This window comes from Hibiscus syriacus, unplaced genomic scaffold (genome assembly GCF_006381635.1).
Source record: "Hibiscus syriacus cultivar Baekdansim isolate YM2019G1 unplaced genomic scaffold, ASM638163v2 tig00111092_pilon, whole genome shotgun sequence".
NCBI classification, from domain to species: domain Eukaryota; kingdom Viridiplantae; phylum Streptophyta; class Magnoliopsida; order Malvales; family Malvaceae; genus Hibiscus; species Hibiscus syriacus.
Genome location: NW_024062979.1, coordinates 613365 through 756572, shown reverse-complemented (window position 1 = coordinate 756572; position 143208 = coordinate 613365). Strand labels below are relative to the sequence as shown.

Here is a 143208-nt window from a genome sequence, read left to right as displayed (position 1 = left end):
ATTACGAGGGACCCTTAACCGCGTTGAAAACTCGCTGCCCGATTTCCTCGTTTCGAACCAAAAATTAATATTAAATGCTGTTTAAATTGTTTCTTTTATCAAAATTGATGAATTAGGATATTAAATCGGACATCGTATTTTACTTGGCTTTTGGTTGTAATATGTTCATGGAGTGGCTTCTTCGTCAAAGAGAAGAATAAATTTAAATTTAAATTTAATTAATATTATTTTAATCATAATCAATAAAATAATAATAATAAATAACACATCATACTTCATGATGATTAAAATAAGAACAATTCAAAATAGAAGAGAAAAAATAATTGAGTGATGAATTTAGTGACCAAAATAAAAAAGAGAAGATAATTGAGTGATGAATTATATAATTTATCCAATTTATAACAGCAAGAATTAATGTAACCATTGGTCAATGCAAAAAAAAATGGTCAAAGATCATATTAAGTTTTTTTTGATCTGGTGGGCCACATTAAAAGAAAAATTAATATGAGAGTCGTATTGGTTTTCTTAAAAATACAGGGACTTTACATGACGAGCCTTAAAAATTTAATGTCATTAATGGCAAATTACTCGATTGGTCATCTACATTCTAAGCTTTCATTTTGGTCATCAATATTTTTACGTATCTTAATCACTGAATTATTAATTTCGCTTACAAATATCGGTGTCTTTTTTAACCAAATAAATCTCACTTTGACTCCCTATGCTAAAACTCATTTTATACATCAAGCTTTAAAACCGAACCACTCAAATAAAACCCAAAATTAACTGAGCCAAGGTATGGTAAATCACTGAAACTAAAACCATGAAAAATTCACTTCAATTGGGCTTCATAAATAATGTGAATTGCACAAATATTGATTTTAGGGATTAAATTGTAAAATTTCTAATTAATTTCAGCAATGACTCGAAAAAAAATAAATTTATAGTTCATGTATGAATTTATAGTTATTATAAGCCTATGCCTGAAATTTCAAGTTCATTCGAGCTGAAACCAGTACTCAATTGTTATTTCAAAAACCATGAATTGATTTACAATATAATCAATTATAATGTGCCTTAAGTTAAATAATAATTTGGTCTAAGACATAAGGGTGCGTTTGGTTCACGGAATATAAGATTACTAGTGGGAATATGATTACTGGCGGGAATAAGATCGCTGAGAATATTGTATTTTGTGTTTGGTTCTTTTAGCAGGAATGTAAGATTACCGTGTTTGGTTAAAGGAATAGAATATTATTAGAATGTATATTTTACCAAATTGTCCTTATTATATATTTATTTTTCTAACAAGTTGAAAAATATTTATATATTTTCTTTAAAAATTTAAATTCATAAAATTTATATAATTTTTTTACAAAATTGAAAAGATAAATAGGTTTAATGAAATGGTAAAATTTTATTTTAACCCCTGAACTTCATATAAAATTCTAATTATGATTTTTTTGTAAATCTAAAATAATTTAAGGATAAATTTATAATTTAACATTCGTAGATTTTTTTTTTATTCAACGACAGAAGAAGTATATTTTTGGAAAAAAAATTAAGGGTATTTTAGTCCAAAACGCTAGTAATCCAACAATACCTAAGGAAAATGGGTAATCAAATTTCTGATAATATACCCCAAAATATCACTGTTTGTAATAAAAGATTACCGGAAGCTGGGAATGTTGGCCTACCAAACGGGGGAATGACATTCCATTCCCCTAGTAATCCCAGATTACCTGAACCAAACAACCCTTAAGGGGGTGTTTAGTTCAAGGATTGTGGGATTCCCATGGGATGAGAATCCCACATTCCCATGTTTGGTTGGCCGGGAATCTCATTCCCGATAATGTTTTATTACCAATAGTAGATTTTTTGGGGTATATTACCGGGAATGTCAATACCTCCCTTCCCTTAGGTATTGTAACATTACCGGCGTTTTGGACTAAAATGCCCTTAAATTTTTATTTTTTCAAAAACATCATTCTTTTGTCATTGAATAATAAAAAATTCTACGAAGGTTAAATTACAAATTTATCCTTAAATTATTTTAGATTTACAAAAAAAAAGTCTATAATTAAAATTTTATATGAAGTTCAGGGGTTAAAAAAAATTTACCCTTTCATTAAACTTTTTTATATTTTTAATTTTGTAAAAAAAATTATATAAATATTATGAATTTAATTTTTTAAAGAAAATATATAAATATTTTACAATTTGTAATATTATACAAATATATAATAAGGATAATTTGGTTAAATATACATTCAAATAATCTTTTATTCCTTTAACCAAACACGGTAATCTTACATTCTTACTAAACCAACCAAACACAAAAATACAACATTCTCAGTAATCATATTCCCTGGTAATTTTTTATTCCCACCAGTAATTTTACATTCCGTGAACCAAACGCACCCTAAGGGATCAATCCTTTTACTTGAAGACTTAAAATAATACTTTAAAAACATTTTTATGATTTTCAATTCGAGGGATCAATTTTTCCCCCAATGGATTAATTCTTTTGCTCAATGATCGATCATTTTGATTCTATGTTCTTAAAATAATTCAGACAATTAGGTATAAGAGATCAATCCTTTTACTTGAGAGATTGATCATTTTGAGTCACACTTCACACCTCATAGTTGAAGAATGACTCGAATTTTGGATGACAAACTCGTTACGAGTCAAGCTCATGACTAGGCGATTTTATTTATCAAATCAAACTTAAACCGAAACTAAATTTAAAATGATTTAATATAGAATTATTTAATCTGAACCAAATCTAATCGGTCTAATTATCCCTCTAATAAAATGTGAAAAAGTAGTATATTAGTTGTGAAGATATTCATTTTTTTTCATTTAAATGTTATTTATATAATAATTATTATTATTATAATTATAATAATAATTATTATTAATATATATTATTTAATATTACAAAACCCAAATGGAGGCCCAATTACAAATGGTGGCCCAAATCCAGAAGCCCGTAACAAACCCTAACAGATTAGGGTTTCCCTCTTCCCCAGCCACCTCAGCTTGCTACCGTTGGATCTGGCAAGATCCAACGGTCCAGATGGCGCCAGACGAAACCCTAGGGTTATGATACCCTAGGGACTACACCAGCTGCCGCCGCTCCACGTCGCTTCAGCCACTGCCACGCCCCAACCGAAGGCTCCAGAAGCTCCAACGCCAGCCGTCCACGTTATGGCTATGGGGTGAGTCACCACTGGGAGTCCGGTGACTCACCGAAGGGTATTCTTTTACCCGGTCCGATGGCCACACCGGTGATGGCTATAAAGCCATCACCCCATCTGCAGAAAAACAGGAGGGGAGAGACAGAAAACAGAGAGCAAAGATACAAAAACAAAGAACAAACAACCCACAACCAGCAGTAAACCAAAACAGAAACAAAAAGAAAGGAAAGAAGCTTACCGAGGAAGCCACCGGACCTTTCAAACGTCACCAAAACCTTCGGAAACTAAGGTATTTCTTTAGATTTGCTCCGATCAAGAGCTATTTAGGAGTAAAAAGCACCGAAACCGTCCTTAGGACGGTCCGATCTACATAATGATAAAAAAATAAAATTTTTCGGCTACCGGATGCGGTGGCCGGCGGTGAGGGTCACGGCGGCAGACGACTGCTGTCTGGTGACCGGCTTCCCTCCGATGAGGGAAGCTAGAGAGAGGGGAGAGCGTTTATTTCTCTCTCAGTTAGAGAGAGAAATAAAAAAAAAGAAATGAAATATGGCCCGAAGGGCCAGCTGAATTCGGCTTTAAATAGCCCTTCCCGAACGACGTCGTTTCGGGGAGGGCTATTCGTGTAATTAAATAATAGTTAAATCCTTTCCGCAGTCAGCCTAATTTTTAAACTTTACATTTTAGTCACTAAATCGAGTTTATAATCCTTTTAATTCGGTTCTTTAATTTTAATTTTATTTATTTTAGTCCTTTATATTAAAATAATATATATAGGTTAATTAACAGATTTAATCCCTTAATTTTAATAATTAATATTTTAATCATGAGTTTATATTTTTAATTTATTTTAATCTGATATTCGAATTTTAGATAAGTTTTATTTTAGTCACTAAATTAATAAAATAAGAAAATAGCATGTTTAATCTCTATAATTTTGATTAATCATGAATTAGGTTTTTAATTTTAATTTTACTATAATTTAGTCACTAATTTTAAATGTTTTAAATCTCTAATTGTATTTTTATTGTTTTAATTTTACTTGTTTATATATTTTAAATATTTTTATTATTATTATGTATTCATAAATATATATAATAAATAATAATTTATATTTTTTCAATAAATTATTTTAATATTTATTTTTCAATATCGAAGAAAAGGGCAGTCTTAATATAACTGGATGTCCTATTCTGGTATTTTAAAATTAAATATTATAAAAAATATTATTTAATTTTATGTAAATTAATATTTTTTAATATCAAAGAAAAGAGCTGTCTGAAGGCACCTAGAAGTCCTTTTCCGATATTTTTAAATAAATAAATATTTTTTATATAATTTTGAAATAATAGGATTATAAATTAAATATATTTTGAATTTTTAAAATTTTAATAATAGAGACAATTTATAATTAAAAAAGTACCAATTTTGGGCGTTGTAGGGGTGCTAATCATTCCCTAAACGTAACCGACCACGAATCCCTTTTTATTATTAAAAAGAACGAATTTTTGGTTATAAACGCAGATCAGTTCATTTTTTATTTGATGTTTTCTTAAAACTCTTTTAAAAAATAATTTTTAGGTATTCGACCTACCTGACCCAAAAGGCCGATGGCGACTCCCAAATTATTTTCAAAACCATTTATTCACATCAATTTTCCCGCCAAATAAATATTTCGTGCCCGGACGAAAACCGGTTACGACAGCTTGGCGACTCCGCTGGGGACTGGTCAAACTTTAAAACAAATTATTAATTGTCTCTATGAATTAGAAAATTAAAAATTCATATATTTAATTTTTAATTCTTTCTTTTCAAAATTTTTATATATATACTTATTATTTTCATAATATTTATTATATGTTATTTAATGCTTTATTTTCAAATATTAAATTTTATTATTTATTTGTTAGAGGTTTGAACATTTCTCCTCACACACAACACTTGCATTGCATAACATAAAGCTCTATAATTGAGTTTGTCCCTTTTAAGTGGGAGTGAAAGCGACGTCTTCATGAGAATTTATTCTCCGTGTTAGACCTAGCAAGTAACTTTCGGGGTTCATATGCTCTATGTCTTCGTGAGAATTTATTCTCCGTGTCAGGCATAGAGAAATGTATCCCCTCGAATTGAACTCGATCTATTTTAGTCTGTGATGGACTAGGATTGAGGGTTATCAACCCAAGGGGGCAATAACAAGGACAATTCAGGTACCTTTATTCTTAGATCTGAAACCTTGTATATAATAAACCCTAAAAACTCTTCCGATCTGAAGTCATGCCGAAATTTTGTCCAAAATAGGTGTACACACAGGAGAAATGAATTCTAACTTTCCTGTTAATTTTTTTTACTGATTAAATGTAAATTTAAAAAATTTAAATTATGAAAAAGCATGTTTAAATAAAGATATTTAGGTAGATATTATTGTTAAATTCTTTATTATGTAAACTAATTTATTTCTTTTTGTGTGTTCTTTATTTTTATTTTTGCATAGCATCATACAGGATAAAAGGAATTAATCCTCGTGTTAATTGTCTCATTGGAAAGCCTTCATCCATGGATAAAAAGTGTTCAAATCAAATAATTCTAAACTTAGAAGTAAGACAGTGGGCTGAGGACTTACAAAGACAAGGAGGAGACAGTCTGCAGGATGATTATGTATCTGACTTGGCCAGTTATGCTCCAGTTTTGCTAAAAAGAAATGATATGCAAGATTTACGAAGCATTTGGGAAAGTTGGGATTCAAACAAAAAATTGCAGTTTTATCAGACTTACGGAGACATCCCATATTTGTTCTATGTCGAAGTTGATGATGAATTACTCAGAGCCCTAATTCAATTCTGGAATCCAGGGTACAATTTCTTCACTCTCAATAAGGAGGACTTGGTCCCTACTATTGAAGAGTACACAACTTTGCTACATATCGAAGGGGCTTTGGAGAATCGAATCTATTCAAAGTCAATTAAAACTCAACCCTTTCGAGTTAAATTAGCAAAGATTGCCGGGGAACGAGAAGAATGGGTGGCATCCCGTACAAAACAAAAAGGCGAAAGCGAAGGCATTGCTTGGACCAACATTAAAGAACTTATTCAGAGTCATCCAGACACTAAAGTACGATTCGATATATTTGCTCTGGGTATGTATGGTATGGTCATCTTCCCAAAAGTATTGGGATATGTTGAAGCTGCAGTGGTAGATTTGTTTGAACAGCTACCGAAAAAGATTAATCCTGCTTCTGCAATCCTAGCAGAGACTTTCAGATCGTTAAATGCTTGTAGAAAGCTAGGAGGTGGACGATTCTCAGGGTGTACCCAGTTGTTATATGTTTGGGTCCGTAGCCATTTCTGGAGGACAGAAAAGGTTTCATACCGACGTTTTAATACGGATTACTCACCATTAAAAGAATTTCTGGAGCAAGAATGGCCGAAAGAAATTAAGAAAGATATGTGGATTAATGCTTTTCAAAATCTGCAAAGCAATGACATTGTTTGGCGAGCCCCGTGGAAAATCCAAAGGGAATTCTTTTACAAATGTGGTGATTACAATTGGATAATGCTGCTCGGATTATGGGGAGGAATTGGATATGCACCACTTCTGGTCATAAGACAGTATGAAGGTCATCAATTTGTACCTGTCACTGCTGGATTACATTCATCTGAGTTCGCATTCCACAGCAAAAATTATAAAAGAAATATTATGGAAGCCGTTACAGCTTGGAAAACAACTTTTTTTATCCGAGCTAAAGCAGCAAAAGAAATGCTAACTCCTGATTATGAGGAATGGAGATCTGTCAGGAAAAAGGAAAATATTCCTCTACCAGATCAAAATGAGGATATCTCTATGGAAGATCGCATTACGGTGGTTCCATCAGAGATTGAAATCCTGAGAGCTGAGTTTGAAGCAGAAAGAGAATGCTGGTCAAGAGAATTAGAGCAAATGAGACGAGATAAAGCTATGTTGGGTGTTGATATTGACTTTCATTCATCACAATGTGCAATGTTGAGAGAAAATAAAGAAAAAGTTGATGGTGAATTTAGAGCATTAAAGAAAAATTACCAAGAATTATATAAATCCCGGAAAGCATCAGGATCAAGCCAATCAACAGTACAGATGACCAGAGAGTTGAACATCGAGAAAAGTCGAGTTGAAGATCTGAAAGGAAAGAATAGCCGTCTACTCAAAAGCCTTGAGAAAGGAAAGAAAAAAATGGAAGATTTTGAGATCGACAGAAGAGAGCGAATTATAAAACACAAGGCTGAACACTGCGAGATCATGAATGAAATGCAAAGAGAAAAGGATCGAGCCAAAGATTTAGAAGAGATGAAAAATGACATCTTTGATAAATTTGAAGGTGAGAAAAATATCATGTTCAAAGGATTTGAATCTGAAATGAATCAGCTGATTACTGAACTTGAAGTCAGGGGCCAAAAGATTGAATAGTTCAATATTGAAAAAGAAAAATGGGAGCTGGAAAGAAAGAATTTCAACACCAAAATTGAGGTAGAGCAAGAAATGGCTAGCAATTGGATGCAAAGATGCAGAAATAAGAATGTTCAAATCCAGAAGATTAATCAAAGAACGCAAGAAGCACGAACAAAACTTGAAGAAGATCTGGATCAGTCTAGAAACAAAAACTCGGAGTTTAACGCTTACATTTTGCAACTTGAAGAATCATTATTTCAAGAAAAGGTTCGTCTAGGACCTAATGATCTCAAGGAAAGTAATGAGGAAAGTGCTTCACTACGAAGACGCATTAGAGATCTTGAAAAAAGTCTGCACAATTGTCAAGTCAGAATCACTGAATTAGAGCAAACTCTTGAAGGAACTAATGAACAATGGCAAAAGTCAACTGATTTCTATGTTGAAAGAAGTGAAGAAAGAAGTAATATGGTGTTCGAGGCCATGGTACAAATGAGCGAAGTTGCTAGGTATGTTGGGGAACTAGCTGTTGAAGCTAAAATAATTGAGCATCATGTTGATCCAGTTTCTAAGTTTGGAAAGAATGTGTCATGGTTAATGAAAGAAATTATAGAGCTTAATAGGAAAGCTACGCCTTATCTGTAGTTATGAACTATTATAAAGAAACTTTTGTATGCCGATGAAAGTTGTTCTATGACAGTTAACTTTTTGGGATCAATACCTTTTTGCATACATGCATTTTGCATACATTCATTATTCATTTCATGATGTATAATTTTTATTATTAAAGATAAAATTCATTAATTAAAATTTGGAAAAAATAATATCAGAAGATTTTTTAATCGCAATTATTCTGGCCAAAAGAGAAATACAACATCACTACGGTACTAGACAAGCTACTAAGAGAATTATGGAGGATAAAATACAACGTATTGAGGAACAACATAATAAAGAACAAGCAGAAATGAGAATGAAGCTAGAGAAAATTGAAGCCAGTATTGCAAATTCACAAGACAGCATGATGCAGAAAATAGAAGACATGTTTAAAAGGCAGGCTATCATAGGAAAAATGCATGAAAATCATGTATCTTTCGACCAAGAACCTATGTATCCTCTAGGTTTTCCACCAGAACCTATTTATCACTCTGGTACTACACCTATACAAATCAATGCTCGCACATCAGCATTTCAAGAAGTCAAACCACATGAAAATCGACAAGTGGATCCTGCATCTTCAAGCAAAAATCCGCTTATATCAGATGTGAAAATAGGGGATTTTAATACTGAGCATTTAATCCCATATTTGAATGAGTTGAATGAGAAAGAGAAAATAAATGAAGAATTGACCAGACAGATCAAGAGCTTAGAAGAACGAATGAAATCCGTGGAAATAACTGAATCATTCTACGGGTTTGATGCTAGTGAATTGATTTTAGTTCCAGACTTAATCCTCTCCATCAAGTTCAAAGTTCCCGAATTTGATAGATATGATGGTACTACATGCCCTTCATCCCACATTACTATGTTTTGTCACAGAATGGCAGGATATGTGAAAGATGAGAAGTTGTTAATTCATTGTTTTCAAGATAGTTTGACAGGACCAGCTTTAAAATGGTATACTCAATTGACTAAAGCCAACATTAGATCTTGGAAAGATCTGGCTAAAGCATTCCTAGAGCAATACCGCCATGTAACAGACATGGTCCCTGATAGATGGACTCTCCAAAATTTGGAGAAAAAGAATAATGAAACGTTCAGACAGTATGCTCAGAGATGGCGTGACACATCAGCCCAAGTTCAACCACCTTTGTCAGAAAAAGAGGCCACAGTAATATTTGTCCATACATTGAAAGCTCCTTATTTAAATCATCTAATGGGGAATGCAACCAGAAATTTTGCAGATTTGGTCATTTCTGGAGAACTTATTAAAAATGTCTTGAAAAGTGGCAAAATTGAATCAAATGAGGGGTCTAGTTCCAAAAGACCTATGTACCGGAAAAAAGAGAATGAAGTCAACAATGCAAATTCTTACAACAAGGATTCATCGAAAAGTGTTACAATAACCCAGCCAAAGGTTAAGAAAGAAGAAACAAACACTAATCGAGCAGAGTCTAGAGGATCTCGAAAGGAAAATGAAAGGTTGTCTTTTACACCTTTACCAGTACCATATGCTGAGATTTATGATTCACTGTTAAAAGCAGATGTCATACGGCCCTATCCTTTGGTTCCCATGCAACCACCATTCCCTCCATGGTATGATATAAAGGCACACTGTGTTTACCATGAAGGAATTACGGGTCATTCTATTGAAAACTGTTTGGCATTCAAAAGGGTGGTTCAAAATTTGATCAACACTGGAAAGTTGGAATTCAATTCACCATCTACACCAAATCATCCATTGCCAAATCATGGAGATAAAAACGTGAATGCAATTCAGGAAGAGAACAGAAAGAAAGCAAAAACTGATATTTCTGAAATTAAATCTCCTTTTGTTTGGATATTTCAACAACTCTCTTTAGCCGGTATAATTCCACAACAATTCAGGCCAAAGCATAATGAAGGCAAGAATTATTTTGAATATCATCAAGAGAAGGGGCACAAAATTCAAATATGTCCTAAGTTTAGGGATTTGGTGCAAAAATTAATGAATAGCAGAGAAATAGAATTCTTTGAAGAAGAACCAGGGAAAAAAGAAGATGATGTTTGCTCATCAGAGGATTCTAAACCTAGTCAAAGAACAATTGATCATGTGATCATTAATGTGAAATCATCTACGGTGATTCCTGTACCAATAAAGCCGAAAGTAGTTATCACCACTCCTCTACCATTTCCATACAAAGATACCCGCAGGGTACCTTGGAATTATACTACCAATGTTTCAATGGTAGGAGGATCTGTTTCTCTAGAAAAAATAAAAGAGAAAATACAGAGTCTGGGTACAACATCGACATCTGAAGCAGTGAGTGAAGTCGGTTTCTTTACAAGAAGTGGGAGATGTTACTCTCCCGAAACATCCAATGCTTCAGAACAAGTGAAAGCAAAAGGAAAAGCCATGGTAATACCTCAGAAGGTATTTGATGATGAATCCCCTCCAGCATTCAATGAGCCTGTGACAGAAAAACAAGCTCAAGAATTTTTGAAATTCCTGAAACATAGTGAGTATAGTGTGGTTGAACAACTACACAAACAACAAGCGAGAATTTCTATTCTTGATCTATTGATGAATTCAGAAGCACATAGAAATGCTTTGATGAAAATTCTCAATCAAACATTTATCCCTGAAGATATATCCCTCAATAAACTTGACAGAATTGTGGGACATATAGCCGCTGATAATTACATAACGTTCACGGATGATGAAATACCTAAAGGCGGAATGGGGTCAGTAAAAGCTTTAAATATCATGACACATTGTCATGGTCATGTGTTGCCAGGAGTATTGATTGACAATGGATCCGCTCTCAACTTGATGCCTCTAGTCACACTTCAAAGAATGCATGTGGATAAATCACACATGAAGAGTTATCAGAATGTAGTACGAGCCTTTGATGGTACTCAAAAAGAGGTGCTTGGGAAAATGGAAATACCGTTGTTAATTGGACCAGTCGTGTACGATATTGACTTTATGGTGATGGACATCCACCCTACATATAATTGTTTATTAGGGAGGCCATGGATTCATTCAGCAGGAGCCGTTCCTTCTTCATTACATCAGAAATTGAAATTTGTTGTTGATGGACAACTAATACGCGTTAGAGCTGAAGAATAAATCATTGCGTCTGTAACAAGTGATGTTCCATATATTGAAACCAATGATGATGCTCTTGAATGCTCTTTCCGAGCTCTTGAATTTGTAAATGCAACCTTTATTGCGGAAGGAAGCAAAATTCCATATCCCAGATTATCTGATTGTACCAAGATGACGGTACGATAAACTTTAGGCATCGGAGCTAAAGCTGGGAAAGGTTTAGGAAAGAATCTTCAAGGGATTTCAGTTCCTGTAAGTATAAAAATGAAGAAAGATCGTTTTGGGCTTGGATTTAAGCCCAATTTTCAGCAAAAGAACAAAGAGATGAAAAGAAGATGTGAAGACAGAAAGGCCAGGTTGAAAGGGAAAGAAATCCTTTGGGAACACATGTTTTTCCCACAGTTGAAGACCACATTCAGATCAGGGGGAACAATTAATGTAGAACAACAGCTTGTTGAAGCCTTTAAAGAAGAAAAGTTGACAAAAGATCAAAACATAGTTGAAGAAGCTATGAATGGATTATTTATCAACATGATCATGAATGACAACAAGACTGGCAAATACTTGGATAGGATTCGCCCATGTTTTCCTGGAGAAACACTCAACAATTGGACCACTGAAGATCTTCCTATAGTTTTTAATATTAACGCAGAGTAATATTCAGAACTAATCTTTATGTTTAGCTCAAAAATATGAAAACTTTTTGTTATCTTGTAAAGGAAATTATGTTAAATATAAGAAATTTTCTTTAAAATTTTCATATGGCAATCATTCTTTATATTTTCTTACATTTATACATTTATTTATTTCATAAATTTACTATATTCTTTCGGAAATATGTCCGACTTAAATTTGCAGGTGTCACCATGTTAATAGCATGTTTATTCCTAAATTTAATCAAGAGATAAATTTAGAGCAACCCATATGTCTGGAAGAAATCAATGGGTGTGAGGATGAACTGGAATGTGATATTCCTACTGAACTATTAAGATTGGTAGAAAAAGAAGACAAACAAATTCTACCCCACAAAGAAGAGATTGAAACTGTGAATCTGGGAACAGATGAAGAAATAAAAGAGGTAAAAATTGGTACTACTCTGACAATCCAGATAAAACAGGAATTGATAAATCTCCTTCAAGATTTCAAAGATATCTTTGCCTGGTCTTATCAAGATATGCCTGGTTTAAGCACAGATATAGTGATACACAAGCTTCCAATCAATCCAAAATATAAACCGGTCCAACAAAAGCTCAGACGAATGAGGCCAGAAATGTTGTTGCAGATCAAAGAGGAAGTTATGAAACAGATCAATGCAGGTTTCCTACAGGCAGCTAAATACCCAGAATGGGTAGCCAACATTGTTCCCGTACCAAAGAAAAATGGGAAAGTTCGAATGTGTGTGGATTACAGAGATCTCAACAAAGCTAGTCCGAAAGATAGCTTTCCATTACCTCACATAGACACCTTGGTGGATAATACTGCAGGACACGCATGGTTTTCATTCATGGATGGCTTTTCAGGATATAATCAGATAAAAATGAATCCTGAAGACATGGAAAAAACAACATTTGTAACCATGTGGGGCACATTCTGCTATAAAGTGATGCCATTTGGATTGAAAAATGCAGGGGCAACGTATCAAAGAGCCATGGTAACTTTGTTTCATGACATGATGCACAAAGAGATTGAAGTATACGTGGATGACATGATTTCCAAATCCCGAACTGAAGAAGAACATATTCAAAATCTGAGAAAGCTTTTCCAGAGATTGAGGAAGTATCAATTAAAGCTCAACCCCGCTAAATGCACTTTTGGGGTAACTTCTGGGAAACTTTTGGGATTTGTGGTCAGCAAAAAAGGAATCGAGATTGATCCAGATAAAGTAAAAGCAATTCAAAATCTTCCACCACCCAATACAAAAAAAAGAAGTTCGAGGCTTTTTTGGGAAGATTAAATTATATATCTCGGTTCATTTCTCAATTAACTGACAAATGTGATCCAGTGTTCAAATTACTTCGAAAGAACAATCTTGAAGTCTGGAATGAAGAATGTCAGGAAACTTTGGATATTATTAAGAAATATTTATCCAATGCCCCAATTTTAGTATCACCAATGCCTGATAGACCGTTAATTCTCTACTTGACGGTCTTCGAAAATTCGATGGGATGTGTACTATGACAACATGATGAATCTGGAAGAAAAGAAAAAGCTATTTATTATCTGAGCAAGAAATTTACTGATTGTGAAATTCGATATCCACCAATACAAAAATTATGTTGTGCCTTGGTGTGGGCTACTCGAAGACTCAGACAATATATGTTATACCATACTACTTGGTTGATATCCAAACTTGATCCTCTGAAATTCTTAATGGAATCACCAGCTTTGACAGGCAGAATGGCTAGATGGCAAATGTTATTATCTGAGTTTGATATTGTATATGTCAACCAAAAAGCGATAAAAGGAAGTGTCATAGCTGATTTTCTGGCCAGTCGTGTATCAAATGATTATCAGCCTTTGAGTTTCAATTTTCCTGATGAAGATTTGTTGTGCATATCCATGAATGAAGAAGTCAGGACAAATGATGCATCTGCATCTTGGAAGCTTTACTTTGACGGAGCATCCAACGCCTTGGGACGAGGAATTGGGGCAGTATTAATTTCTCCAGAAAATATTTATTATCCCTTTACAAGTAGACTGGAGTTCTTTTGCACCAATAACATGGCGGAATACGAAGCTTGTGTCATGGGATTGAAAGCATCTATAGAAAGAAAAATCAAATGTCTCAAAATATATGGAGATTCATCGTTAGTGGTGTATCAATTGCGAGGAGAATGGGAAACAAAAGATCCCAAATTGTTGGAATATCGAAATTTTACCCTCGAGTTAATGAAAGAATTTGAGAGAGTTACCTTCAATTATCTCCCTCGAGAAGAAAATCAAATGGCATATGCTTTGGCTACATTAGCTGTTATGTTTCAAGCAACTAAGAAAGTTGATATGATGCCAATCAAAATGCAAGTATATGAAATTCCTGCACATTGTTATAGTGTGGAAGAAGAGGTAGATGGTAAACCATGGTATCATGATATTCTGCAATATATCAAAAATTAAAGTTATCCACCAAATGCATCGGAAATTGATAAAAGAACCTTGAGAAGAATGGCTGCTGGATATTTTCTTGATGGCGAGATTATGTATAGAAGAAGCAATGATCAAATGTTATTGAGATGTTTAAATACCAGCGAAGCTAGAAGCATCATTGAAGAAGTACACAGTGGAATATGTGGAACACATGCAAATGGACTTTCCATGGCCAGAAAAATAATGAGATATGGATACTATTGGGCTACCATGTACACAGATTGCATTGATTATGCAAGAAAATGTCATAAATGCCAGATATATGCAGACAAGATTCATATACCCCCATCTCCTTTACATGTAATGACAGCACCCTGGCCATTTTCTATGTGGGGAATAGATGTCATTGGAGCAATCACACCAAAAGCATCGAATGGACATTGTTTCATCCTTGTGGCAATTGATTATTTTACCAAATGGGTTGAAGCTGCTTCATATGCCAATATTAAGAGGTCTACAGTCTGCAAATTCATAAAGAAAGAGATAGTTTGCTGGTATGGCCTACCAGAAAGGATTATTACAGATAATGCTCTGAACCTGAACAACAAAATGATGACCGAACTTTGTGCACAGTTTAAGATCAAACATGCAAACTCAGTGGCATATCGTCCAAAGATGAATGGGGCAGTTGAAGCAGCAAATAAAAACATCAAGAGAATCATTACAAAGACCACTGAAACTTACAAAGATTGGCACGAGAAGTTACCTTTTGCTTTATATGCATACCGAACTACTGTTCGAACATCTACTGGGGCAACACCGTTTTCTTTAGTCTACGGGATGGAATCAGTCTTACCAATTGAAGTTGAGATTCCATCGCTTCGAATATTGAGAGAAACATAATTGGATGAATCTGAATGGATCCAAGCTAGAGTTGATCAATTGAACCTTGTTGAGGAGAAAATATTGAAAGCTATTTTCCATGGACAGATGTATCAGAAACGGATGATGAAGTCTCATGACAAAAAAGTACATCCAAGAGAATTCCAAGAGGGTGATCTAGTACTAAAAAAGATCTTGCCTATACATAAAGATTTCCGTGGGAAATGGATGCCTAATTGGGAAGGGCCGTACGTTGTGAAAAAGGCCTTTTCCGGATGAGCGTTGATCTTGGCAGAAATGGATGGAAAAATTCTGAGAAATCCAATAAACTCGGATTCTGTCAAGAAATATTATGCTTGAAGAAAAAAAGAAGAAAGAAAAGAAAAAAAGAAAAAAGAAAAAGAAAAAGAGAAAAAAGAAAGAAAGAGAAAAGAGAAAAGAAAAAAGAAAAAGGGGGGTCAAGATGAAAACCCAAAAAGGGCGTCTTGTAACCAAAGGAAGGATTTGAATTGAAAACCTGAAAAGGCGGCTCAAATGCAGGTTGATATTAGGCATCTGGCAATTGAACTCTCTTAAGATTTTGACAGTTTGGGAGAAACTTCACATCTACAAGCATTTTGACAACGTTTGAGATCTTCTAGACAAAAGCTTACATCATTACTCTAAATTGTGTCAATTTGATTAATTTAGAAATACTTATGCTAATAATTTGTTGAGACATTTGAATTTTTTATCAATCTTATGCTTGTCATAACTTTGAATACAATTCTATCTATTTCAAGTTCAATTTATTTGAGATTCAATTTATTTTCGAAAATTCAATTTATTCTTCTATAAATTAACATAATTTTGAAATAAGTTAAAGATTTCTGAATATCACTTTATGTTAATACTTTTAAATGCATGGAATACAAAATAAGCCAATCATCATCATCATAAATCCATGAACAAGTCATTATTTGCATTCTGGATATATAGGGTAACATTGGTTACATTATTCCAAAAGTTGAGGATGACCAGTTTTACTGTTAACTAAATCGTTCCATGATTTGAAAAGAATGGGATATATTGGAACAGCAGAAGAGACAGCTGTCGTAGCAGTCATTGCAAGAAAATGCACCAATAAAAATATTCTAGTTCATCATGATGATGTTTATTGCTTCCATCAAGATTGTTACACGGGATGCTACCGACAACAAGGTCGAATCCGCCAAATCTACTCATCAATTGCTCCAACCGATCATCATTCAGTTCTTGCACATCTGTTTTCAAAAGTGCCAAGACAGTAAAAGGCAACTTCTGCATCATTGATCCCAGAGAAAAGAGACAGGACATTGATACCACCATGGAACATGTCTCTATACAGATCCTCGTGTATGGTTTTTAAGGAAACTTAGAAGCATTTCCACCTCATCAGGCTCAAGTGGAGCAACTTTATTCCTTCCAACCCATACTAGATTCCATTTTCAGCACTCATCAAGAACATACTTCTGGACACTCGAATGTGGCTCATTGTCATAAGCTTCAAGAGCCTTACAGATCCTTTTTGTCAATTTGGCACTTCCTATACATGTTTATAAACAGTTCAACTTTGTTCTTGGATCCCAGGAAGGCCATCATTTCTTTGTCAATGGAAAAGCATCAGCACATGGAGGAAGCAGAATAAAAAGAAAATCTATTCTTAATTGGCAGAATTATGAATATAGCCCTTTTTAGTGTAGTAGCATGAAAATGCTTCGAATTTACAAATTCTAGCTCTACATCGAATAAGCACTGTGATATCCCAGTCCAAACATTAACTGGAACAAATGCCATGTGCTCATAGCATCTTCTGGAAGTGTTCTTTGAGTTATCTGATCTGGTTTGGTATGAACCACAGAACCAGTTATTGAATTTGGAAGATGAATATGCTCATAGCACCTTCTGGAAGTGTTCTTTGAGTTATCTGATCTGGTTTGGTATGAACCACAGAACCAGTTATTGAATTTGGAAGATGAATATGCTCATAGCACCTTCTGGAAGTGTTCTTTGAGTTATCTGATCTGGTTTGGTATGAACCACAAAACCAGTTATTGAATTTGGAAGAGGAATGTGCTCATAGCATCTTCTGGAAGTGTTCTTTGAGTTATCTGATCTGGTTTGGTATGAACCACAGAACCAGTTATTGAATTTGGAAGATGAATATGCTCATAGCACCTTCTGGAAGTGTTCTTTGAGTTATCTGATCTGGTTTGGTATGAACCACAGAACCAGTTATTGAATTTGGAAGAGGAATGTGCTCATAGCATCTTCTGGAAGAGTTCTTTGAGTTATCTGATCTGGTTTGGTATGAACCACAGAACCAGTTATTGAATTTGGAAGAGGAATGTGCTCATAGCATCTTCTGGAAGTGTTCTTTGAGTTATCTGATCTGGTTTGATATAAAACCCAGAATTAATCATTGGAATAAAAAATGAACTACATAATCGTCTTCATTAAGAAGCTTCTTTTCAAGCTTCTTTTGCTTATTCCTTTCCCAAAAATCATAGCCCAAGTTTCGCCTTTTCTTGTAATTGGGATCATCGCATAATGGCTTCCCATCTTTTACCGGAAAAAATGCATCAGCAGCCTTAGCCATTCGAGCAGCACATATAAAATTTGTCAATTCTGCAATTGATGAATCTGAACCACATCTCTCCATGGCTATTGAAGCTTCAGCCTCTGAGAATCCCATTTTTGTCAAATATAACAGTTTATTCTCCTCATCAGAATCAGAATTCAAGATTTCTCGGTATTAAAAGAACTATCGATATCTGTGAAATCATCTTGAAAGGTCACTTCATAATCAGATGAATTGTTATCAGAATCAACATGTTGCATGAATGCAAGCTTTTCAAGAGCCTATACTATTGAGTTTATTTTCAAGAGGTTTTGTGACATTATATCTACATCTACATTTGTCAAAGATGATAGATTCTCTGTTTTGAAGAAGAAAGATCTATTGGGTTTTTACAATTGAAGAAATACTCAATTCACCAATCTGAAATCAAATAAACTTAACATTCATGCATCATATTTAGGTGTTTGCAAAAATAGGTGCATTTTCATTCATTTTCATCCATGTTGAATTTTTAACAGGAATTTCAAAGATTTAAGCAAAGATTTAAATCCATCAATGGATCAACAGTGTCAGTTCGAGTTCATAATGAGAAGAACTCATCTGAAGAAGGAAGAAGAAATTCATAATGAGAAGAATTTGTTCAACCTTTTGCTCAAATCCATCATTCGATGGATTAGCTTTTCCAGTTAGAGTTTGTTGAGTTAATCGATCTACGGAATCGGCCAAGAGGGGGTGAATTGGCAATTAAAAATTTCGTGGAAGCTTTTGCAGAAAATTTAAAGTAATTGCACATCGATTTACAGTGGTTCGACTTTCTCAAACAAAGTCTACGTCCACTACCTTAGCTATCCACACTAAGGATTTTCCAACAAATTCACTAATTTGTTCTTTCTTTTGAGGCCAAAGAGATAACCTTACAAAATCCCTCAAGAGTATACCCCAACTCTTGAGAACACTCTTTTTCCCAAAGAGAAGATTACAAATTTGCAAACTTACAAGAAAACCTCACAAGGTAAGATGTTTGCACAATTCTAGAACAAAGAAAAGAACACTCAAGGATAAATACAATTGAGTACAAAAGTGTTCTTGAAAGCAAATGAATATTGGATGAAAAATAGGCTTGAAATACTCAAACTTGAGGTTTGATGCTTTCTCTTTGATTCTCTCTTGATTCTAGTTGATTGATGTTTCTTGTTATTGATCAATGGCTCCAGAACTTGTTTAAATACCCCTTGAATCAATTCTGAATGTTGGTGATAATTAGTGGGGATAATAGAGCCGTTTAAGTGTGAAAACAATTAATTTTTCTAGGTGGAGCGTCTCATGCATCGATGCATGATCAAGTATGCATCGGTGCATTCGTGTAAAATTCAAATATTTTGACCGTTGGAACACTTGATGCATCGGTGCACCAAGTGTGCATCGATGCATGAAATGCATTCGATGTTTGAAAAATAGCCTGATGCATCGATGCATGGCTTGTGCATCGATGCATCAAATACATTCGATGTTTTGAAAATATTCAGAGTGCATCGATGCATGGAGAGTGCATCGGTGCATGGAATGCATTCGATGTTCAATTAATTCATCGATGCATCGATGCATGTACTAATGCATCGGTGCATGCCTTTGAATAATTGATTTAAGGCTTGTTTTTGGTTCAAAATACTTTGTGAAAATTGTTTCAAAAATAGTTTAAGTACAAATCACAATTTTACACATTTAGTAAGGATTAAAATTGATCTTGAAAAACTTGGAGTAATAATTTGATATTCGGTTAATTGAATCGAATTTGTAAAATCATTTGTGAAATCTTAAAATTCATTTAACTTAATTTGTTATATCGAAATATCAAAAATGTTTTCAACAATCTCCCCCTTTTTGATATAACAAAATATTTGAATAATTTTAAGATTTGTTTAAGAAATTATTTTTGAAATTGATTTTGAAAAACTTACTCCCCCTTACTATAGCACATCTTAAATTTTCTCCCCATTTTTGTTAAATCAAAAAGACTCTATATAAACGTTTTAAACAAGAATTTAAAAAAAATTAGCCAATTGATTTATTAATAATAAGCTGCTAAGATCACAATCAAAAGAAAGATTAGCCATTAGTTTTCATAAACAATATTCATAATAAAATGTGAAATTGCATAATTGGTCATATATCTAATGATGCAAAATGAATAAAATTCAAACCAAATATATTAAAATTAAGTTCAAACATTTAAGCATCCAAACATCCAAACAAACATAAGCATTCAAATCAAAAAGTTTAACAATCCAAGTTCTTAAAGTTTAAAACCAAATATCATCAAATAACGTTTAATCATCCATAGCGGAATCGGGAGGAGGAGGAGGATAATGAGCTCTAACTTCAAGAGTAAGAGCATCCATACGATCACGCATCTCCCTCTGAAACTCAGTAATCGTAGACTCCATGGAAGCAAAACGCAGATCAAACGACTCTAGAAAAGATTGGAAATAAGGTGGCGTTTGATCATCTTGCCGAGCTGGTACTTCCTCGTCAATATCTCTCATAAGCCTTTGAAGCTCTGGATCATTATCAGCGTCAGGAGCTGGAGGAGGAGGAGGAGCACGAGAAGAACTAGGAGCAGCTCGTGAAGAACTAGCTCCCGGGGTTTGCTTACCGGGTCGAAAAGACCATAGTCCTGTGTTCTCATCCAATTTCCAATCCGATTTCTTTAAGGATGTGATATTGATTGGGTTTTGGAGCGGAATAGGATTGTCAAGGGAGACATCTAGGCCGAGTTTGATAAACAAATTGCTTAGTAGACAACCATAAGGTAGGGTTTCTACATGCTTTGAGGGAATGATGTTTATGATATCGACAAGCGCGCTAAAGACAATATGTGGAAAATTGATTTTCTTTTTGTTCTTTATACAGTGCATCCACCATAAGTTTGTAGTACGTAGTGTGGAGTACCGACCTGCGGATGGTCTAAACTACCAAGAGATCATTAAGTGAAGAAATCGATCGTGGTGAGACCTAAAGGTACTGACACTAGCATTAGGAAGATATGGATATTCCACATCTTCCTTCTCATTAAATAAACCCTCGTCATCTAAACCAAAATGAGATGCGATGGATTCAGAAGTAATAGTGATATATTGTCCTAAAAGATAGGATCTAATCGATATAGTACCGCACTGAGTTGTGTTCTGAATACAAACTGCATTGGAATAAAAGATGCGGACAAGTTGGTGAAAGACGATGGGTTGAAGAGAAAATAGTTTATCAAACTTCCATCGGCGAAGAATTGAGAGGTATTCAAATTCGAGTTTTATCATAGCTTGTAGAGAAGGAATACGCTCTTCCCTAATACGATAGGATTGGAAGGAGTTCATGTACCTAGAGTATAATTCATCCCTACGGTTTTCAGGCATGTTAAAACAAGTACTAATGAGGGATGAAGGAATATTGGATGGATTTTGAGGTCTAGGAGCGGGAGGACGGTTTTGGTGAGACCGACTCGAGGATGATCTAGGGCGTTTGGGATTAGACATGGTTAGGGAAATCGGAAAAGAAATATCACCTGCAATTTAAAAACACATGTATGCACAAAATTCAATCCCAAAACTCAAATGAGACCTCAATAATTCAAGGTTCTATAACATAATCCTAATGGGCAAAGTTTTGAAAACTATTTAAAATTAATATCATAATACACATAATTTTCATAAAAACAACACATATGAATCAATAATTTTCGAAATAATTTTTTTTAAATTCGAAATTTCCAAATAATTTTGAAAAATTATACGTTTTTGATGAAATTCGTTGTAGAAACTAGTTTAGAATCATCATATAGCCAATGCCCGATAATTATTTCAAACTAGAACTAATCTAAACTAGTCCTAAGTTCAAAAATTTAATGAAATAGAGTTTTTGTGAAAATACCTTGAAAAATTTGGATTGAGGGGAATGAGGAGATGTTTTGCGCGATTTAATGAGTGTAGCAGGTTTGTAGGATGAAAAACTTGAAGAATCCGATGTTTTCCCGAAGATTTTGAGCAAAAATAGAGATTTGAGGTGAGAGTGGGACGAACGGCCGTGAGTTTATGTTTTAGGTTTTGAGAAAAATGAAGAAGATGAAGATTTTAAACCTAAAACCCGACGGATGCATCGGTGCATGGTCTTATGCATCGATGCATATTCAAGGATGCATCGATGCATTATTAAATGCATCGGTGCATGAAGCACAAAAATGTCAAAAATCCGTTTTAAACACTTAAAATGCTAAATAATTTGGCTCTAATGGTAATGGCAACTCATATATCAAAAATTAATTATGTTCAATCAATCAAATTAATCTTCAAACTTTATTTGAACATAAAATTAATTTTTATTAAGAATCATAAACTCCCCCTAACTAATAGCAAGAATACAATCAAAAATTATTATTATAAGCATTTTTCAGTATTTATTAAAAGTGCTAAATTATTTTAAACACTAAGTGAAGATAGGTCAGTTAAACCTAATTCTCTTCTAAGTGTCCAAAATCTTTCTTTATCTAAGGGTTTTGTAAACATATCCGCTAATTGGTGCAAAGTATCAACAAATTCTAGAACTACATCTTCCTTAGTGACATGGTCCCTAATGAAGTGATGTCTTATTTCAATATGCTTAGTTCTAGAGTGTTGGATGGGATTTTTAGTGAGACAAATAGCACTAGTATTGTCACACTTGATAGGAATGGTACCTACTTCAATTCCATAATCAAAAAGTTATTGTTTCATCCATAAAACTTGTGCACAACAACTACCGGCTGAAATGTATTCCGCTTCAGTGGTAGATAATGCAACACAATTTTGTTTCTTTGAAAACCAAGAAATCAACATATTTCCAAGGAATTGACAAGTACCGGAGGTGCTTTTCCTATCTAATTTGCATCCTCCATAATCCGCATCAGAAAAGGCATGCAAGCTAAAGCTAGAGTCTCTAGGATACCAAAGTCCTAAACTAGGAGTGTCCTTAAGGTATCTAAAGATTCTCTTAACAGCTAGTAAATGTGATTCCTTAGGACATGATTGAAATCTAGCACATAAGCAAACACTAAACATAATGTCCAGTCTACTTGCAGTTAGATAAAGCAAAGAGCCAATCATTGACCTATATAATTTAACATCTACACATTTACCTCGTTCATCTAAGTCAAGCTTTGTTGAAGAGCTCATTGGAGTGTTATGAGGTTTCCCATTTTCCAGTTCAAACTTCTTGAGCATATCTTTGACGTACTTAGCTTGATTAATGAAGATGCCATCTTTTCTTTGCTTGATTTGGAGTCCCAAGAAAAATGAGAGCTCCCCCATCATGCTCATCTCAAACTCACTTTGCATTAGCTTAGAAAATTCTTGGCAAAGAACATCATTAGTAGAGCCAAATATTATATCATCAACATAAATTTGAACTACTAATAAATCTTTACCTTTATGTTTTAAAAACAATGTAGTGTCAACCTTTCCTTTTGAAAAACCTTTTTCAATTAAAAAATTTGACAATCTTTCATACCAAGCTCTAGGAGCTTGTTTTAAACCATAAAGAGCTTTTGTCAATTTAAGAACATGATCTGGAAATTTTGAATCTTCAAAACCTGGAGGTTGTTCCACATACACTTCTTCTTTTATAAAACCATTTAAAAATGCACTTTTAACATCCATTTGATATAATTTAAATTCATGAAAACATGCAAATGCTAAAAACATTCTAATTGCTTCCATCCTAGCTACGGGAGCGTATGTTTCATCATAGTCTATGCCCTCTTCTTGAGTATAGCCTTGAGCAACAAGTCTAGCCTTGTTCCTTACTATATTACCACTTTCATCAAGTTTATTTCTAAAAACCCATCTAGTACCTACAGTAGATTTATTACTAGGCCTTTCAACTAATGTCCATACTTTACTTCTCTCAAATTGATTTAATTCTTCTTGCATAGCCATAATCCAATGTTCATCTTTTAATGCTTCTTTGATGTTCTTAGGCTCTATGCATGAAATAAATGCAACATAATTACAGATATTTCTAAGAGAAGATCGAGTAGTTACCCCTTTTGATGGATCACCTATAATTTCACCATCCTTGACATAGTTGTACTCTCTTGGAAAAGATACTTCCCTTTCTTCAATGGTTGGATTCTCGAGGGGATCATGAGTTTCCTCATCTTTTGTTTCTTCCTTTGATGATGATTCTCCAACGTCATGTCTAACGTCATTTGCTTGTGCAATACCTACATCATCATTAACAGAAGAATCCTTCCTTGGAAGGGGATTATCATCGAAAACAACATGTATAGACTCTTCTACAACTAAAGTTCTTTTTATTAAATACACGATAAGCTTTAGAATTTAAGGAATAACCCAGAAAAATTCCTTCATCACTTTTAGCATCAAATTTGCCAAGATTTTCTTTACCGTTGTTTAAAACAAAACATTTACATCCAAAAGGGTGAAAATAGCTAATGTTAGGCTTTTTATTTTTGAGAATTTCATATGGAGTTTTCTTTAAAATTGGCCTAATCATTTACAACATAACAAGCGGTATTTGTGGCTTCCACCAAAAAATATTTTGGCAAATTATTTTCACAAAGCATGGTTCTAGCCATTTCTTCTAAAGTTCGATTTTTCCTCTCAACAACTCCATTTTGTTGAGGGGTTCTAGGTGCTGAAAAATTATGGCTAATACCATTAGAATTACAAAACTCAATAAATCCAAGATTTTCAAATTCAGTTCCATGATCACTTCTAACACTAGTGATAGAGTAACCTTTTTCATTTTGGATTATTTTTGAAAATGTGATGAAATTTTCTAATGCTTCATCTTTAGTACTTAAGAATAGAACCCAAGTGTATCTAGAATAGTCATCTACAAGGACAAATGCATATTGTTTTCCTCCCAAGCTAGTAGTTCTAGTTGGCCCAAAAAGATCTAAATGGATCAATTGTAATACTCTACTAGTTGATACATCATTAATAGATTTAAAAGAAACTCGTTTTTGTTTTCCTTTAGCACAAGCATCACAGATTTTCATTATCAAATTTAAGCTTAGGCAACCCTCTTACTAAGTCTCCTTGAATTAACCGTTGCAAAACACTCATACTAGCATGACTTAGTCTCCTATGCCATAACCAACTATCATGCTCATCCTTAGCAACTAGGCATAAATTAGTCATATCAATAGAATCTAAATGCACCATGTAAATGTTTCCTATTCTATGACCAACAAGCATAATCCGATTAGATGCAATGTCAATGACTTTACAACCATTAATTTCAAATAAGACATTGAATCCTTTATCGCATAATTGACTAATACTCAATAGATTATGCTTTAATCCATTCACATATAAAACATTCTTAATTTGTATGGAAGAGGTATTACCTATTGTACCAATACCTTCAATGTGACCTTTTGAATTGTCTCCAAAAGTCACTTCTCCTCCATTTTTGGCGTTAAGCTCAATGAACCGGCTTTTGTCTCCGGTCATATGTCTTGAGCATCCACTATCAAGATACCATGAATTTGAATTTGTTTCCCGTGCCTTGTAGCAATGCTCCTTTCCCTACAAACATAGATTAATTTTTGCTTTTTGGTACCCAAATTCTTTTGGGTCCATATTCATTAGTTTCCAAAATCATAGTCCCCTTAGGTATCCATTTGTGTAGGATATTTTTATCTTTAGTAGTAATGAGTTCTTTAGGAACCCACATACTTCTAATGATTTTTCCATTAGAGGTTCTTTGGGGACCTCTATGATTGTAGTTTCTAAAACTTTTTCTAACAAAGTTGGATTTTGAATTTCCACCTTTTTCAAAATGTTTTGTTCCAACTTTATCAAAAGAAGTTTTAAGATCATCAATTTTCTTTTGATGATCATCATTGATCTTTGAAAGTAAATTTTGCAAATCTAAAATTTTCTTTTCAAACTCTTCTAGTTTGATTTGCAAATCTTTGATTTTACTTTCAAGATCGTTGTTGGTTTTGGATATGAGTTTGTTTTCATTTTTCAATTTTGAAACATCATTTTTATATTTTAAAAACAATTTCTCATAATCCGAAGCCAACCCATTGTACTCCTCAAATTACTCATCATAAGATAAATCATCAAAATCGAATGAGTTAGAGGTTACCTTAGAATCTTCCCCGAATGCCATCAAGCACAAGTTTGCTGCTTCTTGTTCCTCTTCATCGGAACCTTCTTCATCGCTCCATGTAGCCACATGAGCCTTGTGCTTATTCTTTGATTGACCCTTTCTTTTCAATTGTGGGCAATCATATTTGACATGCCCTGGTTTTTTGCATTCATAGCAAATGATCTGGTCCTTCTCTTTTGGTTCATTTTTGAGGCCTTCGTTTCGTTTGAATTTTCTTCCTTGGTAAGGTCTCATCATTTTTCTGAACCGTTTGGCAAACAATGCCATTTCCTCGTCATCATCATCATTATTATAATCACTCTCATCTTTTGTGGATTTGAGAGCAACTCCAATATTTTTCTTCTTCTCCTTTTCCTTTGGTGTCTCTTCAACTTTATCAAGGTCCACCTCATCTTCGAGCATCATCTCATGAGTGAGGAGTGAACCGATAAGTTCTTCAAGAGTTAAGGACGATAGGTCCTTAGACTCGATGATTGCCGTCTTCTTTGATTGCCATGATTTTGGGAGGGAGTAGACTAACTTCCTCATAAGCTTTTCATTTGAGATGATCTCTCCATATGATTTGAGACCATTGACAATCGTTGAAAATCTATCCGTCATAGCTTTGATGTCTTCATTTGGTTTCATCCTGAAATTTTCATCCTGAAATTTTCATAGCTATGCGTTAGAATACTAATTTTTGATTTCTTTACCTCATATGTACCTTCACGTGTGACTTGAAGCTTGTCCCATATTTCTTTGGCGGTTGTACACGATGAAACTCTTCCGTATTTATCTGGTCCAAGAGCACAAAAAATAATATGGATGGCTTTGGAGTTGAGCTGGAACATTCTTGTCTCTCCTTCACTCCACAACCTTGGATGAGTGATAGGCTTGATGTATCCTTCTTCTACGGCATTCCATGCTCCCATGTCACTTGCTTGAATGAAGTACATCATTCTATTCTTCCAATAGGCGTAATTAGCTCCATTGAAGAAAGGAGGCTTGTTGACGGGCATCGAATCAAGACTGGAGTCGTAATTTGAAGTGGAGGCCATTGATTACTTGGTAATCGATGTAACTCTTACCGAATTGACTCAAGAGGCGATTAAACCTTCAAATGAGTGAGGTTCTGATACCAATTATTGAGTTAATCGATCTACGGAATCGGCCAAGAGGGGGGTGAATTGGCAATTAAAAATTTCGTGGAAGCTTTTGCAGAAAATTTAAAGTAATTGCACAGCGATTTACAATGGTTCGACTTTCTCAAACAAAGTCTACGTCCACTACCTTAGCTATCCACACTAAGGATTTTCCAACAAATTCACTAATTTGTTCTTTCTTTTGAGGCCAAAGAGATAACCTTACAAAATCCCTCAAGAGTATACCCCAACTCTTGAGAACACTCTTTTTCCCAAAGAGAAGATTACAAATTTGCAAACTTACAAGAAAACCTCACAAGATAAGATGTTTGCACAATTCTAGAACAAAGAAAAGAACACTCAAGGATAAATACAATTGAGTACAAAAGTGTTCTTGAAAGCAAATGAATATTGGATGAAAAATAGGCTTGAAATACTCAAACTTGAGGTTTGATGCTTTCTCTTTGATTCTCTCTTGATTCTAGTTGATTGATGTTTCTTGTTATTGATCAATGGCTCCAGAACTTGTTTAAATACCCCTTGAATCAATTCTGAACGTTGGTGATAATTAGTGGGGATAATAGAGCCGTTTAAGTGTGAAAACAATTAATTTTTCTAGGTGGAGCGTCTCATGCATCGATGCATGATCAAGTATGCATCGGTGCATTCGTGTAAAATTCAAATATTTTGACCGTTGGAACACTTGATGCATCGGTGCACCAAGTGTGCATCGATGCATGAAATGCATTCGATGTTTGAAAAATAGTCTGATGCATCGATGCATGGCTTGTGCATCAAATGCATTCGATGTTTTGAAAATATTCAGAGTGCATCGATGCATGGAGAGTGCATCGGTGCATGGAATGCATTCAATGTTCAATTAATTCATCGATGCATCGATGCATATACTGATGCATCGGTGCATGCCTTTGAATAATTGATTTAAGGCTTGTTTTTGGTTCAAAATACTTTGTGAAAATTGTTTCAAAAATAGTTTAAGTACAAATCACAATTTTACACATTTAGTAAGGATTAAAATTGATCTTGAAAAACTTGGAGTAATAATTTGATATTCGGTTAATTGAATCGAATTTGTAAAATCATTTGTGAAATCTTAAAATTCATTTAACTTAATTTGTTATATCGAAATATCAAAAATGTTTTCAACAGAGTTCATAATAAGAAGAACTCATCTGAAGAAGGAAGAAGAAGTTCATAATAAGAAGAACTTGTTCAACTTTTGCTTGAATTCATCATTTGATGGATCAGCTTTGCCAGAGAAAGTTCATAATAAGAAGAACTCATCTGAAGAAGGAAGAAGAAGTTCATAATAAGAAGAACTTGTTCAACTTTTGCTTGAATTCATCATTTGATGGATCAGCTTTTCCAGAGAAATTTCATAATGAGAAGAACTCATCTGAAGAAGGAAGAAAAAGTTCATAATAAGAAGAACTTGTTCAACTTTTGCTTGAATTTATCATTTGATGGATCAACTTTGCCAGAGAAAGTTCATAATAAGAAGAACTCATCTGAAGAAGGAATAAGAAGTTCATAATAAGAAGAACTTGTTCAACTTTTGCTTGAATTCATCATTTGATGGATCAGCTTTGCCAGAGAAAGTTCATAATGAGAAGAACTCATCTGAAGAAGGAAGAAGAAGTTCATAATAAGAAGAACTTGTTCAACTTTTGCTTGAATTTATCATTTGATGGATCAGCTTTGCCAGAGAAAGTTCATAATGAGAAGAACTCATCTGAAGAAGGAAGAAGAAGTTCATAATAAGAAGAACTTGTTCAACTTTTGCTTGAATTCATCACTTAATAGATCAACCTTTACAGAGAAAGTTCATAATGAGAAGAACTCATCTGAAGAAGAGAAAGTTCATAATAAGAAGAGCTTATTCAACCTTTTGAATGACTCTATCACAGAAGGAAATAGGTCAACATCATCCCCAGTGGAAAGTTCATAATAAGAAGAACTCATCTGAAGAAAGAGAAGAATTTATTCAACATCTCCATATTAATCAAGTGAAGTCAAATGAAAAAAAAACTTATTATCTTTTCGTCTTTGCTCTATTCTTATTAAGAATAAGCAAAGAGGGGCAGCTGAAGATATTCATTTTTGTTTCATTTAAATGTTATTTATATAATTATTATTATTATTATAATTATAATAATTATTATTATTAATATATATTATTTAATATTACAAAACCCAAATGGAGGCCCAATTACAAATGGTGGCCCAAATCCAGAAGCCCGTAACAAACCCTAACAGATTAGGGTTTCCCTCTTCCCCAGCCGCCTCAGGTTCCTACCGTTGGATCTGGCAAGATCCAACGGTCCAGATGGCGCCAGACGAAACCCTAGGGTTATGATACCCTAGGGACTACACCAGCTGCCGCCGCTCCACGTCGCTTCAGCCACTGCCACGCCCCAACCGAAGGCTCCAGAAGCTCCAACGCCAGCCGTCCACGTTATGGCTATGGGGTGAGTCACCACTGGGAGTCCGGTGAATCACCGAAGGGTATTCTTTTACCCGGTCCGATGGCCACACCGGTGATGGCTATAAAGCCATCACCCCATCTGCAGAAAAACAGGAGGGGGAGAGACAGAAAACAGAGAGCAAAGATACAAAAACGAAGAACAAACAACCCACAACCAGCAGTAAACCAAAACAGAAACAAAAAGAAAGGAAAGAAGCTTACCGAGGAAGCCACCAGACCTTTCAAACGTCACCAAAACCTTCGGAAACCGAAGGTATTTCTTTAGATTTGCTCCGATCAAGAGCTATTTAGGAGAAAAAAAGCACCGGGACCGTCCTTAGGACGGTCCGATCTACATAATGATAAAAAAATAAAATTTTTCGGCCACCGGATGCGGTGGCCGGCGGTGAGGGTCACGGCGGCAGACGACTGCCGTCTGGTGACCGGCTTCCCTCCGATGAGGGAAGCTAGAGAGAGGGGAGAGCGTTTATTTCTCTCTCAGTTAGAGAGAGAAATAAAAAAAAAGAAATGAAATATGGCCCGAAGGGCCAGCTGAATTCGGCTTTAAATAGCCCTTCCCGAACGACGTCGTTTCGGGGAGGGTTATTCGTGTAATTAAATAATAGTTAAATCCTTTCCGCAGTCAGCCTAATTTGTAAACTTTACATTTTAGTCACTAAATCGAGTTTATAATCCTTTTAATTCGGTTCTTTAATTTTAATTTTATTTATTTTAGTCCTTTATATTAAAATAATATATATAGGGTAAATAACAGATTTAATCCCTCAATTTTAATAATTAATATTTTAATCCCAAGTTTATATTTTTAATTTATTTTAATCTGATATTCGAATTTTAGATAAGTTTTATTTTAGTCACTAAATTAATAAAATAAGAAAATAGCATGTTTAATCTCTATAATTTTGATTAATCATGAATTAGGTTTTTAATTTTAATTTTACTATAATTTAGTCACAAATTTTAAATGTTTTCATTTATTTTACTGTTTTTAAATATATCGTTCTAATTGTATTTTTATTGTTTTAATTTTACTTGTTTATATATTTAAATATTTTTATTTTTATTATTATGTATTCATAAATATATATAATAAATAATAATTTATATTTTTTCAATAAATTATTTTAATATTTATTTTTCAATATCGAAGAAAATGGCAGTCTTAATATAACTGGATGTCCTATTCTGGTATTTTAAAATTAAATATTATAAAAAATATTATTTAATTTTATGTAAATTAATATTTATTAATATCAAAGAAAAAAGCTGTCTTAAGGCACCTAGAAGTTCTTTTCCGATATTTTTAAATAAATAAATATTTTTTTATATAATTTTGAAATAATAGGATTATAAATTAAATATATTTTGAATTTTTAAAATTTTAATAATAGAGACAATTTATAATTAAAAAAGTATCAATTTTGGGCGTTGTAGGGGTGCTAATCCTTCCCTAAACGTAACCGACCATGAATCCCTTTTTATTATTAAAAAGAACGAATTTTTGGTTATAAACGCAGATCAGTTCATTTTTTATTTGATGTTTTCTTAAAACTCTTTTAAAAAATAATTTTTAGGTATTCGACCTACCTGACCCAAAAGGCCGATGACGACTCCCAAATTATTTTCAAAACCATTTATTCACATCAATTTTCCCGCCAAATAAATATTTCGTGCCCGGACAAAAACAGGTTACGACAAGTTGCATACCAATAAAAAATAAATTAATTTTAACGTAACAAAATATTGAAATAACATACATACCCACTAATAAATTAGATTAATTAACAGAGAAAATTATTAGTGTTCCATTTGTTTTATAGTTTATCGGCGTCTTCGAGTCATCATCTAGTCTGGGCCAACAACACGAGAAGAGAGTGGGAGCAGGAGATTCAAGATTCCATATCTAAAATTTCGATTCTGATCTAGATTGAACCAGGCAGATCCTTACTTGATCCGAAGAAGTAAGATCCCAACTAGTCTGTTCCTTATTTAATCGCTTTTGGAATTGGATGGCTTCCTCCGGGAATCCCAATCAGCAACCACAAAGCGGCGGCGGCGGGTTCGATTTGAACAAACTGTTCAAACCCAGTTCCGGCCCTATGCTGCAGCATCTTCAAAACACGAACGTAGTAGCAACTCCTCCAAGTCCTAGTCCTAACACTACCAACCTTCCTACATCCCCTTCTTTCCCGGCCCAATCCTCCACGCCGCCTCCACCGCCTTTCTTGACGCCGTCCTCCTCTTACCCTCCGCCTATTGGGACCTACCCTTTCTACCACCACCCCTATCTTCCCTACCCTCCTCCTCCTCAGCAGCAACTCCCCTTGCATCCTAATCCGAATCCACCACCGATTAATCCCAATAGACCCATTCATTTTCAACCCCAACCCTCAGCACCCACCACTCCTACTTCAGGAAACGACATTTTAATGGCCTTTTTCGGCACTCAATCTCAGTCACAAGCTCCTGCGCCTCCCCCATCTGCTCCGCCTCTTAGTATGAATGTCAAACCATCTTCCCCTTCGTCTCCTTCACCTGTCCGACTGTTGAGTAGCAAGCTCCCCAAGGGCAGGCATCTACATGGAACCAATCTCCTTTATGATATTAATGCCAGGATGCCCAGTGAAGTACAGCCCCAACTTGAGGTCACTCCCATTACCAAGTATGCTTCTGATCCTGGCCTTGTTCTTGGTCGTCAGATTGCTGTTAATAGTAATTACATTTGTTATGGTCTCAAGCTTGGGAATATCCGTATCCTCAACATCAACACTGCCCTCCGATCCTTGCTTCGTGGCCACACTCAGGTATATATATTTAATAGATACCTACCTACTTTTCTTCTATCAAATTTCTGTTTCAACTATCTTATTACTGGCTTAACCTTGTCATTTAATTTGTGTTTTCAAATGTAGAGAGTAACTGACATGGCTTTTCTTGCCGAGGATGTCCACCTTTTGGCCAGGTACTCCATTTTTTTAACTTTTCCCCTAGAATAGATCGACTTCCTTTGTGTCATAAAAAATGGGCATATTTCATTTTCTGCAGTGCAAGTCTTGATGGCCGGCTTTTTATATGGAAGATCAATGAAGGCCCTGATGTTGAAGATAAGCCGCAGATTTTTGGCAAAGTTGTTATTGCCATTCAGATTGTGGGGCAAGAAGAATCAATGCATCCTCGAGTCTGTTGGCATCCCCACAAACAAGTAATGAAAATGGGTTTGTATTTTATGTTATGAAATGGAGTAGTAACAGTTATGCCAGGTCTCTGTATTTCTTCCATAAGCTTGTTTTTCTGTCCAGGTTTTTTTATTCCTTGTTGTAAATGTTCAACAAATATTATGAAACAGGAGATCTTGATGGTTGCTATTGGAAATCGTATCCTGAAAATTGATACAACGAAAGTTGGAAAACTTGAAGGGTTTTCAGCAGAGGAACCTCTTAAGTGCTCTCTTGATAAGCTTATTGATGGAGTTCAGTTTGTTGGTAAACATGATGGTGAGATTACAGAGTTGTCAATGTGCCAATGGTTGACCACCCGTTTAGCTTCGGCCTCTGTAGATGGAACGGTTTGTATCAAATCTCTCATTTCCTACTTTTGTGGTCTCTATTTTAGTTCTTAATATGGCTGCTTCTGAAGGGGGAGAATCTGAAAATGAAAATTGAATAATACAAAATTACAAATCAAGTACTTGATTGCCATATCTTGAACGCAGAAAACCTCATTGAAGTTCAACAGTTTTCCTGTCACCTCAGTACATGACATGTAAACCTTATATATTTTGTTTTTATCTAACATGATGGTTGTAGCGATGCATGTTGAACCATTTTAATGCATGTAAAAGATTTTTGGTTGTCCACAGAGATTTTCTCATTATAACTATTCACTATTATAGTGGGAATACTGCGAATCAAGTACCTGACAGCCGTTGACCTTTTAATGCCCGTAAAACTAAAGATTTTGGTTTGACTTGGGTCAGTTGTTCCATTAGGCTTGAAGCTTAGACTCAGAGTGCGCCATCTGTATTCATTCTTCAATTAGGTACTGATATTCATGGAAACTGTAAATTTCCGCAACAGGTGAAAATTTGGGACGATCGTAAGCCCTTACCACTTGCGGTGTTGAGACCACATGATGGACATCCTGTTAGCTCAGCAACATTCTTGACTGCTCCACATCGCCCTGATCATATTGTTCTTATCACAGGAGTAAGCTTCTGTTTCTTTTCCATTTTATAGAACGTTTCTATGATCGTGTTAAGCTTATGCGGTTTGATAGAAAATCACTTCTGCTTTTGTGCTAGTAACGTGACATAAATTCTCTTATCATTATGCTAAATCTCTGATTTGATATAGGGCCCACTAAATCGTGAAGTGAAGATGTGGGCCTCTTCAAGTGAAGAAGGCTGGTTGTTGCCGAGTGATAGTGAATCATGGAAGTGTACTCAAACACTTGAATTGAAGTGTTCTGCTGAGTCTGAGGTTGACAATGCATTCTTTAATCAAGTTGTGGCACTGCCCCATGCAGGCCTGTTTCTGCTTGCAAATGCGAAAAAGAATGCTATATATGCTGTACACATAGACTACGGACCTCATCCCGCAGCTACTTGCATGGATTACATAGCTGAATTCACTGTCACAATGCCTATATTGAGTCTCACTGTTACAAGTGATAATTTGCCGGGTAGAGAATCTGTCCAAGTTTACTGCGTTCAAACACAGGCTATTCAGCAATATGCTTTGGAATTGTCTCAGTGCTTGCCACCACTTCTGGAAAAGACAGACTTGGATAAAACAGATTCCAATGTTGCTCATATTTTTGATGCCATGAACTCTGATGGTTCTGCTTCTCTAGAATTCTCTCAGGGATATAAACCAACCGACTTGACTCAAAATTCCTCAGCTCCTTTGTCATATATAAACTCAAGTAGCCATGAAAATGCCGTCATGTCCTGCAGTCCACAAAAGTCAGCTTCTTCAGAGGTGACTTCCATATCTGAGAGTGCTTTGATTGGTATGGAAAGTAAGCCAAATGTTTTTCTGTCTGGTAGTAGTGCTGAATATATGCACATTGCATCACCTCCACTTCCGTTAACTCCAAGGTTATCACAAAAGTCTTCTGGTTTTAGAAGTCCATCAAGTGCTGACCATGTTAACCACTCAGCACTTGATCATTCTGTTGACCATAAAGTGGACACACTCAAAGAGAATAAGGTTGAAATGCCCTACATAGGTCATAGCATGCGAAAAGGTGAAGATACTGCCCAAAATGACATTTCAAATGTTCATGATCCTCATACAGTGTTCAAACATCCAACCCATCTAGTAACACCATCTGAGATATTGTCTAATGTATCTTCATCCACAGAGAATGCTCAGGTTTGTCAGGTTATTAATGAGGGGGAGGCAACAGTCAAAGATGTGGTCAAGAATGATGCTGAAAGAATAGACGCAGATGATGAAGTTCTTGGCGAAACAAAATTTTCTGAAACCAATGAAACCAGATGTTCACAAGGCTCTCATACTTCTGTTGCAGATAACAAAGAAAAGGCCTTCTACTCTCAGGCATCGGATCTTGGCATTCAGATGGCCAGAGATATTTCTGCAGAAAGTTATGATGCTGAGGGAGCTCAACAAGCTAATCACATGGGTGCTTCAGTTCAAGCTGATAGACTTATGAATTCTTGTGATAGGGGTGACCATAAAGTAAATAAAGATGCCCCTCCAAAGGTTGGTGAAACAGACATTGCTTTCACTGTTTCCCCATCTCCTGTTTCTGCTAAAGGGAAAAAGCAGAAGAAGAAAAGTTCTCAAGTATCTATTCTCTCCTCCCTTTCAGCGAGCCCATATAATTCTACAGATTCATCTAATGAACCAGGGTGCAATTCGATGGCTCTGTCAGCTGATGCTATTTTCCCTCAATTGTTGGCCATGCAAGATATGCTTGAGCAGGTTTTTTTTTTTCTAAAAAAGATTACAAACTGCTTTTTGAGTAAAGTATCATTTCTTTTAGAAAAATATTAAAGAATCTTCTCTCTATACACTCATGTTTGATTGTCTGCTAACGTTTGTGATATAATCTTTTTAATATAATGATTTTGTTGCACCAAGCAGCTTTTGAAGAAAGTATCGTTTCTTTTAGAAAAATATATTGAAGAATCTCCTCTATATACACTCATGTTTGATTGTGTCTGCTAACGTTTGTGATATAATGATTTTGTTGCACCATGCAGTCCCTTAGCGTGCAGAAGCAGATGAATGCGGTTGTCTCTGCTCTGGTTAACAAAGAAGGGAAAAGACTGGAAACATCCTTGGGCAGGAGCATTGAGAAAGTTGTAAAGGCAAATACAGATTCTTTGTGGGCTCGTTTCCAAAATGAAAATGCAAGGCGAGAGAAGTTAGAAAGAGACCACATGCAGCAGATAACAAATTTGGTCACCAACTCTATTAATAAGGACTTGCCAGCCATGTTTGTGAAATCCTTACAGAAGGAGATAGCTGCAGTTGGCCCTGTTGTGGCTCGGGCTATTATTCCCACTCTGGAGAAAAGTATCTCTTCTGCCATTACTGAGTCATTCCAGGTAAATAAAGAAAGGTCAAATTGTGGTGACATATCAGATTGTTTGGTATCGTATATGAGGGGGGTGTTCATTTATCTGGATTGATGCACCAATATAATGTTAACAGTTGCCTCTTGGAACTGGTCAATGTGATATTCGTAGGAATTTTTTTATTCGATGTATTGTTTTCTTTTGAATGTGATGAAAATGGTGAACTAAATAAAAAAAACGAAAACGAAAACACTAGATAGTTCTCTTTGGAATCACAAATGCCGCATAGTAATTTAACTACCCTTAAATATGGCTGATCTTATTATTGAAAATATGCTGTTAAGATTCCTTCTCTCTTGTCCTATCTTTACTTTGTTTCTGGGTAAAAAATGGTGATATCCAAATGTTTCTACGCTGTTTGTTGCTGTGGTAGCTTTCTATCATCAAGCAGCTTCATTTTATGCTAGTGAATTTTCTCCTCTAAATGTAGTGAAATATGTTATAGAATTCCCTTATGCCGCTAAAGCTCTTGTAGTTATATTATGGGTTTTTACTTGGGTAATTTACAGAAAGGAGTTGGAGAGAAGGCAGTGAATCATTTGGAAAAGTCAGTTAGTTCCAAACTTGAAGCGACATTGGCCAGGCAAATCCAAGTACAGTTTCAAACTTCTGGAAAGCAAGCACTTCAGGTAATTTCTTGTTCCTGCATCTTCTTTTTGTATTTGTTTCAGTTTTTTTTTTTTTGTACTTATATAGGCTGTTTTTTCTTTGTATTCATTTGGACCTTCCCATGCATTTTCTCTTTCCCTCTTTGGAGCTTGAGAAGGAAAGATAATTTATTTATAGATGATTAAAGTTCATTTGTATGAATTCAGATCGGTTAGATTGGTGAATGTATTCTTCTTTGACAGATAAGCATTCAAATGTTTCATGGGAATTTATTCATGAAATTCACAACCTTTCTCATGGCTTTTTACCTTTATTGTAAAATGCTGTTACATGTATTGCCCAGTATCACCAAATTCAATCGATGAGTTGTACCCTACTAAATGGATAAGCTTCCTTTATGGATTGGTAGAAGCATTAAATTCCATTTCCCGTGAAATTTTTTGTTCCTATTTTCCCTCTACTTTATGTTGAAACGGGTGGTTGAACTTATCTGAATTTGAAGTTGATATATATATATATATATATATATATATTTTTTTTGATAAGAATGACAGGCCTCCTTAAAAACCTCCTTCTTGATCAAAGAAGGAGGAAAAGAGTGCCTTAGAAACTTTATTACTCCTCCGAAATTACATAAGATTTAACATAAACACCATACTGAAAAAACACAACAGACTAAGCTACTCAACAGAACCAAAAACCTAAACTCAAACGATACAACGCACTGGAAACGACTAAACATCAACCAATTCCCATCTTTGCTAAACTATCAGCCTCCCCATTACACACCCTTGGAATCAGTCTAATTGAGTGCACCCTGTCCGAGATAAAAGATGAAATCTCTTTAACTAATGGGAGGATAAAAACAGGGGCCAAAGCTGGGGTATGGACCCATTCCACAGCCGACTTACAGTCACTTTCCACAATCAACCTTCCAACCTTAACCCAACAAGAAGACATATAGATTTCAATGCCTCTCTTAATAGCCTTTAACTCAGCAACCGGCGAGGGACCCTGACCTACATTTTTTGAAAAAGTCATAAGGGAGTTGCTATTCCAGTCTCTCAAAATACCTCCTATACCTCCATTTGAGCCATCAAGTCTAACAGATCCATCGACATTCATCTTCAAAAAATCCATAGGGGGTGGAATCCAGCGAGAAACCTGAAAATTGTAAATGTTGAGAGCTTTAATACCATCTGCAAGAGATGGATCACCAATCAGCACATCCTCCTGAATAGGACACTTAGGATACTTGGCTAGAAACCATTTAGATAACCTGAATCTAGCAATAAAAAACAGAGACATCCTATCCAAGGGGGAACCTTCGAACACCATTGCATTCCTAGCTTTCCAAATCGACCAAAATACTACTCCCGGGATAAATTTCCAAATCAACGATTTCCCCCTCAGCTCACCCCAAGAACATAGCAAAGAAGGTGGATCCTTTGGAAGGACTAAGGCTATATCCCAATAGCTTGCTATCTTGTTCCAAAGTTCCCAAACAACATCACACGAAATAAATAAATGCTGAACTGATTCCACCTGTTTTTTACAAAACGGACATAGAATTTCATCCCCTAGCTGCAAACCTCTTTTCACCAACTCCTCTCTCACTGCCACTTTCTGATGAGCTAGCTGCCATAGGAAGACTTCAACACAAGGAGGAGATAAACCCTGCCACACCCCTTTTACCCATAAATCGGACCCCCTAGACACCTTGCCGAGTTCCTTTCTACAAGATCTCACTGAAAACAGTCCATCCCCGCTTGCAGACCAAGAAAGAAAGTCTTCAACTGAATCAGTCAGTTTAAAGTCCTTCAGTTTTGTCATTAAATCCAGCCACTGATCCAACTCCCAGTCACACAAATTCCTTCTGGTATCGATGTTCCACACCCAACCGTTCGAATCTGAACTTCCAAACTCAGCGACCATACCCCATTTATTTGTTGACAACGCATACATTCTAGTGAAAAGATTTTTTAAAGGAGACTCATCAGCCCATGAATCCGTCCAAAATGCAATAGACTTTCCATTTCCCAGTTTCAACTTGGAGTTAGATCTGATACGTTCACCCTCCGAGTCGTTCTTCAGGAAATTGTTGGCAATCCCTCTCCAAATCCAAGAAGATTTGGGCGAAAAAACCTTGCAAATAGACATGGAATTACTACTTACCTTGTGCCTGCAACATAACACACTTTTCCACAGTATTTTTTTCATTGGCGAACTTCCACACCCATTTTCCCAAAAGAGCCCGATTAGATAGGTTCACATCAAGAACACCAAGGCCACTAGAATTTAGAGGCGTGCAGACTGATTTCCAATTAACCCAGTGTATCTTCCTTTTGTCCTCATTATCCCCCCATAGGAAACTGGCCATTAAAGAATTAAGCTTCTTACCAATTTTACAAGGCATTCTAAAAAGAGATAAGAAGAATATTGGTAGGGATGTTAACACCGACTTTAATAAAACTGTCCTGCCCGCCAATGCGAGACAATTAGCTTTCCAGCCGGCTAGTTTGGAACTAAAATTCTTGAAAACTGGATCCCATAAGGCTTCTGAGTTTTTCTTAGCACCTAGAGGAAGTCCCAAGTAATCTGTTGGAAGGGAATCAATAGAACAGTCCACCGAAGATGCCCATTCTGATAAAACTTCCTCTTCCACATTAATACCAAATAGCTTACTCTTACCTAGATTAAGATGCAACCCTGTCATAACACTAAAAATCCTCAATACTCTCTTGACATTTTTAATTTGGGAGAGAGATGCTTGACAGAAGATGATCAAGTCATCTGCAAATTGTAGATGTGACAATCGAACAAAATTTTCAGATTCCCCAATAACAAAGCCTTGAAACAGACCCCTGTCCACTGCTTTAGATATCATCAAATTAAGCAGCTCACCTACAATGTTAAACAGTAGTGGAGATAAACTGCACCCTTGCCTAAGTCCTTTGGCCATGGGGAACTCTTCCGATGGAGACCCGTTTACGAGAACCGAGATTGAAGCTGTTGAAATACACTGAGATATCCACGACAACCATCTCTTACCAAAACCCATCTCTGACATTACTCTGATTAAAACTGGCCATTCCACGGAATCATAAGCCCTACGAAAATCTACTTTGAAGGCAACCCCTTTTAACCCTTTTTTCCTCCAATAATCAATCCCTTCGTTTGCTATAAAAGCACAATCCAGCAACTGTCTCCCTGGTATAAAAGCAAACTGAGAGTGACTAATAATATCACCAACACAACAACTCAGTCTCTTCGATAGAACTTTAGAAAGGATCTTGTATAAGCTGCCAACAAGGCTGATTGGTCTAAATTCCTCTACACTGTCCGGATTAAGCTTCTTCGGAATAAGTGTGATAAAAGCATGGTTTATACCGTGCTCCCATTTCCTTCAAAAATAGAAATCTTCAAAAAATTTCAACACGTGTTCCTTTAAAATCGGCCAGCAGTTTTTAAAGAAACCCATGGTGAAACCATCTGGTCCTGGAGCTTTAGAGCTGTCTGATGAAACTATAGCTTGCCAAATTTCCTGTTCTAAGAAGTGCTCTTCAAGCTTCTTAGACTGATCCCCTGATAGCTTAGCAAAATCCAGTAGTAAATCCTCCGTTTCCAATGTTGAATTGGAATTATAGGCTGCCTTGAAAAATTCTGAAATATGTACCTTTAATTGTTGAGGATCTGAAACCACACTCCCATTTATCTTCAAGCTTAAGATTTCATTTCTTTTGCTTCTGTTCAGAGCAGACAGATGAAAAAACCTTGTGTTCCTATCCCCCTCCTTATCCATCTCGCCCTTGACTTCTGAAACCAGATGCTTTCTTCTGTCCTATACAACCTCCATAGATTTGTCCTACACAGCCTCAACTGATCCCACTCCTGCTTCGAAAGAATTCCACCTTGAGCTTTAAGATCCAATTCATTAATATTCCTCTCTAAATCAGAAATCGACTCAAGAATCCCAATAAATTTATTGCTGGACCAATTTCTGATTGAATTTTTAGTACCTTTTAAGATATTGAATATACCCCTTCTATTATTTCTCCCCCTCATAGCAACCATTGAAGATTTAACCAATTCCTCAAATCCTTCCTCCTCTAGTAAATAATTAAAAAACCTGAATGGTTTCGGTCCCCAATTAACAGCTTTGTCCTCTAATGAGACTGGATTATGATCAGATAGGGATTTAGGCAAGAGACTTTGCACTACATTTGGAAAACATGACAGAAACGTCCCAGAGATTAAGAACCTGTCTAGTCTTTCCCAAGTCGAGTCTTCTCTATTATTGCACCAAGTATACCTTCCTCCCACCAAAGGTAGATCAATTAAATGTGATTGCTGTAAGAAGTTTCTAAATAAATCAATAGAATGCCAGTTTTTTGATTTTCCCAACTTCTCGTCCGGATCAAGATACACATTAAAATCTCCCCCAATACACACTAACATATTTTGAGCCGAAACAAACTCCAACAATTCCCTGAAAAAATCTTCCTTTTCTGCTTCAATTGATGGACCGTATACATTGATAATCAGACACTCTTCACTTGAATTTCTGAACTTCCCAAAGACTGCTATGAATCTGCCATTAAGATGGTTGTTCGAGACTTCAAAATCATTTTCATTCCACATAATCATCAATCCACCAACAGATCCCACTGCTGGCGAAACAATCCCTCCTCTAAGGAATCTCCCCCTATCCTTCTTCTAAGAGCCAAAGAAACAGTTTCTAGTTTTGTTTCTTGAATTAGAATCAAGTTCGGCTTATTCTTCTTCACCAAATTAGCTACAACTCTTGACTTTTCCTTTTTTCCAAGACCCCTTACATTCCAAGAAATAATGTTGACATTTATCATAACAAGAAGATCTACACCAAATCCTTATAGCTAGTCAACAGAGAATTAGAGACTAAACCCCTGACTTCCTCTGTTCCCTACTCTCAGCCGAACCCTCTTCAAGGTTGATAATTTTGTCCAAAAAAGCCTTCTTCCCATCTTTGAAAGAAATTCCTAGAACTTTACATACTTCCCATGTAACCATCGCTTCCTCAACCGCCTTCGAGAACTGAGGAGTAAAAACAAAAGGAGAATTAACCATATCAACTGCTTCCCTTGTTAAAACTCTTCTCTCCCTTCTTTTAGACCTTCCTGACCCTACAGCAGAGAAAGGAACTACTGCCAAGACCTCCGAAGAACTATTACAATTAGTTGGTGCCACATAAGGGTTCTGATCATCAGCTGCACCATTTAAAATCACTTCCCTTCCACCTTCCATATTTATTGAAGGAGGCTGCAAATCCTTTCTCACCGGAATACCTTTGTGTTTATTCTCAAACCAGTTAATTCTCACCCTCGACCTGGTATAATGTCTTTTATAGCTGGCCATTCTCCTCCTCTCTATGGGCAAACTTTTGGGACAAAGTGTTCTTCTATGCTGGAACAACGATCTGTCTCTATCCCTAATCAGTTCAGTTCCAACCCCCCTACAATCGTCCTTTTCCAAGACTACTACTTCCTCTAACAGATCCTTATTTGGCTTATTTGAGATCCCTTCAGATTGAGACTGTACTCTATCCGTGAACCCACCCTCCATCGAAATATGTTTGTAACCTGACAAATCAGTATTCGAATTCTGCAGTTTTGAGTCTACCAAAACAGTATGCTGAAACTCTCCTTGAACCTCCACCCTACTTAATTTAACATCATGCCCCCCTGGAATTAGATTATTAGCTGGTGAATCATACTCCCTGTTAGATTGTGAAGACCCAGCAGGTAACAAATTTGGATTTAAGTCTGCCGAGACATTAGCCCAATTCTGCACCTTTAGTTTATCCGAATCAGATTGCTGCTGAGAACCTGCCAATTCCACCCGAGACTCCAAACGGTTACCATATCCCAGTTTTAATAAATTAACAGTTGGCCCAGAAGGTACTATTCTGTAGATATTTGTATTAGACTCACTCGAGCCCTCTAAATGGGCTTCTTCAGATTCATTAATAGAGACATTCCTTAGACCAAGGCCCCTATAGTCCTCTTTAAAATTCAAATCTTCTGCAGAAAAACCTGACACCTTAGCACCACTAGGTTGACTTTCTCCTTCCTGCAGCATTAAATGTTTACTTCCACTGCCGCCTGCCACTGTTGTGCAGACATCACCTACCAACCATCTGTCTACTGTGTCCCTAGAATTCTCAGCTGGCAATTGTGGGCTACCTACTCCACCTGAACTCCGGACTTCTTTCTCTTCCGATGAAGAATCAACTCTAGACACACCATCTCCGGCCACCTGAAGAATTTCTGCAAAAAAACTTTCCTGTTTAGAACTGACCGAGCCCACACTAATCTTAACCTTATACGATCTCCCATATGCACCCAAGGTAACAGAATCCTGTATATCATAAGGACTCGCCACCCTCAACAAAGCTCTTGCCACCGCCAAATCCTCTCTTCTGATCGTGGACTCATGAATACACACCAATTTCCCCCACCTTGAGACCAGCTTTTCCAAAAAAGATACATTACAACATAGTAAAGGGATTCCATACAACTCCACTGAACAGAAAGCCATCAGAACTCCATCTACACTCATAAGTGGATCAAGCCAGTCGAACCAAAGTGACACTTCATCCCTTCTGTTTTTCCACGCCTCCTCGAACTCTTCCTTCGACCCAAAGGTTATAATGCAAGAGTTCCAGGTATAACCCCATTTAGTTCCCTTGACCTTGATCCCTTCACTAGCCAACCCCTTCACTACTGTCCCTAGATCAAAATGGGATTTAATGATCCCAGTTATTGATCTTTTCACCCAATCATATTCGTCTGGGGGAATATGCATTTCCCACAAATTCCTCACCCCTACTTCCTTGTCTTTATGGCCTTCCCAAATCACTTTAGACACCGGACCTTCTCTCCTTCCATCCATAGATGCTAACGCATCCTTGTAAGATCTCTCATCTCTCAGTTGGCTATAAGATTCTGATCCAGCTCTTCTACTCCGATACGTATCCTTTTTCCACTTATCAACTTCCTTACTGTCGTTACTTCTAACAGCCTGCTTTAGTCTCTTCTTCTGGTACTTAGCAACTCCTACTGAGATTTTCTTACCATCAATCCAGATACCATTAATATTTGCTATCGCCTTCAACAACCCATCCTCATTAGCAAACTGGACGAAAGCAAACGTATAATTTCTATAATTCGGCTTGTTGGAATTATTCGGAATGTAGACACGAACAACACTCCCCTGTTTATGAAAAATTTCCTTAAGAGTTTTCCTAGTTACCCTTTTACTCAGATTGTCAACGAAAACCGTCCACTCCTCTCCGGAAGACTGACCAACTGAAAACCTCTCTCTCTCTCCCACTTTCTCCCTGACACTCTCTCTCATCTTTGATTTTATATATATATACATATATATATATTTTGGGGTGGGGGTAGGGGTTGGGGGGAAGAGGACTAGATACCTGGCTTGTGTCTCCTGAAGACAGACTCTTTAGCTTTGGAACCCCTCTGATGAAAGCCCAAAAACTATGCCAAGTTCTCTGGTTATTTCTTCTTGCTTTTTATGTCTCTAAATTCAGTCTTTTTTAGATATCCCCTCTATTTGTCATCCTCCCCGTTTTCATTTTGCTGATCTTTTTCTTTTTGGTTGGAATATATGTCATATATCTTCCATTTGAACTCTGATAATCTTCTGCTGATTAGAGAAATGCTGGACTTGTCTGCAGGATGCACTGAGGTCTAGCTTGGAAACTTATGTTATTCCAGCATTCGAAATGTCGTGCAAATCCATGTTTGAGCAAATTGATGCCACATTTCAGAAAGGGATAAGAGAACACACAACTACTGCTCAACAGCAAGTTGAAAAATCACATTCTTCTGTTGTTGCTGCTCTACAGGTATGGTAGATTAGTGACGATTCAGTGGTTTCTTGTATCATGACTTAATTCCCACTTTAATGTGTTAAAAATGCCAAAGGTGAGGTTTCTTGGTAGTGTAACTATCAATAAAATTTTTGGGGAAAAAACTATCAACAAATTTAATTGAATATTCTCTCATCTTTTATGGTCTTTACTGGTCTTTGTAAAAGTTGTTGACTTAATTTCTTTTCTAGATAAGTCACAGAACAGTGTTATTTCCATTTATTGATAGCTGTAGATTGATTGATGTAGCATAAATGAGTTTTATACTGTGATAGAAGTGGCTTTAACCGAACATTTTTTCTGCAAAATCTGGTTGCCTGATTAACCTTGTAAACTACCAAGATAAGTTCTGAAGGTAGATATTTATGCTCAATATTAGTATTTGTGTTTGAATGGGAGATTTCTGAGAATATGTTCTTTTACACTGTGACAAGCACAAAATTGAACTATAGAGGGATGGGCTTTGATATTATGTGAAGTATTGGGTTTTAGGGTACTAGACTTGTTTATCTCCAAGAACTTCAGTACTGGATTATGATACAGCTGTCGGCGGCCAGTTTAAATTGTCCAATATGATGAAATTCACAAAGCCAGCTTTTTACATTTGTGTATTATAGGTTTGGCTGGTACAACCAAGTCTTTTAAGATGACCTGCTTTCTATTTGCAGGAAGCTATTAACTCTGCAGCTTCAATCACACGAACTTTAAGTGGAGAATTGGCAGATGGGCAAAGAAAACTTCTAGCTATGGCAGCTGCAGGTGGCAACTCTAATGCAGGAAATCCCTTGGTGACACAATCGAGTAATGGACCATTGGCTCATCTGCACGAGATGGTATGTTCACTTGTTTTCTCCCCAGTAAATAGAAAGGAAAAAGAAAATATCTGACGAGAGGGACTAATGTATTCTTTTGTATATAATAGTCACTATTCATGTTTATCTGCCTTACACCAACTGATATATGTGCTTTTTGTAGCAGCCGGAGGCACATATGGATCCAATGGAGGAGTTGGGAAGAAAGATAGCTGAGAAGAAATATGATGAAGCATTCACCGCAGCCCTGTACAGAAGTGATGTCTCCATAGTTTCCTGGTTGTGTTCTCAGGTAAGTTAACAAAGGATGAATAAACGTACTCACTCTTATTTGTGATGACAATATTTTTCAACACCCCTTGGTTGTACACAAGAAGAAAGCTCTAGTTTGAGACCTGGTTTGACAGTTGTTATTGTGAATTGAATTCACCAGGTCGATCTGCAAGGGATATTGTCGATGAAGCCATGCCCGCTTAGCCAAGGAGTATTGCTAGCTCTTTTCCAGCAACTGGCTTGTGATATCAATAATGAAACAAGTAGAAAGCTGGCATGGATGACTGATGTAGCTGTGGCCATAGACCCCTCGGATCCAACAATTGCCATGCATGTCGTACCGATCTTCAGGCAGGTCTCTCAGATTGTGGATCATCTACAAACCATGTTGTCTACATCTGCACCCGAATCCACTAGCATTCGCCTTCTTAAGTTTGTCATAAACAGTGTGTTGAGCGGTAGATGATTTTGTGCAAAATTTTGCAAGAATATCATACCTTTCCCTTTTTTTCCTTATATTTGTATAGGTACAATGCAATGAAAAGTGAGGATTGTTAATGAATTCAGTTGGATGTTTCAATTTGTGTGGAATAGCTGAGTTTCTTTTATTTTATTAATTTTTGGGCTTGTAATTTTTCTTTTATTTTGAGCTGAGTTATTTTTCTTGAGTTTGAAGATTTGAGTTTTGGCCTTCTTTTTTTCATTTTGGTTTTTGGGTTTTTTGGGGTCAGGTTCGAGTTTTAGTCCGGGCTTGGATTTATTTTACATTACATGTAAATAGATTTACATAGTTTAAATGTTTGTATCAATATAAATTGGATTAAATATAAAATAAGTGTTCAAATTATACTGTTTTTCACAAATTAATTCTTAAACTATTTTTTGAATCATTCATGTGTCTAAAGTTAAAAACGTTATTACTTTAGATGCCTCGATTGTAATGACAATTAAAAAAATTTGCTAAACGACATGTGTCATAATTTGATAATTTTGAAAATTTATTTTTTAAAAAAATTAAAAATAATTTATTTTCAAAAAATCTCAATTTTTTAAAAAAATATAAAAAAACCTCAAACTCTTAAAATCTCTTATTCTAGTCTATTTACTCTAATAACAAGTGTTCTCCGACCACTCATGCGTCTTTGACCACCAACTGATTGGTCACAACCCTTACTATCATTTCAAAATCCAAAATTCTCAAATCCATTTTAATTCCTAATCCTTAAAATCCCAAATACTTAGGTCGATCGTGGTAACCGGTCGTTTAGCCGACTGTAACAACCAACCATTTGGTAGGTTGTTTAATCGACTGTTCGGCCTTTGGCCGTGGTAAAATGGGGAGGGAAGACATGGAAACAGGGGAGGGAGACGGGGTGGGAAGCAGGTTGAGGACAAGTTTTTTTTTAATATTTTTATTTTTTAAGAAAAATTTCAAAATTTTAAAGTGTAACGTTAGGCACTTGGATGATTCAGAAAATAATTTAGGCACCAATTCGTGAAAAGCTGTATAATTTAAACACTGATTTTATATTTAAGCCATATTAGTTACGTTGTCATATGATATATTTATTAAAATCAATCTCATCGTTCACATAAAAACTGAGAATTAATCTATCATAATAAAATAAGTGAATTACATCATCCATTACAATTTGATGCAACGATAACAAAGGCAGTAAAGAAAAAGAATGATAGGAAGAGCGATCGTGGACGGCAATGGCGGTAATCACGAGGTTGGTTTTCTTTTTGAAAGGTGACCTGCATCGTTTAAAACCTCCTCTAAAGCTTACTAGGGGAAAGAGTACCCGAGATGATTTATTAATTCCAAAACTCGAGCAATACAATACAGTCGAAGTTCACTACACAAAACCAGTGGACATACACATTCAAAACCAGATAGAACCTAAGCGTAAACACCGATAACAAAGCAGCTATGGCAGCCTTTACACCCCAAGACGAACGAACAATACCCGCTATCGGTAGAGAACACCAAAATAGAATAGTAACGAAACTCCAGCGTGACAGCAGCTCGGAGAATAATGCACCTATCTCCATTATACTTCCACCAATGTGAACAGGGCAACAAAACACCTGAACCAGATTAAAGAGTCGATTTTTGGATGCAGACAGCAGAAAGGGCTTCTTTCCTGCAAGTGTAACATCCAAATCCGATTACAACCAAACCCGATGGGTTTAGACATTACACGGGACCACCAAAGTGGCTAGTCCAAAATTTTCTTAAAACATTTCATTTTCGAAATCATAAATATCACATTTAAACAAACTAAGATAATAATAATTAGGTTTACAAAACTGGAGAACTCCTAAAATAAATCTCAAATACAATTAGTCCAAGAGTTATGACTCGAATACAAAAGAGTCTATGAGATAGATGCCCACTAAAATAATCAAGACATACTCTTGCTAACCCCGTAAAAAGATTGTATTTTGTGCATTTTTACTTAGGTTATTGTTTGTTTTAAAGCCCATGTCATAGCAGTTCGATTGCATTTAGGTCATATAGTTGCATTTGGTGGTAAAGTCTTGCTACGACACAAATTTATTGAAAACTGGTTTTGCTAAGGGAAATGCCTTGCTTTTTTGGTGTTGTGCAGGCAATGGAAGCTTAAGGAGAAAACGTGGCTGTTGAGGCATGCTGGAAAAATTGCTGCTGTAGTATTCCAGAGATGAAAAGTTGAAAAACTTGCAGCATCGAAAGATGGACATCAAACTCTGGAGTAGAAAAGACAAAATAGCAAAAATATCTTTGCTTAGCTATCCACCCACACGTGACTCACCACCCCTACTGCAAATTTGGGATCAACAACTAAAAATAACCGTCTATTCACATGAGAAGGGTGTCACCTAGAGTACAAAGGGAATTTTGGTCAAATAATTAAATATAAAATAAATATAATAATAAATAATTTTATCTTCTAAGAACTATAATACAATCTACTTAGCTTAATAGAAGGAAGAATGTGAAAGTAATTTTGGTGTGGTTTGATGTTTGCATTCGGGGGTATTTATAGGTAAGGGGGAGAGGTGAGTCGTCGAGCTTTAAGGCTCGGGTAATAATGAAGTATCCATTAATTCAAGGTGAATAATGGTGATCCGCGCTTTGCCCACTTGGCGTCAACTTGAACAAAAACCCAGAAAAGACGCGTTTGGTGATCTGCGCTTTCCGTCCATGTCAACAAATGAGAGTTAGATCATTAAAATTTGGTCAATGAGTGTCTGACAGGTAATTATTGATTGTTTGGGTAAAAACGCCTTTTTACTGCTTTTAGGACCCTTATACCTCACATAATTTACCATTACTTATAGGTGTAACTTCTGTGATCTCAGCTAAAGTAGCCTCGTCAATTCCAATTGAAAAGATTTTAGGTTTATTAGGATTAATCTACAATCTTGAGAAGTTATAAAATAACTTCAAAAGCTTCAAAACTTCACGACTGTGTCCAAAATTCTTTTGGTGAAACCTAGAAGATACTCACAAGAAAAGCTCGAACGATCTTTGACAAAAGGATACATGTACCCGAAACTGACATAGGTGGGTAGGTCGAGAATATCTAAGGGCACGAGACAATATTTTTTAAGAAACTCGACAAAATAGCCTCGTAACTTCGGGAGAAAGGGAACCTCTTCACAAAGGGGGTCGCAGTGGCGATTGTTTATCAAAAACACAGGTCTTCGCAAAGTTGTAAAACCATGTATGGGGGTTGACGCCTGTCTAGTGCCGAAAGGTCGAGGAAGTTCCTAGCGACGATCTGGGCACTATCTTGGAGAGAAATTCGGTGTCAACGAATCAAAGGTTCGTGAGCTGAAATTTAAATGCACTTTGTCTACAAGAGATGACCTCAGGAAGGAAAACTTTGGACTTAATTTACAATGATACGAGTAATGTATTTGTAAATAGTATTATAACATGAAATAGGTATGATCACATGACTTGGATTTAGCTTTTTATGTACCAAAATTTACGTAGTGGCATTAAGTGCAATCAACAACTGCGAATGTTTCAAAATAATAATAATAATTTGACGGTCGTGATTACATCTTCCCCACAATTGTTCAAACTATTTTGATAAAAATGAAAGGTGAATCCATTAGGATCAGGAGTCTTATCTGAATGTTGACTCAACATATAAACTTTAATTTCCTCCTCGATCACCTTGATTAAGGATAAACATAGGTCGGGTTTTTGGTCGGCCTGACCCGAAATATACATATATTCTACCTAAAATTTGACATGATTGTAGGATATAAAATTGATCCTAAAACTTGATTCGTCTTTTGATATAAAATTCGAACCCGAATCAACCCGAATCAAATATGTTTATAAAAAATATTTATTCAATGAAATAAGGATCTAATTGAAAAAAATATATAGAGAGCACTATTAGTATAATTATCTCTAAATATAAGTTATAATTACATTATTTTTTGGGTAGATTCAGATCAGGTTTTTCACCCTAAATCTAACTTGACCCAAATTTATTCTTTAAAAACTTCGACTCGAACCTATATTTTAAAAAGCCCCAATCTAATAAAATCAAATCAGATCAATACCTATTAAGTTCGGATCTCGTATACTTCCCTAACCTCAACTAAATGTTTTTTTTCATTACTATTCATCCATTAATTCACTAATTATTAGGGTAAAGTATAGTAATGGTCACTGAATTTTTCAAAAGCTTGCATTTAGGTCCCCTAACTTTTAAAACTTGCAATACATTTCTCAAACATTCAATTTCTTTGCAATATGGTCCCCGACGTAACTGGTCGTTTGACGCCGTTACACTGCCGTTAGAAGAAGATGACATGGCAGTCCTCCAACATTTAGTCCGTTTGCAATATGGTCATTGAACTTTTCAAGAGCTTGCATTTAGGTTCCCCAACTTTTAAAACTTGCAACACAATCTTCAATTTCATTCTAAACCCTAAATTCCAGAAATAATTCAATTACATTCTAAACACTAAATTTAAAATACTTAAATTTAGGGTTTATAGGATTTAGAATATAATTAAAATGTTTTTGGAATTTAAGGTTTAGAATGTAATTGAAGTGTTTTGGAAATTTGAACACGAATTTGCTATTTGATAGTGTTTATTTAATATAAATTTGAGGTTTATTGTATGCACATCCAACGGTTGCCGCACTTTGAACATGAAAAGTACACCTATCATGTTTATTGATAAACCGTTGAAGTAAAAGTAATAAGGCCAATTTGTCTTGTTTGCAGCTGCCGCACTTTGGTATGACAATCCAGTAGGTTTGGATGGAACTTGAGCATGCACATCCAACGGCTACGGAAATAGTAAAGAGTTTTAGTTCATAGGACTACAACATACATCCAAGCAATAACTAAAATAAACCAAGAATATCAATTAATAACTCATTCAAAAGGAGGACTTAATAAATAAAGGGAAAGAGGTTCGATCATAGTCACTCCAAAAGCTAAGGCATCAAATGGGTTGTTTAAGATATACATTAGATGCCAAATACAACATTACCGGTTGCGAATGCATTAATGGCCTGCCCTTTTAACATATAATTGCTTCTAATGCTCCATGTTTAATGTTCCTCAATAGCCAAACACGATGAGAATCTAAAGCATATAGCGAAATTAAAATCGTAGGAGCCCATAATTCTTATAAATTCATGGCATGTCAGCAATAAAAGACATTGTAAAACATAGAGGACACTACAACAAACATATATATGCCAGAAATGAAGATGCAAATGTGCAATGACCAGACAACATATAAAGTAGTTGCTCCAAATAAACTACATTGTCATGATGCCTTTCGAGCTACGTGGATGCAGAATTGTCTTCTAAAGCTATAATTCAATACAGATTCAACTGTAAAATTTCTAAAACATGTAAAAAATCTAGTTCGTTCACGATATATCAGTCCCATAATCAACATGAACTTATTAAAAAGAATACGAGCTCAGAGGGCGCCGAAAACCACAGGTCGGATCAATACAATTCCCAACAAACTAGTACCAGCAGTCTCTCAGATTGAGCCTGGCGATTTCATTATGTCGATACTCACAACCAATTCCCCGATTTAAGAAAAACCAAACAAGAAGATCAAAAAAATTTAGCCTAGGACCCTCTTTCACTTATATTCTGATGGACTGAATATATTTCATAAGGAGTACTAAAAGTTTTGATTAAGAAGAAAGAAAGAAAGAAAATTAGATAGTTTTGGTTCAAAACTAACACTGAATATCCAGATCCTTGACATGAAGTTCCAGAAACATAAAAAATTTCAACAAAAAAACACACAATGCGAGCTGAAAATGGGAAAGTGTGAAAGCGGAAAAGCTTACTTCCTGAGAGCCTAAAAGAAAAAATAAATATCTTCTTGCAAGTGAGGGGAGAGAATAAGAAATAAACGCAATCGGTGTTGCGTTTCAGCAATTCTTCCTCCATTTTTTCTTTTTAAATAAAAAGCTGAAAGACAGAACACTGCTTGGGTTTACAATTTTACATGGGGGAAAACTAAAGAACAAAAACCAAAAAAGAGTGCATATGAGCGAAAGAGACAAAGAGGTGAAGGCGTTGTTTGGGATTTCATTATATTTGATCGTCTGTTGAAAAATCTTTAACCACAAGGATTAAACGAAGAAATTATTATATGTCATTTATACAAAATAATTCCAGCTTTGTTGGTGACTTTCAACAATGATACTTAGTTCATCTTAGTAGTATTTGTCAACTCTGCAATTCTAACCCCATTTTTTTCTCACAAGCATTTCATTGAACAGTTATGCTTAACCTGAGATGACTTGTATCTAACATTACACCTTGAATCGTTGATGGTCCCGATAGTCCCTTGGTCGGGTCTTCTCTCAATTGACCTTTATTCAAGTCAACACCTCCACAAAATTCAAAGTTAGATTAGAATTTCTCATGCATTCCCGACTGAAAAGTTACATTGGAAATGAGAAGAGAGAAGCGAAAAAGGAAATTGGGGTTTAGAATGAAATTGAAGATTGTGTTGTAAGTTTTAAAAGTTAGGGACCTAATTACAAGCGCCTGAAAAGTTCAGTGACCAAATTACAATCAGATTAAATGTTGGAGGACTGTCACGTCATCTTCTTCTAATGAAAGTATAACAGCGTCAAACGGTCGGTTACATCGGGGACCATATTGCAAACAGACTAAATGTTGGAGGAAAGTATTGCAAGTTTTAAAAATTATAGGACCTAAATGCAAGTGTCAGAGAAGTTCAATGACTATTACTATACTTTACCCTTATTATTAAATGTCTTGAAGGATCCAAGAAGGAGGGGAAATTGGGTATTTGAGGTCGAAGTTGGATGGGGTCCGCGATCCAGGTGCGCACAATGAAGTAACGTAAACGTACCGTCTGGAGCCCTCGAAGCCTGAACCGTTCACGTGGCGCCGTGCCTTTCGCTCCAACTACGCTCCAAATGAAACTCACGATTAAGGCTAAATCCTCATCTCCATCGACACATACGGTTGTAGTCATCACCGAGGATGAAGAAAATGCTGACACTTTCACTCTCTCCACCACAGCAATCTCTCTGCCTTTCCACTCCACGGCATGTACCCGTTATTCCTTCCCGAAACGCACCGTTTCAAGCTTCAACGAGGCTCTCCACTCTCGCTCCCTCTTCTGGTTGGATCGGTTTCAATCCTCTCAGGTAAGTTTAATACTCTCGATTAGAATCAAATTTTCGGGAAAATGAAGATTTTTTTTTACTTCCTTTGAATTTGAATTTTGAATTTGTAGATTTTCGATTAAGGATAAGGAGATAAAGAAGAAGAGTAGAGGATCCGGTGCGGTTTGCTCCGCGGCTCCTTTCTCACCTCGTAATCTCCAGTGGATCTCCGCCATTTCTTCTGCGTAAGTCTTTTGATTGGCTGCCTTTTCATTTTCATTTTTCAGAAGAAAAAAAGTATCATTTCTTGAAGTGATTTCGAACAGGATTTTGTTGATTACGAAAGGGACAATGATTCGAAAACAATTTATTGTTCCATTGTTCGCAATTCAAGCTCCAGCAAGCATCATTGCATGGATGAAGTAAGCAAAAGTTTTCTTACTCTTTTGTAATTGTATTGATCAGTTTCCTGTAGCATTTTCTTTTATATTTGGTCTTGGACTCAAATAGGTAGACCTGTTAATTGGGTGGGTTGGATTGTTATTGAAAAGGGTCAATCTAGGTCAGCTGAATTTGGATTTAAAATTTTTGAATCATTTCTGGTTCAATCATTGGGAAATGCCATTTGGTTTTTTTCCAGATTGGATGGATCATCTCGGGTTTAGGTTGTTCTGGTTTCGGGAATTGACAGGTCTAGATGGAGTCAAATTAGTACCTATTTTTTTCCATTCACAAGATTTTAAACTGACCTTACTTAATAGACACAGAGCATTGTACCACTCAGACCAAAGTACAATTTTTTTTTTCATTAAAAACCTTGTGACCGATGATCAAATTTGCAGGGGTGAATATGGTCTTTGGGCAGCGTTTTTGACACTGCTTGTTCGTCTCTTCTTCTTCATTCCTGGTAAATTATTTCTATGGTACTATATATATATTGATCCCAAATGAGATTCTGCTAGTTTGATTCAATTCAACATTTTGCTTTTTTTGGGGTTTGATTTTGTTGTATCTCAATAATTCGGATTGGTTTTACCGTCGAATGATTGGACTGGATTCAATTTTCGGAATAATTTGGCCGTGAATCTGGAGCCTTGGATACATTCAACCATGAAATTCTGACAGTTTATTTTGTTTGCTAAATTAATTGAATGATAAAGTAATCTTTTCTGTTACTAGGTGAACTTGAGTTGCCATTTCTAGCATTACTTTTGGTGATTGTGACCCCTTACAATGTTCTGAACATAAGGTTAGTATGTTGTGTACTGCTTTAGGTAACTTGATGATATCTTCCATGTTACTTCGACTCCTTCATTTACCCTCCTAATACATGGAAATCTTAGAAACATAGACTATTAGTTGCCTATTTGATACATATATTTGATAAGGTTTATGCATTTTTATTGTTTCATTGACAGCGGAACACAACAAGGCGCTATTATTGCCTTAGTGATTGCAGCATATTTGGCTTACCAGCATTTCTCAGGTGCAGGCAGCTTTCAGAGAGCATTTGACCAAGGTTCAATTATTGCCACCATAGCCGTTGTTTGCATCACTGTTATCTCGTGCTTGCTTTTGATCCGAATTTAACGAAGAATAAAGACGTCTTTCAAGTTATTGAAGAGACAGAGGGAGGGTGTACTGTAAGAGTAACTAATTTTCCAGATCATTGTTCTTGTTTTAGTATGACAAGTACATTTCACTCTGAGAAAAATAAGAACAAATAAATATGTCATATAGTGCGTGTATGCTATTGTTATATTGAAATAATACAGTTTGAGCTTGCAGTGGAATGATTGTGATTATAATTCTTCGATACTTAATCGGATCCGGATACTATAAAAAATGCACATCTATTCTATTAACCGTATCGTCATCGAGATGAAATGATAAATTTTCATACGTTTGAGAAAATACTGCTATGCTACCTGGTGAATAAGTATAGTTTAGTATTTAAAATAGTAATAAGAATGTATGTATATGATATATATGTGCATGTTAATGAGCTAGTAAGCATTCCTAGATCTCAATAACTTATTATTCGAACTACAACTCTGAACAAGCAGCTATGATAACATCTATGAATGCTAGAACCTAAGATATTCTATGATGTTCATATTTTCCCCCTGCTCCAGCTTTTATGCATGCATAGATCGATACCTATAGCTGTAGATCTTAATGTATCGATGCCACTGAGATGATCATCCCATTGTTGATTCTCAAAGATTGTTGTAATGCTAAGGAACCAATGGAACTGCGATCGTGCCTCTGAAAGTTGATTGACTCTTGCCTAGAATATGTTTGCAGCAACAAGCGACCACACCAGACTCATCGTCACATAGATTGGCCAAAACCGGAACGACACTGAGATGGCTGAATTGGGGAGTCCGGTAGGTCCTGCTGAACCATAAACTGTGTCCCCACCTGGCCCGGTAGACGTTGGCGGGGTCATGCTGAACGGTGGAGCCATGGTGGTGGTACTTGGTGGGGACATGGTGGCTGGTGGTGCCATTCTGGCTGGTGGACTCACACTGTATTCATTCACATGTTTAGAAGGAAAAAGCAGTAAGATCTTTGTTCTCTTTGTATGGAAATTTAAAAAGTAAATTATCTTACGGATCTTGTACTATAGGGTTATGTGAAAAAAATTAGCCCCCCAACTCTGAAAAAAAGTGATTTAGTCCTTGACAATTAAGCTAACATGGAAAAAGATGAGTAATTTAGTTCTTGTGTTTTAGGAAATGTACATTCTTTTAATACTTCAGCTTAAAGCACTGCAATTCAATATTGTTTAATGCTTTGTATCCTTTGAAATAAAATGTACAGGGACTAAAAAACCTGGGTTTCAGAACTAAGAGGTACTCATTTGATATTCAGCTTATAATAAAGGGGACAATAATATAATTTAACCATTTAAAACATTTCGTTGTAAGATTATTACTCTGTTGACGAGGATGCTGCGTAGTGACAGTTTGCAGTACCTGCACCAAAATATTACATATCAATCCTAAATGTTGTCTAAAAATGAACAGTTATCACCCATAAATGATGTCTTACTTGGATCGGTGTTAGTAAGCTGAGCTGCTCCTCCGAAAACGCAGTTGGTCGGATCTGGGTGCTTCTGGTAATAATCATTGAAAGCATAAGAAGCATGATTTTGAACGGTGTCTGGTTCATAACAACTCCCACCAGTCTGAATTGCAGAGCATCCTGCACCATAACCACAAGCATAGTCTAGAGCTACTTGTAGTGCAGTTGGTGAAGCGCCTTGATTCGCAACACACCACGTCCCTCCCGATGACGACGGCGGAGTCGATGGAGTAGTGGTCGGGACAGTCGGAGGAGTCATGATGGGCGCAGTTGGGGTGGGATTTGTGTCGGGCAATGTCGGGGTAGGGACGGTCGGGGAGGGAATTGTGTCGGGTAATGTTGGCGTAGGGACGGTCGGGGAGGGATTCGTGTCGGGTGATGTCGGCGTAGGGATGGTCGGGGAGGGATTCGTGTCGGGTGATGTCGGAGTGGTAACGGGGGTAGTAGGGTTGGTGATGGGCTCGGTTGAGGGGGATGTTGGAGTTGTGGTACTGCCAGGAGGAGTAGGGTTAACAATGGGGACATTGTCTTGTGTTGAAGGGGCAAAGAATACCCTAATGTTCTGTTTTGGTTTTGGATTGTTTTCTTGGGGAGGAGGGTTGTAGGGAACACTTGAACCTGAAGAGGTTAAGAGCAAAGCCAAAGGTAAGGGTTTGTTGTTTTTTCATGATGAAATATATAGACATGCAAAATTAAAGGAAATAGGAACGTTTCTACAATGATTGACAATGCCATCGACAAATGAGGATAATAGTTTAGGTATGATTTTGAAAAAATTGAAAGTTTAGGTACTAAAATGGACCAAAACCACTAGTTTAGGTACTAAACACATAATTTACCCTATTATTTTTATAAAATTTTATTTTAACCATGTACTTTTAATTTTCTTTCATTTTGTCCTAAAAGTACCCAAAAATTGAAACACACTCACCGATGATTTTACTGAAGTTGTTTCCATCTCCTAATGACTTTATCAATTACCGTAAAAACATCTCTATTTCCCTAATTAATTTTAAACCATTTTTAAATCCTTATTTTTTCCCCAATATCAATTCCCTCCTAATTAAACACGTTTGACAAGATAAAAAATTGGATCCGTTTGTTTCACTGAAAACGTTTTTCGGAAAATATTTTCCGTAAAATGAATTATATTTTCTGAAAAACATTTTTTGAAAAAACGTTTTACGATGTTTGGAATATATTGTTTAAACCCTTTTTTCACTAGTTGATGATTTTTTTTAAAATTATTTATTATAAATATTAAATACAATAAATAATATTATTTATCATAAAACTTAATATTATTATTTTAAAAATATTAAAATATTATTTTTATAATTTTATTAATAAAAATATTAATATTGGTATATTTTATTGCAATAATTATAAATTATATTAATTATTTATTAAATTAATAGTGTTATATTATATTTTAAAAATATTAATTAATATATTTTAAATATCTTTATTAAAATATTATTATATTAATATTAAATATATAAATAATATTATTCATTATTAATAATTTAACAATATTATTTCTATTGAAATTAATAAATAATATAAATTTGATTAATAATTTATTATATATTATTAAAATAAAAATATAACATCTTATATTATTATAATATAATTGATTATTTTTTATAATATTAAAAATATAATATTATATTATTAGAAATATTAATAAATATATTTTAAATATTTTAATAATTAATATTTTGATTAAAATTATATTAAAATATTTTATTAATATTAAATTTATAAAATAAAATTATTTTGAGTATTTATTATTTGAAGTGAAAAGTTCGGAAAATGAATTGCGGAAAATCAGAGCGTAAGTCATTTTTCAAAAAACACAAAGTAAATTCTGTTGACCAGAAAAATGTTTTACGTTGACCAACCAGTTTTCCTCCAACCAAACACTGAAAAATGAGGAAAACGTTTTACGGAAAACATTTTACGTTTAAACAAATGGGCCCTTAGTGAACCTATTCTTTGGTCGTTTAGGAACCAAGCAATCTATACACTAATGAAAATGTTACATCTAAACATTTGTGTTTGATATATAAGAAATGAACATTTGAGCATACCCTTTTGGTGCAAAATTAAGAAGACGACGACGACGAATATAAGAATGAATTACCTGAGCAAAGGAAAACTTGGAAGAGAAAGACCCAGAGAAAGTGAACAAATCTTGAGTTCATGTCTTGAAAATCAAAGACCAATTGCAAACAAAAGGTCTGTAATTTGCATAAATAAACAAAAATACTTTGTAAGGAATCAATGCTTCATTGGAGGGATGATAGATTGAAACGGAGAGGAAAAGGCAGAATACTTGAGAGAAGAGGCATTTTGGTTGTTGGATTTAGCAAGCAAGGGAGAATGCAAAAGGGTTATATGTTGGGTTTTTGAATCTTATTTTACAACATACACACTTTCTCCCATCTTCGGACTTTTTTTTATTAAACTCGAATGATTATAAGATCATATGTGTTCGATCATTTAACAATAAATACCTAAAAAACCGTGTTCAAGTAGATTCCATGTTACTGTTTTTTTCTCCACATACTTCCTCTAGAAGGCTTCATGGACATTTTTGTAGCCTCTTAGTCAATATTTCATCTTTAGCACATTATTTTGGTTTTTGGGCCCATTATGGTATCCGGGTTTTTTATTTAGCCCACTAGAGTTTCCGGGTTTTTATTTTGGGATTTACGATATTTTCTACAATGACGAGTTTCAATAAAAAAAAATATTTCTTTACTCAAACTCATCAATTTTGCAAATATTTTTGGGCTGCCCTATTGGGCAAAAAAACCCATTATTTTCTTGAAGTTCTTAAAAATTACATCCTTTGATCAAAACTAGACCAATGCTTGGACATCACAGAGACCTTGAAATGTATGCTCCACCATTGCTTATAAATGTTGAAGCGTAAATTACATGCTATGTTCTAGAGGGTAGTTGCTGATTGAATTTTTATGAGTAAATTATACTTGTGACTACTTAAGTAGAAGATCTTGATTCAAACACCAATCTTGTAATTTTTTCAATCAGATAATTAGTTATTAATATTTATCGGAGAAGATAACGTAACAATTAAAAAATCGATATAATTCTATATGTAGTCCTTGTTACTAACACATCTTATAATAGAAACTCTCGTCACACACATGTGATTTTGGGTTCAACACTCAAATATTTTCAACCATTTAGAGTTAAATATCATTCCAACTTTTACAATTATTCAAGTTATTTAATTTAGGGTAAAGTACATAAATGATCCCATGATTATACGACTCTACTTTATTGAGTCCATCGACTTAAAATTTACAAACTGATCACCCAACTATTCATATGTTTCTAACTTGTCATTTTCTATTAAAAAATTGACGGTTGTTTGAGCATGACATTAAGCTATTGACTGGGATATGATAAAATCTTATCCCAAAACCGTTTGAATTGTATAGTCGTTTGAGATTTTGAGATAAGATTTTATCATATCCCAATTAACAGGTTAACATCAAGCTCAAGTGACCATCAATTTTTAACGAAAAAAATGATGAGCTTGAAATATATTAAGAGTTAGGTGACCATCTTTTTTAATAGTCAGAGGACTCAATAAATTAGTGTATTATAGTCAGATGATTGTTTTATAACTTTTAATAGTTCATAGATGTAATGAAATAGTGTCCTATAATTAAGGGATGATTTGTGTATTTTATCCTTTAATTAAATAATTACAAAATTTCGAGGTATATATAATCATGAATAGATATATAATGATATGAATTTGTCGATTAAATAATTTACAGCGATTAAAAATAATATTATTTTACTTAGAGATTTTAAGTACGAATAATTACATATGTAAGATATATATTCATTGTCACGATAAAAAATTTTAATGTCATTTCATACTATTCAAAAAAGAAAAAAATATATGTAGCTTTGTCGGGTTCAAACCCGGGTCCAATACGGATCTTATTTCGGATTGACCAAATGAACCATCCTTTCTCACTATTTCATTTTCCAACCGGCACTGATCTCCAGCTTAAGAAACCCTAAAACTCCCTTAAACCCAACACGAAACACCAAAAAAATCCCTTCAAAGCAATGGCGTTGTTCTCCCGCATCCGTACACCGGCAACCGCCGCATCTTTTCACCTCCGCCACTTCTCAATCCTTTCTCAAGACTCCTCCGCCCCTCTCACCTCTCACCAAAAATCACGCGCCGCCCTCTCCCTCCTCAAATCAGAGCAAAACCCCGAACGCATCCTCGAAATCTGCCGCGCCGCCTCACTCACCCCACTATACCACCTCGACCGACTTGCCTTCTCCGCTGCAATCTCCAAACTCTCCGATGGAAACCATTTCCACTACGTCGATACTCTCCTCCGTGAACTCCGTTCCCGTCCCGACTTACAAAACGAGCGTTTCGCATCCCATTCATTAATCCTCTACGGTCAAGCCAAGCTGCTGAACAACGCCTTAACGGCGTTCGGCGACTTTTACAACGAGGGGTTATGCCGTACGACGAAATCATTGAACGCTTTGATTTTTGCGGCAATTATAGCGAAGGACTATAAAGAAGCGAAGAGGATTTTTGTGGAATTTCCCAAAAGGTATGGCATTGAACCTGATTTAGAAACTTACAATACTGCGATTAAGGCTTTGTGTGAATCTGGATATTCGACTTCTGTTTATTCAATTTTGGTTGATATGAAAAGTAAATCGATTAAGCCAAATGCGACCACATTTGGGACTTTATTAGCTGGGTTTTATGCGGAGGAGAAATACGAAGATGTTGGTAAAGTGTTGAATTTGATGAAGGAACATGGGATTCCAATTGGGATTAGTACTTACAATATAAGGATTCAGAGCTTGTGTATGTTGAAGAAGTCTAATGAGGCTAAGGCTTTACTCGATGGGATGATATCGAGAGGGATGAAGCCAAACTCGGTTACATATAACAATTTGATATATGGGTTTTGTAAGGAAGGGAATTTGGAGGAAGCTAAGAGGTTGTTTAAGAGCATGGTGGACAGAGGATTGAAGCCTGATAGTCAATGTTACTTTGCTTTAGTGCATTTCTTGTGTCAAGGTGGGGACTTTGAGAGTGCTTTGAGGATGTGTAAAGAGAGTATGGAGAAAAAATGGGTTCCGAATTTTTCGACTATGAAATCTCTTGTGAAAGGACTTGCTAGCATATCTAAGGTTGATGAGGCCAAGGAACTTATGCAGAATGTTAAGGAGAAGTTCTCCAAAAAAGCAGACATGTGGGAAGAAATTGAAAAGGATTTGGTAAGCTAGTCTGGTCGAGTTTGCATGGAAATGAAAATTATTTGAGCCCTTTTCTCGTGCAGGTGGAATTGTTTTCCTCTTGTTTGTTGAACTATTGAGCATCTACTAGTTTACTGGGATTATTTTGGCAATGAAACTGTCCCCAATAACTTTTTCATTTTTTTACTTAGACTTGTTCTGCGAGTTATTTTAGATGTCCCGGAATCGTCACTGTAAACAGCTACCCCGATTTCTGAATGAAATCTGTTATCAAGTTGATGTTTATGATGGAATTACAGCTGGTTTTGCTCATGAAACTCGGCAACGATCAAGGTAAAGGCAACTATCGTAGATTGGGATATTTTCTTGATTGGATGGCGTAGTCTATGGAACTTATCAGCGGGCGCTTGTATGTTCCCTTATTGTTTTGTGTTCATCTTTGACATTTCTGTTGAGTACAATTGTGGTGCATAGTGCATACTGGTACTTAGCTCAGCTCCAAGATTTCCCCTTAAATGTTTTTAAAAGTTCGCCCTGATTTAACAGAGTTTTAAGTTATGAAGACGATTTGTTGCTTTCTTTGTTTCTCCTCAAAGTTATCAAATCATTAGTTCCTTATGGCTTCCCCTTGGATAAATAATTCACTTCTTGGTCTTCGAACCCCTCTTTCACTACAAACTTTCCCTATTTGAATGAGTGTACTTTTGCAAGATAAACAAAACTAATATAAACAATATATCATCCCAATTATATTATTTTATGACACATTAACATCACCGCCATAGGCGGAACTAAGAATTTATTATAGCAGGAGTTAAAATATTTTTTATTTTTTATAAATACAAATTTTTTAAATAGGGGGACCTGATAAATTTTTTTTATTTTTAAAAAAATATATTGTATGTATTAATTAATAATTAAAAATATAAGTAACGGGAGCCAAGCCTCCCCTTGGCCCTGACGATGTTCCGCCCATGATCATCGTTAATATTTTAATGACGCATGACAAAATAGAACCAAAACGTAATTTTAGGCATGATTTTTGAGAAAAGAAAATATTTGAATGGTTTGAACGAAACCAAAGTGATAATTGAGTGACTAGGTTCATAGTTTACCCTTAAAAAGTTAATAAATCAATGACTAGAATATAATTCTCTCATAATTAAGCGATCATCTATACAATTTACTTGTTTTTATTATGAAAAAATAGTTAATTAACTTTTTTATATTTAATGTATGATGGAGAAGTAAAATTTGAAAATAGATGCATATTGGAAAATGAAATAAAAATACCAAAATTCAATATTTATAAACATCACATAAACTAAATTGTTTTTTATATTTAATGTTAGTTTAAAATACGATAAATAGAGATGAACGCATAATTTTATGTTAAGATACGAGTTTCTAAAATTTTAAGAAGAGCTGAACTTATAAAATTTTAAGGGAAGAAAATAAATTATCAATAAAAAATATAAAAATTATCTAAAATATATAATAACTTAAAATGGTCAAGAAACAATTGTCTAATCCCACCTTTGATTAAGGCTATAAACGATTCGAGTGGAGTTTGAGTGTTGTTAAGTTTGATTCAAGTCAAAATCTTTAAAATTAAACTCGACTCAACTCGAAAACTAGTGAACAATTGTTAAGCTCGACTCAAACTCGAAATAAAAAAATTGAAGCTCGACTTGACTCAAAAACTTCTGAGGTTAAAATTTTCAAGTTCTACTCTAAATCAAAAATTGAAAACTCAACAGGAACTTGAATCATAACCTTAAGTACAAGAAAGATTTATATTGTTTTTTTTTAAAATAACATATAAATTTTAATATAATTTTAAAAAATCTAAAATTTTAATATATTATTTTTTGAGTTCCTCACGATCTTTTCGAGTCGAGTGTCAAGTAGCTCGTTTCAGCTGGTTAATAATTCGAGTCGAGTTTAAACTCGATTCGAATCTATTCGATTTGAGCAGTAACTGAACTTTGACCAAATCAATCTCAAATAGCTCACAATAATAGGAAGTCGAATAATAGGAAGTCGAAGGGACGACAACTTAATTTAAAGATAAAAACGATAATTTTTAGCACAATAAAAAATGTGATGATTTTTATCACATTTTTGATTGAGTACAACCTAAAATGTTATATTATTCCTGACATTTTAGGTTGAACTTAAAATGTTACATTTTTCATAACATTTTCAGTTGATAATTTAATATATTATTTTCTTTGTAACATTTTAATTTAAACCGGAAATATTAAAAGATTACAATATTTTAAATTGCATCTAATTTAAAATATTTAAATTTTAGAGAAAATCGCCTCAGTGACCAAAAAAAAGTTATAATATACGATTTTAACCAACTTTTTTTGGATTTGCCAAAATGACCAACAAAATCGCAACGCGAAATAAAAATCGCAACGCGATCCCCAGAATCGCAAATCAGTTTCCAAAATCGCAACGCGATTCTTTAAAATCGCAATGCGATAGTACAAATTCGCATTGCGATTTTCCAAAATCGCAACGCGAATATGAAAATCGCAACGCGAACACATAAATCGCAACGCGTATCCGTAAATCGCAACGTGTATCCGTAAATCGCAACGCGTATGGGTAAATCGCAATGCGTATCCGTATATCGCAACGCGTATCCGTAAATCGCAACGAGAATCTGTAAATCGCAACGATAATCCGTAAATCGCAACGCGATATTTAAAGCGCCATTATAATCGCTACGCGTATTTTATTTTCAAATTACAAAAAGAATATTAAGACAAAATCCCGTAATCGCAACTCATAACCTAAAACCTAAAATCACAACTCAGTCCCATCTCCATCTCTCACTCTCTACGGCGAAGAAATCCGTCCCCATCTCCGAAGATTTCCGTCCCATCTCCGGCGAAATCCCTCACAACCATTCACGGTCAGAAATCCCTCACAATATTCAGAAATGGAAAATCAACCTCCGAGGGTTAGTTTTTTAATTATTTTTATTTTGAAATGTTTGCATTATTGTAGGTTTTTCATATTGAAACTGATGATAAGTTTACTGGTCATTTCAATAATAGATTAACCATTTCACTTAGATTTCATTTCGCGTTACGATTCTGTCGTTGCGATTTTCATTTCGCGTTGCTATTCTCTCGTTCCGATTTTCAAGTTAGTATTTGTCTTTGTCTTTGTTCTGTCTTTTGGTTGAAGTAATGCAATCCATTCAAGTTTCAATTTGCAGAAGAGTCGCAACGAGATAAATGAAAATCGCAACGAGAGAATGACTGTCGCAACGAGAGAAATGACAATCGCAACGAGAGAATCGCAACGCGAAATGAAAATCGCAACGAGAGAATCGCAACGCGAAACCAAAATCGCATTGCGATTTTCATTTCGCGTTGCGATTCTCTCGTTGCGATTGTCATTTCGCGTTGCGATTCTCTCGTTGCGATTGTCATCTCGCGTTGCGATTCTCTCGTTGCGATTTTCATTTCAACCAAAAGACAAAACAGTGTTGCAAATTTTAGTTTCAAGAATAAACTACTACTTTTTATGTTTATTGTTTTGGTATATCTTCACAGTGTAGTTTTTGGTATATCTAACTTGGTATGTTTATTGTTTTTGTAGAAATTTTTTTCGGCTCAATTGACCTTGAGAAATAAAGTCAGCCTGGCCACTACAATTGCAAAGAAGCTTTCACCTGCTCAAAGACAATTGTTTGAGGAAACCTGCTTCGGGCCATGGCTGAGAGTACAGCATCCGGGTGGAGATGCTAATTTGACCCATTTGTGGCTTCAGACCATGACATCAAATCTACCCGACAGTATACAACGTGGTGAGGAAGAGATATGGTTTCATTTTCCACCAGCGTATACTTGTTTTGGGCGGAAGGAGTTCTGCTTAATCACTGGTCTACGATTCGGACACGATGATGTAGGCCGGTACACTCGTCATATCGCCCGCCCATCATGGTTATCCCGGGTTTTTCCGGATGAGTCAATGGAGAAGCCGAACCTACATGTCGATGACCTGAAGAAATTGTTTAATAAGAAAGCTGGTTTCACTCGGATGGATGACGTCGATGTTGTCCGAGTATGCCTTCTACTACTTGTGTATGCCTGCTTTTTAGGCAGAGAGGCCAGACAACCTATTCATCGGGAGCTAATAATATTGGTAGAGGACCTGAATGCATGGAATCTGTTTCCGTGGGGTTCGTATATATGGAAAGCTACCTGGACTAAGTTGTCGTCTGCCTTTGATGACCGCAAAAGTTTGCGGGGCGATGGGTCCAAATACACTTTGTCAGGCTTTGTTTGGGCCTTTAAGGTAAGAATTTCTATATAATGTTTCTAAAATTATAATTAATTATTTAACAATTACTAATTTTGTTATTATATTGTTTGTAGATTTGGATATTCGAGGCTTTCCCCAGCATGCGTACATATGCAATAAAAACGTCAAATGATATTCCCAGGGCTATTTCCTGGAAGAGGAAAACTCTGTTGGATTGGGAAGACTTAATACCATATGCCACAATAAATAATGTAAGTTAACACAAATACTTTCATATAATATATAAACAAGTTATTAATAGTAGACGTTTAACTTTGTTTGAGTTTTTATATTTTAGGAGGCTAACATTCCATTACAAAGACTGACACCCACGGAGGAAGAGCTTGCCACTGATTGGTGGCAAGCTAGTCTGAATTTTTTTGATGGCACGGATGATGAGCAGCATCCACTTCCTCCAATTCGAGAGCCATCACCTCACCTAGAGCCATCACCCGATCGACCCGACTATACACCTCTAGAACGAGAGCCATCACCTATCCCGTCACATCATCGAGCCTCTTCTCCACCATCACCTCATGATAGGCGACCGGCAAAGATGCCACGACTCCTATCTCCCTGTTCTCCACCTCCACCTCAACGGGATGAGTCAAGGGAGTTACGTGATGAGGTCAATGCCTTGCGTGAGGAGATCGGTACTCTACGCGATAACGATGGTGCATGGCGTGTGGAGGTGTCAACTTTACGTGGTGAGGTTGCCGCTCTACGTGAGATGATAGTATCGTTGCAGAATGAGGTTCATACTCTACGCAACGAGGTAAGTTTAAGATTTTCCATATTTAACTTAATGATAAATTTACTCGTAATTTCACTTAGATTAGCCATTTCACTTAGATTGCTTAGTAAATTTATTCGGTTGCTGCCAATTCTGCTAAACTGTGTATTCTTTAACACTGTGAAATAGTATTTGTCTTTGTTTTGTCTTTTGGTTGAAAGTAAATTTGTTCGGTTGCTGCCAATTCTGCTAAACTGTGTATTCTTTAACACTGTGAAATAGTATTTGTCTTTGTTTTGTCTTTTGGTTGAAAGTAAATTTGTTCGGTTGCTGCCAATTCTGCTAAACTGTGTATTCTTTAACACTGTGAAATAGTATTTGTCTTTGTTTTGTCTTTTGGTTGAAAGTAAATTTGTTCGGTTGCTGCCAATTCTGCTAAACTGTGTATTCTATAACACTGTGAAATAGTATTTGTCTTTGTTTTGTCTTTTGGTTGAAAGTAAATTTGTTCGGTTGCTGCCAATTCTGCTAAACTGTGTATTCTTTAACACTGTGAAATAGTATTTGTCTTTGTTTTGTCTTTTGGTTGAAAGTAAATTTATCCATTCAAGTTTCAATTTGCAGAAGAAGAAATAGTTTACTTTCGCAACACGAAACTTAAAATCGCAACGCGAAACCAAAATCGCAACGCGAAATGAAAATCGCAACGACAGAATCGCAACGCGAAACCAAAATCGCAACGACAAGATCGCAACGCGAAACCAAAATCGCATTGCGATTTTCATTTCGCGTTGCGATTCTTTCGTTGCGATTTTCATTTCGCATTGCGATTCTGTCGTTGCGATTTTCATTTCGCGTTGCGATTTTGGTTTCGCGTTGCGATTTTAAGTTTCGTGTTGCGAAAGTAAACTATTTCTTCTTCTGCAAATTGAAACTTGAATGGATAAATTTACTTTCAACCAAAAGACAAAACAAAGACAAATACTAACTTCAGGGTATTAGTTTGAAACATATTTTCTTTGTTATCTGATGCATTTTGTGAACTATGATAGAATAATGACTTGGGTGAATACAATGCAAGTTTGAAACATATTTGTCTTTGTTTTCACTGTTTAAATATCATGTCTGTTTATTTACTGATTTTTGTATTTAATTATTTAGCGGCCCGATAGAGTGGATGCTTTACGTCGGGTTATGCTTGCACGACGGAGTTCACGCATCAGACAGCGTGCACGTGCTATTAAGTCTCCGTACACCCCAATAGTGCGAAGACACCGCAAGAAGAAGCCCGACTCGCCTGTCATCCCTCAAGAGTCCACTCCTATCGTTGAAGAGGCCCCCCCTATCATTCCTCGAGAGTCCCCTCCCACCGTTCAAGAGGCCACTGTCATCATTGAAGAGGTCCCTCCCACCATTCAAGAGCCCGATTCACATGGCGTCATATGTAGGCTTCTTGAGAAACCCTCTGACGTGCCGGACATGATGGATTCAAGTTGGCTCTTGTATGAGTTACCGGCCAGTACCATACCGGTATCTGAAGAGGAGAGGGAACAACTACCGGACACAATTCTGGATAACACCCTTTGGGCTAAGACCGCTGTTGATTTTTATCTACATGAGCGGAGCCAGGGGTGTTTCACTGACATATGCAAGCTCACTGATGATATCTATTTGTTGCTTGATCGGTCTTGGTGGGGCGTATTATTAGGGTCGAAGACAATGGCTATTTCGATGGGGGGGTAAGTCTTATATTGATCTTATATTTCAATTTGATTAATTTTTTTTTAAATTTATGTAAGTCACTAATATATGTCTTTTTTTGTAAAACAGCATATCGATGCGTGGGTGACACGTCTTCTAATAATAAGAAAACTTAAGAAAATAAAAATATACGATATACAATTATGCCGACGTCTTTTCACGCCGTTCACTTGAAGAATGCACGAAATGAATCATTTGATTTGGGCAATGGACAAGCTAAACTTTATCCTGCATGGTGGGAGGTCGATAAGGTTAGTATTTATTTTAGATTGAGTTTAAAGGTTTTATGAAATAAGTGCGCAAATGAATGAATTATTACTTATGATTGCAGGTGTTTATCCCTGTTTTGGAACGTAAACATTGGATTCTCGTCGAGCTTCAGCTCCCATCCCTTAAGACAATAGTGTATGACAGCATGATAAATTACATATCATTGGCTGATTTAAGAGATGTTATTAAGGGATGGAGCTCTCATTTGGCTAAATTCTTGGATGCGATCAATTATTGGACTCGTTCTGGAAACAAGAAGCCAAAGAAGCTCAATATTACAGTTATTAGAGACGAGACCGCGCCACAACAAACGAGCGGAGCCAGAGGAGATTGTGGTCCTCTCGTATGCTTGGCGTTGGAGCGTTTGACGACGGGAAGCATCAAGTATCTACCTCCCACCGATAGAGATAAAGCTGCAGTAGGCTTGTGGTTTCGGCATTATATGGCTAAATCGATATATACGAGACGCTGCCTACCTGCATCCGCGTTATAAAAATGTCCATAAACAATTGGTAAGTTTATATACTTTTGGTTTGAAAATGTTTGGTTAAGTACCTAGAATTCAATAATTTGCTGTTTGTAGGTTTTAGATGTGTAGAAAGTGTTGTTTGAACAAATGTTTGGTTTCTGCAGGTTAATCTCAGAAGTGAACTGCGTGAAAATGATGTCGAGCTGCAAAAGTTGATTCAATAGTTTAATTGATTGTTTTTTGATTGTTTAATTGATTTGTAAAAGTTGATTCAATAGTAGATGATCGGAAATAAGAATTATTGCTTATTTTTTGATTGTTTAATTGATTTGTAAAAGATGATTTGTAAAAGTTGATTTGTGTAATTGATGCGAATATAATTCTTATTTGTGCTTGTTTAATTGATTGAAATGTAATGGTTGATTTTGTTGATTTCAATCTGCATTATGTTGAAGGCAAAATTGACTATCGCAATGCGAAATGAAAATCGCAATGCGAAATGAAAATCGCAACGAGAGAATCGCAATGCGAAATGAAAATCGCAATGCGGAAATGAAAATCGCAATGGGAGAATCGCAATGCGATTTTAATTTCGCATTGCGATTATCTCGTTGCGATTTTCATTTCGCATTGCGATTTTCATTTCGCATTGCGATTCTCTCGTTGCGATTTTCATTTCGCATTGCGATTCTCTCGTTGCGATTTTCATTTCCGCATTGCGAAATGAAAATCGCAATGCGGAAATGAAAATCGCAATGCGGAAATGAAAATCGCAACGAGAGAATCGCAATGCGATTTTCATTTCGCATTGCGATTCTCTCGTTGCGATTGTAATTTCCGTGTTGCGATAGTCAAATGCATGCCTAATAGTGATAACAACTGAATAACAAGAGTTGGTTAAGTCAAAATGGTTGGCCTGAGTCATTAATTCAACTGAAAATGTTAAAAGTTCACACATAAAATCCACATAATACAACGTTTGCATTTAAAAATCACCTAAGTTAACAGTCCCAAAAGGTGAAGCCAATTGTGATTGGGATTTTAAAGATGGTTGCCTTTTGCTTGACACCATATGAGCTTTGGATTTTGATGAGGATCCATATTTTGGTAGAGGAAAAGATGATTTTGATGGCACTGGTGATCCACATGTCAACCTTGTATGACCACTTTCCTTGCACCGACTACATGTCGATCTCTTCTTCTCTTCACCCTTAGACGGTATACGATCGTGACTTTTTGGTCGGCCAGGTAGCCTTCTGTCCATGGCTGGTGGCAAAACTGTTTGTAAGTCATCTGGTATGTCCCACTCAGAAGGATGTGGAATAGGGTAGACAATCTCGGCATAAGTCTGTCGATAAACTTCTGTAGTGTAGCAATCCATAGCGTATGCGCTTGAATCATCTTGGTTTAAATGAAGAGCAACTTTTATAACATGGCCACACGGATAACCAGATGTTTGCCATTTCATACAACTACACGTCTTTGCATTTAGATCGACTAGCCCATTTAAGTTATTATCCAGTACTTGAAACAAAGTGTTTGAACATGGTATACTAATCTTGAACCGAGCATTCATGTCAGTCATAATTTCATGTCCCCGATATACCCTGCCATTCAAAAACATTAACTCAGCCAGAAAACCACCCAACACCTTTTTGTTTGCCTGTCTATGGTGAGGAAAAACTTGGGTTCTTGAACATGTATGTTTATCAATAAAAGTCCTAACTTGAAACATTTTGCAATCTTTTATTCTCTTTGCAATCATACGCCACGTACAGTTTTTGTCAATCATACACCTTGTTTCGAAACGATCTTTGCTTGATTTGTTAACTTTTAGTTGATAGCCATCTTCCACACATTTCGTATACAAAGCTATCTTCAAGTCTTCCTTTGTATCAAAACAATCATCTTTCTTGACACGAATAACTTTTGTGTAACAATCAACTGCTTTCTTTGCCAACTCTTCTTCCGGTAACTGAAGTAATTCTGGCATATTCCAGTTATACTCCCGTGGCATTTTCTTTTCTTCGGGGACTTTTTCTTCTTCTTTTTCTTCTTCAGGATTATATGAATTACAGAATGGATGTTCAACATGTTCATTCACAGTCGTAACTTCCTCCTCATTATCATCAACAACATCTTCCTCGGCAACGGGTGTTTCATCATCAAAATTCGGGTATTGACCAATATGAAAATCATTACACACATGGTCTGTTTCTTCTTCTGAAACATCATCAAAATCCGTGTATTGACCAATATCAAAGTCCGGATATTGACCAAGACCAAATTTCGAATACTGACTAGTACTCACAATTTTTTCTGTTGGCTCATCATCGTCTAACTGGTCAATACGAAAACCGGAATTTGGTGCTGAAAGTTGATTGGGATTTGGATTAGAGAAAGGTTGTGGGTTTTGAGAAAAACTTAGTTGATTACTACCCGCTACTGACCCAACAATACTACTTCTAGGTTCAACAACATACAATGTAACATCATCTTGTGAAACACTAATGTAAGCAATGAATCGTTCAACATCTTCATTGTCGGTTAACAAATAAACTTTACCATTTCTCTGATAAGATAGCCTAAATCCACTTAGGGGCTCTAAATTCAATTTATTTGAAACACGTAGCATTAGAGTTTCATAAGTTAACTTTTGTAAAGACAATTTTAGTTGAAGATTCATGGGTAAAGGCATATATTGTAAAACACCATGAACATTATCCCATGACCCTCCAAAACACAAATCTATCCAAACATGATCAACATTAGATGATTTCATGGTTGTAAATTAATTTACTAAACAGACGAGCTGCGAAACTAAAACCTGTTGCCGGATTGGGAAGGATGTCGTTGGATATAGGAACGGATGTCGCCGGAGAGAGTGATAGATGGAGATGGAATGAGTTGCGATTTAGGGATTTAGTTTATGATTTCAGTGTTATATACCCAAAATTTCAGTGTTGTGATTTACAGATTCTCGTTGCGATTTACGGATTATCGTTGCGATTTACAGATTCTCGTTGCGATTTACGGATTATCGTTGCGATTTACAGATTCTCGTTGCGATTTACGGATACGCGTTGCGATATACGGATACGCGTTGCGATTTACGGATACGCGTTGCGATTTACGGATACGCGTTGCGATTTACGGATACGCGTTGCGATTTACGGATACGCGTTGCGATTTATGTGTTCGCGTTGCGATTTTCATATTCGCGTTGCGATTTTGGAAAATCGCAATGCGAATTTGTACTATCGCATTGCGATTTTCAAGAATCGCGTTGCGATTTTGGAAACTGATTTGCGATTCTGGGGATCGCGTTGCGATTTTTATTTCGCGTTGCGATTTTGTTGGTCATTTTGGCAAATCCAAAAAAAGTTGATTAAAATCGTATATTATAACTTTTTTTTGGTCACTGAGGCGATTTTCTCTAAATTTTATCATATTTTCGATCATCGTTTTTTAAATGTTGTATTAGGTTACCGTACTATCAGAATCACCCGTCCATCGAGAGTTTTGTTTGTGGTTGAAAGTTGAACTTGCAGGTGGTATATTAAAGTTTGTTTCCCACTACTTTGTTTTTTTCTGGGAAAAAATGATTATAGTAATAAATAACTGGATAAGTTATGCATTTAGTACGTAACTTATTTATTTTGGTCTGTTTTAGTATTTAAATTTTTAATTTTTTAAAATCATATATAATATTTAATTTTTGTTTCATTTTAGTATCTCGTCGTTAAAAATTTAATGCGTTTAGTATCTAAACTACCAATTTTAATCTGTTTTAGTACATAAACTTTCAATTTTTTTCAAAACTTAATGTTAAATTTTGAATAGGTTACTAAAATAAAATAAAATCTAAACTTTAGGTATGATTTTAAAGAATTAAAAGTTTAAGTACTAAACAAATGAAAACTGATAGTTTAGATACTATACACGTAATTTACCCTAAACAACTAGTTGAATAGCGGTCCATGTAGGTTAGTCTGGATGCGTGGTGTGAGGTCCATTGGGGCAGCTCCTGTCTCATTCATTCATTGTCTCTGTCTCTCATTTTTTTTTTAATTATTGTCTGATTCATGGATCCACGTGGTTTTGGAGTGTTGGCGTTAATCACGAGGTTCTGTATCTGTGCTTGAATTGAGGTTAATTAAGAAATAATAACGAGATAAATGTTCATGTACTATGATATAACATGGATAATAATAAAATATGTCAAAGTAAAGTTGGACTAAATCGCAAATTATACTATTACAGGGACGAAAATTACAATTTCACCAAGAAATTAACAATTTCCCGACAGAACCTAAAAAATTCACCATTGATTTAATACAGAGTTCCTGCAAACAATATGTTTTATTACTGCTCTGGTCTGCTTCGGTACAGAAGGGCCTTATTCCATTCCCCTTTAGTACCTCCGGTATTCGAATGGCGGCCGGATAGTGGAATAACGGCTGTTATATAGAAGTAGCGGCGGCGTGTAAAATTATTATTGTCGGAAATGGCGGTGTGAAACAGAATCGCACCGATAACGATGGATCTCGACCGCAATTTAAAATGTTAATGTTTTACAACGTTGATCTTTTACAATGGAACAACAACAACATGCGTGGTAGAGATTCATTAAAACTCTCCACTCCTCAATCATTCTTAAGAGGGTACAAGAAGTCTTTCGCATGCGTTCTTGAACGATTCCGAATTCCTTTCGATGTAATCCTTTGTTGCAGCTTCCAAGTTCATCCAAACTGTTGGATCGGTCTCGTCCAACTCCATACCGCAGCGTTCGTCGACTGCGACAACGACGTGCATTGTATAAATCTTATGACACAGCTCATAGTTACAACAGACCGTGAACTGAACCGACGATTCGTACCTGGATTAAACCGAAAGTAATGGATCTCGGGGTGCATAGGTAACAATGTCCTCAAAGCTTCCTCTGCATGATCGACCGAGCACGCGCTCTCGATCAGCACTTGCCCCGCGTCTAGATATCGCCAACCGCCTTTTCGAGCCTGCAGCAGAGGTACTCGTAAGTGTATGGAAGTAATGGCCTAACAAAACGGTGATTTACACTTCCGGTGGTCAAGGTAACCGGAAAAGGTCTATATGCGTTTAGAGCAGATCTCATGACAGAACAAAAAAAGATTACCTTGGTAGGCAAGGAACCAGAACCAATTGAAACTATACAGTCAATTTTAGTATCAGGCCATAAAAGTTGTGCTTCACGTATGGAAAAGATAGTCGGATTGTTTGCTAACAGAGCACCGTCGAGCCAACGGTATATGCCATCGGAAAAGTCATCAAGATAGTATGGAGCAGCACAAGATGCTCTTATAGCTTGCCACAAAAGATGTTTACAGCTTCCGACGAAGGCACTTCTTTTGCATCCAACCTGTGTACTTGTAGCTGCAGATCCTGGCATGGTGGTTCCCGAACTTTCAGATGTCGCAACAGGCGCCTCTGGCGTTCCCACAGGGTACTGTACATTAAGAAAAATAAATGTATTAACAAACTACTACAGGTACCAAGATATTACCATGATGGATAAACAAATAGTCTACTTATATCTATAGGACCAACATGGTAGAACAAAGGAACAGATGACCTCGAACCTGATAATTTCGGAATATGAAAGGCTGAGCGGGTGTAACACTCGCTAAAGTCGACACGAGACAAACTTTAGGAATGTTTTTCACAGCAGTTTCAATCAGCAGGTCATCCCCATCCTCATCGGCACACATGTCCTGTAGCAACCTCTCTAACTTTTCTGCATCATGCTGTAATGCTAGGTGTTACAATTTGTTGTTGAAAGACAAAGGTAAACAAACAATCATGCCAGAATACCTCTAAAAAAAGCGAAATATGTTGCAGCAGATGCGATTGCGATGATTAATGGATTAAAGGTACGAGTTATCGATATGTTACAGAAAGGACATGCACATACATTTTCAAAGAAGACATGAAAGAAACTCTAGCAGCAGTAGCCAATAAAGAAGCACAGATTGATATATATTAGCAGAGATGATCATACTTTTGATCCTTTTGCGACGACCCTGAAATTCTGCGATGAACTTCGATAAAGCCGGTCAAACTTGTTTCTCCAAGATGCACCTTTGTTGTTCTTCGGCACAGGTTCGGAGAAAACAACTTTCCCTGCAATGTCAAAACAGAAGAACAGAATAGACAAAGTGAACTACAAGTAAATGTAGCGTGGATGAATGATGAGTCTTTATGTAGAGCATATGGTTACCAAGATTTCTGTATATCTCTTCCAATTGGTCTGCGCTCATCGACTTAATACCAAGTGCGGAAGCGAAAATGCCACCTGTTGACGTCCCACATATAAGGTCGAACATCTCATGCATTCTCTTTCCGGTTCTCTTTTGGATTTCTTGAAGGATCTGCACCGTCGCAAGGCCTTTCATCCCACCTCCATCCAACGACAGTATGCATATGCCTCGTTTCGGTACCGGTCTCCCTCTAATTGCACGTCGCAAGCATTCATTCTCCCCTACAAAAAGAACAGAACAAGATGATCCTATGGCCCTAAAGATTCTCAAAAACAAAGCCAAAAACCAAATCCAAGAAACATACCAAGAATCGCCAAGGCGCGAGCAGCGGCTTTATTCACTCGCGGCTCCGGCGTCGCCGTCCGGCAGATGAGAAGTTCCCTCAAGCGTTTAGAAGTGACAAGAATGTGACGATTCTCCCTACAAAAGCCCAGATTTCCAAGAGCCACCAAAGCAAGCCTTTGCACCTGACCACACATAAAAGACTAATTAGATCATACATAACCTTTTAACACAGAGAATAAATCAAACAAACAAAAACCCAGAAATTTACCTCAGGGTTCTTATGGATGAACAATTTTTCCAATGATCTCAAAACATCAGGAGTAAGCATCTTCTGAGCCATGGTATCAGACCCATAGGCCAGTGTGGCCATAGCTTGCAGCACAGAAACTGGATCTTCAAGTTCAGGAGACTTCAAAACAGATTCAATCGGTTTCATGATGTCGAATTTTATCAACATTTCACTATAGAGATCATCACCAGCAAGATTTGATAAAGAAGAACAAGCTTGTTCAATCTGATACAAGGCAAAAACTGTTAAAGAACAGCTCAGTTTAAACACTCATAAATGAACACACACACGCATATATATCAACTATCAAGTGTACCAAACGGTGATTGTCGCTGTTCATCATCCTTAAAAGCTGCTGCACATTGTTCTCATCTTGGTCAACAAACAAACGGTTCCCCTGATTTTGCATGATTAGTCTGGACATTGCAGAGGCTAGCAAAGGGTGATAAGCAGTGGGGGAACGGAATATGAGGGAGAAGAAGGTGCTCAGCTTGTGCTTAGATGCAACAAAATAAGAAGTATTCTCCATCTGCAACAAAAACAAGCCTGATTTATATAGACCACTCTCACTGAATATCACGCGCCGCCGTCTTCCTCCTTATGACAGACAAGAACTAGTTTTTGGCATCCAGTTCTCCAGTCGTCTACTGTGGAGTCACGGTGATGTTGAGGAGTTTCATCCCAAGGTGATGATGATCTAATTCCCACTAAAAACTAGTCAAGACAATTGTGGTTGGTGAAACTGGCTATCGACTAGCATCTTATCATTATTACCATAACGAGACCATAATGGATGTCCTTTTTTTCATATGTATGGGGTAAGGGGAAGGTAAGATAGTAGGCTACTCCTAACACCAGGTTGAGAGCAGCTTTCGTAAGAGACCTCCGAATTATGAAATGCCTTCCGTGAGACTCGATCCCACGACCTCAAGGTTAAGAACATTGTGCTCTACTAACTGAGCTGGATGGTCATTTCATAACGAGACAATAATGTAGTAGTATAATAACGGGTAAACTACATGCTTATTACCTAAACTATTACTTTTATTCTATTTTGACACCTTAACTTTATTTATTTTTAAAACTATACCTAATGTTTAGTTTAGGTTTTAATTTGGTACCCTACCATAAAAAAAATTTAACGGTGTTGTTGATATATAATCATAAAGTAATGCCACATCACTATTGAAAAAAGTAAAATAAAAGCAACATCATCACTTATGTTAATATTTTAATGACGAGTATCAAAATGAAACATAACCTAAAAGTTAGATATGATTCAAAAGAAAATAAAGTTTAGATACCAAAATAGAATAAAAATAATAATTTAAATATTGAACATGTAGTTTACCTTCTGATAATTTATTAAGATTGTCCATGTGATTTTCCCATGATGGACCACTTTGAACTTTATTTATTATAAATTTATAATACCTTATGAGATTTAATTGCATCGAAGTCCAGATTTTAAATTGATTTCTAGAGATTCCTAAAAAGATTTGTATCTTATCGATTAAAGCATCTTGTCTTTTAACATTTAGTTTTGACATCTTGCACATGGCTTGAAGTATATTTAAAATTTATGATCATATTTTAAATATGTTATTTTTTTAGCGTTGAATTTGATAAAATATAAGTATAGGTTGAGTTTTGATCCAGTTAAGTTTGATCATATAAACACTCATTTACTCGTCACCTAGTTTGATTCGAATCTAGAAAAGTTTCACTCAATCTAAAATTTGATCAAAATTTTGAGGTAAAACCTACATCTGACACATGTATTTAATTATAACAAAATATATAGAGTGAGACAATATAACAATTATTTCTAAATATTTAAATGTTATTTATATTAGGGTAAATTACACACTTACTCTATTAGGGTAAATTACGCACTTACTCATTGAATTTTACTCTTTTTCCAATTTCACTCATCGTACTTTTAATTTTTTTTTCAATTTACTCACTGAACTTTAGTCATTAAACTTTTTTGGCCACTCGACCGTTTACTCAGTAACAGGGTGTTAACGTGGCTTATTTTAATAATAAAACATGTCACAGGTTTACTCACTGAACTTTACTCTCTCTCCTATTTCACTCAATGTACTTTTAATCTTTTTCAATTTTAATTTAACGACGTTAGAAATTTAACGGTCGAGTGACCAAAAAAGTTTAATGTCTAAAGTTAAGTGAACAAATTGAAAAAGTTGAAAGTGCAGTGAGTGAAATAGGAGAGTGAGTAAAGTTCAGTGAGTAAGCTTATAATTTACCCTTTAAAGTTCAGTGAGTAAACTTATAATTTACCCTTTATACTATTTTTTTGGGTCACATCAAGTATTTTTCACTATAAACTCAACTTGATATTATCGGGATTGTCTCAGGAAATGCGGGCTAATATACGGCGTTACCGGATACATTATAATATATTTAACAAATTCGGTTTAGTGCTACCGGAAATATCGAGTAATAAAAATATTGTGAGTGGAAATCATGAAGAAAATATTAAAAAATTTGGCAACCGGCAAACTTAGCTTGTCGGTTTGTGTCGATACAAATTAAAAATGTATCGCTCCATAGCAATATAACAGGTAAAAATAAGATAAAACAGGTTTCATTATGATAAAACCGGTAAACCGCTACTGGATATATCGAAAGAATCGATTAGATTTAAATAAGTATCGACACTTTTGGAATTTAAAAGAGAAGAAGTAATAGCGCCTATAAAGTGTCGATACTTTATAAAAATGTATTGATCCATAACAATATAACATGTATAAGTATGACAAAACCGGTCACGAAATGATAAAACCGGTAAAGAGCTACCATATATATTAAAAGTGTCGATACGTTAATATAAGTGTCAATACGTTAATATAAGTATCGACACTTTTTGAATTTAAAAGAGAAGTTATAGAGCCTATAAAGTGTCGATACTTTATACAAATATATCGATCCATAGCAATATAATAGGTAAGAATATGACAAAACAGGTCTCGAAATGATAAAACCGGTAAAAAGCTATCGGATATATTGAAAGTGTCGATAAATTAATATAAGTATCGACACTTTCGTAATTTAAAAGAGAAGAAGTTGTAGCACCTAAAAAGTGTCGATACTTTATGAAAATGTATCGATCCATAATAATATAATAGGTAAAAATATGACAAAACCGTTATCAAAATGATAAAACCGGTAAAGCGCTACCGGTTATGTTGAAAGTGTCGGTACTTTAATAAGTACGCGTAAAAAAGTATCGACACTTTCAAAGAAATAGGTAAATATCCTATCGAAAGTATCGACACTTCACATAAAAGTATCGACACTTATGTAATTGTATCGATTAAATATAAATAACATATCCAATGTAAATATAAAGGCATAGCTAAATTTCCTCTGAAAATAGATAGAGTTTTTGAAATCGAAGCGTAATTGTTGCTGCATTTCAGAAGGCGTTTCTACGTTGAAGTTTGTTTGTTTGTTGCTGCATTTCAAATCAAAAGGTACGTTGTTGAAACCCTAGTTTTTTATTATTACAATAATTAGGGTTTTTATGTGTTGTTGTTTAGGGTTTTCGAAGTAAAGAAGCATTTGAGACTGATTACATGTAGAAAGTGATCTTCTAGGTAGATGATAAATATCGATACTTTTATTTAATATTATAGGTATAAAATGATATTATAGGTTGTATAAATGTGCCGATACTTGGAGTATTGAGTGTTCCCATTCGTTTGAAGGAAATAGAGAGGTTTTGGGACCGATTATTATATAATATTATAGGTAGAAAATAAATATGGATACCTGTATATAATATTATAGGTAGAAAATTATATTTTAGGTTGTATAAATGTGCCGACACTTGTTGTAGTGGCCATTCAAATTCTTTTGAAGACCAATCGTTTTACCACAAGAGTGGTTATCGATTTTTGTATACAAGTACTTGATTTGATTTGCGTAAACTGATATATGAAGGAAAAATGAAGTCAATGGGTGGAAAGCAACCAAAGGGTGGATATATGTACTTTTAGTAAGTATCAATTTCTTTTTGTTATTATTGTTGAAATGGTAATTGTATTAAAGTATTTAAGAACTTTAAATTGATTACAAATTTTAAATGTTGACAGTAAGGCCGAATGCAAAAGGATGAAGGAAGATGGCACACACAGCGGTTCGGTATGTAAAATGAAATTGACATTGAGTATTATTTAGCGTTAATGTATTGATTAAGAAACGTTTATGCTTAATATTAGGTGACAAAAGATGTGAGGTCGAAATGGAATTCGATGAGTGATGCTCAAAAGGAACCTTACATCATACAGTTAAGGAATTATAGTAAAGAATACAAAGAACAGAGGAAAGCACATGAAAATAAGGTATTCATTAAACTTGTAAATACGTTGATACAAGATATATAAGAACAATAACATTATATATTGTTAAAAAATGTAGGATGTGTCGACAAGGTGCAGCATAAAAAGGGTGTATTCATTAATTGAACACCTTAAAAAGAATGATCAGTTGAATGTGCTGAGTGAAATAGGGTTTGGATCATTGATAGGAGTAAAGGATCGACCAATTTGGAGGGAATTGTGTCGATCCTTGATGGAGCAATTTGATGTCAAACAATGTATTGCTAAATATAGCGATTATTCATTCCCTCTGGGGGTATCGACTGCTGCAGTCGTCTTGGGGGTACAAAACAAAGGCAAAAGTGTTGTAGAAGTCTGTAGGAGTAAGAACTGGAAAGCACTTGCCTCCAAATATGGTTTGAATCATAAGGTGACATATGTTGAAGTTGAAGAGGATATCAAAAGCGGATCTTACCGGGGGGATGAGCTGAAGGCCCGAGTTTTATTGTACCTTGTCGGGATATTTCTTTGTCCAACGGGTGATACGTCAACGAACAAGGACAATATGAAGCTCATTTGCGATGAAGGCTTGAAGGGTGAATTCAATTGGGCTGAATATGTTCATTGGAGATTGATTAAATCAATAATCACCTTTCAAAAGGGCAGCCAGAGATACCTCAAAGGGTGCATAGCAATCTTAGAGGTAACTGAGTTGAAGAATGTTTTTGTTTTTTTATATAAAATGATTGTATAGTTATTATATAAAATGATTAATTTTATTATAAATTCAGGTTGCACTGTTCGATTATTGGTCGGGCTGTGATAGTTTGCCGGCTTATGAAAGACACGGAGTGGCACGCATCCGTGCATATGGGAAGGAAAAAGTGGTTAGAGTGATGGTGAAGTTGAAGGTGGATAGACCGAGGAAGCTAGAAATGGTAATAAATGAAATTAAATAATATTAAGAATATAATCAATGTCTTAATACAAATTTAATTTTGAAGGTTATTTTCAAGGACGTATAGGAGGCAGAGAAGGCAGAGGAGGCAGATAAAGAGATGGTTGGAGGGGTGGATGATGGTCAGGGGGATTACGGTCAGGGAAAACATAGTAAATTCGACATTTTGATGTCTGAATTGGCTGATATTAAAAAAATCATTTTTGATATTCATCAAAGACAATCAAGAGTCGAAGAGACACATGAGAGGCATAAGATGGAAGTGGAAGGAAATATAGATGTATTGGTGAAAAAAGTTGAGGTGTTGAGTGGTGAAGTTAATCTGTTTACGGGTGGAAAAATTGATGGAGTTGTCAAGGAGGTTGTGGAAATAAGGAGTGAACTTTCGGGGGTGAAGGAGGTGGTTCATAAAAACTTGGATGAAGGGGGAAATTGAAGGGTGAAATAAAAGAGATGAAGAGCTATGTAGAGAAAAAATACGATGAACTGAGAAAATTTGAAGAAGAAAATATGGAGGAAGAAGAAAAGATAGAGGAAATGAGGAGAAAGGATGTCACTAACATCTATACATCGGAGAGTGTTATAGATGCATATTTAGATTCGTAATGTCCTGCACCCCAGAAGAAGAAGCAGAAGGTAAGTTGAATAAAAGATAACTTAATTTGATTTTTATCATGTTGTTGTGACACAAATTTGTATGCAAAACTGTAGGTTGTAAAAGCGGATATTTCAATCGGAATTGAACCGGTCGAAGCTGCAATTTGTGATTATTTATGGAATAGTGGGTTAGAATCGGGGTAAGTCACTTATATTGCTTTGTGAGTGATATTTAAATATTTCATGAAAAGATATTAATCATGAAAAGATATTAATCCTAATGATTCTTACAGATATACTGTAATCTCAATGGGAAATCAATACACACAAGTATCCGACGTTGCAACGTTGAAGCCTATGGAATGGGTTGGCGGTGTGGTAAGTAGAAATCAATTAAAAGACAAAACCTATTGAATATGTTCTGTTTGTGTAATTAATTTTGTTAGGTTATTGATTTGCTCGCCTGGACAGTATGCTATGATTCTAAAAAGTCAGGCCGGATGATTGGCTACATTCCATACCATTTAGCGGTAAGTTAAATTAATAAATGTTGAAAAGTAATGTTATAGACGGTAAATTAATAATGATTATCGCGTAATTACAACAACAGGCGTTGGACAACAACGGTGATGTTGAGGGTATTGCGAGCTTTTGGGGTGCCATGTTGCCTAACTATATGAAATTCACCAACTGTGAGAAGGTAAGACACCATACGAATAGGCATAAATGATGTTTTTGGATATATAAGTTTAAATTTTGTCAAATTGTGTGTGAAATTAATTGCAGATCATGATCACAATAAACTACAATAATTCACATTGGTATCTGTTGGTGTTGGATATGGTAAAACATGTTGGAACTGTATATGATAGTCTGTTTAAATCTGAAGCAGCTAAACATAGAGTGAATGTTGCTAAGAGATTGGTATGTATTAAAGGAAATTATGTAAATTATAATTCATAATTTGTTTGGATCATAACTTCATATTTTTTAATGCAGATGAAAATATTAGATAGTTATAATGAGAAACACATTTGGGTAGAAGCATGTGGCTCTCTAGGAAAAGTCCCCTTGTAAAGATTCAAATTCGTGAAGCATAAGATGACCGAACAATTGAATGAATATGATTGCGGCATCTATGTGATGATGTGGATGGAATCGATCGGTTCTAGCGGGGCTACTGGTGATTTTGTAAGTAGAATTAAAAATTAGTTTGCTGTTACATTGTTAAAAGTCGTAGATTGAATGCTGTGGTTTACAATAATTAACGTACTGACAATTTGAATATAGGTTGTTGGAGAATGGGATCGTATGCGAATATTAAACGATCTCGTATGCCACAATCAAAATCAACTAAAAGAGAAGATGACAAACGCTGCCATGCTACACAAGAATAACAAAAGGAATCGATGATGTAAATGTAGGGTTAATTTTGTATACAATTTATAATTTTGTATGTGAATGTAATTATATATGAGATGGGAAAAGTTATCAATATGTTGTTGTACATGTTTCTTATACACAGTAGGAGTCTGCATTATTCCAAGTGTCACTAACATAATTGTCATCATGTGCGGGACTGAATGGCCATTCCATATTTAGGTATGTTCAATAACACTGAAAAAATTAATAAACACATATTTGATTCCAACATTTTGTCCAAGTATGGTTCCCAAACGTAATAGGTAAAAAATATTGGTTTAATGAGAGTATGGTAAACATACGTGTCGATACATTTATAAAAAGTATCGATCCCAAAAATATCGAGACCCATAATTATAATGTAATAGGTAAATTATGAATCTAACCGGTGTAAATACACCGGTTTATGAGAAAACAAGTGTACATAAAGTATCGACACTTGTTGAATTTATGTCCATACTTTGTATCCAGAATGATCTCCTTACCAAGTGCATGGAAATGTGTCGATACATTTATAAAAAGTATCAATCCCAAAAACATCGAGACCCATAATTATAATGTAATAGGTAAATTATGAATCTAACCGGTCTAAATACACCGGTTTATGAGAAAACATGTGTACATAAAGTATCGACACTTGTTGAATTTGTGTCGATACTTTGTGTCCAGAATGATTTCCTTACCAAGTGCATAGAAATATGTCGATACATTTATAACAAGTATCGATCCCAAAAACATCGAGACCCATAATTATAATGTAATAGGTAAATTATGAATCTAACCGGTCTAAATACACCGGTTTATGAGAAAACAGGTGTACATAAAGTATCGACACTTGTTGAATTTGTGTCGATACTTTGTGTCCAGAATGATTTCCTTACTAAGGTTACCATAATGTGTCGATACATTTATAAAAAGTATCGATCCCAAAATCATTGAGACCCATAATTATAATGTAATAGGTAAATTATCAATCTAACCGGTCTAAATATACCGGTTTATGAGAAAACAAGTGTACATAAAGTATTGACACTTGTTTAATTTGTGTCGATACTTTGTGTCCAGAATGATTTTCTTACCAAGGTCACCATAATGTGTCGATACATTTATAAAAAGTATCGATCCCAAAAACATCGAGACTCATAATTATAATGTAATAGGTAAATTATGAATCTAACCGGTCTAAATACATCGGTTTATGAGAAAACATGTGTACATAAAGTATCGACACTCTTTGAATTTGTGTCGATACATTTTATCCAGAATGTAAATGGTCAAAAAGTGCACAAAAAAGTGTCGAATGAAATTCATAAATTGAATGTAATATGTCATTTTGTAATCTAACCGGTATAAATATACATATTTAATTTGAAATAGGTTACCATAATGTATCGATACATTTTAAATTTGTGTCGATACATTTTTAAATTACTCGCATTTTTTTCATTCATTATTTATATGATACAAACTCCAAATCGAAAAACACTAAACCTAAAGACAGAAGAGAACTCATCGACTCCGACGAATACCATCGTTCATAACAATTACGATCAGATATTCAGGTAAATTTGTTGATATTTTGCCATAAATTAGGGTTTGTTTGATTTGCAGATTGGTCACTTTTGTTTCCTTAATGTGTTTGTGTTCCAATGTAACAACATCCATACCGAAAATGGCTCCAAAACGTAAGCGTCAGAATCAGGGCTCTTCTCAACCCACCTCTTCTCAACCCAGCTCTTTTGAGGAAATCAGGTCGATCGACAGTGAGAACTTTAGATCCGATGCGGAGAAAGAAAGATGGCAAAGAAGTTTTAAAGTAAGGAAGATTTGTCCCGAATGTGTCATTGACTTGGGTTTCTTGTTCAATGGTAAATATGATTTTAGTTTTAAATTCACATTTACATCGTGGGGTTGGCTTGAATTCCTTGGTGTAGAACCAAAGTATTACCCCAACCTAGTTAGAGTCTTCTACAATAATGCTTCCTTCCAGTATGAGCCTAATAAGAATAATATAATAGGAATTAATACCCATGTCATGGGGAATGATATATATATATATATATATATATATATATATATATCTGGAGACTATTGCTTCGGGTATAGGTGTCGAGAATAAAGGGGATTCAGATGAAAATGATTTAGATACTACAATACAACGGGTTGATAGAAATAGCCCAATTCACCTAGATGTAGAGGCGAGAGTGTTTCACAAAATGCTGACTTGGTTTATTCGGCCTTCTGGGGGAAAACATTCAACGATTCTAGACAACGATTATTGGTGGATAGCAAAGTATAGATCCAAAACGGCTCCAAACATTGCTAAACTGATGTTTAAAACATTTGTATATATGGTCACAAAGGGAGCATCAATTTCAACTTCACTACCATATGGATGTGTCATCACCCATCTGTTGAAAAATGAAGAAGTTGATTTTTCGCTTGACGCCCCTGTTCTATTAACCCGGTCGGTTGGAAGAGTGTCAAGGATGTCAGATTAGATCTAGAGAGGGAGGACAATGAAGACGACAAACCAATGGGAGATGGGGGAGGAGACGTAATGATGGAAGAAGCTGCAGAAGCTCCAGAAGCTCAAGTTGGACAGGATGTCACAATTACGACAGTTATGGAATACATGTTTAATTTTCGGGAGCATATTGATTCCCTTGTGAGCGGAATGCGAGCCGATATTTTATCATTGCGCAATGAAGTCTCCATGTTACGTGACGAATTACGTCAACGACATCAAACGAGTTAGGTAATTAATTATTTATGCTTCTAAACATTTACACGTTCTGAAATGTATTTTATTTTCTTTTAACAGATATGGACAACCAAGCGGTCAATGAAGATGACGATGAAGATGAAGATGATGATGATGATCCAAACAAGTATATCGTGTCTGCAACGCCGGCTGCAAGAAACTAGTAATTTTTTATGTCAATGGTGTCCTTGCTTACATCCCAAGACATCCAGAAGGTTTCAATTATGTTAATTTGTATCCATTATTTTAACATATAAGCGCACAACTTTAATCTCATTTTCTTCATGTTGCAGATGTTATCCTCAGAAATGGATTATATGAATTTATGCAATTTTGTACACAGAATTTTGTTGTTGTCATTTGGCCATCCAAGATGAGGTTAGAACTATTGAGCAATTCAAATTACTATAGCCAAAATCTTTAATATACAATTAAATGTTAACATTCAAACTTGATTACAATCTCAGGCATAACATGGACCGTTTACTTGATAAACTACGTTCGTTCTCTGACCACTTTCTATTTGTTTGGGTAAGATGATTGTCATTACACTTTGCTAACTTTAATTTGTCTAAGATTCCTACATATTTATGTTCGACTGTTTGTAAACAGGATCAAAGAAAGTGCAAAACAATAGATAAGTTTATATACTGTAAAGATCTCAATGATGTTTGGAACGAGTTTACTGATTTTAACGTCCTAAATACACTGTTGGTCGATGATTCACCGCGAAAAATGATTCATAATCCGGTAAGTTACAGTTATGCCATATTTTTCCAGTTAAACAGTTGTTCATAGAATGATTGATTAACAATTTATGTTTTTTATTAGATAAACAATTACATATGTCCACATTCTTTCGACGCTGCTTCCCATTCGGACGACGATGCTCTAAGTATGACATAAATTTATTCCTGATTATGCTCATTTAGTTTCTTGTTAGTAAAATTGCACCTGATTAGTTTGATTATTGAAATTATTTATATATGTCCTTAGAAAAATGTGGTAACACACGCGAGTATTTGGAAAATTTATTGAAGGCGCCTAATGTTCCGGACTTCGTTAGCGATAACCCTTTTCCATCAGATTAATTTCATTGTAGGTACATTATTTGAACATTGTTATCCAGAAATTTTTTGTGTATGTATGTTATGGTTTGATTATATTGTGTGTATATTTTCATTCCATTCAAAAAAACTAAATCATATAACACAGTAACTGTGTCTTTTAATATGAATATTACATTATAACATGTGACTTATACAGTCTTAGCAAATATCCATATTTGCTTCTTTGTACACCGATACATTTGAGGATTGTTGAAATATCAACACTAATTATAATGTGCATAATGAATTTGCTTTATTCATTCGTTTCAATATATGTTGTCCAGAATGTATTTCCAAACCAAGTGCATGAACAAAGTGTCGATACATTTATAAAAAGTATCGATCCCAAAAATATCGAGACCCATAATTATAATGTAATAGGTAAAATAACAATGTAACCGATCTAAATATACCGGATTATGAGAAAAGATATATACATAAAGTATCGACACTTTATACATTTGTGTCGATACTTTGTGTCCATAATGTATTTTCCAACCAAAACAAGTTCACAAATAAGTGTTGATACATTTATATCAAGTGTCGATCCCAAAAACATCGAAACCCGTAACTATAATATAATAGGTCACTTTACAATGTAACCGGTTTAAATTTACCAGTTTTATGAGAAAATAGGTCTACAATATGTATCGACACTTTATTCATTTGTGTCGATACATGTTGTCCAGAATGTATAAGTGCACGAAAAAAGTGTCGATACATTTATAACAAGTGTCGATCCCAAAAACATCGAAACACATAATTATAATGTAATAGGTAAAATAACAATGTAACCAGTCTAAATATACCTGTTATTAAAAAAGAAAGGTATACATAATGTATCGATACTTTATACATTTGTTCGACACTTTATGTCCATAATAAATTTTCCAAACAAGTTCACGAAAAAGTGTCGATACATTTATAACAAGTGTCGATCCCAAAAACATCGAAACACATAATTATAATGTAATAGGTAACATAACAATATAACCGGTCTAAATATACCGGTTATTAAAAAAAGGTATACATAGTGTATCAATACTTTATACATTTGTGTCGACACTTTATGTCCATAATAAATTTTCCAAACAAGTTCACGAAAAAGTGTCGATACATTTATAACAAGTGTCGATCCCAAAAAATCGAAACCCATAATTATAATGTAATAGGTAACATAACAATGTAACCGGTCTAAATATACCAGTTATTAAAGAAAAGGTATACATAATGTATCGATACTTTATATATTTGTGTCGACACTTTATGTCCATAATAAATTTTCCAAACAAGTTCACGAAAAAGTGTCGATACATTTATAACAAGTGTCGATCCCAAAAACATCGAAACCCGTAATTATAATGTAATAGGTAACATAACAATGTAACCGGTCTAAATATACCAGTTATTAAAAAAAAGGTATACATAATGTATCTATACTTTATACATTTGTGTCGACACTTTATGTCCATAATAAATTTTCCAAACAAGTTCACGAAAAAGTGTCGATACATTTATAACAAGTGTCGATCCCAAAAACATCGAAACCCGTAATTATAATGTAATAGGTAACATAACAATGTAACCAGTCTAAATATACCGGTTATTAAAAAAAAGGTATACATAATGTATCGATACTTTATACATTTGTGTCGACACTTTATGTCCATAATAACTTTTCCAAACAAGTTCACGAAAAAGTGTCGATACATTTAGAAAAAGTGTTTATCCTAAAAGCATCGAAACCTATAATTATAATGTAATAGGTCACTTTACAATGTAACCGGTTTAAATTTATCGGTTTTATGAGAAAATAGGTCTACATAATGTATCGACACTTTTTAAATTAGTGTCGATACTTTTTAAAATTACGCGTGTTTTTTTCTTATATATACAAAACCCAAATCAAAAAAACCCTAAAGACAGAACTCTTCCACTCCGACGACGATTACTTTCAAATGGAGCCCCAGCGTATCAACATTGAAGAAAATCGAAAGCGACCAGTAAGTATCAATGTATTCATGTAATTGTTCTTGAAATGGTAATTGGATTCAAGTGTTTAAGATCTTTTAATTGATTACAAATTTCAAATCTCTATAGTCTGACTAAATGCAAAATGATAAAGGAAGCTCATAATCATGTTGACTGCATAGCCAATAAAACACCCTTTCAGGGTCCAAATGGTAAGCTATGAATTGGTAAGACAAGCTTTCTTTTGAGGGTTTAGAGATTGAATCCCTACAACGTAAGGAGTACATGATTGAACATTACATATAATAGTTGTATTCAGTTGTTGAAGAATTGTTTTTAATTTTATACGAATATAGTTGTAATGTTCAAACATGATTGAATGATGTGTTTATTTGCAATAACATTATGTTGTTGTACATGTTTCTTATACACAGTAGGAGCCATGTTGATACTTAGGATATATGGAGATCGTTGTCTGAATTATTCCAAATGTCTCTAACATCATGTGCGGGACTGAATGACCAGTCCATTTCGTCTTCAAAAAAATCAGTTGAAGTAGGTTGCGTGCTTGTATTCAAACCCAGCTTGACTTGAGGACTTATTAGTTTGTTATGTCCCTCACCGTTGCAGAACCCACATCGCCTAATTTTCTTCTCGACCTTGTTCTTTGTTACTTCTTTTCGCTTGCGTTGTTTTCGTTGAGGGCCGTGAAAGTTGTTTAATACACTACTCCGATTGACTGAATCAATCAAACCAAACGAGTTCTCAAATTCTTATGTTAATCTTTTCATCTCATCTCTTGCGGTTTTGAAAGACGAGTTTGTCTTTGATGCAGCATAGCATAACATACTTGTTGTTGCACGTAGAGAAGCAAACCTTGCCATTTGCATTATTTCTGGAGGCACATTCAAATCAACAAAACTGGGTGCAGAAGCCTTCGCATCCTTAGTCCACCTACTTTGAATCAAAGACCCGGGCAAATATGTGTAATCCAAGTGCTTCAAAACGTGAAGTTGATGGCGATATAGAAGTCCAACTGTCTTGAATTTTTTGTATGAGCAATTTAGGGTTTTTGTACGAGAATCAAAACTAATTTCAAATGTCCTATTTTTTTCTTTGTACTTTTTCAAATAAAAATATTGACATTCATCTGATAAGGACTGAATCTCTTCCTGAATCTGGTACAATGTCTCCCGTTGAAGTTCTTCTTAGAACGCACGAAAAGATTCGTGCGTATAAATCTCAGAAGCATGACTTTCAAATTCAACCAGTTTTGTGATCTGGAAGGGATTCGTCTGGGAACTTAAGTAATCCGCTTTTAACTCGTTCAGACGCATTCTACTAATTCCATCTTCAATTGCACGAACAACATCTAAATATGTCTTCTTGTGTTTCAGTACAATTGCGAGTGAAGCATTCATAGACTCGCACCTTTGTGTTGAGCGAATATTAGCAAAGAAATGACCGGTTAGATATGCTTGTGCCCATAAGTACTGAGTATTTCCCTTCTCAATCACCCATGGATGTTTTTCGACGTTGAACTCTGAAACAACTGAACGCCATTGAATATCAAATTCGTCGGTTGTCCACCAGGAAACCATGCATTTTGAGAATGCTGCTGTAAATTTTGGGTCACCAATGTTAGCTTGTGCATTGCGAGAAAGATGCCAATAACATAATATGTGCTTAGCATTAGGGATAACAGATTTGATAGCCCTTTGCATTGCCCTATCCCCATCGGTGACAACTGAAATAGGCAATTTGTTCATCATGGCTTCTAAAAAATTCTGTAGCACCCACTTGAAAGATTGGGACGTCTCGTCAGCGATTATGGCAGTAGCAAACACAATTGTGTTATGGTGATGATTGACACCGACAATAGGCATAATTGGTCGACCATACAAATTATCTTTGTACGTTGTGTCGAATGCAATTACATCACCGAAGCATATGTAATCTGATCTCGATGTAGAATCTGACCAAATAAGATTATGCAACGCCCCTGATTAGTCTACCGAGTATGTCACAAAAAACCCGGGATCATCATGTTTCTTATAATCAAAGTAAGCAATAAGCCCATTCACATCCCCATCAACGATTTCATTTGCTTTGCCTCTTTGAAGTGCATTGTAGAGGTCTTTATGTGTAAATCCAACATTATGATAGCCCCCTGCCTGCTGCGTTAAATAGTTCATTACTTGTGACATGCCAACACCGACCTCTTTCAATGTTGTTGCCTCATCGATATCAGTCTTACTTACAGCTCTATTAGAACGCATAAATGGTGTCATAGCAGGTGTGCACAATGCATGATTATGTTTCTGATAAGACTTACTTATAACCCACTGGTCGTTTGTATTTGTTGCTGTAACTACGATTCTAGCCTTGCATTATGTTCTTGTGATTGGCGTATGAGCACGTTGACGATCAACGGTATTGACTTTTGATACTCGAAACCCTTCTTTGGAACAACAAAATTCTTGTGTCTTCACATTCCCTTCCATGTCAAGCCGTGTTGTTCCCCGACGTGCACTAAACCCATGTTCCCGTGTGAATTCCTTGTAAAAGTACCAAGCTTGATCACGTGAAGAGAAGAGCTTACCAACCAATATGTCAGATTCATCAACATTATGTACTTTATGGCATTCCTCGGTTGGCTTAACATTGTCTGCATTAGTATGATCCATGGCAAAAATTTTGTTGTGCAATTTCAATGGTCCCAACAGGAGTTGATGGAGATGTATGTAAGTAAAGGTTCATTGAACAACATGTTTCAGTGGTGCTTTCAATAGGATGTGGTATTGGTAGTGGTGGTAGTTGAAGGGTGGGTACAACATTAAATTTGCAGGACATATTTATGTATGTACAATAACTACATAATTCAATAACTTTAAAGTAATAGGTAAAATTACAATGTAGGTGGTAAAATTAGACTATTTTAATGATAAATAATTATAATGTAATAGGTAAATTGACAATGTAACCAGTATACATATACAGTTTAATTATTAAACATGTTAACATAAAGTATCGACATTGTTAGATTTTGTGTCGATACATTTATAACAAGTATCGATCCCAAAATCAAAGAGACCGATAATTATAATGTAATAGGTAAATTTTCAATATAACCGGTAGAAATATATCGGGTTCATGAGAGAATAGGTTAATATAAAGTATCAACACTTTTTTAATTTGTGTCGATACATTTTTCCAAAATGAATGGCAAACGAGGTGTACGCATAAAGTGTCGATACATTTGTAAAAAGTATCGATCCTCGAAACATCGAAATCGATAATTATTATGTAACAGGTAAATTTATAATGTAACCGGTTAAAATATACCGGTTAATTAACAAATAGGTCTACATTATGTATCGACACTCTTTAAATATGTGTCGATATTTTTTTCCAAAATAAAGCACAAACGAATTGCACGCATAAAGTGTCGATACATTTAAAATTGTATCGATCCCGAAAACATCGAAACCGATATTTATAATGTAATAGGTCAATTAATAATGTAACCGGTTTTATGAGAAAATAGGTCAATATAAGCGCTACCTATTACATTATATAAGCGCTACCTAATTTGTTATTGTACTTGATAATATTTCCGGTTAAATGCATATTTTATTACATAAGCGCTACCTATTACATTATATAAGCGCTACCTAATATGTTATTGTGCTTGATAATATTTTCGGTTAAATGATATAGCATAACCGGTCTAAATTTTAACCGGTCACTTGTTTAACCGGACACGCCGTTTTTTAGGCACTGCACAGCAGAACTTTCGGATATTATCCTTCAAAAAAAACTTGATCTAATTCGATCGGAGTTTATTTTTTCTTAAAAAACTAACCTTATAAAACAAAATTAGATCAAAACTTATCAGGATCAGGTCAAATACTCATCTCTAAATTCGACGATCATTTCTATGATTAATGTTTATTCAATTATCTTGTTGATTTATTTATACTTCAAACTTTTACATTGATTCTCTTTTATTGATGGATACCCGTAATCACCGAAAAAAGGTCACAAATTACACAATTAATTTGTGATAAAACTATGAAGATTGTATCCATGGGCAAAGCCAGAAAAAAATTTCTTTTAGGTGAGAAGTAAAAATAAAGTTACTGTTACATTAGTTTATTAATTGGGTAAATAGAAAAGATTTTTTTTAATTAAATATTTATCGTTATCGTATTCTTTAAGATTTGAATTTAAACTTTTGATTAGACTAAAATAACTCATTAATGAATCTAAATCTTTGGTAATCATCATACGTGAAAGTTCAGCACACTAAAAATAAGTGAAACGTTCAGGTAGTATTTCAAACCGATAAGATGATTCGTAGTATTGGGCATAAATGATAAGATCATAACCATTCAATTTTTACGGCAATTGATTGGTCTAGTGGGATGAATCATTAGATCCTTTAATACATATTAATTCTATGAGTTAAAGAATTGTAACCACTTGTTTTTGTTTTGGTTTTTAAATATTATTATTACTATTAACTATTTTTATTTTTTTTATTATTATAGGCCCATTACAACAAACCCAAACCAGTCCCAAATTACATTACCCAAACAGTAGGCCCAAGCCCACAACAAACTCTAACCTAATCTAACCCTAACCCTAAAACTAAGGATGCACCTTCAGCCACCGTCGCATAACATTTGATATCTCTCTAACAATTGATATCAAAATTTTAAAATGCATAACATTTTTAGAAAACTTTATGCATATGCACTTAATTTCAACAATTGGTATTGCATAAAGTATTTTAGACTTGGATATATTAAACTCATGTGCTACTAACATGTTTGTTATTCTATGTTGAAATTTAATTTTGTTTAAGTGTCAAGCTTTTAAAATAAAATTTTGTTTGGAATTCACTTTTTAAGGGGGAGCTTTGATTTTTCAAATGTTTTTAATATCAAGTTTATTACTTACTCTCCAATGTTATTTTATAACTTTGAAGTTGAATTATTTTTGATATAACAAAAAGGGGGAGAAGCATGGTTTGAAAATTTCAATTTCTTAATGAAAAAGGGAAAGCTTGGAATTGAATTGAATATTCTTGATATAACAATTGGTATTATTTTCATTAAATATTTTATTAAGGGGGAGTTTTGCCAAAAACAATTTTTCAAATGTTTTGTTATATCAAAAAGGGGGAGATTATTGAACTATGTTTTGATATAAAAATTTATGGAAAAATATTTTTTTGACTTGAATTGAATTTATTCAAAGTTTTCAAAAATAATACAAAGTCCATTTTAACTTGGAATTGAGCACAAAATGCTTTTATGTACAAGAAGTATCGATACTGTAAGAACAATATCGATACCTCATGAACAGTACCGATATTGTTTATATGGTACTGATACCAAGGTAAGGGAAGTATCGATACTCACTAGGTAGTATCGATACTCACTAGGTAGTATCGATACTCACTAGGTAGTATCGATACTACTAGTATTGCTCAAATTCCATAATACAAAAAATGGTACCGATATCCAAAGTGGTACCGATACTACTTCACAGAGTAATATTGATACCATAGGCTTAGTATCGATACCGTCAGGCCCAACGGCTAGAAACAACTATTTTTATTTAAATATAACAAAGATATTACTGATACTCCATGTAGGAGTACCAATACCCTCTGTATTGGGCAGTTTTATTTTGCAGAGAAAAATATCCCCAACTGTTCTAAATTACTCCCAACGGCTAGAAACGACCACAACTTAATTCCAATATATAAATTCAAGTTGAAGACACTTGAAGAAGGGTTATAACACCTATCCAATCAATCAAACACAAGAGAAGAGTTTTTCATTCCTATTTTACTTTCTCTTGTAAATATTTTGTTCTCGTGAGCTAAATTTTGTAAACACTTTCCTTTTTAGAGGTTTTCTTTGTTTACAATTTTGTTCATTGTAAAGGGATTTTGGTTCTAGCTGAGCCTTTGAAAAGCTAGGGAGTCATGTAAATGTTATCTCTTTGTCCTTGAAAAAGAAAGAACAAATTAGTGAATTTGTTAGAAAATCCTTAGTGAGGAGCTAAAGTAGTGGAGGTAGACTTCGTTGAGAAGTCGAACCACTATAAATTATTGTGCCAATTTTTCTATCTTTTACTCTCCTTACTCCCTAAACAAATTTTTGCCAATTCACCCCCTTGTGCAATTTTCGGTTGATCAAATTGAGCTTCAAAAATCCCAACACCATCCATAAAAAAATTGTATAAACATTATAGAAATAATCCTTAAATAATTTAAAAATCATACTTTAAAATAAATATTATGAGGTTGACTTATCAGAAGTCTTCTTCAATCAAAATGATTAAATAAATAACTACACTCACATTAATGATTTATATAAAAGTCAAAATATGAGCCTCGCTAAGCTTTAATCTTGATTCTTTGCTTTTTATTCGCTTCTATCACGAAATTTATCACAATTTCGTATTATGGCACATTGCACTATCTTTAAAGAAATATTATTCTATATTAATATACACACTTAAAAATTATTTTGTTTATACCAATGGAAATTAGACTCAAATATGAATCTAACTATATAAGAAACTTCTTCTAGTTCAGTTTTTACAATTTATAGTGCATTTTTAAATCTGATTTATAGAAAATGTTTTTAAGCAGAATATGTTATCTTATTTTCTGACATATCATTGATTAAAAATTCATATCTTTTCATATAATCCTTAAAATCAGTATACGTTTATCTTAGACAAAACTAGACTGATATACAAATCCAACGACATAAGATTCATCCTCTAACTATTTCTTTAGAATTTATGGTGATTTACTAAACTTACTGTTCAAGTCTCAAGTATAGGCATATATCACCAATTTGGATCCTTAGCTTATTCACTAATTCTATTAGCTTACCAAATGAACATATAGGATTGAATTACAATTCACATAACGTTATGAGTCACTTATTACCATAGTAACTCCATCACTGGCTCATTGCAAGCCAATGTTTGTTCGATAACATAAATACAAATGAACTACACTTACCTCGTGTATTTAGCTTAAAAATCTTCATTAGTAATTCACATTTCATCCTTAAACTTCTCCTTAGCTTTAATATTGCTTGATATTTATTTGAATCATAATCTAAATGAATATCATTATAAAACATATATATTTCAAACCACATGTAAAATTCTCACTACCATAGGCACATAATAGAAAATAAATTCCTAAAAATATTTTGATGCTCATTCGATATTAATTTCTTATTACAACATAAATGTTGATATCAAAGCTTCAAATTAACCATTTAATTCCCTTTTCATCCATATTCATCACTAAGACACAACATTTTCAAACTTCACATTTTGACCACTAATTATGAATTCTTTTCGAATTCATCTCAACTTTTTCATTTTATTCTAAATAGTCCTTTGCCCTTTAACTTCAATTCAAGTCTCAAACAACTTAATTAAATTTCCAGCATCTAAATTCTATCCCAATACCTCAACAATTCTACCATTATCACTTAAGTCACTAACTTTCTCAATACTTGGCATTTAGTACTCAAACTTTGACAACTTCCCAAATTAGTCCAATTTGACATTTAAACATCAAATTCAACACTTCAACATTAATTTACAGCATATTAAACCATGTATTTAACAATTACACATCAACCTCATAACTTTTAAAAATTACCAAATAGGTACCCTAACTTTTACAAAATTACAAATTGGTTCAAATGACATTCTAAAGCTTGTAGAACATTTCAAACATCATTTCTAAGCACAGGGAAAATTTTCCAAAATTATTTCCTTAGGGCCGAATAATAAAGGGATATGAATTCTTGATTTTCACTTGATTCAAGCATGAATTCCACCTCTAAACAACATTTCAAGACATCTACAATCAAACCCCTAACTTAATTTAATCAAATAACAATTTCTTCAAAACCTTAGGTGTAACACCCCAACCCGTACCCAACCCGAATACGAGTCCGAGATGTCAGATTGACTTTTTAAAACACTTTTCCTTACAAAATAACAGAATGTTTGAACTTATTTTAAGAATATACGATAATATACTATTAAATTATGTTTGTTATAAAAAATTTTGAGGAAAAAACGTATTTATGAACAATACTATACGGTATGAACAATACCCTACTACTGTACCAAATGTTAAAATTTTTCAGATTGTTGACAGGGAACCTATTCCCCTGCTACAGGGAATCGATACCCTGCTACAGTATTTCTACAGTACTTCAATACATAATCTTATCTCAATCCATTCCATCCTTAATTAGCTTACCTTGGTATCATCTTCTAATCCTTTAACTTCAATACACTTACTATCATATAACTCTGTTAGTCAGCACCAGTTCTTTCAATCTAAAGCATAAACCTTCATTGAACCATTATATACCTTCTTTTTAACCGGAATGAACTTATCAATATTTCATTTAACTTATCAAATCCACATTCATTCTCATACATCAAGTAATTTACGTTGTTCAAACTCAACATTCTATCTTCCTTTGTCTTATAAACCGATTACAAATGTTCCCATTCTTAAACTCTTCTTATCAATTCTTAGCTTTACTCAAACATACGAATCCTCACTTCCTTCACTATATTACATTACTATGATCAAAATAAACAATTTTATCCAGATCCACTTCATATTTGGTTATCATAACCTAACAATATCTTAAAATCCTATAATTCCAATACATTTTTCCTCAAATAATCTTGTTAGCCAACGCTAACTCTTTACATCTAGAATGCAAACCTTTATCATATCAACACTCTTGCTTATACACAATATTATCCCTTTGTTTCAATCTCATAAGCTCTGGCTTCATATACCTTATACGCTTGTTACTGATGCATTTATTCTTGAACTCTTCTACAAATTCTCACTACATCATTTGATCTATTAACGTTCTTATGGTGACATTTGTTCACCATATTCTATCTTATTCACGTAATAACAAAACTTCTCTATATCACTTTTCCGATTCAAAATAATGAAAATTTTCTATCATTATTCTAATATGACTTCAACTTTCTAAAATCAACCTTTGATCTTACGAGGCATTTCCTGAGGAGTCTGCCCCTCATCCTGCCTGGCCAGGGCAAGTGAATTGATATCTCCTTCAGGTTTATCGCCTCTCGCTTCACTTTGGAAGCTCTCATATTCAAACATTTAACATAACAATTTAATTCTATCAACAAGACAGTACACTCCTTACACTATCAGATCAGAATTTCTTTTTTTCTTTTTTTTCACTTTGTGTTGGCATGTATACTTTATAAAACACTCTTGACTCCGGTTTATGCCGATAATCGACTAAACCTTAGCTCTGATGCCATTAAATGTAACACCCCAACCCGTACCCGACCCGAATACGAGTCTGAGATGTCACATTGACTTTTTAAAACACTTTTCTTTACAAAATAATAGAATGTTTGAACTTATTTTAAGAATAAACTATAATATACTATTAAATTATGTTTGTTATAAAAATTTTGAGGCAAAAACGTATTTATGAACAGTACCCTGCTACAGTACCAAATGTTAAAATTTTCCATATTGTTGACAGGGAACCGATTCCCCTGCTACAGGGAGCCGATACCCTGCTACAGTACTTCCGTAAAACATACATAAACTCTTAAAATTTAACCTTTTATCGTTATACAAAATTACCATTTACATATATATGTTTAAAACATTAGAAAATTCGATCAGAGTGTTCATGCTAAAACATTTCTTACATACCAACATACTATACACAATCAAAATACATACTTTATCAATTACTTCTGATATGATCTTCTAGCAGTGTTGATGTTCTTGCCATTTCTATTTATGATATTCTTGGTTCTTGGTTCCTACGTGTAAATCACTTACAAGCTAAGTTATTGACATAGTGAGGCATAAAATAAAATATATATCAATGCATTCATGAAACATGCACTCTTACCATCCAATCATGACATTACAACTTGCATGTATGTATTACACTATACAATATATGATCATGTCATGCACATATGAACTTACCTTCTTATGTCACTTTCACTTTAATTTATCTTTCAATTGCCCATGTACATTATTGAGAACTCAAGGTATTCGAGTACATTGAGGTTGTGCACTATTGCTGTCACCACAACTCGTATAAGTCACACTGAGTGGCACATGAAATTTTTGTCCCGAAGGACCTATGAGTTGTCCTGAAGGACCTATGAAACCCTCGACTCTTGGCATACCAACTATACATATAGCTCTCATATCGTATACCATGGGCATTATTCTTATGTTTCATATGTTCTTGTACTCATGTCATTTCTCTTGTGATCACATAGCTCATATCACTTATCATATCACATGTGCATTTGAATCTATTCTCATTTATCATTTATCAAATCATATGAACATATATACTTTATGCATGTGTCATAATAATTATCATGTATGTATGTTCATAACTATTGTACTATAAAAATCAACATAGGAATTAGACTTATCACAAGTCTTATTCCATTGTACTATGATTATAATATGCACTCACCTTCGCCTTGCTGGATTTGAACCAATTCTAGAACTTATTTCTTTCTCAATCGTTTCTAATCCCTCGTTCGTTCTTACTTGTCACTTGTTCCGGAACTCGTTTAGGCTCGATATCTACATAAACATAATTTCCGAGACAATTATCAAAAGCCTAAACCTTATAATTTGATACTCATAGCTTAAACGAAGTTAATGAACCAAACTTCAACTTTTACTTTAGGGGGTATCGATACCCTCCCAATAGGGAATCGGTTCCCCTGTATAATCTGTAAAAACCCAGAATTTACTGTTCAAACCCGAAAATCATCAACTCTTCACTAAATTTTCTCATACAAAGTTCCTTTCATACCACCAAACTTAACTACAACCATTTTAACTAACTTCTATCATTTCAACACTTTAGAATCTCCCATACTTCATTCAAATTCTTAAAGCTAAGAATCATACCCAATTTTCGTTGTTATCCAAACTTAATTCTAACACTTATAACTTATTATTCACACCTATGACAAGTCAAATTCAACTTCTAAATTCACTTATTAACTCTTTTTCAGAAATTCACTTTGAAACTCATTCTCTTTAATCTTCTATAACTCAAAACTCTTTGAGTTTCTAAGCCCCTTTTTTCCTTCCATCATGTTTCCTAAAGCTTCATGAATCAAAACCATGCTTGAATTTGAAGGATTAACCAAAAGAAATCAAACTTACCTTGAGCTTGGGTCTTCACGTTTGGGAGAAGAAGAAGAAGATGAAGAAAGAAGGAAGAAGAAATAAGAGAAATCTGGAAACATTTGTTTCCTACATAAGCCCCACGTGGGTTTATAAAATAACCCAACTAATATTTTATTCATCCACTTGTTCAATGACCCTTTTACCCTTTTACTCTTCCTTCATTTGCTAATTAATCCTACACCAACATCTTTCAACTAATTCCTTCACTTTTCAATTTATTTATTTTGGTCATTACATTTAAAAATCTTACACTTAAATCACTAACCCGGTATTGAGGATGTTACACTAGGTTTAGGCCTAACATGTTTAAGCTTGATTTCAAGTGTTTTAATCATCACATATGCTTTAGAAACAATCTATAACATCAAAAACATAATAATCTTCCATCAAATCTTCAAAATCAAACATATCCTTCATAAACCATAATATACAATCTCATCATATAAGCATGATTTCCATGTAGTTTTTATACCAAATGATAGAGAATTTCAAGAGGATTAATTCTCTTTATAATAGATTAATCCAAAAATCAATCGAATAAGCTTAAAAATATAAAATAAAATTCTTACCTTGTAGTTATTGTGGTGCACGACTTGAGCAATAATAGGGGCTAAAAATTCTTGTTTTCTCTTCATAATTAACATATACACTTGTCTTAATTTAATATAAATGAATTTAAAATTCATTTAATTAGAAACTACCATTTTAACCTTACCAAAATATGATAATTTCCACTTTGCCATTGCTATAACATCATCCATGACACCATCTTATCTATTCATAGTCAAAGATGAACAAATAAAAATCTACTTTCCACTTTTGCCCTTGCAATTTTCAAAAGCTACAAATTTCAAAAGCTACAATTTAGTCACTAAATTTTTCAATTTCGACTAAATATGAAAAATCAAATTCAATTCCACTAATCCACATTAAATTTCATTATTATAAAATTTATAAATAAAATTTCCAACTTTTATCTGTCATCCTTAAAATTTTCGTGAAATTTCGATTCAACCCGATTATCCAATTTTATATCGAATTTTACTACCTTATAGCTTCTAATACAAATTCTGTACAAAAATTTGGATTCCCAAAAAATGTCATTATTAGGGGTGAATTATTCATCTATGGGCCAAAATACCTAAATTTTGAAAATTACACTTCGGTCCCTGAACTTTTCCAAACTTTATACTTTGACTACTAAACATTCAAAATTTACATTTTGGTCACTAACTAAAATTTGTTGTATTACAATTCAAAATGTCATTCTTACCTTGTAGCTAAGGTGGTGCACAACTTGAGCAAGAATAGGGGCGGGAAATTCTTGTTTTCTCTTCATAATTAACATATACACTTGTCTTAATGTATTATAAATGAATTTAAAATTCATTTAATTAGAAATTACCATTTTATCCTTACCAAAATATGATAATTTCCACTTTGACATTGCTATAACATCATCCATGACACCATATTATCTATATCATCTTCATAGTCAAAGATGAACAAATAAAAATCCATTTTTCACCTTTGTCCTTGCAATTTTCAAAAGCTACAATTTAGTCACTAAAATTTTGAAAATTACACTTTGGTCCCTAAACTTTTCCAAACTTTATACTTTAACTACTAAACATTCAAAATTTACATTTTGGTCACTAACCAAAATTTGTTGTATTACAATCCAAAATGTCATTCTTACCTTGTAGCTACGATGGTGCACGACTTGAGCAAGAATAGGGGCTGAAAGTTCTTGTTTTCTCTTCATAATTAACATATACACTTGTCTTAATGTATTAAAAATAAATTTAAAATTCATTTAATTAGAAATTACAATTTTATCCTTACCAAAATATGATAATTTCCACTTTGACATTGCTATAACATCATCCATGACACCATATTATCTATATCATCTTCATGGTCAAAGATGAACAAATAAAAATCCATTTTTCACCTTTGCCCTTGCAATTTTCAAAAGCTACAATTTAGTCACTAAAATTTCCAATTTCAACTAAATATGGAAAATTGACTTCAATTCCACTGATCCATATTAAATTTCACTATTCTAAAATTTATAAATAATATTTACAACTTTTATCTATCATCCTTCAAATTTTTTTGAAATTCTGATTCGATCTAATTATCCAATTCTATAATGAATTTTACTGCCTTATAACTTTTAATACAAATCCTGTACCAAAATTTTGATTCCCACAAAAATGTCATTCTTGGGGGTGAACTATTCAGTTATGGGTCAAAATACCTAACTTTTAAAAATTACACTTTGGTCCCTAAACTTTTTTAAACTTTATACTTTGGCCACTAAACATTCAAAATTTATATTTTGGTCACTATCCAAAATTTGGTGTATTACACAAGGTGTGTCTCTGTCAGGTGCTATATTACTTTGTGTTGATTGATTGTTTGTCTAATTGAAAAATTAATTTGAAACATGATTTGTTTTGTGGTATTGTTGTGTTATTTATAAGGGTAAATTACACGCTTACTCACTGAACTTTACTCTCTCTCTTATTTCACTCCCCATATTTTTATTTTTTTCAATTTGCTCACTGAACTTTAGACATTGAATTTTTTTGGTCACTCGATCGTTTACTCAGTAACAGCGTGCTCACATGGCTTATTTTAATAATAAAACATGCACACGTTTACTCACTGAACTTTATTCTCTCTCCTATTTCACTCACTTCACTTTTAATTTTTTTTTCAATTTTAATTTAACAGCGTTAGAAATTTAATGTTTGAGTGACCAAAAAAGTTTAATGTCTAGAGTTTAGTGAACATATTGAAAAAATTGAAAGAACAATGAGTGAAACAGGAGAGAGAGTAAAGTTCAATGAGTAAGCGTGTAATTTACCCTATTTATAATTCATATAAATATGTTGATTGGAAGTTTGACTTCAAGCATGATGGTTCTATGATATTGTTGTATATGAAGCAATTCGAAAATGTGTGTAATGTGACATATATTATTTATTGGAGTCATATTATGTTATGCATCCAGATTATGTGTTTATGTAGCTATTCCATTTGGATCGGATCGAAATACGGATAAATGATATTTGAGTATTTGTTATTCGAATATGTGTTATTCGGATCGGATCGGATCGGATCGGATCGAATAACTAATATATGTGCCATTTGCATGTCATATTGAGATGAATTTTGATAGGGGAAGTTTAGTGCATTCACTCAACGAGGTGAATATCACTTTCGGATTCCGTGACCTCTACCTTTGTGGCGGACCCAATCTTCGGATACGGAGTGATTATAGTTTGAGTGCTTATGGGGAACCCACTCACTGATGGAGTGTTTGGAGTACGGGTGAGTGCATAAGCATTTGCATATCGTTCAAATATATGGTTATCACTATTGACTTGGACTATGAATAATTGTAGTTGATTTGGTTTATGCTATGACTTGTATTTATTTGCACATTAGTGGCGCAATAAGCTTTAAAGCTTACACTCCCTTAATTTCTCTCTTTCAGATACTTAAATTTAGGTGATTCGATACTTGGAGTTACGATATTGCCCAAATTTTATTTTATTTAGTATGACATTTTTACTTGGGTTTTCTATTGCACATTTAATTAATATTTATTTTGGATAATATTTGTTATGTTTAACTATTTTAGAACATTAAACATAAATTTTGTTTTGGACATTGAGACTTGAATTTTTGAATTCGATAAATATTTGATTTACGTTTTTAATTATTATTGATTTATTTCGGTTACTTAAGTGTATGAAATCTATAAATGTGAGGGTTAATCTTTAATATATTTTAAATAATGTTTGGGTACGATTTTGGGAACTTTAATTATTGAGATCTCTAGATTCGACCTAATTATTTTGGGTCTGGTTTAGGGGATTACATGGAGCTGTTAATTGTGATGCTTATCATATGACTGATCCAAGGGCCGATGGTCTTGGGGTGTGTTCGTGCATTGAGAGAAGGCTTGAAGACGCAGGTGTATACCCTGAGGAGGTAATTCTTCTTCTTCCTCTCGATTCTCTTCAAACATATAGGAGTAATCCATTTTTGTCGGGTTTCTATATATTTCTCATTTCCCGTGCTGTGTTGTTTCTTCAATTCTTTATACCCGTGTTTGCTGACACTGTGGAAACTTTTTCTTTCGAAAAATAAATTCAATGGCACTAATGTATTCTCTGGTGTTCCAGTTGAATCTCTTCAAAATACGCATACCTCGGAACTTTTATTATCCAAGTAAATTTATGTAGATCTTGAGAGTTAACAGATTAGTAAACTAAGCAAGTCCTTTTGCTTTTCAGGTTAATTACATCCATGCACATGCAACTTCTACTCTAGCCGGTGACCTAGCTGAGATAAATGCTATCAAGAAGATATTCAAGAATACATCAGACATCAAAATCAATTCAACGAAGGTAATCTCTCTTTTTCTCTCCCAAATTTCGTGAAATTCGAGATGACCATATGTAATGTTGCTCGTCTGCTATAGGCTGATTGCTTTGCTTCTTCTTTCAGTCTATGACCGGTCATTGTCTGGTTGCAGCTGGTGGTTTAGAAGCCATTGCCACTGTGAAAGCCATTATCACAGGATTGGTGCATCCCACCAATCAACCAACTTGTATGTTCTAGATGCCCGTTTAATAGAACATCTTGAGATATTTGGGAATTTAGTTTGTGCTTTCCTCTTTTATCTTCAGAAACCTCCCAATCCCGAGTGATGATTGTTCGGATAACGTCTCGTTTACGCTGCTGGATTAAACAATGTTGTTGTTATATGGACTCCATAAAAGCTTAAAGTGTCTCATTCTCGATGCAGAATCCAGAACTTCAGTCGAGTTCGACACTGTTGCCAATGAAAAGAAGCGACATGATGTTGGTAAGACTCTCAATCTATGTTACTTGGATTTAGGAGTATGTGATCATATTATCTGGGTACTTACTAGATGACAAGTTCCTATTGTCGTCGTCTACATAAACATCGGTTGATTTCGACCCGAACTCATAGCTCTACCAATCTGTTTATGATTCAGCAATATCGAATTCTTTTGGACTTGGAAGACACAACTCTGGGGTGGCCTTTTCTGCATTCAAGCCATGAGTCTCTTCAATTCTTGTGCATTTGTTTTGGGAAAAGATTCTAATTTGATCATTGATATTTAATGGCGGACAGATTCTAATTTGATAATTGATATTTAATTTTGTTAATCATATTATTTAATTATTTAAGTGGGTCGTTAATATTTAACGAAGAAGCTGAAGTGATAATCAACAAAATTAATATAATTATATATAGTTCAAACCCCGACTTTACTTAAAGAATTAAGTGTTTCATCCAACTATAATCAAATCCTATTATAGTTATTTTTTTCTTATATTTTCATTTCTTAGTTTACAAAGAATCATTTGTAATTTTTTAAATTTTTAATAATCGGAACTCAACAAAATAGAACCCTATGATTAAGGAATTATTTTATAATTTTTAATTGTTGAATGACTCAACAAAATAATAACTTATAATCGCGGATCATTTGTGTATTTTACCCCAGAATTAAGATGGTAAATGCTTCACCCTATCGTATTTAGTTGTATTTTATGCCAAAAATAAAGGGCAAACTAGTGAAGTTCTAACAAAGATAAAACCCTAGCAAACCCTAAGTTGTTCTTCTAAAATCACATCTTTAACGCAGCCGCCATGGTAGCCCTCTCTCTTAATCAATCTATTATCTTAATTTGAAGGTAATTTCTCATACATTAATTCATTCTTGTAACTATGAAAGGCCTCAGAGAAGAAGCTTTCAAACCCAATGAGGGAGATTAAAGTTCAGAAACGTGTCCTCAACATCTCCGTCGGTGAGAGTCGGTGAGAGTGGCGATCGTCTTACACGCGACGCCAAGGTAATTGGCAGACAAAAAGCAGGATGCGCTTTGATTTTCTCTTCTCAAATCCTTAACTTGAGTTATGTTTAATCCTTGTTGCACTTTATTTAGGTCCTGGAACAACTCAGTGGTCAAACCCCGGTATTCTCCAAGGGTGAAATTCTTGAAACAAATTCTGATTTTGGTTTATGTTTTTTTTTCTGTGGGATTTGTTGTTCGTAATGAAAATGAGAAATTTGGGGGTTTTATTTGAGCAGCTAGATACACTGTGAGATCTTTTGGAATAAGGCGTAATGAAAAGATTGCTTGTTATGCGACTGTGAGGGGGGAGAAAGCTATGCAGCTTCTTGAGAGTGGTTTGAAGGTTAAGGAATATGAGCTTTTGAGGAGGAATTTCAGTGATACTGGCTGCTTTGGATTCGGTATCCAAGAGCACATTGATCTTGGTATCAAGTAAGTAGCTTATTCTTTTTGATGTTTTATGTTGATGTTGATGAAGATGATAAACCAAGTTTGGTTCATTGATGGGTTTAGGTCATTGGTTTCATTGAAACTTAATGATTAAACACTGTAATTACTTGAATGGTAATGCACCTATTTTCATCAGGGGCAAAGTTGCTTGAATGACGGGGTGAGACAAAATGGTTCAATACAAGGTTTAGTAAAAATTACTTTTTTGAGCAAGGATCTTTGCTACATTACTCGGTGGAAGTCTCCAGGACTACACTGCGACTTCTGGAAGTCGCCGGGACTACAGACTTCTGGAAGTCTCCGGGGCTACGCGGCGACATCCCCATGATTTTGGGTAAAAGTCCCCGTGAAGTCCCGAAGTTATGAGATGTTTCCCCAATAAATGTCCCTTTAGGATGAAGTTACGAGATATCAAAGCAAATAGGCAATGTCTAACTGGGCCGAGTTATTCAAAGGTTTTGCTTTTCTGCATAGCGATCGGCATGGAAACGTTACTACTGTTTTGTGTGCCATGTTTCGGATTCAGGGAGAAATATTGAATGTGTTTTTGATGCATTTAGTGGGACTTTGGATATTCATGTCTTTATGACCATATGACTAAGTTGGTATAAAGCATGGATGCTTTAAACAGAATGAAGAGCCCAAACAACACCGGTTGAGGGAGCCGGAACGATTTCTAGTGTTGTGGATATCTGTTCTTGGCATCTTCATTCAACCAGTCATGCATAGAGGGCATAAATAACAACTCTTGTTTGCATTTCAGGTATGATCCTTCAACTGGTATCTATGGTATGGATTTCTACGTTGTTCTCGAACGAGCTGGGTACCGCGTGGGTCGTCGTCGTAGGTGCAAGTCGCGCGTCGGTATCCAGCACCGAGTTACCAAGGAGGATGCCATGAAGTGGTTCCAGGTCAAATACGAAGGTGTCATCCTTAACAAATCTCAAAATATCGGAGCTTAGGAATCGATTAAACGACCTTAGTTGTTTCGAGTTTTTGGTGCTTGATTTTGGTTTGTGCGTCGGATATATCTTGCCTGAAGAGATTTATAATATTTCTGTGGTTTTAAAATCAGTTCATTTAATTTTAGCACTTGGTAAATGACATTTCTTTTCACAATATTTTGAACCAGTGATGAATAATTCACTTTTTTTTAAATATATAAATAAAAAGATGTCATATTTTAGTCCATAGACAATTACATTTGCAAAGAACTAAACAGTAAAGAATAATGTAATGATATATGCCACAATCTTTTTACAAAGAACAAATCAAGTTCAACACTTTCGGCACATTTTCAACTCATCATTTATTAAACACTAGAGATGACGCTAACCAAAAGGGTTATTTTCGAACCAAAAGGGTTATTTTCGAGAATGTCGGATCTCGTTCTCGTTTGTGTTCGTGTTCATGTTTGTGTATGAACATAAAATTGGGATTTTCTCCTCTGGTCTTTTAAGTGAAGAAGACCAGAATGAACAGAATGATGAACAACATTAGCAGAAATATTATTATCATTATTTGGCCCTTAGCGCCAGCCTTCTTCATAACTATAGCCATTTTCTTCTGCATTCGGAAGAGCCAAAGAGTAGACGAGCAACACATTCAGGTCAAGTTTCGGAAAAATAATAACAAAAGACCGAATATTTGATATTTCTGATTGCAGGTTGTGATTAAGAATTACCTGAATAAAATCCAGTCGGTTTTTCGTACTGTCCATTTCGGTACCCAACTCATCTAATATCTTCTCCTGAAGCACCAAGGCATTCAAATTAGGATGTCAAATGGACAACACCGAACCTACACGAATATCGGAAGGTATATACCGACTACAGTTGCAACTCACCTGTGCAAGAAGTTCTTCATGTATCGTAAGCCCGACTCCTCCAATTCTCTGGACACTTGCGCTAAGCTCATCCAACTCCTCATCCTGCTGCCTACAACCATGAGTTGATAACAATAGGAAAACTAGCAAAATCGGAGAAGAGAACACATCGAGAGCTCATAATTAGAAACGAATACGAGGAAAACGAGAAAACCCTACTTTATAAGAAGCATTTGTCTATCTGATTCCGATTCTATAAAGTCATCGTTATCTTCTGCACTATAGTGGTTGGATATGTCTGCTTGCTGAGAATCTGGCAGTCTCATCAATTCTCGACGGATAACGCTTGCACTATTATCATTCTCTTTTCGAGCTCCAACAGCTTTCTTCACATCAGCCACCTTATCGAACAAAATAATTCATAAAGGCCATCCATTAATGGGAAAGTTTAAGAACAATATTAGCCACTTGTTAACCAATCCAAATTTTGTATGAATCAGAAATTCGTCATTTATAATAACATATTAACAGGACAATCCCGGCAATGCGACGGTTATTAAGCATAAAACGATTCAATTAGTAAAGCTTGAAGATTTTTGCGTGCTAGTAGAGCACATCTGTTCTTCTTCCGGCTTAAAATGCTACCCAAGCACCTCCACGCTGGCCGTACACCGTGGTAGAATGACTCCGTTGCTGAATATATCCTCGTACATAAATAAAATGTAATGAGACCATAAAACGATACCTGAATACGAGCATTGGCGGTCCATCTCCTCCGGCTTTCAAGCTCAACTTCATCGATACCATACCAAGAAGGATCTCTAGCTGCCACCGAAATCGCTTTATCCAATTCATCCACCTTCCTATCAAGAAAGAATCATAATCAGCAATCGAAATCGAAATCGAATCAAAATATCAAAAAAGGTTGTTCAATTAACCCATAGAAACAATGCAAAACAAATCATCCAATATTTTTACCCATTTCAAGGATCCAATCAAATTAAAAAACACTTAATTATAATACCTGCCATTGGATGCTGTCACAATTAGCAAGGAGATCTTTTGTGAGATGAACTTGCTCACCAGTTCCAGGAGGAACTCTTTCCCATTGATGAAAACTTACTTGCAATTTATCGATCTAAAAATGAAAAAAAAACCCAAAATGTCATCTAAAAATACAAACTCCCATTTCCCAAAAGAAGAAACAATCATCAACGAGATCAAGCAATCGATTTCTCTAACAGGAAAAGAACCAACTTACAGAATCTTGAATCTCTTCTTTGACGATATAAAATGGATCTTGTGCTTTAGACATCTTATAAGGAGTGGAATTAACTTGAATCCTGGAAATGTCGAATGGAAAAAATTATGGATAATTCAGGTAAAGAAAAAAGTAAATTTTTTTGATGGATTCTTACCCTTGGCACCGATCTGAGACAGACCCAGAAGGGCGATCGGTGTTTACACTGTTTAAAAAGGGTAAAACTAAAGAGCAAATAAATGGAATGTAGGAAGCCAATTTGGTTAACGAAATGTATGATTATAAATAGGAATAAAAGATTATTCGAGAATAAAATTAATATTATGTTTTCTGTCTCGTTAATTTAGTAGAAATGTAAGATTATCGTGTTTGGTTAAAGAAATAAAATATTATTAGAACGTATATTTGATCAAATTGTCCTTATTATATATTTATATATTTTCTTTAAAAAATTTAAATTCATAAAATTTATATATTTTTTTTTACAAAATTAAAAATATAAAAGAGTTTAATGAAAGAGTAAAATTTTATTTTAACCCTGAACTTCATATAAAATTTTAATTATAGATTTTTTTGTAAATCTAAAATAGTTTAAGGATAAATTTGTAATTTAACATTAGTAGAATTTTTTTTATTCAATGATAGAAAAATGATATTTTTGAAAAAAAAATTAAGGGTATTTTAGTCCAAAACGCCGGTAATTCAACAATACCTAAGAGAAGGGGTAATGACATTCCCAGTAATATACCCCAAAAAATTCACTATTAGTAATAAAATATTAACGGGAATTAGATTCCCGGCCAACCAAACGGGGGAATGTGGATTCTATTCCCATGGGAATTCCACATTCCCCGAACCAAACAGCCCCTAAAGTAAATTTGGATAAGAATAATGCAATAAAATTATTTTAACGTTTATTGTCAAATTTGTCCGTATTTTTTTTAAATATTTAACCATTAAACTTTCATTTTGAGTAAAAAACATCTTCGTTTGATGAAAACTGTTAGTCAATTGACGGTTAACGTATGTTACTAAACAAGCAAAAACATGCGGACTCAGATGCTAATGTAATGTTTAGGTCATGATAAATGATGATATGACATTATCACTTAAGATTTTTAAATAAAAATAAAAATATTATTTTATATATATATATATATATATATATATATATATATATATATATATTTAATATTTTTTATCTAATAAGATGATGACATGCCAATATTTTATTAATAATAAAAACCAACTAAAGAAGCAATAAAAAAGTCTAAAAAGTAGTAATGGATGACAAATAATACGGCGATAAATGAAAATAGGCAAACAAAAGAGCTAAAAACACTAAAAGGAACAAAACAAGAAAAACGATGGTTGGACTTCCTTTCTCTGAAATCTCAGGATGAATACGTTTCGCGAATAAATCACAGAAAGGAAGTGAAAAAACAGAATCGACCCTTGTAGCGACTCCAACCTCAAGTTGTACTACTATGGAGGATCAATCCAACGTCGGTCCTCCACCGCTTGGTTCTCAAGATACACTGATCCATCTTCCACCCAATATATATCTTCTTCACCCAACGTTTTTTCCGTTGACAACAGATGAGCGATCAGATTCCCCGATCTGGGAGTAAATCGATATATGCAGGTATGAAAAGAAGTTATTTTCATCTTTGTATCCAGTATCCAAGTGTTGATTTCTAAATAATCTGGTTGTCCGGATTGTAGTTTTGTTCTAGTTTATTGTAATTACAATAATAATTTCTCTTGGTCCTCTTTCTTGTAAAGGATATCTTGGTTACTAATCATTGTTATATTTTATTTTTTATAGTCATGACTGTATTTATTCTGTCTTTATCAGACAAATGTTTTTTTGATACGATTTTCAATTAATGAAATATCCTGATTATTTTCAAAAAAAATTAATGAGTATATATAATTTGGTATTTTCTTTTTACATTTATAATTTAATGATTATATATATAATTTTAAATTGAGTATTTTATTATATATTAATCATTTTAAATCGTATATAATTTAATTAACAATACTTATATTTATTTTTTTTGTCCTTTATCATAGTCCCTTCAAAACAAATCTAGCAATTGATTTTTGAGACAATTTTATCATGAGAAAATCGCCTCAGTGACCAAAAATGTCTTATAATATACGATTTTAATCAACTTTTTCCGGATTTTCCAAAATGATCAACAAAATCGCAATGCGATCGCTAATTCGCAACGCGATCTCCATTATCGCAAATTCGCGTTGCATTTCGTGTTGCGATAGTTGGAAATCGCGTTGCGATGGTCTACAGTGTCGTTGCGATTTTCCCAATTCGCAATGCGAATAAGTAAATCGCAACGCGAATTGGGAAAATCGCAATGCAATACTGACTATCGCAACGCGATACTGACTTTCGCAATGCGATACTGACTTTCGCAATGCGATTTTCAAAGTTCGCAATAGGTTTTAGTTTCGCAACACAAATTTTTTGGGTATATATCTACGCAGCAGCAACAACTCATAACCTAAATCCCTAAATCGCAACTCATTCCATCTCTATCTTTCACTCTCTCTGGCGACATCCGTTCCTACATCCTTCCCCATCCGGCAACAGGTCTTAGTTTCGCAGCTCGTTTGTTTAGTAAATTAATTTACAACCATGAAATCATCTAATGTTGATCATGTTTGGATAGATTTGTGTTTTGGAGGGTCATGGGAGAATGTTCATGGTGTTTTACAATATATGCCTTTACCCATGAATCTTCAACTAAAACTGTCATTAAAAAAGTTAATTTATGAAACTCTAATGTTACGTGTTTCAAAGAAATTGAATTTAGAGCCCCTAAGTGGATTTAGGCTATCTTATCAGAAAAATGGTAAAGTTTATTTGTTAACCGACAATGAAGATGTTGAACGATTCATTGCTTACATTAGTGTTTCAAGTGATGATGTTACATTGTATGTTGTTGAACCTAGAAGTAGTATTGTTGGGTCAGTAGCGGGTAGTAATCAACTAAGTTTTTCTCAAAACCCACAACCTTTCTCTAATCCAAATCCCAATCAACTTTCAGCACCAAATTCCGGTTTTCGTATTGACCAATTAGACGATGATGAGCCAACAGAAAAAATTGTGAGTACTAGTCAGTATTCGAAATTTGATCTTGGTCAATACCCGGACTTTGATATTGGTCAATACTCGGATTTTGATGATGTTTCAGAAGAAGAAACAGACCTTGCGTGTAATGATTTTGATATTGGTCAATTCCCGAATTTTGATGATGAAACAGCCGTTGCCGAGGAAGATGTTGTTGATGATAATGAGGAGGAAGTTACGACTGTGAATGAACATGTTGAACATCCATTCTGTAATTCATATAATCCTGAAGAAGAAAAAGAAGAAGAAAAAGTCCCCGAAGAAAAGAAAATGTCACAAGAGTATAACTGGAATATGCCAGAATTACTTCAGATACCAGAAGAAGAGTTGGTAAAGAAAACAGTTGATTGTTACACAAAAGTTATTCGTATCAAGAAAGATGATTGTTTTGATACAAAGGAAGACTTGAAGATAGCTTTGTATACGAAATGTGTGGAAGATGGCTATCAACTAAAAGTTAACAAATCAAACAAAGATCGTTTCGAAACAAGGTGTATGATTGACAAAAACTGTACGTGGCGTATGATTGCCTTGGGTGGTTTTTTGGCTGAGTTAATGTTTTTGAATGACAGGGTATATCGGGGACATGAAATTATGAATGACATGAATGCTCGGTTCAAGATTAGTATATCATATTCTCAAGCTTGGAGAGCCAAATGTTATGCCTTGGAATTGTTAAGGGGGTCGCCAGAAGCATAGTTTGCCCAACTGCCGGCTTATTGTCACAATTTAAAGCTGAAAAATCCTGGGTCGGTAACTCATATCAAAACAGATAGAGATGGACGCTTTGAGTTGCTGTTTATCGCCATTGGTGCTGCGGTTAGTAAATCAATATAATTCTGTTGACTCATTTTTGTTAGTTACATGCATTTCACATTTAAATGATTATATTTCTTGTGTATATTATTTTGTAGATTCGTTCGTTTATTACTTGCATGCGCCCAGTTATTATAGTTGACGGAGCACATTTGAAAGGTCGATACCTTGGAGTAAACTTATTAGCAGTAGCCATGGATGCTAAATATGGGATATTGCCAATAGCTTACGGGGTTGGCAAATCTGAAACCTCTGATTCATGGACATGGTTTATGGGGCATCTTAGGGATTGCATAGGTCCTATTAGCAATCTGACAATCATATCCGATAGGGCAAACTCAATTGACAACGCTGTTAGAAGGTGTTTCCCAGATGCTTTTCATGGACTTTGTGGTGTTCATTTGTATAGAAATCTAAAATCAAGGTCTGCTGGTATAAAAAAGCACAAATGGACATACTGGAAGGCTGTAAAAGCTTATCGGGAAGTGGATTTCAATAAGCATATAAACTGTTTAAGACGTGTTTTGCCTCAGTGTGCTCAAACACTAGAAGATGTCGGGTTTGAAAGATGGTCAAGAGTACATCAACTTGGAGCAAGATATGGTTTCATGACGTCTAATAGTGCAGAATCAATCAACGCTCTAAGTCGTCATTCCCGGAAATTACCCATTACTATGTTAATGGAGTTTTTTCGAGCCTCTATTCAACAGTGGTACTACAAGAAAAGAAACCATGCAGGTATTATTTCTTTGAATTCGTAACTTATCATATATTTTACTAAGTATTATTTATTTAAATTTACAGGAACATTGGAACATCGTGTTACACCATGGACTGAAAAAAAGATAACGAAACGTGTTGTGAAGTCAACGTCATGGAGAGTTGAACCATGTTCAAACACTTTGTTTGAAGTACTGGATAATAACTTAAATGGGCTTGTCGATCTAAATGCAAGGACGTGTAGTTGTATGAAATGGCAAACATCTGGTTATCCGTGTGGCCATGTTATAAAAGTTTCTCTTCATCTAAACCAAGATGATTCAAGCACATACGCTATGGATTGCTACACTACAGAAGTATATCGACAGACTTATGCCGAGATTGTCTACCCTATTCCACATCCTTCTGAGTGGGACATACCAGATAACTTACAAACAGTTTTGCCACCAGCCATGGACAGAAGGCTACCTGGCCGACCAAAAAGTCACGATCGTATACCGTCTAAGGGTGAAGAGAAGAAGAGATCGACATGTAGTCGGTGCAAGGAAAGTGGTCATACAAGGTTGACATGTGGTTCACTAGTGCCATCACAATCATCTTTTCCTCCACCAAAATATGGATCCTCATCAAAATCCAAAGCTCATATGGTGTCAAGCAAAAGGCAATCAAAATCGCAATCATCTTCAAAATCCCAATCACAACCGGCTTCACCTTTTGGGACCGTTAACTTAGGTGATTTTTAAATGCAAACTTTGTATTATGTGTATTTTATGTGTGCACTTTTAACATTTTCAGTTAGGCATGCATTAGTAACTTGAGTTTGAACATTGCTATGATCTGTTCAGTTGTTATCACTTATTAGACATTCATTTGACTATCGCAACGCGAAAATGGCTATCGCAACGCGAAAATGGCTATCGCAACGAGAAAATCGCAATGCGAAATGAAAATCGCATTGCGATTTTCTCGTTGCGATTTTCATTTCGCATTGCGATTTTCATTTCGCATTGCGATTCTCTCGTTGCGATAGTCAGTTTCGTGTTGCGATAGTCTGTTTTGCCTTCAACATAATGCAGATTGAAAATCAACAAATCAACTATTACATTTCAATCAATTAAACAAGCACAAATAAGAATTATGTACACATCAATTAAACAAATCAACATTTACAAATCATCTTTTACAAATCAATTAAACAATCAAAAAATAATAATAATTCTTATTTCTTCATCAATTATTGAATCAATGAATCAACAACTTTGTGACCCCGTACATCCATTTCACGCAGCTCACTTAAGGATTAACCTGCAGAAACCAAACATTTGCTCAAACAAAGACTTCCTACACATCTAAAACCTACAAACAACAAATTATTGAATTCTAGGTACTTAACCAAACATTTTCAAACCAAAAGGAGTATATATGTTAACAAAACTTGCATTTGACTTACCAATTAACAATGGACACTTTCATAACGCGGATGCAGGTAGGCAACGTCTCGAATATATTGCTCTAGCCATATAATGCCGAAACCACAAGCCTACTGCAGCTCTATCTCTATCGGTGGGAGGTAGAAACTTTGTGCTTCCCGTCGTCAAACGCGCCAAGCACATGCATACGAGAGGACCACAATCCCCTCTGGCTCCCGGCGATTGTTGTGGCGCGGTCTCGTCTCTGACAACTGTGACATTGAACTTATTTGGCTTCTTGTGTCCAGAATGAGTCCAATAATGAATCCCATCCAAGAATTTAGCCAAATGAGAGCTCCATCCCTTGATAATATCTCTCAAATCAGACAGTGATATGTAATTTATCATGCTGTCATACACTATTATCTTCAGGGATGGGAGCTGAAGTTGGACGAGAAGCCAATGACGACGTTCTAAAACAGGGATAAACACCTGCAATCATAAGTAATAATTCATTTATTTGCGCACTTATTTATGAACACCTTTAAAAAATTTAAAAAATAAACACTAACCTTATCGACCTCCCACCATGCAGGATAAAGTTTAGCTTGTCCATTGCCCAACGAAAATGATTCATCTCGTTGATTCTTCAAGTGAACTGCGTGAAAAGCCACCGGCATTATTGTATATCGCGAATTTTTTTATTTTTCCTAAGCTTCCTTATTATTAGTAGACGTGACACCCACGCATCGATATGCTGTTTTACAAAAAAATACATATATTAGTGAATTACATTAATTTTTAAAAAAATTAATCAAAATCATATATAAGACAAATATAAGACTTACCTCCCCATCGAAATAGCCACTGTCTTCAACCCCTAATAGCACACCCCACCAAGACCGATCAAGCAACAAAAACATTTCATCGTTGAGTTTGCTTATGTCAGTGTAACACCCTTGGCTCCGCTCATGTAGATAAAAATCAACTGCGGTCTTAGCCCAAAGGGTATTATCCACAATTGTTTCCGGTAGTTGTCTCCTCTCCACTTTAGATACCGGAAGGGTACTAGCCGATAACTCATACGAGAGCCAACTCTCATCCATCATGTCCGGAACCGGTGGGGGTTTCTCAATACTTCGATATATTACCCCATGTGAATCGGGCTCTGGAATGGTGGGAGGGATCTCTTCAACGATGACAGTGGCCTCTTGAACGGTAGGGGGGACTCTTGAGGGAGGATAGGGGCCTCTTGAACGATTGGAGGGGACTCTTGAGGGATGACAGGTGAGTCGGGCTTCTTCTTGCGAAGTCTTCGCACCATTGGGGTGAACGGAGACGTAATAGCACGTCCACGCCGTCTGATGCATGAACTCCGTCGTGCAAGGAAAACCCGACGTAAAGCATCCACCTTATCGGGCCGCTAAAAAAAATTAATACATAAATCAGTAAATAAACAGACATGATATTAAACAAAGACAAATATGTTTCAAACTAGCATTGTATTCACCCAAGTCATTATTCTATCATAGTTCACAAAATGCTCAGATAACATTCCAGAAGTAAGCACTTATATAAACATTTAAAAGGACAACATATATAAACATTCCAGAAGAAGAATAGTTTACTTTCGCAACACGAAACTTAAAATCGCAACGCGAAAATGACTATCGCAACGTGGAAATGGCTATCGCAATGCGAAATGAAAATCGCAACGACAAAATCGCAATGCGAAATGAAAATCGCAACGACAAAATCACAATGCGAAATGAAATCGCAACGCGAAACACAAATCGCATTGCGATTTTCATTTCGCGTTGCGATTTTGTCGTTGCGATTTTCATTTCGCATTGCGATTTTGTCGTTGCGATTTTCATTTCGCATTGCGATAGCCATTTCCGCGTTGCGATAGTCATTTTCGTGTTGCGAAAGTAAACTATTCTTCTTCTGCAAATTGAAACTTGAATGGATTGCATTACTTCAACCAAAAGACAAAAACAAAACCAAAAACAAATACTAACAAAAACAGTTTAGCAGTATTGGTAGCAACCGAATGAATTACGAGTATGAAAAATCTTAAACTTACCTCGTTGTGTAGAGTATGAACCTCATTCTGCAACGATGCTACCATCTCACGTAGAGCGGCTACCTCACCGCGTAATGTAGACACCTCAACACGCCATGCACCATCGTCTTTGCGTAAAGTACCGACCTCCTCACGCAAGGCATTGACCTCATCACGTAACTCCCCTAACTCATCCCGTTGAGGTGGAGAACAGGGAGATAAACGTCGTGGCATCTTTGCCGGTCGCCTATCTTGCGGTGATGGTGGATAAGAGGCTCGATGATGTGACAGAATAGGTGATGGCTGTCGTTGTGGAGGTATATAGTCGGGTCGATCAGATGATGGCTCTGGGTGAGGTGATAGCTCTGGGCGAGGTGATGGCTCCCGAAGTGGAGGCTGCTCATCAACCGTTCCATCAAAAAAAACGCTTACTAGCTTGCCACCAATCAGTGGCAAGCTCAGCTTCCGTGGGTGTCAGCCTCTGTAGAGGAGTGTTGTCCTCCTAACAATATAAAAGCTCAAACAAAGTTAAACGTGTACTAGTAATAACTTGTTTATAAACATATGGTAGTATTTATGTTAACTTACATTATTTATTGGCGTATACCGTAGTAAATCTTCCCATTGCAAGGTTCGTTTCCTCTTCCAGGAAATAGCCCTGGGAATATCATTTGAAGTTTTTATTGCATATGTCTTCATGGCGGGAAAGGCCTCAAATATCTAAATCTACAAACAATATAATAACAAACATTAGTAATTGTTAAATAATTACTTATAATTTTGGAAACATTATATAAAATTTCTTACCTTAAAGGCCCAAATAAAGCCTGTCAAAGTGTATTTGGAACCATCGCCATGCAAACTTTTTCGATCATCCAAGGCAGACGATAACTTATTCCATGTAGCTTTCCATAAATACGAGCCCCACGGAAACAGGTTCCACGCATTTAGGTCTTCTACCAATTTGATTAGATCATTTGGAATAGGTTGTCTGGCCACTCTGCCTAAAAAGCCGGCATGCAAAAGAATTAGAAGGCATACTCGGACAACGTCGACGTCATCCATCCGAGTAAAACCATCTTTCTTATTCAACAATCTTGTCAGGTCTTCTACGTGTAGATTCGGCCTCTCCAGCTCAGGAAAAACCCGGGATAGCCATGATGGGCGGGTAATGTGTCTAGTGTACCGACCTACATCATCGTGTCTGAAGCGTAGACCGGTGATTAAGCAAAACTCCTCCCGCCCAAAACACGTATACGCCGGTGGAAAATCAAACCATATCTCTTCATCACGACGTTGTATAGTCTCTGGTAGATCGCTAGTCATGGTTTGAAGAAACAAGTTTGTCAACATCGCATCTCCACCGGGATGTTGTACTTTCAGCCATGGCCCGAAGCATGTATCCTCAAACATTTTTCTTTGTGCAGGTGAAAGCTTCGACGCAATTGTTTTGGCCAGGCTGACTTTATTTCTTAAGGTCAATTGAGCCGAATAAAAGTTCTATAAAAACAATAAACATACTAAGTTAGATATACCAAAAACTACACTGTGAAGATATACCAAAAACAATAATAAACATAAAGAGTAGTAGTTTATTCTTCAAACTTAAATTTGCAACACTGTGAATTTCGTATTTGTCTTTGTTTTTTGGTTGAAGTAATGCAATTCATTCAAGTTTCAATTTGCAGAAGAAGAATAGTTTCTGAAAATGAAAATCGCAACACGAAAATGACTATCGCAACGAGAGAATCGCAATGCGAAACTAAAATCGCGTTGCGATTTTCATTTCGCGTTGCGATTCTCGGATGATTTAATAAGCAATCTAAGTGAAATGGTTAATCTATTATTGAAATTACCAGTAAACTTATCATCAATTTCAATATGAAAAACCTAATAATAATGCAAAAATTTCAAAAAGAAAATAATTAAAAAAACTAACCCTCGTTGGTTGATTTGGTTGATTTTCCATTTCTGATTGTGAGGGTGGCTCTGAGAGATGGAGATAGACGGATTTCGCCAGAGATGGGGACGGATTTCGTCGGAGATGGGTGAGAGAGTGAGAGATGGAGATGGGACTGAGTTGTGATTTTAGGTTTTAGGTTATGAGTTGCGATTACGGGATATACTGTGGACGGTTCAGTGTTCCAATATATTAATATTCGTGTTTGGAATTTAAAAATAAAATACTTGGCCATGATACTAATGGCGCTTTGAAAATCGCATTGCGATTATGTATTATCGCGTTGCGATTATGTATTATCGCGTTGCGAAAGTCAGTATCTCGTTGCGATTTTGTATTATCGCATTGCGATAGTCAGTATCGCATTGCAATAGTCAGTATCGCATTGCGATTTTCCCAATTCGCGTTGCGATTTACTTATTCGCATTGCGAATCGGGAAAATCGCAACGACACTGTAGACCATCGCAACGCGATTTTCAACTATCGCAACGCGAAATGCAACGCGAATTTGCGATAATGGAGATCGCGTTGCGAATTAGCGATCACATTGCGATTTTATTGGTCATTTTGGCAAATCCGGAAAAAGTTGGTTAAAATCATATATTATATGGGATTTTTAGTCACTGAGGTTATTTTCTCTTTTTATCATTTCTCTCATTTTAAATCACTTGGCATGTGGTCAAATGAGCTTCCTAATAGTTAACAATGGGTAAAATTAGTGGAACGAAAGGAGTGTATTTTATCAAAGTAAATATACATTGTATTATTTTTTTTGAATATTATGATTTAAGATAATAACGGTTCAAAATCTTTTTTTTACCGTTAATAATATACATATCCTATAAATACAGTAATTCGAAGTCGAACACTTGAACTCATATATTTTAAAGTAAACATTCCGTTTAATCAGAGGCGGATGCACTAAGCCCCTTAGGGGGCCAAGTGCATATCATTATTTAGGAAAAAAATATAAAATTTAATTTAATATATTAAGTAAAAATGGAAAAAATAAAAAATATTTTATACCCGTTATTTTTAAGAAAAGAATATTAAGATTTGGACTCGATGGATCCACCCATGCGTTTAAGGGTATTCTAATTATCCATTTCAAAATAGAGAAAAGATGGTGTTCTTTTTTTTTTTTTGGAAATACCGTGTTAGATATTCCAAAAGTGTTGATCGCTCAACGTAGTGGAATCGGTAACAGAAACAAGGTGGCCACTGGTCCCCGGGACAGACGCTGTACGTTGACTACTGCCACCACCACAGGCTTTGCTATTTCTATAAATTATCTGCACCAACTCATCACTTTCAATCCAGTTGTTTTCAAGATCATGAACAAAGCTACGATAGAAACAAGCTCTGCAATAACACTTGAAAGAACTCCAACATGGGCTGTCGCTGCTGTTGTTTTTGTCTTGTTTTCCATCTTCATTTTTATCGAACACTTACTTCATCTTCTAGCTAAGGTCAGTACACAGTACGCCTCTAACCATGCAGAAAAATAACCCTTTTTCCTTTCTTCCATGCACTCACTAGTTTCATATATTCTGATTTTCATTTCTTTTCACCCTTTGATAGTATTTCAATAAGAGAATAAGGAAATCTCTTATCCAGGTTCTTGACAAGATCAAATCCGGTGAGAATATATTAGTTCCAAACTAGATAGAAACATTTCTTCATTCTTTTAGTGTTGCAAATTATGAACTGATCTTAACTCTTTTTTAATTGTAGAATTATTGCAGCTTGGTTTCATTTCGTTGCTGTTAACTGTGAGTGAAAAGCCAATAGCAAATGTATGCATCCCCAAGAGTGTAGGTGAAACTTTTCTCCCTTGCAGTCATCCTTCAAATGATAGTCCTGAAGAAGCAAAATGTGAAGCTCAGGTATGTGTTCGATGAAATGCCAGACTTCATGTTTTTGGAGTTAAGTTTGCAAGAAATTTACTCTTTTGTGAATGATTCTTTGCTGCCATTTTCGAGCAGGGGAAGGTCTCATTGTTGTCTAGAGGAGTGAATGAACTTCAGTACTTGATATTTGGGCTGGCTTTCTTCCATTCTTTATCATGCATACTCACATTTAGTCTTGACATGGCGAGGGTGATTCTTTTTTTAAGTAAAAATTTCCTTTTTTGTTGACCTGTTGACACCTTGTGAGTATTATATTGGGGGCAGCAATGGGTTTTGGTTGTTCAATTTTGACTTTTGTTAAAGCAGAGGTTCATTGAGTGCTATAGAAAGGGAAATTTCCACATAATGTGAACTTTCTCGTGGTTCTTGAGAGAGCCACATGGGGAAATGAAACTTGGGTTTCACATTTTAGGGTGTTTTTTATACTACCAAAATTCAGCCATAATATTAAATAAGATAGCTGTTTTAGTCTATTTTTTTTATGAAATATTTTAATCTCAACATTTTATTTTGGGGAAAAATGATTTATGATTAGATGAAACGTTAGTTAATTAACAGTCAGTGTTTGTCGTTGGTATGACAAGCCTTATATGTCCAAGATGATGATGTGACATGCTTATGTATATGTGTCATGTATTATATTATCACTTATGCACATGTGTCATGTGCTACACCATCATTTATATATATGTGGCATGCGTCACTATCACTTATGTACATGTATTGCGTGTCACATCTTTACTTTGGGATACATAGAACTTATCATATTAGTAACAAGCGTTGATCGTTAGTTAACTAATAGTTTCAATCCAACCATGAGTCATTTGTCTCAAAATAAAGAATTGAGAGCTAAAATAATCCTAAAAATAGAAGATAAGAATCAAATTAACTAGTCAAATATTAAGGATAGTTTATGTTATTGTGCCTTTTTTTCTCTCTTTATTTGGCAGAGTAGGAGATGGGAATCTTGGGAGGCTGAAACAAGAACATTAGAATACAGAATACCAATTCTCAAATGGTAAGCTTTTGGAAAGCCTTTGGAGGCATCCTAACATTTATGGCATCCTTATCCTTCAGCTACAGTGTCCCAAATAGATTACTAATTTACTATCTTACTTTCCTCCACTAAATAGATCCTAGGAGGTTCCTCATCATCCATCAAACACCATTTGCAAGGCGACATCTCAGGTTTTGGAGTGAACACAAATTTCTTCGTTGGCCGGTGAGTTCAACTTTTAAGCATGATCCTCTACCATGAAATCGGTCATCTGAATATGATGTGTTTGACATGTTTTTTCAGGCGTGTTTCCTTCGACAGTTCAATGCATCCGTCTCTAAAGTTGACTACTTCACTCTTAGACATGGATTCATCACGGTAAACAATACAAATTAGTTCAAAATTGCATTTGTAAATACAGATAGAATGATATAATCTCAAGAGACTGACTTTTCAGGCACATTTTTCAGAGGGAAGCTACTTTGATTTTCAAAAGTACATAGAAAGAGCACTGGAAAAGGACTTTTGAGTAGTAGTTGGAACAAGGTTAGTGTGTTTAATATGAAATCTTGATGCTTATCCCACATCGAAATTTGATAATAACATTTAACCTTTGTTTTGTTCCTTTTTCCCCCCTCAGCCTCTGGGTTTGGATTTTCTCAATGTTCTTCATATTCTTGAATGCACATGGTGGTCAACTCAAAGATACATTAACTTAAAATTTATGCAGTTTTATAATTACATGGGTACTAAAGCCGAAAATTTTCATATATTGATGTAATCTGCAGGTTTTTATAGTTATCTCTGGCTTCCTTTCATTCCACCATTGGTGAGTAAAACAAAGAGTACTGATCATCCATAAGTAGATTAAGAATAATACAATGAAGGCATATCCCCAAAAATATTGTAAACGTTTGATTAAATAATAACTTCTATCATTATATATTTACTCATATTTTATTTTGGGACAAAATACTCCTAATTAACTAAAAGTTTTTAGTTTAGTTGACCGACGATCAACGCCTTATCGCTCATGTGGTACGTGTCATATGTCTAAAGTGATGATGTGACATTTATCACATATTCAAAGTGATGATATGATATTGTCATGTGTCCAAAGTGATGACGTAATATTATCACGTGTTTAAAGTGATGATGTGATGTTATCACGTGTCTAAAGTGATGGAGAAATTATTTCATGGACCCGACTCACCACGTCATTTATAGTCTTAGTGAATCACATCCATTAATTTTAAAATAACTTTTAAATAACTGCTCACTCCTTATTTACACGTAAGAAAGAGGTGAAGATTCACCTTGTAAAAAAATGAAATAAAAAATGTGTCACGGTTGGAAGAGATGGGCGTGGAAACGAAGAGAAAAATGGTGAATTAGGGATTGAGATGCGAAGGAGAATTGTAAAAGGGGAATTAGGGATTGAGGTGCGAGAGGGAAATGAAAATGGGAAATTAGAGATTCTGGGAATTGAAGGGCGAATGATATTAACTGATGAAGTGGAACAGCACGTGATCGGTTCAGGAGATGGTGAAGCAGACCGAGATATTATCCAAGAGGAAGTAGCAGCCCAATCAGTCCAAAAGGAGAAGGAATAGCCCACGTGTTCAGTCCAATACCCTGCAAGAAGAGAATCTATAGTTGTTATAATATGTTAAAAGTACTGTCAGCTGGCATCCTTGCAAATGACTGTTTTAGCCCTGTAACTAAATAATATAGGTTGTAATAGGAATTGGATTCCTTATGAAATGAATGAAGAATTTTTCTTTCTGTAATCTCTCATTTCTTACTTCTTAAATCCTTTCTTCTTCTTCTATTTCCTTCTCTAATATCTCCAGTCTATCACAAATTAGTATCGAGAGCTTCGGTTCTGGCAAGTAAATCACGAGCATGACAAAGAAAAATCAGAGTATGGAGGCAGATTTAGCCGGGTTACAGAAACAGATGGAAGATTTGACAACATTGGTGAAAAAGGGTAACGATGATTCTAATCCACCTAAATGGTGGGAGGCCCAAGAGAACAGAATTACTGAAATGGAGACTAGAATGGCTACCAACCAAGGATATGTGGAAAAACTCTTGAAGATCTTAACTGGAAGAGATGGAGAACAAGAGCAGTCTGAAGGTGATCAGGTAAACACTCCTGATAACTCTAAAAATGGGGAGAAAAATCTTGTTTTGGTGATTGTAGTAAAGGATAAATCAAGATTCACTTATAAAACTGATGAACCGGGAATATTGAAAGACAAGACTGATGCTTGTTTAGCCCTTAAGAACAGTTCTAGGCCTGAGAATCAAGCGGGTGAAAACAGTAACAATAGACCTATTATGGGACTGGAAGCTGAAAACGGGGGACCAGGGAGTTCTTTTATCAGTTATGGGTCAATGTGGCATAGACCTAAAATTGATTTACCATTTTTTGAGGGGATTAATCCTAGGGGGTGGCTTCAAAAATGTTTGAAATATTTTTCCATTTGTGGTGTTCCTGTTGAGCATAGAGTAGAGGTAGCCACTATGTACTTGACGGGAAAAGCAGAGGTTTGGTTTGATGGATATATTATGCAGAAACACCATGTAACATGGCATGAATTTGAAGCAGATCTTTGTCATAGATTTAGTGACAAGTCTTTTTCTGATATAGTAGAAGAATTTACTAAGTTGACTCATAAAGGGACTGTTGAGGCTTATCAGGAAAAAATTGAAGAGCTACAACCTTATATGTTATTACAAAATCCTACATTAAATGAGGATTTCTTTGTGTCACTTTTTATCAGTGGACTAAGGGAGGATATTAAATATAGGGTGAAGGCTCTAGATCCTAAAAATTTGCCTGAAGCATACAAACAATCAAAACTCTATGAATTATCTATTGATTATGAAAACAGAAGATGTAGGCCCTCTTTTAAAAGCCCACCCTACCCAAACCCCATTGTTACTTCTAAATTAGCTTCATTGCCAGCAATTACCAAGAACACATCAGTTTCTAATCCTAAACAGAATCTTATGGATTATAGAAGGCAAAACAATCTTTGTTTCAAGTGTGGGGAGAAATTTCTTCCAGGGCATCAATGTAAGTCAAGGAATTTAAATCTGATGATTGAGGAAGAGGCTGCTGTTCCTACAGATAATGTTACTATGGAATCATATCAACAATTGATACAGGAAAAGGAGGCTCTAGAAATCTCTATGAATGCTATTACGGGCTGCATTAGCCATAATACATTAAGGATTCAAGGAGCCATTAAGGGCATACCACTTAGTATTTTGATTTACAGTGGAAGTACTCATAGTTTTTTGACTCCACAGTGGGCTGATGCTGGTATACATGTACTTACACCATATCCTTTGGCAATCACAGTAGCCAATGGACAACAACTTTATAGTTCAACAAGATGTAATCAGGTGGAATGACAGATGCAAGGACACTCTTTTGTTCATGATTTCAGACTCCTACAGTTAGGTGGCAGTGATATGGTGTTGGGGGTGGATTGGATGAAATTATTTAGTCTTATTTTGATGGATTTTAATCGAATGACACTGAGTTTTCAATATCAAGGGGAGAATATTATTATACAAGGACAACAACCATCTAATTTTTTGCAGCAAATTTCTGGAGCTACATTATTGAAGATGACAACATCAGATTCTCCTATTTTTGGACATGTGATTTTCTTGACTATGTCTGAAGATTCAAAACCTGTTCCAGCAACTCTTCAACCTCTTTTACAGAGATATCAATCTATTTTTGATGAGCCTACTGGTTTACCACCTACAAGGACCCATGACCATGCTATTCCTTTAAAGTCTGACTCTACTCCTATCAATTTGAGACCTTATAGATTTCCACACAATCAGAAAGAGGAAGTGGAAAGACAGATTTCTAGTATGCTTTCAGCCTCTATTATTCAGCCTAGTAGGAGTCCATTTGCTTCTACATGCCTTCTTATCAAAAAGAAGGATGGTACTTGGAGATTTTGTGTGGATTACAGGAAATTAAATGACATGAATGTGAAGGAAAAGTTTCCTATACCTGTGGTTGAAGATCTATTAGATGAATTACATAGAGCAGTTTATTTTTGCAAGATTGATCTCAGATCTGGATATTGGCAAATAAGGATTAAATCTGAGGACATATACAAGACAGCATTCAGAACTCATCAGGGTCATTATGAATTTAAGGTGATACCTTTTGGGCTTACTAATGCCCCTGCTACATTTCAAGCTTTAATGAATGAATTGTTTAGTTCATTCCTTAGAAAATTTGTCTTGGTATTTTTTGATGATATCTTAGTCTATAGTACTTCTATGAAAGATCATGTTATTCATTTACAACTGGTTTTAGAAGTACTGCATCAGAATCAGCTATTTGACAATCTGTCTAAATGCTTCTTTGGACAGACTCAAGTTGAATACTTGGGCCATATTATTTCAGCTAATGGAGTTTCTACTGATCCTAAGAAGGTGGAAGTTATGAGGAATTGGCCAGTGCCTAAGTCATTAAAGTCTTTGCGTGGATTCTTGGGATTGACAGGTTATTACAGAAGATTTATTAAAAATTATGGGTCAATTAGCAAACCTCTAACTCAGCTGCTTAAGAAAGACAGTTTTAAGTGGACTGATGTAGCCTTGATTGCCTTTGAAGAATTGAAGAAGGCTATGTGTGTTGCTTCTATTTTAGCCTTACCAGATTTTGGTAAGAGCTTTTATTTAGAAACAGATGCCAGTTCAGGTGGTATTGGTGCAGGTTTATCTCAAGAGGGCAGACCTATTGCCTATTTAAGTAAAGCTCTGAGTCCTAGACATGCAGCACTCTCTATTTATGAAAGAGAGTGTCTTGCTATACTTCTAGCAGTTTCCAAATAGAGGCATTATTTAGAGAGTAAGTCTTTTGTGATTAAAACAGATCATGAACCATTGAAATATTTATTAGAACAGAAATTGACTACTGTCATTCAAAAGAAAGGCTTAACCAAGTTATTGGGGCTGGATTACACTATTCAATACAGGAAAGGCAAATCAAATGTTGTTGCTGATGCCTTATCTAGACAGTGGAAAGATCATGCTGAATGTTTTACTATGAGCACTACCCTAATCATTCCTAGTTGGGTTCATGAAGTGGAGGGGAGTTATAAGGATGATTCTATAGCTCAGCAATGGATTTTTATATTATCTGTTAATCCTAATGCTGATCTTCAGTGGAAGTATTCAAGAGGTATCCTTAGATTTAAGGATAGAGTGTATATTGGGGCTGCTGGATCTCTTAGACTACAGATACTTCAGACACTACATGATTCCCCTTATGGTGGCCATTCTGGCAGTCAGGCTACCTATCAAAGGATTAGGACTTACTTCTATTGGCCTAAATTGAAAGCTATGGTAGCTACTTATGTAAGAGCATGTGAAGTTTGTCAACAGACTAAGGTGGAGCATGTGCCTAAACCAGGGTTGTTACAGCCTCTACATATTCCTCATCAGGCTTGGGAAGTAATTACTATGGATTTTATTGAGGGTTTGCCTACATCTTTGAGAAAGAATTGTATTCTTGTGGTGGTTGACAAGTTTACTAAATATAGCCATTTTTTTGCATTAGCACACCCTTACACTGCTGTAGAGGTAGCCAAATTATACATAGATTCTGTCTACAAGTTGCATGGCCAGCCTAAAATGGCCATTTCAGACAGGGACAAGACTTTCACTAGCCTCTTTTGGAGAGAGCTAATGAAACAGTTAGGCACTAAGACCCTATTTAGCACTGCTTACCATCCTGAAACTAATGGACAGTCAAAAAGAGTAAATCAGTGCTTAGAACAGTATCTTAGGGGCCTCTGTTTTTTCCAACCAAAGCAATGGGCAAAGTGGTTGCCTCATGCTGAATGGTGGTATAATACTACCTACCATATTGCTCTTAAGTTAACACCTTTTGAAGTCCTATATGGCTACAAGCCTCCTACTATGGTATGGCATACAAACAGTTCAGTGCAAAGCATATCAGAGTTAATGCAGAATAGGGAAGATATCAGGCAATTAGTCAAGTCTCAGTTAGAACAGGCAAGTAATCGAATGAAGCAAAAAGCAAATAAACACAGATCAAAGAGAACTTTTCAGGTTGGTGATTTGGTTTACCTGAAATTGCAGCCTTATAGACAGACCTCTCTTGCCCTGCGAAAAAATTTAAAATTAGCAGCACGATTTTATGGACCTTATAAGATTATTGAAAGAATTGGAGAGGTTGCTTATAAGCTAGACTTACCGGAGACCTCACGTCTACATCCGGATTTTCATGTTAGTTTATTGAAAAAACATATTGGTGCAGCCGTATCATCTTTAATAGATCCTCCTGTAATGGACGAAGAAGGTCAGTTAAAGATTGAACCAAGTCAAATCCTGGGCAGACGAATAGTTAAACGACAAAACAAACTGATAACTCAGTTATTGGTTCGTTGGACTAACTTGGAGCTACGAACGACACATGGGAGGATTATTCTGTGCTTCGAGGTCAATTTCCGAATTTTGATCCTTGGGGACAAGGATCTTCTCCAGCGGCGGGTATTGTCACGGTTGGAAGATATGAGCGTGGAAACGAAGAGAAAAATGGTGAATTAGGGATTGAGATGCGAAGGAGAATTGTAAAAGGGGAATTAGGGATTGAGGTGCGAGAGGGAAATGAAAATGGGAAATTAGGGATTCTGGGAAATGAATTAAAGATCGGTTCAGAAGATGGTGAAGCAGACCGAGATATTATCCAAGAGGAAGTAGCAGCCCAATCAGTCCAAAAGGAGAAGGAATAGTCCACGTGTTCAGTCTAATACCCTGCAAGAAGAGAATCTATAGTTGTTATAATCTGTTAAAAGTACTGCCAGCTGGCATCCTTGCAAATGACTGTTTTAGCCCTGTAACTAAATAATATAGGTTGTAATAGGAATTGGATTCCTTATGAAATGAATGAAGAATTTTTCTTTCTGTAATCTCTCGTTTCTTACTTCTTAAATCCTTTCTTCTTCTTCGATTTCCTTCTCTAATATCTCCAGTCTATCACAAAATGTTATTGGTCGGGACCATAAATGACGTGGTGAGTCGGGTTCATTTAATAATTTTTCAAAGTGATGACATTAAACATGCCACAATATCACTATAGACATATAAGATTTGTCACGTCAACGATAATTGTTGACCGTTAATAAATTGATGGTTTTCATCCGATCATGGGACACCGTACCCCAAAATGAAATATTGAAATCTAAATGCTTCAAAAAAATAATACTTCAGGGATGAATTTTTACATTAGGCCCACATTTAAACACATTTTGTTTAACAGATGTTATTGCTGGTGGGAACTCAACTTCAAGGCATCGTCACAAAGGTGTGTTTGGGAAGACATGAGAAATCTCAAGTTGTGAGAGGAGCTTTCCTTGTCAAGCCTAGTGACCATTTCTTCTGGTTTGGTCGACCCAAATTTCTTCTCCACCTATGCACTTCATATTGTTTCAGGTCAACCCAGAACTTAATATATTCATTAGAATTTGATGATCAAGTTCTTAATCTAAAGGACATTTTGGGTTTGCAGAATTCATTTCAATCTGGCATTCTTCACATGGACTTGGGTAAGCATTTTCTTTTTTTAATAGTTTGGGTGATTACAAGATAGTATATGTTTAAAACTCTCTTAACCAATCGACAACGCATATACACCCTATGTAGATAGATCTAAGACCTCTAGAGAAAACAACACTCCCTTTTACTTGAGATTCTTTTTTTCTTAAAAACCGCAGTACAGATTTGGATTAAGATCATGTTTCCATCAAAAGGCTGAAGATATTGAAGCTTTGGTTCAAATCCTTTGCGGATATGTTACTCTGCCTTTATACGCTTTAGTCATTCAGGTAACAATATTGCATGTTTTTCATGTACACGCCATCAGTAAATCCATACAGCTACCCATAAATAGTAAATCCATACAGATTTGGATTCGAACGATTACAAAGACTGAATAGATATTATATTGTAATCATTCTAAATTATTTAAAATTAAATTTAAAACTCGAATCTCCTTTATCAATAATTGCTTACTCAACTTTTAACAGATGGGAAAATCAATGAAGAAAACTATCTTTGGAGAAAAGTGGTGGAAGGTTTGAAGAGATGGAGAGCCAATGCTAGGAAAAACATAGCACTAAAAGATAATACAACATCATTTGACGCCTCTCCTTCACTTGAAACTTCACCTTCTTTTAGACTCGATATCGCTCGTCGCGAAAAATCGAATCAGCCATCGTAATTGATGTAAGAAGAGAAATAGAAGATCATCAAGAGAGAGGGTTTTTTTATTTGTTTGTTTGTTTAGTGTCTTCATATGTACATTTTGTGGGTACGTGGGAACATAGATTGATACATATATATACATTTTAAGACCTCCGAAATAAAAAGGGTAAATTGCATTGACAGTCTCTCATATATGTAGGCATTTTTGTTGTGTCCCTTAGTTATAAGAAGTTACGAAATAGTCATTTGAGTTAACGGAAGTAGCAAATTAAACTGAAAATCGCATATGACAGTTCACTCACCACTTGTATAGATTAAGTAAACCAAACATTAGTCATGAGTCATTAATCCATTGCAATTCTAACATCAAGTTAGTGTTGCATGTAGGACGGGCATGAGACCTGAAACCGACAGGTTCCGATCTGACCCGACCTGATCGGGTCAGGTTTTTTTTTTAAAAATGGATTCGGGTCAGGTTTTTTAATTGTGATGTTCGGGTCGGATTTGGTTTAGGGTGAAAAATAACCGACCCAAAAAAATAATAATTTTATGTAATATATTTAGAAATACTTACAATAATATCCCTCTATATATTTTTTTTTCAATTAAGTCTGTTTTTTATTGAATAAAAATAATATTTTTTTTATTATTTCGGGTCGGGTCAAATCGGGTCATATTTTTAAGTTATATATCGGGTCGGGTTCAGATCGGGTGAAATCTTGTTTTGATCGAGTCGGGTCGATCTCGGGTAGAAGATTCCTTATTCTTGAGTCGGATCGGATGGACCAAAAACCCGACCCCGACCCAACCCATGCTCATCCCTAATTGCATGCACGTAGGTTGTTTTAACTGTATCCAGGATTGTCGAATTGAGTGATAATCTAATCGACTTAGGCCATGTTCTATAATTTGAGCAACTCCATATTGCTTGAAATATGTGTCCGAAACTTTAGATATCCAGTTTTTTGGAATAAGATATAGATCAATATTTTACTTAAATCTCATATATTTAAATTTGTAGATCGAATATAATATGATATTCGAATCTATACACTCTTACTCAGTGATATCGTCATCCTTAAGATTTAAAACGTTTTTTTCTTGGGTAAGGTAAACATGGTGTTACTTTGTTTAGTCCACTGACTATTAAAAGTTATAAAATGTACCCCGACTATAAGATATTGCTTTGTAAAGTCTCCCGACTATTAAAAGTTATAAAATAGTCACTCGACTATTCATATTTTCCAAACTCGTCATTTTTTGTTAAAAAAATTGACAGTCATTTGAGTTCAACGTTAACCTGCTGACTGAGATATGATAAAATTATATTTTAATAATGTATATTGACACCATAATTGCTTTTAAGCACTGGTTCGACAACATAGTGTTTCAAGCATTGGCTCGACGACATAGTGTTCAAGCACTGGCTCGACGACATAGTGTTTCAAACACTGGCTCGACGACATAATGTAAACAAAAGACTAGGTCCATAAAATACAACTTAAATAGTTATGAGATCAAATTTTATTATATTCAAGTGAGTAGGTTAACATCCAACTCAGACGACAATCAAATTTTTAATGGAAAATGACGAATTTAGAACATGTGAATAGTCGAGTGAGTATTTATAACTTTTAATAATCGAATGACTCAACTAAGCAACGCCTAATAATCAAAAGACTATTTCGTAACGTTCAATAGTCAGAATATTCAATAAAACAACGCCCGTGGATTATTTATATACATTATCTTTTTCTTTTTAAAATAATAAGTGAATTTGATTAATGAAAAAATACGTTAATACTTATCCAAAAATAGAATTGAAAAATCATTATATTAATATCCAAGCATGTGGTTATTATACAAATAGAAGCTTAATGGCCACCACTATTTTCTTTCCCTAAAACAAGAAAAATGCATTAAATTTAGACCACAAATTACTAAGAAAAACACTTGACAATGAGGAAAAGGCAGAAAAACCCGACAATTGCTCTACGCCGCCTCTTGTCTAGTGGTGTTCAAGCCCCTCTCTCGATTCAATCGTCAATTTTCGAAGCTTTCCCATCAGATTAAGACGTTTTTTTAATTCAAAGAATCGTTTTTTTAACCATGAAATCAAGCATCATCCAGTTTTTAATTGTCATTATCTTGTGAATAAACAAATAATATAACTTCTCTCTCTCTGTTTTTTTTTCATCGTTAAAGAGCTTATTGAGATGAACAAAGTCTAAGGCTTTTTCAAAAAGGCAAAGAAAAACCCAGAAATATATGTAAATTTTGAAGGGAAAGGAACAAATCTCTGTAGATATTGCTATACTTTTCTTTGTTTTTAAAGGTTTAATTGTTTTGGTTTTTTGAATGGTAAAATTTTAATAAAAATAGTCAGAAAGCTCAACCTTTGGGCCATCCGATGGATTCCGAGTTCTGGAAGTCTCGTCTCGCCGCTGCCAAACGCCAATATAATTTGCAGCACCGCCATCAGACCTCTCATTTAGGTATGTTTGATTTCAATTTTTTCTGGGTTTTTTTTTTTTTTTGCTATTTATTCCATCTCATTTTTTACTTTCTGAAACATGAACAAAAGAAATGAATAAAGATCGTTTGAGCATCGATGATTTTGAGGTAGACGATGAAGTTCGACCCGATTTCCCATGTCCGTACTGTTACGAGGATTTCGATATTGCGTCTCTGTGTTCGCATCTCGAAGATGATCATCCCTGCGAATCAAAAGTTACGGTAAGCAAATTTGATTAACCTTAAGAAAAATATTTTTTTAGTCGAGGATTTAAATTGCCATTGTGTTTGCGTTTGTGTTTGCGTTTTCGGCTGTGTTGTGTTCGATTGCAGATATGGCGGATGCTATTGCGGTTAGGTATTTTATGGTAATGCAATACCTGCTATACGTCTGATATTCCGATAGTAAACAAAAATTAGCTGACCCTATTATCATATATAATGGGGAGAATGGGAGCTAGGGTGGTAGGCTAGCCCAACGCCAGGTTGAGAGCAGCTATAACGTATGCTATTCCGATAGTAAACCGCTATTTAAATCCCGGGATACGAGTTCATTGTCGTTTGTATAACGTTTGATGAACTAAAACATACACTTTATGGATGGTACATGATGCCTCAAGCCGGGATGAATCGAGGGGGCCTGGAATGTTACTTTATGTTTTCTATTGATAATCTAATTTTGTCTCTTAAAATTTTATATTTCGCATATAAAATTTTGCTTTCGTGCCTAACCTTAAGTAAGCTAATCATAGGTCATTTAGCCTCAAGTAAACTGGGTTGGTGATGTTATTTTTATGCGGGGAAATGAATGCTGTACTCAACGGATAAAACATGGAAAGTGTACATACATGGGAAAGGGATGTGTGACTGGTAGATAATGTTTAGTATTGAGAATTAGCATAGAGTATGTGCCATTGCTAAGGGTATAGAGGAATGAACATTTGGTATACATCATGGATGATGGAGGTAGATTTCAATAGCTAATCAATTCCTAGACATCTCCCCCTTTTCGATCCGTAGGAGATTCCTGTCCGGTTTCATTAAAATCCCTTTGGTCTCACCCTGTCTGTAGTGCAGACTCGATTCAACTGCAGGTCTATGGTTCGTTCGCTGGAATAATCTAATCTTGTGCTCTTCTTTTTGGCTCTGTCTGATTGCCTTCTGTAACTTCTGTGTCTGAGATTGATGAAATTCGAAATAGTTATATGCAGGGACAAATACAACTCATTAGTTTGGTTTAACATCGAACTTCATTATCCTTCACCTTCGGATTTATGATGGAAAAAAGGTCCCGTAGATGTTTTTCATGGTGAATCGTCTAATGCTGGCATCGATCTTTCCGTTACAGATTTGTCCGGTCTGCTACGTCAAAGTAGCCAGAGACATGCTAAGTCATATCACGCTGCAACACGGGAATTTGTTCAAGATATCCTTCGATAACGGGACTTCTCATTTCCTTGTTTTTCTTCTTCATCTGATTTGGAAATTATGCTCTTGCCAGTTGAACTGTATATAACTTTAGTTTCCCTTAACAAAAGATTACTTGCAGAGACGTCGCAGGCTACGTAGAGTTGCGATTCCGAACAGTCAGGCGCTGTCACTCCTCGGTAGGGATCTGCGAGAAGCGCATTTGCAAGTACTTCTAGGTGGCGGTGCGTATAGGCCAAGCAGTGTCAATGCGTCCAGTGCCGCCACCGATTCGTTCCTTTCGTCACTCATCATGAATTTCCCTGCATCTGAAACCGAAGAAATTACGAAATCCTTCGTGACTAGTTTCGAAGATACAACAGGGAAGAATGCGGCAGCGGCACACATGTGGAAATCAAGGTAATGGCCAAAGTACGAACTTTCTGTTTGCAACTCGGATACAATTCATATGTCCAAGACATAATGCTTCTTGTTTTTTTTGTTTGTGTCGTCTCGAACAGTTTCGATCCTTCGTTGAGTAACGAAGAACGTGAAAAACGGATCCGGCAGGCCACGGGAAGAGCCGGATTCGTGCAAGATCTGGTGTTGACAACTCTGTTAAAAGAGCGAGTGAAATGAGAAACTAATGTAGTAATTGAACTGTTGAGAGGCATTTCTGGGTAAGGATTGAAACAAGTTGATATGGTTTGAATCGAAACCCCAATACATTAGTAATGAAAATGTTGAAGCTTCATGATCAGATTGTCTTTTATGGATGTGATGTGATGTAATTATTTAACGTTTTAGTTTTATTTTAATTATTCGTTATTAAAAAATTTATTATCGTTAAAAAAATTAACAAATTTTTTGACGTGATATTTTTTAAAAGAATTTCAATAATTATGTGATATTATTATATGGTAAGATATTATCATTATCGTTTTTTTTTAAACGATAAATGACTAAAATAAAATTAAAATATAATGTTAAGTATAGTTTTAAAATAAAAATAATTGAATTATTAAAACAGAATAAAAATAATCATTTGAGTACTAATTGTGGAGTTTACCCTTATTATTATTTTGGTCTTCAATTTATGACTACTTTTATCAAGCTTAACACAAAATAAGTGTTTGAATTTTGTCTCGAAAAATATTTTAGTGTTTATAGAATTTTTCTTAAATTTAGGTGGTTAACGTTTACATTGGAATACTTTTAAGTGTTTAGATCGTAACAATCATTAAATTTAATGATTAAGTGATACGTGTTAAGTTATATAATTTTAAGAATTTTTTTTAAAATTTTTTAAAAAAAATTATTAAAAAAAAAGTCTTGTGTAGCAACCTTCTCCCTTCCCCCTTTCTCCTTACATGATCGTCGGTCGACCAGTTGTGATTGTCACCATCACTATCGTTAGCATTACTGTCGACCTGATCAAACCCATGTTGGTCTTTCATCTTAAGATGCCAATGTATGTCATGGAAAAGCGTTTAAAGGTTCGTCGAATTTTAAGCCATCGTCGTTTTTCGTCAGCTGCGGTCAATCTCGACATCCATAAGCCACATCGTCACCACCATTCAAACCACCGTGTAATTCAACTCAAAACCCATCTTCGTCGGTGCTCTGTCGGTGCTCCTTCGACATTCTATCATGGAGATTAAATTTTAAAGTTTTAGGGATTCGTATGTTGGGAATTTTAGAGATTTAAGGGATTTGAGTATTTGACTGATAATAAGAACGAAGATTATCGATGAGTAATCGGCGACGGGTGAGTGATCATTCGACGATGACGATGGTGGTCGGATATTGTCAGTGACGGTTGGTAACGGGCTGAAGTGAGATTTTTTTAGTTTTTTAGAGTTTTTTCCTGACATGTCATTAAACCTTCTTCTTTCTTCTTCTTCTTCTTCAACTCCCGTTGACCCTTATTCTTCTTTTCTCCTAATCCAACTCATCATTTCTCTCTCTCTAGAACCGGAAGAAAATCTGCAAAAACCAACCACCAAAAGAAACCTCAATTTTCTCATCAAATTTCGAAAACGCAACTTGATCTACCCACACAGAGACCGAGAAGAACTAACCATAACATCACAGCAGAAGCAAGCGATAATTTAACGAAACCGCACAGCGATTTAAAGGCCAACAGCGAAAGGCCCGTCCAGGAATCCGGAAAAACCCAGAACCCACATAAACCACCATCGCAATGACTTGAAGCCACCACGAGATATTCCTGGCCATGGCTGCACCCAGTAGACCGAGCTCCAGCTTGGTCACCAGAGCCCAGTTCAACAAAACAAGACAGCCCAAGCTGAAGACAGAGATCACGGTCATAACCCAGACTTTGCTTTGAGCTTGAAGGAACATTTGGATCGGGAAATTGATAGCTTAAGCGAAGAACTGGGGGATCACCATCCTACAATATTTTTTTCGGCAAGTTCCGCGATATCCTTGTCTTGTCGTAGTAGGTTTAGTATCGGTTCTGTGAGGAGGTAACATGGGGTTTGACATAGAGCGGTTATTCCGGTTATGATCCATGATCTTTGGAGATAGATTCCGAGCATGTTGTTTTATCCGGCGCCAACGGCTTGACCGCATAGTGTTTCGAGTGCACTTCTCATTCCTAACTAAACAAGGACACGAGCATAAGGATACGATCATCGGAAGATACGAGTCTAGGGTTTTGATATCACTCACCATGATACTGAAAACGAAGCCTTCGATGACATTCGTCGTTATGGTAACTACAGCGAGTTGAAGTTCTCCCAAGTGACCGGCGAAAGCGACGGTGACGAAACCGATCGAAAACTGAGAGACCGATACCAAAATTGCAGGGCCTGCGATCTCCCACATCTTCTTTGATTCTTCCCAGCTTTTTCTTATGATCTTTTGCTTCACCGTCGACTCTCCTCTCGTCTGTCTCTCCGTTCGAAATGTTTTTATTTCTGTTGGCTTTTCTTCTGCTTTTGTTGAATTCATTTTCGCTTTCTCAGATCAAATTATCTGTAATTCTTTTTTTGCAATACGAGTACGACGACCGTTGAATGAGCAATGCTTAACTTGGTTCTAGAGAGAGAAAGAATGAGATGGATTAAGAGAGAAGAAGAAGAAAGAAGAAAAGAAAAAGAAGGGGTTAACGGGAGTTGAAGAAGAAGAAGAAAGAAGAAGGTTAATACCATGTCAGCAAAACAAGAAGGTTAACGGAGGGTTAAAGAAGAAGGTTAACGTGAGCAAAAACGGGAGGTAACAATAAGAAATTTATTCAAAACGAACTAAAAGTTCGATGACCGAATTTTAAGTTTCAAAAGTTAAGTGACCAAAATACAGATAGCCTAAATGTTTGGTGACTATTTTTATAGTTTAGCCTATCTTAATTGTTATTAGATCAACTAAACAAATCAGAAGTCGATCCTTAACAAGTCAGAATTCGATTCATTAGGACTGTTTTGGCAATTTTTGGATTAAATATTAAAATACTTTTTCTTTTAATTATATTCTTACTTTTATTTATATTATTTAATTTTTATATGTATTTGCAGTGTAAAGTTTGTTATTATATGTTGATTAATAAAATTTGTTTCAAAAATACCTTAATGTAACATTATTAAAGTAAGAGTCCTTGTATTTAATAAATAATTTTTACCAGAGAGTTATATGAACAAGAGATTTATCTGCTCCGTGCTTCACTCGAATCTGATGCTAGGCATTTCAAATGACAACTTCAATTCCTAATAGCTTCCTAGCTCTAACGCAGCCTCCCAATCTTTCAATTAACCGGCTGCCGCTCTCTTCCACTCGAATATTCACCGGCGGCAACCGTAGCTTCCTCTCTGGCGGCGCTGGAATATGCAGAGCAAAGGGTCGAGAGATTGTCATCGGCAACCCCGTCGTGACCGTCGAAAAAGGCAAGTACAGCTACGACGTCGAGACTCTAATCAACAAGCTAAGCAGCCTCCCGCCGCGCGGCAGCATTGCCAGATGCCTCGACGTCTTCCGCAACAAACTCTCGCTGAAAGACTTCTCTTTGGTGTTCAAAGAGTTCGCCCACCGCGGCGATTGGCAACGCTCCCTCCGCCTCTTCAAATACATGCAGCGCCAGATCTGGTGCAACCCCAACGAACACATCTACACCATCATGATCAGTCTCTTGGGACGCGAAGGCTTGCTAGATAAATGCCTCGAGGTGTTCGACGAAATGCCTAGCCAAGGCGTGCCTCGCAGTGTCTTCTCCTACACCGCGTTGATCAATGCCTACGGACGGAACGGTGAGTACGATGTTTCTCTTGAGTTACTAGCCAAAATGAAGAAAGACAAAGTGTTGCCCAATATCTTGACTTATAACACTGTGATTAATGCGTGCGCTAGGGGTGGGTTGGATTGGGAGGGTTTGTTAGGGTTGTTTGCTGAAATGAGACATGAAGGAATACAGCCTGACATTGTGACGTATAATACTTTTCTTAGTGCTTGTGCTGATAGGGTTTCAGGCAATGAGGCCGAAATGGTTTTTAGGAATATGAATGAAGCCGGGATATTGCCCGATTTAACGACTTATAGGTATCTTGTTGAGACATTTATGAAGTTAGGAAAGCTGGAGAAAGTTGCTCAGTTGCTTAAGGAAATGGAAGCGGGAGGGAATTTGCTGGATATTATGTCATATAACGTGTTGTTAGACGCATATGCTAAGTCAGGGTCGATTAAGGAAGCGATGGGCGTGTTTAGGCAGATGCAAGCCGCAGGATGTGTGCCGAATGCAGCTACTTATAGTATTTTGTTAAATTTGTACGGGAGGAATGGGCAGTATGACGACGTCCGAGAGCTTTTTCTCGAGATGAAAGCTAGCAATACGGAGCCGGATGCGGCTACTTATAATATTTTGATCAGGTTTTTGGAGAGGGTGGGTATTTTAAGGAGGTTGTGACTTTGTTTCACGATATGGTAGAGGAGAATGTTGAGCCTAACATGAAGACTTACGATGGTTTGATATTTGCTTGTGGGAAGGGAGGGCTTCACGAGGATGCCAAGAAAATTCTACTTCACATGCATGAAAGAGGGATAATACCTAGTTCCTGGGCTTATACTGGTGTTACCGAGGCTTATGGACATGCGACATTATACGAGGAAGCTCTAGTTGCCTTTAACACGATGAATGAGGTAGGGAGCAAACCGACCATTAAAACTTACGATTCATTCCTTGAGACTTTTGCTAGAGGTGGATTGTACAAGGAAGCTGAAGCGATTTTGACTAGAATGAACGAGGCCGGTGTTGCAAAGAGCAGGGATTCGTTCAATGCTCTGATCGAAGCGTTTAGCCAAGGAGGCCAGTTTGAGAATGCTATCAAGGCTTACGTAGAGATGGAAAAGGCAAGATGTGATCCCGATGAACGGACCCTTGAAGCGGTTTTAAGCGTGTATTGCTTTGCAGGCCTTTGTGATGAGAGCAATGGGCAATTCAATGAAATCAAAGCTTTAGGAATTTTGCCTAGTGTCATGTGCTATTGCATTATGCTGGCAGTTTATGCGAAGTGTGACAGGTGGGACGATGCCTATAAGTTACTCGATGAGATGCTTGCGAACAGAGTGTCGAATGTTCATCAAGTAATTGGACAGATGATAAGAGGAGATTTCGATGGTGATTCAAACTGGCAGATGGTAGAGTACATCTTTGACAAACTCAACTCCGAAGGATGTGGCTTCGGAGTAAGGTTCTATAATGCTCTTTTAGAAGCACTTTGGTGGTTGGGTCAGAAAGAACGAGCCGCAAGGGTGCTCAAGGAAGCAACAAACAGAGGCCTCTTCCCCGAACTCTTCCGTCAAAACAAACTTGTATTCTCAGTGGATGTTCACAGGATGTGGGAAGGTGGCACTTACGCAGCTATGTCGATCTGGCTCAACAATATGCAGGAGATGTTTTTGAGCGGCGACGATCTTCCTCAACTTGCTACTGTGGTCGTTGCACGGGGACAGATGGAGAAAAGCTTGATTGCTCGTGATATTCCAGTTGCTAAGGCTGCCTATAAATTCCTCGAGGATAATTTGCCGTCATCGTTTTCTTTTCAAGGGTGGAACAATGGGCGTCTTCTCTGTCAGCGGTCTCAGCTCAAGCCAGTGTTCTCTGCCGCAGATTCATCTTCAGAGGTTAACATAATAGCTTTAAGTAACTCATCTATTCCTTCTATGGCATTGAAATGATTTTCTAGCAATGTAGAGTGTAGCTTACATGACAATGTGATCTCTCAAACAAAAACGAAGAGCTTTTTGCCCATAAAAAATTGTATAAGAATCTTGTCATAATATATGTGTAATTTATCTTAAAATTAAGATTAATATTATAAAAAAAACATCCATCGGTTTATTATTTTTAATCAAATAACACTTCAAGATATTATTTGAGAAAAATATAAAAACTATTAACATCAATAAGTCATGAGTTATTAAAAGAAGCTTAATACAACTAACTAAATTATACCAAAAATTGACATTTGGTGTCTAAAGAATTTTTGTTAAAAATAAGTGTCTAAGGTTATTTCCGTTACACTCTATATGTCTACTTTTAAAAGAATGGTAAGTGACGTGTGTCACGTTCAGATTTTTTTTGATTTTTTTAAATAATATTCTATTTTAAAAAAATAAAAAATATAAACGTAACATGTGTCAAATTTTTTTAAAGATTAACACCTAAAAGTGTAACAGAGAAAATGTTAGACAATTATTTTTAACGAAAAATTATTTAGACACCTAAAATAATTTAAAGTATAGTTTAGACACTTAATTTATTAATTCTAAAAAAAATGAAACATTAGAGTAATGATTCGTTAAACTATTAACTCATATTATAATGATAATGACGGTGGGAAACTAAATGGTAAACTACGCTTTTAGTACCTAAACTATTAATTTGTTACGTTTTAGTATTTAAATTTTTAATTTTTTAAAATCATACATAACTTTTAGTTTTTGTTTCATTTTAGTAGTACCTCATTGTTAAAAACTTAACACTATTAGTGCCTATACTATTACTTTTGGTCTGTTTTAGTACCTAAACTTTCAAAAATTTATCAAAACTCAACATTAAATTTTGAACATGTACTAAAATGAAACAAAAACTAAATTTTAAATATGATTTTGAAAAAAAAAATAAAAGTTTAAGTAGAGGTGTTCACTATTTGATTTTAACCGAATTAACCGACCGAACTGAATTAGTTCGGTTAATTTGGTCAGTCGCCGAATTAGTTCAATCGGAGAACGGTTAATACTTTTTTCAATATTATGTTAACGTTTAATTCGGTTCGACATCGGTTAATTAACCAAAATTATATATATATATATTATAAACACATTTTAAGCTCAAATCCATTAAAAATTAATACCATTATTTTTTAATCACACTAGACTCATTAAATTATAAATACCTAATTATTTTTTAACTCAAATAAAAAATATACATATATTATATTTAAATTAATCTAATTATAAAAAATAATAAAAATAAATTCGGTTAACAGGAAAAAATAACCGAACTTTGTTCGGTTTGGTTAATATTTTCAAAAAAAAATCGGTTCGGTTAACGGTTAAAGAAAAAAAGTTCTGTTAATTCGGTTAATAGTAATTTGGTTCAGTCGGTGGCCGAATTAACCGT

General features: G+C 35.2%; 9 protein-coding genes and 2 pseudogenes across 14 annotated transcripts; 8 read left to right on the top strand and 3 right to left on the bottom strand.

Moving 5' to 3' along the window:
• Nucleotides 1–31587: 31587 nt before the first annotated feature.
• LOC120152551 (enhancer of mRNA-decapping protein 4-like) lies at nt 31588–46603 on the top strand. Of its 3 annotated transcripts, XM_039164750.1 has the most exons (13): nt 31588–32538; nt 32647–32696; nt 32780–32936; nt 33081–33299; nt 33811–33939; nt 34087–34981; nt 35099–35682; nt 35964–36311; nt 36851–36970; nt 44686–44856; nt 45549–45713; nt 45856–45984; nt 46126–46603. In XM_039164750.1, exons 1-13 carry the CDS (start codon nt 31744–31746, stop codon nt 46429–46431), a joined length of 4068 nt encoding a protein of 1355 aa, XP_039020681.1. In that variant the 5' UTR covers nt 31588–31743; the 3' UTR covers nt 46432–46603. The 3 variants fall into 3 exon arrangements, with proteins under 3 accessions (XP_039020681.1, XP_039020680.1, XP_039020679.1); XM_039164749.1 differs by having other exon boundaries at nt 34087–35682; nt 45859–45984; XM_039164748.1 differs by having other exon boundaries at nt 31744–32538; nt 34087–35682.
• A 6837-nt stretch (nt 46604–53440) lies between these two features.
• LOC120152553 (cold-regulated 413 inner membrane protein 1, chloroplastic-like) lies at nt 53441–55394 on the top strand. 3 transcript variants are annotated; one of them, XM_039164753.1, is made up of 7 exons: nt 53441–53649; nt 53739–53852; nt 53934–54029; nt 54450–54514; nt 54787–54856; nt 55026–55201; nt 55245–55394. In XM_039164753.1, the coding sequence occupies exons 1-6, from the start codon at nt 53483–53485 to the stop codon at nt 55195–55197; spliced, it is 684 nt and encodes a 227-aa protein (XP_039020684.1). In that variant the 5' UTR covers nt 53441–53482; the 3' UTR covers nt 55198–55201; nt 55245–55394. The 3 variants fall into 3 exon arrangements, with proteins under 3 accessions (XP_039020684.1, XP_039020683.1, XP_039020685.1); XM_039164752.1 differs by having other exon boundaries at nt 55026–55394; XM_039164754.1 differs by having other exon boundaries at nt 53442–53651; nt 53753–53852; nt 55026–55394.
• A 225-nt stretch (nt 55395–55619) lies between these two features.
• On the bottom strand, nt 55620–59294 carry LOC120152520 (mucin-2-like). The gene is made up of 4 exons (XM_039164724.1): nt 59270–59294; nt 56665–57315; nt 56549–56588; nt 55620–56138 (listed from the first exon to the last, which is right to left on the bottom strand). Exons 1-4 carry the CDS (start codon nt 59292–59294, stop codon nt 55898–55900), a joined length of 957 nt encoding a protein of 318 aa, XP_039020655.1. The 3' UTR covers nt 55620–55897.
• A 1468-nt stretch (nt 59295–60762) lies between these two features.
• LOC120152552 (pentatricopeptide repeat-containing protein At1g61870, mitochondrial-like) lies at nt 60763–62545 on the top strand. Its single transcript, XM_039164751.1, has one exon. The coding sequence runs from the start codon at nt 60817–60819 to the stop codon at nt 62011–62013; it is 1197 nt and encodes a 398-aa protein (XP_039020682.1). The 5' UTR covers nt 60763–60816; the 3' UTR covers nt 62014–62545.
• Nucleotides 62546–74060: 11515 nt separating this feature from the next.
• LOC120152556 (phospholipase A I-like) lies at nt 74061–77119 on the bottom strand. Its single transcript, XM_039164756.1, has 9 exons — nt 76732–77119; nt 76395–76640; nt 76146–76308; nt 75802–76062; nt 75583–75704; nt 75164–75328; nt 74701–75030; nt 74425–74563; nt 74061–74341 (listed from the first exon to the last, which is right to left on the bottom strand). Exons 1-9 carry the CDS (start codon nt 76942–76944, stop codon nt 74202–74204), a joined length of 1779 nt encoding a protein of 592 aa, XP_039020687.1. The 5' UTR covers nt 76945–77119; the 3' UTR covers nt 74061–74201.
• A 4856-nt stretch (nt 77120–81975) lies between these two features.
• LOC120152519 (3-oxoacyl-[acyl-carrier-protein] synthase I, chloroplastic-like) lies at nt 81976–105629 on the top strand. Its single transcript, XM_039164722.1, has 7 exons — nt 81976–82119; nt 82927–83016; nt 86218–86375; nt 104787–104907; nt 105213–105326; nt 105427–105504; nt 105609–105629. Exons 1-7 carry the CDS (start codon nt 81976–81978, stop codon nt 105627–105629), a joined length of 726 nt encoding a protein of 241 aa, XP_039020653.1.
• A 927-nt stretch (nt 105630–106556) lies between these two features.
• On the top strand, nt 106557–108328 carry LOC120152540 (annotated as a pseudogene).
• Nucleotides 108329–108608: 280 nt separating this feature from the next.
• LOC120152532 (syntaxin-61-like) lies at nt 108609–110580 on the bottom strand. The gene is made up of 8 exons (XM_039164736.1): nt 110503–110580; nt 110346–110427; nt 110109–110222; nt 109830–109943; nt 109304–109485; nt 109106–109196; nt 108944–109009; nt 108609–108825 (listed from the first exon to the last, which is right to left on the bottom strand). Exons 2-8 carry the CDS (start codon nt 110397–110399, stop codon nt 108715–108717), a joined length of 732 nt encoding a protein of 243 aa, XP_039020667.1. The 5' UTR covers nt 110400–110427; nt 110503–110580; the 3' UTR covers nt 108609–108714.
• Nucleotides 110581–121178: 10598 nt separating this feature from the next.
• On the top strand, nt 121179–131670 carry LOC120152518 (annotated as a pseudogene).
• A 2145-nt stretch (nt 131671–133815) lies between these two features.
• LOC120152528 (protein DEHYDRATION-INDUCED 19 homolog 4-like) lies at nt 133816–136337 on the top strand. Of its 2 annotated transcripts, none has more exons than XM_039164730.1 (5): nt 133816–134149; nt 134239–134390; nt 135517–135594; nt 135712–135995; nt 136097–136337. In XM_039164730.1, the coding sequence occupies exons 1-5, from the start codon at nt 134065–134067 to the stop codon at nt 136212–136214; spliced, it is 717 nt and encodes a 238-aa protein (XP_039020661.1). In that variant the 5' UTR covers nt 133816–134064; the 3' UTR covers nt 136215–136337. The 2 variants fall into 2 exon arrangements, with proteins under 2 accessions (XP_039020661.1, XP_039020662.1); XM_039164731.1 differs by having other exon boundaries at nt 133832–134149; nt 134251–134390.
• Nucleotides 136338–139261: 2924 nt separating this feature from the next.
• On the top strand, nt 139262–141763 carry LOC120152575 (pentatricopeptide repeat-containing protein At1g74850, chloroplastic-like). Its single transcript, XM_039164775.1, is given in 2 exon segments — nt 139262–140449; nt 140452–141763. Coding segments are annotated over 2 exon segments (2475 nt in total). The 5' UTR covers nt 139262–139284; the 3' UTR covers nt 141762–141763.
• The last annotated feature ends 1445 nt before the right edge of the window (nt 141764–143208 follow it).

Excerpts from the sequence above, each read along its gene's own strand:
- LOC120152551 (XM_039164748.1), top strand. The coding sequence starts at position 31,744 with ATGGCTTCCTCCGGGAATCCCAATCAGCAACCACAAAGCGGCGGCGGC. Across the intron at positions 32,937-33,080 it reads GTTGGCATCCCCACAAACAA|GAGATCTTGATGGTTGCTAT; the intron begins GTAATGAAAATG and ends ATTATGAAACAG. Across the intron at positions 36,312-36,850 it reads CCATTACTGAGTCATTCCAG|AAAGGAGTTGGAGAGAAGGC; the intron begins GTAAATAAAGAA and ends GGTAATTTACAG.
- LOC120152553 (XM_039164753.1), top strand. The coding sequence starts at position 53,483 with ATGAAGAAAATGCTGACACTTTCACTCTCTCCACCACAGCAATCTCTC. Across the intron at positions 53,650-53,738 it reads ATCGGTTTCAATCCTCTCAG|ATTTTCGATTAAGGATAAGG; the intron begins GTAAGTTTAATA and ends TTGAATTTGTAG. Across the intron at positions 53,853-53,933 it reads ATCTCCGCCATTTCTTCTGC|GATTTTGTTGATTACGAAAG; the intron begins GTAAGTCTTTTG and ends GATTTCGAACAG.
- LOC120152556 (XM_039164756.1), bottom strand. The coding sequence starts at position 76,944 with ATGGAGAATACTTCTTATTTTGTTGCATCTAAGCACAAGCTGAGCACC. Across the intron at positions 76,641-76,731 it reads ACAGCGACAATCACCGTTTG|ATTGAACAAGCTTGTTCTTC; the intron begins GTACACTTGATA and ends GCCTTGTATCAG. Across the intron at positions 75,329-75,582 it reads TCGTCGCAAAAGGATCAAAA|CATGATGCAGAAAAGTTAGA; the intron begins GTATGATCATCT and ends CTAGCATTACAG.
- LOC120152519 (XM_039164722.1), top strand. The coding sequence starts at position 81,976 with ATGGAAGTGGAAGGAAATATAGATGTATTGGTGAAAAAAGTTGAGGTG. Across the intron at positions 83,017-86,217 it reads AATTCACCAACTGTGAGAAG|AGTGTCAAGGATGTCAGATT; the intron begins GTAAGACACCAT and ends GTCGGTTGGAAG. Across the intron at positions 105,505-105,608 it reads AAGCCATTATCACAGGATTG|AAACCTCCCAATCCCGAGTG; the intron begins GTGCATCCCACC and ends TTTTATCTTCAG.
- LOC120152520 (XM_039164724.1), bottom strand. The coding sequence starts at position 59,294 with ATGTCCATGAAGCCTTCTAGAGGAA. Across the intron at positions 57,316-59,269 it reads CATGAAGCCTTCTAGAGGAA|GTTCAAGTGTTCCCTACAAC; the intron begins GTATGTGGAGAA and ends TAACCTCTTCAG. Across the intron at positions 56,589-56,664 it reads GCTTACTAACACCGATCCAA|GTACTGCAAACTGTCACTAC; the intron begins GTAAGACATCAT and ends ATTTTGGTGCAG.
- LOC120152528 (XM_039164730.1), top strand. The coding sequence starts at position 134,065 with ATGGATTCCGAGTTCTGGAAGTCTCGTCTCGCCGCTGCCAAACGCCAA. Across the intron at positions 134,150-134,238 it reads CCATCAGACCTCTCATTTAG|AAATGAATAAAGATCGTTTG; the intron begins GTATGTTTGATT and ends CATGAACAAAAG. Across the intron at positions 135,996-136,096 it reads GCACACATGTGGAAATCAAG|TTTCGATCCTTCGTTGAGTA; the intron begins GTAATGGCCAAA and ends CGTCTCGAACAG.
- LOC120152552 (XM_039164751.1), top strand. The coding sequence starts at position 60,817 with ATGGCGTTGTTCTCCCGCATCCGTACACCGGCAACCGCCGCATCTTTT.
- LOC120152532 (XM_039164736.1), bottom strand. The coding sequence starts at position 110,399 with ATGTCTAAAGCACAAGATCCATTTTATATCGTCAAAGAAGAGATTCAA. Across the intron at positions 109,944-110,108 it reads GTGACAGCATCCAATGGCAG|GTGGATGAATTGGATAAAGC; the intron begins GTATTATAATTA and ends CTTGATAGGAAG. Across the intron at positions 108,826-108,943 it reads ACCGACTGGATTTTATTCAG|AAGAAAATGGCTATAGTTAT; the intron begins GTAATTCTTAAT and ends TTCCGAATGCAG.